This window comes from Pleurodeles waltl, chromosome 2_2, assembly GCF_031143425.1.
Source record: "Pleurodeles waltl isolate 20211129_DDA chromosome 2_2, aPleWal1.hap1.20221129, whole genome shotgun sequence".
NCBI classification, from domain to species: domain Eukaryota; kingdom Metazoa; phylum Chordata; class Amphibia; order Caudata; family Salamandridae; genus Pleurodeles; species Pleurodeles waltl.
Genome location: NC_090439.1, coordinates 491,143,736 through 491,287,914, shown reverse-complemented (window position 1 = coordinate 491,287,914; position 144,179 = coordinate 491,143,736).

The following is a 144,179-nucleotide window of genomic DNA, read 5'->3' as shown; positions in this document are numbered from 1 at the left end:
TGCCCTGTTCAGCGGTGCTTGGAGCGGCAGTGCCCTGTTCAGCGGTGCTTGGAGCAGCGGTGCCCTGTTCAGCGGTGCTTGGAGCGGCGGTGCCCTGTTCAGCGGTGCTTGAGGCGGCGGTGCCCTGTTCAGCAGTGCTTGGAGCGGCGGTGCCCTGTTTAGGGGTGCTTGGAGCAGCGGTGCCCTGTTCAGCGGTGCTTGGAGTGGCAATGCCCTGTTCAGCGGTGCTTGATGCGGCGGGCTCCTTTGCAGCGACTCAGCTGCTGGCGGCCCTCTCTGTCCCAGCGGGGCTTGTGCTGGTGGTCCTCTCTTTCTCAACGGGACTTGTGCTGGCGGTCCTCTCTGGCCCAGTGGGGCTTGTGCTGACAGTCCTCTCTGGCACAGCGGAGCTTGTGCTGGCGGTCCTCTCTGGCCCAGCGGGGCTTGTGCTGGCGGTCCTCTCTGGCTCAGCGGGGCTTGTGCTGGCGGTCCTCTCAGCCCAGTGGGGCTTGTGCTGGCCGCCCTCTCTAACCCAGTGGGGCTTGTGCTGGCGGTCCTCTCTGTCCCAGCAGGGATGATGGCGGTGTCCTCCTGGGCAGCGGGGATGATGGCGGTGGCCTCCTGGGCAGCAGGGATGAAGGCGGTGGCCTCCTGGGCAGCGGTGGCCTCCTGGGCAGCGGGGATGATGGCGGTGGCCTCCTGGGCAGTGGGGATGATGGCGGTGGCCTCCTGGGCAGCAGGGATGATGGTGGTCTCCTCCGCCGTGTTGCTCTTCCCAGACTTGCCGGGTTTCTTGTGGCCCTTCCCCACCTTTGAAGGTGTTGCAGCTGACTCCACAGTCCCACCGGGACTCCAGGGAGCGGCTTTGGTGGCTGGAGGACCATAGAGTAGCGTGTACTGGGGGAGGACCCCATCCATAAGTTTCTCCAACTCCTCCGATGTGAAGGCAGGAGCCCTTTCCCCAGACACTCGAGTCATTGTCTCTTCCAGACCGAGGTCACAGCAGCACTTGCAGTGTAGGTCCTCTCCCGTCGAAGATCAGGTATCGAGTGGTTGAACAGATAGAAAATGGCGGTCACATCCGCGGCAGTGCGTACCGTCACCACCGGTGTACATCATCATTGGCTCCTGGGACCCATTGGGTCCAATGTTAACCAATGCAGCATTGCGCCACGGTCTTCGACCGCCTATCGCGACGGTGTACAATGCCAGCGCAGTTACCTCACATCCCAGTGTCCCACTTTACAGGTCAGGCAGCTGCCATTTCAGGGACCCACATGGCTTAATTTTTAACTGCGTCACACATACCTAGGCCTAGACTTAACACACATACAGGCCACTTTTCAGATTATGATTCATGTTCTGTGTAAGCTGTGGGTACGTACCTCTGAGTTGGTTGACTCTGTGCTCGCTGCTGTCCTTCATAGGCATCATCCGCTGGGACATGTGAGGAGATGGCTGCATCCTCCTGTGTACAGACCGCTGGTGGACCTATCGACAAAGGAGGAAAGACATGTGATCATCACATACAGGCTTGACCGTGCCACAATCCATGAACTGTGTACCCAGCTGGAGCCAGACCTGATGTCAGCTATCCGCCATCCCACAGGAATCCCCCCTCAAGTGCAGGTGCTGTCAGTACTCCATTTCCTTGCAAGTGGGTCATTTCAAACAACAGTGGCCATAGCATCAGGGATTTCCCAGCCTATGTTTTCCAACGTGTTGTCCAGAGTGTTGTCTGCCCTGCTGAAACACATGCGGAGCTACATCGTTTTCCCTCAGGTGGAGGATTTGCCTACAGTGAAAGGTGATTTCTATGCCCTGGGACATATCCCCAACATCATAGGTGCCATTGATGGGACACACGTGGCTTTGGTCCCCCCAGCAGGAGTGAACAGGTGTACAGAAACCGGAAGGGTTATCATTCCATGAATGTGCAGATGGTATGTTTGGCTGACCAGTACATCTCCCATGTTAATGGCAAGTTCCCTGGCTTAGTGCATGACGCCTACATCCTGCGGAATAGCAGCATCCCTTATGTGATGGGTCAACTCCAGAGGCACCGTGTGTGGCTATTAGGTGAGCACCTTGAAGCAAGTCAGTGGGAATGGTTGTCTGGGTCTGGGGATATCCCTACAGGTTAGTTTGTGTCTAACAGTTGTCCCTCGCCATTTTCAGGTGACTCTGGTTACCCCAACCTGTCATGGCTACTGACCCCAGTGAGGAATCCCAGGACATGGGCAGAGGAACGCTACAATGAGGCCCATGGGCGAACACGGCGTATAATCGAGCGGACCTTCGGCCTCCTGAAGGCCAGGTTCCAGTGCCTCCATATGACAGGTGGATCCCTATTCCACTCACCAAAGAAGGTGTGCCAGATCATCGTGGCCTGCTGTATGCTTCACAACTTAGCTTTGCGACGACAGGTGCCTTTTCTGCAGGAGGATGGTCCAGATGGTGGTGTTCTTGCAGGTGTGGAGCCTGTGGACAGTGAAGACGAGGAGGCAGAAGAAAAGCACATCGACAACAGGGATTCGGTGATCCTGCAATATTTCCAGTGAGACACAGGTAAGAACACAAACCTGCCTACTACATGTACTTTAACATTACTACCTCTCTACTGTCTGTCGTTTTCACCCAGTGTATGGTCACTGAGTTGTGACTTTCCCTTACGATTTCACAGACTGTGTGACATCTGCTTTGATTCCTCATGGACTAGAGCTGTGTGACATAGGTATGTTGACATTACAATTGTAAGAGCTTTTTGCCACAATAATTGATAATACACTAATTCGAAATCACAGACTGACTCCAGATTGTTTTGTGCTTCAAGGGTGTTTATTTAAGTGCTCAATATTGGAGTGGGTTGCAAAATGGGGAGGGGTGATGGTAGAGGTATGTCCATGGCAGAGTCCAGTCTATTGGTCTCACATGTGCATTGCCCAAATAAGCATAGGAAGTGGAGCTGGGGCAGTTTGAGGATGGATAGGGTGACAAAGTGGGACAGAAAGATGACATTCAGGGTGGTCTCATTTCTTGGCGGGGGTCTTGGCATCATTCTCTGTCTTTGTCCTGGATCTCCGGGACCATTTGCGGGGTGGTTCTCCACCTGCAGGGGGTGGAATGCTGTTGTGGTGGTCCTGTTGCGGTGCCTCCTGTCCACTAGCGCCGGCAGAGGTGGTGGGAAGTTCATCATCCAGGCTAGTGTCAGGGGCCCCTTGTTGTCCTACAGTGTCCCTCCTGGTGTTGAGTACTTCCTTCAGCACCCCTACGATGGTGCCCAGGGTGGAATTGATGGCTCTGAGTTCCTCCCTGAAGCCCAGATACTGTTCCTCCTGCAGCCGCTGGGTCTCCTGAAACTTGGCCAGTACCGTTGCCATTGTCTCCTGGGAGTGGTGGTAGGCTCCCATGATGTTGGAGAAGACCTCGTGGAGAGTGGGTTCCCTTGGCCTGTCCTCCCCCTGTCGCACAGCAGCCCTCCCCGTTTCCCTGTGTTCCTGTGCCTCTGTCCCCTGAACGGTGTGCCCACTGCCACTGCCCCCAGGTCCCTGTTGTTGTTGGGGTGGTGGGTTAGCCTGGGTTCCCTGTAGTGGTGGACACACTGCTGATTGACGTGTCCTGGGGACAGAGGTATGAGCCCGCTGGGTGGGTGCTGTGCTGGTATTTCCAGAGGGTGGAAGCTCTGTAGTGGCCTGTGACTGTGTAATGGGAACCTACTGTCCTGAGGTCCCCGATGGGCTGGGCTGGTCATCTAGATCCAGTTAGACAGAGCTGCTGTCATCACTGTGGGCCTCTTCTGTTGGTGGTGTGGACATGTGTGGACCCTCCTGTGCGGTGACGTTGGGTAGGGGTCCTGCAGGGGTGTAAAAGCATGATTATTGCATCTGTGTGTGCCATGGTGTGCAATGGGTGGGTGACCGTGTACCCCAGTGCTTGCATTCCTGTGTGGGACCTTGTGTGAGGATGGTTTTGGGGGTGTATGGGTTTGTGCAGTGGGCATGCTTTGGTGTTGGTTGTCCATGCTTTGTTGTTGCATGCAGGCCTTGGTGTTGGGATGTGTGGTTTGTGATATTGGGACATTTGTGAGGAGTTGGAGTGATGGGGGTGAGGGTGAGGGTGGGGGTATGTGATGGCATGCAGCTTGAGTGGGGGATGAAATAGTGAGAGATTTGACTTATCAGAGTCCATTCCTCCTGCTACTCCTGCGAGGCCTTCAGGATGCAGAATCACCAAGACCTGCTCCTCCCATGTTGTTAGTTGTGGGGGAGGAGGTGGGGGTCTGCCGCCAGTCCGCTGGACCGCAAGGTGGTGTCTTGAGACCACAGAACGCACCATCCCCTGAAGGTCGTTCCACCTCTTCCTGATGTAATCCCTATTTCTTGGGTGCTGTCCCACTGCGTTGACCCTGTCCAGTATTCTTCGCCATAGCTCCATCTTCCTAGCAATGGAGGTGTGCTGCACCTGTGATCTGAATAGCTGTGGCTCTACCCGGACGATTGTCTCCACCATGACCCTGAGCTCATCCTCCGAGAACCTGGGGTGTCTTTGCCGTACCATGGGGTGGTGTGGGTGATGTGTGGGGTGGTGTGTGTGGTGATAAGTGTGCTGATATGTAGTGGTGTGTAGTGTGAGGTGCGTGGAAGTTATGTGGGTGATGGTGTTGTGTGCCTGTGGATGCTAGTTTGTTGATGGTGGTGTCTCTCTCTGGCCTTTTCTCAGTGATTCTGGTCGTAGGGGTTTGTGGGTGATGTGGGTGTGTGTTTTATATAGTATTGGGTGTGTGGGAGTGGTGTGTGTATGTGTATCAGGTGTGTGTATTTCGATTTGTCCAATGTGGCTGTGTTTTGTAAATGTGTGTGTATTTTGAGCGCGGCAGTGTGTCCCGCCAATGGAATACCTCGGTTGAAAGACCGCCGCGTGGATTCATGGGTCATGATAGTGTGGGCGTATTTCTGTTGGCGTGATGGTGGAGGTTTTGTTATCACCAGTTTATCACTGACCTTTGGTGTGGCGGACTTGTGAGGGTGTCTGGTTTTGGCGAATTCCGTGCTGTGGGTCATAATAGCTGTGGCAGATTTCCGCCGGCGCGGCGGTGTGTTGGTGGTGTTCTGCACAGCGGTAAACGGCTTTTACCTCCAATGTTGTAATGACCGCCTAAGTGTGCATGTGTGTAACCATGTGGTATATCAAATTAGATTGACTATATCTATTGCATGTTAGTGCATCGTGTTTTAGATGAGTATTTTATCCACCCCAGCTGTGGCGTTTCCTTATGGTAAAGTATAGGGAAACGTCAAAGCATTTATTTAAGTAAAAACAACTAGTAAACATATGTTTGTGTTAAATAATAATATAACTTATTTTTTATATTTATTTTACATGTAGAACAAAATAAAAAAAAATGCTACAGCACTACTAACTTAATTATGTAATAATTTATTAGACAATAAAAATATATTTAATTAAATTTTTAAAAATTGCCACTTAAAGTTAAAAAAATATATATTACACATGAACAAATATTAAAGGTGGTGTATATAATTATTTCAAAGTAATAGTTATATTTTAATAACAAATTATCTTACATTCATTTGATACATTAATTTATAAAATCAAAAAGTTTGTTTATATGTTTTATAATTCAATAATGACTATTATGTTTTTAGGTATGTTAAAATATGTTTTAGCATTAAATCATTTATTTGTATGAGTACTTTAAATAATTTGGTCTAATTTTTAATTTCTGTGGGGTTTTGTTTAAAGTTCCTACTACCAATATTTTTATGGGAGATTGTTGTAGTACTAGTGGTTAGCCATGTGTGGTGCTGGACCTACTCCAGCTCTGAACTTGAGTAATTTACTATTAACTTGGGTCCCTTTTGTCGCTAGTAACATTTAGAAGTGCAGTTGTGAAAAGCAATAGAATTTTTTTTTGTGGCTGGGTGCATATTCCTCAAATAAACCCCACGGTATTCCTCCTTAGCTCCTCCTTACTTCTCATTGAACCTTTACAATTTTGCAGGTGTGCCCCTTTTGCCAGCCACTCTCTCTGATCCCCCTACATTTACTACTACATAGTAAACGTATATGTGAAAGTATGTCCCCAATGAAAAAATAGGAGAGGTGGCAGTGGGCATTTACACTCATAGGTTTGCGAAAAGCATTTTGTAGCAGAGTAATATTATATACTACCAAATTTACTAACAAATACAGTTTGTTTATGGATATCCTCAGATTGTAAAATATATGTTTTTCGAACTTTTGACAAATACTGTACTAAACTGGGGAATAAGCTATTTTTTTCTGGTCACATAGTTTCTCTCCTCAAAGGTCAAGGCACTTCAGATTCGCTTTGCAGTTATTGTATCAGTCTTTTGTTCAGTCAATTTTTTGTGCTCACAATTTTTAGGTTTGTGAATGATGTAGTTGACAACACCCTAAGAAAGCAACTGGATTTTGGTGGGTGGCTTGTGAATCTCCAATTTCAAAATAGTCTTCAGAGTTAAGTAACGTCAAGAATGCTACATCTTTATATATATTTTTTCCAACTATCCAATTCTTTACATTAACTGTGGTGTGCTGCTGTTGTGTGATCTTTTTCAGAAGTGTTTTGGTGTTCATTATCATCATTTAACTCCGAATGGTATATGTGGTGTACATTTCCTAAGTGTCCCTACCATTACTGACATATATTGGATAATTTTTGTGCATCTTTTTGCTATTGCACTTCAATTTTGACTGTGTGTGTCTGTGTATATTTTAGGATATGTTTAAAGTGTTGTCTCTATCTCAAGAGCACACCTTAAGCTGGACATTCACATCTTGATTGTAAAAGTAATATTTCTATTTACCTGTATCCTAAGTCAACCTCATTGCACTTCACAATTGCCATAGAGCCAGGTCAGGAGTGGTGCTACTGGGCACCGGGCTTCCTCCCAGTGAGCTGGCTGGTTGGTGGCAGTTTTAGTGTTTGTGGGGCTGCTTTTGTTACTGGGACTGGTCAGTCGTGTTTCGTGCCTGCAACACTAATAAATAAACAATGCAGAACAAATGACGTTAAAGGGTGCTTAAAACCATTTGTTTTTGCATTTGGGTGGTTTCTGTCTCCAACATGGTCACCGTGAGCAGTGCTGAACTTCAGGACTTTGGGTTGGGTTGGTGGTGGAGTAGGAGAGGGGTCTGCTGCAGCATGGCTTAGGGAATCCAGTACCACCATGATATTGATTCTTCAATATTCAAAATAGTGCATTTCTTTATAGTGTGGTCAGACCGTTTCACTGAGTTCAAATTGTTGGAAGTGACAGATTCTAATCATGAGCTTATTAACATTCTTGCCCCCACTACCGCCCTGATGAAGGTGCTATTAGTGAACAAGAGGAAAGCTATCTTTTGCTCCTGATAGGTGGATAAGAGTGTTGGAATAGATGGAAGAATATTATAGTATTTTACCTTTGTGCATCACCCCCCCCCCCCAAGTGATGTACTTTAATGTGTTTTGTGTGCTGATAAAGGAAAAGGATGGAATGTGAATAAAGTAAGGGCTGCTTGAGGTTCCTGGTCGGCCCTGCTGTAGAGCAACAATTATGAGACAAACTAAGTTAAGTGTCAGAATGTCGCTTGAGCTAAATATTGTTTAGAAAAATATGGCTGCTCTGGGTGTGGATATTCTATTATTAACTCCTCCGATAGGCGATAACTTTGTAACTTATACTTAAGACCCAGCATTTTTGTCAGACAACATCTAGGCCAAGATATTTTGCACTATACCGACAACCTGGTTTATGAGTTCCTGCTAATTTGGAGACTTGGCCTGAGTGTGACTTCAGATCAGAAGAGCTATGATTTAACTTTTGTCTCTCAAAGGCCTGGGCGAACCATATAACCTAGAGGGTGTATTGTTGACAATTATCACCGTTAGACTTATGCCTATAATTTTCATAAACATCTGACTGTCCTGCAAATTATAAAATATGCCGACAACACTTCTGGGAATAAGTGACTGTAGCTGGATCGCATATGGGTAAGCATTCACACACACACATAGAAAAGAAACCAAAGAGCGACATAAGAATGTGCAAAAGTAATGTAAATGTGCTTTTGCACTGCCAAACTTTGTGGTTACTGCTTGGAGAAATTTGTTTTCACAATCCCTTAACCCAAAAGCCTAAGAATTCTGGGAGTGTAAACTCCCTAATCCTTAGTCCTGACGCTGACATTCGTAAATCCACAACTATGTCTAGGATGTATTTTTTATATTCGTAAGTACGGTTTGTTTTCCTCCAACTCAAGCTTTGTGCATCAGCTTGAAAATTTAACCAAAACACGTGGCTCTAAAAATAGAGAAAAGGTATTTGGGAAGCTGATGTGAGGTTTCTCTTTATTTCAAGTATATTCAAGACAAATGGCCTACCTTAGATTTTGGCAGGCGGGTTATTTCAAATGCAATAAGGTATAAAGCACTTATAATAAGGCAGATAGAATATCCTGCACTTTTGTGATGAAGTATCAGCCCCTAATTTATTTATTTATAAATCTCTATGGACTTCTGTTAATTCACATGATGTAGGACTTAGAACATGGAGCAGATGTTCATTTCGTAATGATGTTGGTACTCTTCAGCCTCGGGTTTGCAAGTTTTGGTCTAACACTGTGAGAGTAGTTTTTCAGATTTTCTAAAATTAAATAATTGTTAGTTTGCCCATATTGTTGTATGTGTGTCAAGCTACTGAATCTATTCTCACAATCAAACAAAATGTATTTAATGTTCTATCACTTTCGATTTGAAGACGACTACATTACTATTGGTCTATATTTGGTGAAGTTGAAGCTATTTTCGTGAGATGGGACAATGAATTTTCTGAGTGCAAAATATAAAAGTCCCACATATTTATAGAATTTGATTTCGAAATTCATTCAATATTTCTTGTTGACATGTGTGTAACTTTTTTGACTGTTCGGGCATATCCAGGTATTCACATGACATTAGCATGTGAAGTCTTTATGTCTTTACAAGCTTTATAGCTACGTGCAGCAATGTACTTGGTCTTCCTTGGAAGAAGATGTTTTCGAGCCTCCCTTAGCTACTGAGCTTTAAGTTCCACTGAAAGGCACCTTAGGATAGACATACATCAGCCAATTAATTCTGTCAAGGTTTAGCAGCCTATCTCAAATTATTTCTCAGCATTGTCACCTGTCATAACAGAAAGTTTGCATCATGGGAATGTAATAGTTACACCATGTTTGCTGCATGGATGCACCTGAATGTGCAGTCACACCCTAGGGTAATTCATTTACGTCAGGTCAGGAAAGCCATGCATAGTGTTGCCATTAATGATGTTGTTTCAGATGATGTAGTGATGATATCACAGAATATGGCATGAGTGATATAATTCGCAAGGCAATTAGGAGTCGATGGCGAGGGCATGAGTTATAGTTACTTTACGGTACGAGTTATGGTTACTTGATATAATTATAACTGGTGAATGTCAGTTATTTTGTACATTTAAAATAGTATATGATAAAACTGATATTTTCACCTCACTAAAATGTCCCTTTAGCGTTTGATTTTTTAGTGAATTTCAATAGCTTTATTAACATTAAGTAAGAGATCTATCGCTGTGTGCGGCATGGGGTTGGATGCATGACCTGACCAGTGGCTAGGCACTGTGCCCAACCACTCGTGGGCACACAACCACCAGTAAGGCTACGCACAACATGGGTTGAACTTAGGGTGTCCTGCGGCTAGGTGCTGGGCCCAACCTCGGTGCATCCCCAACCAACCGCCACACTTGGAGTTCAACCCATGGGTGCTCAACTGCTGACTTTGTTATGTGATGATTTAAAGGGTGTCATTTTAAGTAGGGCAGACCTACTGGCTTTGTCAAAGGGCCAGAACACCAAAATATAGAAAGTGGGATTTATGGATTTATCAGAGGACCAGAACAAAAACACATATAAATCAGACCTATTGGCTTTGTCAACAATTATAATCAAATATATTTTTATAAATTCACACTTTACAATGTTAAATAATAGTGAATGTTATAAAATATTTTCAATAAAGTATTAAAAAAAACATGAACATGCCTTTGAGTCTTTTTTAACACTTTGTCAGACTACATAGCACAGCTACAAAACAAACCACAAGGAGTCCCTTCTCTCACCCAGGGATCTATAGAAAACAAACACAGGATTCAGGCATTTTTAAAAAACAAATTCACCAGATCCGCTGAGAATTGTGGAAAAAGTTCAATAAAGAAATACATTTTTGAGCTCTGGGAGGGCCCTAGCACCAGAGCTACAGGGTCACGTTAACCCCTGACCCCTTGTTTTTTTTTTTTGGTTTTTACTTTCTTACTTTTTTAGGGGGACTTGGCTGAAGCCAAATCCCAAAATGGCTACCAACACCTTCTGGTTTGAAGTGTTGGCATCCAATCAGAGCAGAGAGAATAAGCACAATCTTGTTACTGAAAGCTAGCTTTCTAGCATATTTGGTGTAATTCCGTCCATTCGGGCTGTAGCCTTGTTCAAAAGTCCTATGAGAATTAACATGGAAAACGCAACCTTTTTGACCCACCTTTTTCTCGGCCCCCATTTGATGGATCACCCCGAAACCTTTGGAGTGCAACAAGAATCACCAGGGCACTTTTTTTGGGAGCATTTTGTGAAGATTTGTTAAAAGGTGCCAAAGATATAGGCAAGTCAGCAAGTCAAAAAAGCTTTTTCTATGGAAATATGGTCCTGATGGTTGGCAATAGGTAGTTATAGTTAGGATCTAGGGCCTGGTTTAGAGTTTGGAAGATGGGGTACTCCGTTACAGATGTGACGGATATCTCGTCTGTCATACTATGATTCCCATAGAATATAATTGAATCAGAATATGGTGGATGGGATATTCTTCATGTTTGTGATGAAGTAACCCCATCTACTAAATCAGGCCCCTAGTTTCCATAGGAAAAGGACTTTTTGTTTTGCAATCAACTTTGGCACAGTTTGAGGAGTCTTCAAAAAATGTTCACAATTAGTACGGCACTCACCTCAGCTGCTGTCTTGAAAGTTTTGATGGGGTCCATCAAGTGGAGGCCAAGAAAAAGAGGGGGTCCCAAAACGCATTTTCCCCATGTATTTTCCCATAGCGTCCTTAGACATGACTACAGCCCAAACTGCTGAACAGAGTTACACCAAATTTGGCAGGAAGTTAGATCTTGGTTCACAGATCATGCTTTTGGTTATTTGCTGTAAATTTGTTCAGTAGTTTTTTGAGATATTAAAGAAAAACTAAATCTAGGTATCTGGACAGTTGGAGTTCCGATGTGCTCTGATTGGCTAATTTAATTAGTCAATTCTGATTGTTAGTGACAACCTGAACATTATGTTTTGGCAGCAATTACAAGACTCAGGGACCTGGCCCCTGTGACCTGAAAATGAATTTAGAAATATGTAAGTGGACTGGGTGAGCACCCCCACACACAGAAGGGTCCCAAATGGACCACCCCCTTATTGTCTGGCCACAACAGGGACAACATGCTGTGGCAGCACTTAGAGAACTCTGAGTCATGGTCCCCATTGAAATGCATATTAGTAAATGGCAGGTTTTGAGGGCCACACAAAAGAGAACATATAATGGGTCATAACACATTTTAGTTACAATATAAATCATTTGTTGATGGTACCATATTCATTTTAGGAATTGTAGTGTCTTCTAAGGTGATTTTACCATGTGAAAAAGCCTTCTGCTGGGACTTCATGAATCATGTGTGAGAGAAAACTGTTTTCTCATGATTTTCTCACAGAGGTTATGGAAGCTGTTACAGAAGCTAAAATGAGAGTATAGTTTCTGTATATTCACACTAACCTTCTCAGCCGTATGAGAATAAATTCTGACATTCTCAATAAAACATGTACTTCCAACAGAAGTAGCCTGTCAGTTCATTCCCTTGTGTTCTACTGCTGCCTCCTGAAGTGTTCTAAAGAACAACTAAAGTGCTAGAAGTCTAGCTTGTGACGAAAGTGTGGCACAACTGAAGCCATCTTGGCTGAATCAAACTGGTAAAAATTAAGGGGGTCATTACAACCCTGGCGGACGGTGGTAAATCGGCGGTAAAACCGCCAACAGGCCGGCGGACAAAAAAAGGGAATTATGACCCTGGCGGAAACCGCCAACAAAGACAGCCACTTTAACACTCCGACCGCCACGGCGGTACAGACAAGCAGCGCAGCGGTCACCGCCAACAGACAGGCGGAAGACAATGTACCGCCCACAGTATTACAACACACCAATCCGCCACCTTTTCCGGGGCAGATTCACCGTGGATAAAAACACGGCGGAAACAGTTCCTGCAATGGGAAAACGCTCACCTGAACACATCCCACGAGGAACGAGGACTCCATTGAGCCCGAATTACACATTCTACCAGCCCTTGTATTCCTACTCATCTACGAAGACCAATGCCGGCGCGGGCGAAGACAACGGTGAGTACTGCACCTACGACATAGGGGAGGCAAAAGTTAGGGGGACACACACGAAACACCCCCACCCTCGCATATTACAACACACACACCAATGCATGTACAAAAATCACAGTAACAACCCACAACCCCCCCGGAAGAATGCTAAGACAAAACAAAATCAGTCCAAACATTGTAATGTATCAATACACATGTGTCAAAAATATACAGATATTTTTATAAAATCAGTAAGAAATATATATATTACGAGAAGTAGTGCAGATATGCACATATCAGTGTCCGTGCACCACTAGTCCAAAAAAGCATGGGCGAGGCCCACAATAGATACCTGTCCACAATCAGAGAGAACACTGCCGGGGCATCAGATAGAAATACTACAGGCACCTCAGGGGGAAGGGAAGGGGGGCACCTCAGCCGGATGAGTGCAAAGCCAGATCCACGACAGGGCTCCATGCCCATTGATGTATCCTGGGGAGTGCAAAGCCACAGTCTCTCAAGTCTCTACAGTGGGTGGCTTGCCCACTGTACCATACTGGGGAGTGCAAAGCCACAGTCTCTCAAGTCTCTACAGTGGGTGGGTTGCCCACTGTACCATCCTGGAGAGTGCAAAGCCACAGTCTCTCAAGTCTCTACAGTGGGTGGCTTGCCCATTGTACCATCCTGGGGAGTGCAAAGCCACAGTCTCTCAAGTCTCTACAGTCGGTGGCTTTCCCACTGTACCATCCTGGGGAGTGCAAAGCCACAGTTTCGCAAGTAGATAACAGCCTCCTCTGGCTCTGGAGGGGGACTGGTGCCCAGACTGGATTAGTCTCCCCGTGAAAGTTCCTGTCCTGTCACTGTCCCAGCTGCACATGGGATAACAATGCTTGATGTGGTGGTCTTTTAATTCTTCCCCGGTGCATGCCCTGTTCAGCGGTGCTTTGCCATGGCGGTCTCTGGATTGTTCAGCGGTGCTTTGCCATGGCGGTCTCTGGACTGTTCAGCGGTGCTTTGCCATGGCGGTCTCTGGACTGTTCAGCGGTGCTTTGCCATGGCGGTCTCTGGACTGGGCATTGGTGTGTGGCATGACATTCCCTGGACTGGGCATTGGTGTGTGGCATGACGTTCCCTGGACTGGGCATTGGTGTGTGGCATGACGTTCCCTCATAGCCCAGCGGGGCTGTGACAGCCGGGGCCCTCCTGGGCACTGACTCCCGCGGTAGTCTCCTGACCAGTGACGATACTTGGGCCTTCCTGGGCACTGACTCCCGCGGTGGTCTCCTGACCAGTGACGATACTTGGGCCCTCCTGGGCACTGACTCTGGCGGTGGTCTCCTGACCAGTGACGATACCTGGGCCCTCCTGGGCAATGACTCCAGCGGTGGCGGTGGTCTCCTGACCAGTGACAATACTTGGTCCCTCCTGGGCACTGACTCTGGCGGTGGTCTCCTGACCAGTGACGATACCTGGGCCCTCCTGGGCAATGACTCCGGCGGTGGTCTCCGGACCAGTGACGATACTTGGGCCCTCCTGGGCAATGACTCTGGCGGTGGTTTCCGGACCAGTGACGATACTTGGGCCCTCCTGGGCACTGACTCTGGCGGTGGTCTCCGGACCAGTGACGATACTTGGGCCCTCCTGGGCAATGACTCTGGCGGTGGTCTCCGGACCAGTGACGACGGTGCTGGCGGTGGCGTCTCGACCGCCGGGTAGGATGCCGCCTTTCTCCGCCGTGATGCTCACAACAGGCTGTGCAGACTTCCTCTGGCCCTTCCCCACCTTTGGAGGAGTCACAGCTGACTCTGCAATCCCCTTGGGACCCCTGTGAGTTGTTTTGCCTCCAGGAGTCTTCACAGGGTCCTGTCAGCCACTTTCCAATTTAAGAGCCTTTACAGGGGGTGGGCTGCCAGTGCCTTAGCTCCAGGTCACACTGCCTGCCCTGGTGGCCGGTGCACTCCACACACCTTGAACACGCACCACTGGTATTGGAGGCTTTTTGGCTGAGGCGCTACGACGGGACTGATGAATTGGAGGGGGGTGGGGGCAAAAAGGTCAACTTTACAGAGGGACAGTTTCTGACGAACACTGGGATGGGTAGTTGGAGGGGGCCTGGGAGTGGAGGAAGAGGAGGTGGTTGTGGGAGGTGTCACTTTAGGTGTTTTGGGTGCTGGTGCAGGTACTGGAGGCTGTCGTGAGGTGGATGGATGTTGGGTGTGTGGGTGCTCGCGTTTGTGTACTTTGGGAGGGGCGTCACAGACACACTGGGAGAGGACACAGGGGACGTGGAGATGGTGAGTGCAGGTGAGCGGGGTGTGGTGCTGGGTGTTCTGGTGTGAGTCCTGGTGCCTGTAGATGTAGTGCATGTAGGTGAGAGTGTAGACGACACTGGAAGGGAGGAGGGAGAAGAGGAGGAGGGGGACACAGTGGAGGCAGTGGATGTTGCTGTGTCTGTATGTGGGTGATGCTTGCGTGTGGGTTGTGTGGTGCCTATGTTTGCTTGAGCTTCCCTTGTGTGTTGACTTGTGTGCATACTGGTCTGTAGGTGTGCTTGGGATGGGCTGGGGTACAGGGGAATGGGTCTGGGTGGAGGAGGTTGGAGGGGGAGGCTAGACACAGGGACAATGGCTGCCATCAGTGCTGAGGCCAAAGATTGCAGGGTTCGCTGAAGGGCAGCCTGACCAGAATGAATGCCCTCCAGGAATGCATTACCGTGTTGCAACTCTCTTTCTACACCCTGGATGGCATTCACAATGGTAGACTGCCCAACAGTGAGTGACCTGAGGAGGTCAATGGCCTCCTCACTGAGGGCAGCAGGGGTGACTGGGGCAGGGCCTGAGGTGCCTGGGGCGAAGGTGATGCCCAACCTCCTGGGTGAGCGGGCACGGGGCGAACGCTGAGGGGCTGCTGGGAGGGCCGTGCTGGTAGGGGAGGTGGCGACTGTACCTGTAGAAGTGGGGCACACAGATGATGCCGCCACCACAAGGGAGCTCCCATCGGCAGACGAGTCCGTGTCGCTGCTTGTTGATCCGGTGGCCGACGTGAAGATCCCCTCGCTCTCCGTTCCACTGGTGCATTCTGAGTCCGTGGTGTGGCCCTCCATGGCCATGTGGGATGCAGCTCCCTCGTGCTCCGGTGGCACTGTACCTCCGCCTGATGATGCTGATGCACAAAAGAACAGGGAGAGCAGAAAAAGTGGGGGGGAAGACAGAAGAAAGACAGGTTGAGTACATGGCATACCGCTACCGCTGGCGGACAATACAGACACAGCAGCCCCCTGCACTACGCCGTGCTCCTGGCCTCTGCAGACGCAATTCCTGGGATCTGGCCTACATGGCTATGCTGGACATCTGCACACATGGATGCCACAGGGGCATCTATACCTGTACTTGTTACTCTACTGCGGTGGTGTTGAGTGCCACATGGGCTGCATTACAGAGGGGCCTAGTCTACGTATTTCTGGCTGTCCTAGGTACACCCACAGGCCTCCTCCCCCACCCAGACCCCTCCACTGCACGCAAAGTCTGCAGAATGTTGTTGTACTCACCCCCTTGTGTCTGCTGTGATGCCGTCAAGAGCCCATCCAACTCAGGGTAGGCCACCGCCAGGATCCAGAACATCAGGGGGGTCATGGTGCGACGGGCACCCCTCCCACGTTGGGAGGCCATCCCCAGCTGAGCCTCCGCCGTCTTCTTGCTGCAGCGGCGAATGTCCTTCCATCTTTTACGGCAGTGGGTGCCCCGTCTCTGATGGGCCCCCAGGGTCCGGACGTCCTTGGCGATGGCACGCCAAATGTCCCTCTTCTGGTGGGCGCTGACCTACATGACATGCACAAGGGAAGACGAGAAGTCATTACCAACTGCACCGTCGATGTGAGTGGCCCCCCTCCCTACTCTAGCCATGTGGCACATTCATTCACATGCATTAATGTTCCCTGAACTCTGCCCCCTTCCCTCTTACAACCAGCCCTCTCCACCCAGGCCTAGCCCATACAACGTGCTCTCTGTGTACTGACCTTTTGGTCTGGAGGACCGTAGAGTAGCGTGTACTGGGGGAGGACCCCGTCTACCAGTTTCTCCAACTCCTGAGCAGTGAAGGCAGGGGCCCTTTCCCCAGACGCAGCAGCCATTGTCTCTTCCAGACCGAGGTCACAGCAGTACTTGCAGTGTAGGTCCTCTCCTGTCGAAGATCAGGTATCTAGTGATAGAACAGATAGAAAATGGCGGTGACGTCCGCGGCGGTGACATCCGCGGCGGTGCGTATCATCACCGCCGGCGCACCTGTTTATTGGCTCCTGGGACCCATAGGGTCCTATGTTAACCAATGCAGCATTGCGCCGCGGTCTACAACCGCCTACTGCGACGGTGTGCAACGCCAACGCAGTTACCCCACAATCCCATTGTCCCAGTTTAGAGGTCAGGCAGCCGCCATTTCAGGGGCCCACATGGCTTCATTTACTTCTGCGTCACACATAGCTGGGCCTACACTCAACACACACACAGGAAGGGTTTTGTGTTTGGTGTCGTCTTCTGTGTCACTGTGGGTACATACCTGGAAAAAAATTGACTTGATTGTCGCTGTTGTCCTTCCTAGGCGCCGTCAGCTGGGACATTTGAGAAAATGGCGGAATCCTCCGGTGTACCGACCGCTGGTGGACCTGTTGACAATGGAGGAACGACATGTAATCGTGACCTACAGGTTTGACCGTGCCACAATCCAGGAACTATGTACCTAGTTGGAGCCAGACCTGATGTCACCAATCCGCCATCCCACTGGAATCGCCCCTGATGTGCAGGTGCTGTCAGTGCTCCATTTCCTTGCAAGTGGGTCATTTCAGACAACCGTGGCCATGGCATCAGGGATGTCCCAGCCTATGTTTTCCAACGTCTTGTCCAGAGTGTTGTCTGCCCTGCTGAAACACGTAAGGAGATACATCATTTTCCCTGAGGTGGAGGACTTGCCTCCAGTGAAAGGTGACTTCTATGCCCTTGGACATATCCCCAACGTCATTGGTGCCATTGATGGGACCCATGTAGCTCTGGTCCCCCCCCCCACAGGAGTGAACAGGTGTATAGGAACAGGAAGAGTTATCATTCCATGAATGTACAGATGGTCTGTTTGGCAGACCAGTACATCTCCCAGGTTAATGCTATGTTCCCTGGCTCAGTGCATGACGCTTACATCCTGCGGAATAGCAGCATCCCTGATATCATGGGTCAACTCCAGAGGCACCGTATGTGGCTATTAGGGGACTCTGGCTACCCCAACCTGTCCTGGCTATTGACCCCAGTGAGGAATCCCAGGACCAGGGCAGAGGAACGGTACAAAGAGGCCCATGGGCGGACTAGGAGGGTGATCGAGCGCACCTTCGGCCTCCTGAAGGCCAGGTTCAGGTGCCTCCATATGACAGGTGGTTCCTTATTCTACTCACCGAAGAAGGTGTGCCAGATCATCATCGCCTGCTCGATGCTTCACAATCTTGCTTTACGATGCCGGGTGCCTTTTCTGCAGGAGGATGGTCCAGATGACGGTGTTGTGGCAGCTGTGGAGCCTGTGGAGCCTGTGGACAGTGATAAGGAGGAAGCTGAGGAAGAAGACAACGACAACAGAGAGTCAGTCATACAGCAATATTTCCAGTGACACACAGGTGAGAACATTTTCATTTTTACCATTACATTCACTGTCACACATCTTCCTCTATCCTGTGTGTAATTTCATGGGATTGTTTGGTAACTGAGTTGTTTCTTTCCATTACGGTTTCACAGGTGTGGTTACCAACGTGTGTCATCTGCTTGCATCCTTCAAGGACTTGTGATGTGTGACATTGGTATGCTGCCTTTACATCTAACAACGCATTTTGACACTGTCATAGATATTACATTGTACCAAATCACAGACTGACTCCAGATTGTTTTGTCTTTCAAGGGTGTTTATTGAAGTGCTCAAAAATGGAGGGGGGTTGTAAAATGGTGATGGGTGATGGCAGAGTAATGTCCATGGCAGAGTCCAGTCCATTAGTCTCACAAGTGCACTGCCCATATGGGCATAGGAAGTGGAGCTGGGGCAGTTCAAGTATGGACAGGGTAACAAAGTGGGACAGTGGGGGGACAATCAGGGTGGTCTCATTTCCTGGCGGGGGTCTTGCCATCTTGCTCTGTCCTGTTCCTGGCTCTCAGGGACCGCTTGCGTGGTGGTTGTCCGTCTGCAGGGGGTGGGGTGCTGGTGTGGTGGCCCTGTGGTGGGGCATCCTGTCCACTAGCGCCGGCGGAGGTGGTGGGCAGTTCATCGTCCATGCTAGTGTCAGGGGCCCCTTGGAGTGCCACGGTGTCCCTCAAGGTCTGCTGTATGTCCTTCAGCACCCCTACGATGGTGCCCAAGGCGGAGCTGATGGTCCTAAGCTCCTCCCTGAACCCCAAATACTGGTCCTCCTGCAGGCGCTGGGTCTCCTGAAACTTGACCAAGACCGTCGCCATCGTCTCCTGGGAGTGGTGGTATGCTCCCATGATGGAGGAGAGGGCCTCGTGGAGAGTGGGTTCCCTTGGCCTGTCCGCCCCCTGTCGCACAGCAGCCCTCACAGTTCCCCTGTGTTCCTGTGCCTCCGTCCCCTGGACCGTGTGCCCACTACCACTGCCCCCAGGTCCCTGTTCTTGTTGGGGTGGTGGGTTATCCTGGGTTCCCTGTAGTGGTGGACACACCGCTGATTGACCTGTTCCTGGGTACGGAGGTATGGGCCCGCTGGGTGGGTGCTGTGCTGGTGTTACCAGAGGGTGGAAGGTCAGTGTTGAGCTGTGCCTGTGCAAGGGGAACCGACAGTCCCGAAGCCCACGATGGTTCGGGCTGGTCATCAGGCTCCAATAGGGCCTCTTCTGTGGTTGGAGTGGAGTTGTCTGGACCCTCTGGTGTGGTGAGGGTCCTTTGTGTTCCTGCAGGGGCATAAGAGCATGATTATAGCATCTGTGTGTGTGATGGTGTGCAATGGGTGGGTGTTTGTGTACCCCAGTGCAAGCATTCCTGTGTGGGGGCTTGTGTGATGATGGTTAGGGGGTTGTTATGGGTATGTGCAGTGGGCATGCTTAGGTGATGGGTGTCCATGCTTAGTTGTGTCATGCAGGGCTTGGTGTTGGGATGTGTAGTTTGTGTTATTAGGAAATTAGGGAGGAGTTTGGGTGATAGGGGAGGGCGTGAGGGTGGGGGGGTGTGATAGCATGCAGGTAGGGTGGGGGATCTGATAGTTAAGATTTGACTTACCAGTGTCCATTCCTCCACCGACTCCTCTGAGGCCCTCTGGATGCATGATGGTCAAGACTTGCTCCTCCCATGTTGTTAGTTGTGGGGGTGGAGGTGGGGGTCCGCCGCCAGTCTGCTGTATCGCGATGTTGTGCCTGGAGACCGTTGAACGCACCTTCCCCCGTAGGTCGTTCCACCTCTTCCTGATGTCGTCCCGATTTCTTGGGTGCTGTCCCACAGCGTTGACCCTGTCCACTATTCTTCGCCATAGCTCCATCTTCCTGGCTATGGATGTGTGCTGCACCTGTGAGCCAAATAGCTGTGGCTCTACCCGGACAATTTCCTCCACCATGACCCGGAGCTCCTCCTCTGAAAAGCGGGGGTGTCTTTGGCGTGCCATGGGGTGGTGTGTGTGATGTGTGGGGCGGTGTGTGTGTTGATGTGTGTGGTGATGTGTAGTGGTGTGTGGTGTTTTGTGCGTGGATGTTGTGTGGGTGATAGTGTTGTGTGCCTCTGTATGGTGGGGTTGTCTTTGCTGTGCTGTCTCTCTGGCCTTCGTCTCTAATTTGTTGTCTTAGGGGTTTGTGGGTGATGTGGGTGTGTTTTTTATATAGTATTGGGTGTTTGGGAGTGGTGTGTGTATGTGTATCAGGTGTGTGTATTTTGAATTGTCCAATGTGGCTGTGTTTTGGAGATGTGTGTGTATTTTGAGCGCGGCGGTGTGTACCACCAATGGAATACCGCAGTTGAAAGACCGCCGTGTGGATATGTGGATCGTAATAGCATGGGCGTGTTTCTGTTGGCGTGGAGGTGGAGGTTTTGTTTTCGCCAGTTTAACACTGACCTTTGGTGTGGCGGACTTGTGTGGGTGTCTGAGTTTCGGCGGATTCCGAGATGTGTGTCATAATAGCTGTGGTGGAATTCCGCGGCCGCGGTGGTGTATTGGCGGTCTTCTGCACGGCGGTAAGCGGCTTTTACCGCCAATTTTGTAATGACCCCCTAAAACATTTAATTTAGACAGTAAAAAAATGAAGGGGTTAATTTTGTCATAGACATTTTGGTTAGTGATGTAGAAAGGAAAATTAGGACACATTTTAAGTTAGTTCTCAAATATCTTTGTTTTCTATTTCATTAGAGCATTCTGACATGCAGACTGAAACATGCAATTTCAACACCAGCAGCAGCATGCCAGTTAACTTCCTAGTGACCAGCAGGTTAACTACGGTGTTCTAATGAGCAACTAGAGTGCTAACATTCAGAATTTATGCCAAAAGTGTGGCACATCTGAATGCCATCTTGATGGAATTGAAGTGGAAAACTGAAAGCATTTTCTACTAATGATTCTACAAAAAATGAGATTAGTGAGTTTAATGTCAAATAAGTCTCCTAAGAAAAAATACATCCACCGGAGACAAAAGAGCCCAAATGTACCACAAATATCACCCAAATGGAGCCCAATTATGGACCAATGACAAAGGTGTGCAAAACACTTAATTATTTTGCTTAATTGCAGTTTTATGTAGCACAGATTTGATTCGAAGATATTGGATTGCTTTACATGAGCATCACTTCCATTACACAAGGACAGATTAATTTTGGTATTAGGCATGGGGAGATTAACTGATTTGCCCAGTATCACAGGATGTCAAGCTGGCACTGAAACTTGAACCTGGTTCCCCAGTTGCAAAGTCTGCAGCTCAGGCCATAACTCCATATTCTCCCTCCTATGTGTAACATATAATCAAGTGACCAACTGGATAAAAAACATCAAGATAGCAAATAATTTAAAAGTGCTTTGTGCCTATTTGAGAATCCAGAAAATATGTTCTCACTTTAGGTTTTTAGGGCCTAAGCCATAATTTCTACATGAATAAGACCTTTTCATTTTTAGAATTTCTAAAGAAAATGCTTTAGGTATTACAGTTTTGATTACATCAGTTGTCAGGTGGGCCACAGTTTTGTAATAAGTATAGAAAGTTAGCAATCTGTTGTTCATTAGAATGCTGTGGGGAGAATGAGGTCAGGGGCATGGGCTCGGATAATTGAGGGCAGGGAGGAGGGGGTAGCGCCAACAAGTTGACCATGCTGGGACCATGCAGGGCAGAGGAAAAGGAGGCAGGGGCAATAAACAAACCATGCAGGACAGGCAAGAGAGGGTGTGGCTACATAACAAACCATTAAAGGCAGATGGAAGAGGCAGTGCCAGTACAATCATATATGCTAACAGACTCGATTCAGACAGGAGACTACCAATGTTTTTAAGCCCAAAAGGGCTTTATTTTATCTGTCCCCTACCCAAAATCTCATCTTTTGTCAATCTAAGACAATGGGGAAAACCAATTCCCCATATTTTTTTTCAAAATCTCTCTCTTATCAAATTGAAAATGTTGGCAAGTATGGTACATTGGATCATGGAGGGCAGGACGAATGTGGTGGGGAAGTGGACTCAGATAACAGAGGCAGGAAGGTGTTGGACAGGGGCACCAAACTGACCTTACAGGGCAGGCGCCAGGGGTTGCAACAGCAAAATACACCACATAGGGCAAGCGGGATGGCACTGCAGCACAATGGTCCATGGAAAGCAATAGAGAGGGGACAGGGCCATGCATATGGACAGCAAAGGGGAAATAGGCAAGGGCAGCAAGCTGACCATGCCAGATAGGAAGTAGGGACAATTCCAGCCTAACAGATCCTGAACGGCAGGAGGAGGGACAGGGACACGACAATGGTCCAAATAAGGCAGGATGGAGGGGTTAGGGGCCTGCACATGGAAAACGGAAGTCGCGGGCAAGAGGGCAGGTGCAACAAGCTGAGCATGCAGGGCAAGCGGGGTAGGCACTGGAAGCACAACACACCATGGAGGGCAACAGTGGGACCATAATGGCATACACACAGACAATGGAGGGAAGGTGGGGTCAGGGGCAGCAAACTTACCTCACAGAGCAGGTGGGACTGGCTGTGGCAACACATAAGAACATGCATGGCAAGTGGGAGAGTTAGTGGTAGCATAACTGCCATTGTGAGAGAGAGGAATGGAGCAAAGGCACACACAAAGGACCATGGAGGACAAAGGGTAGGGGTACGGGCTGGACACTGACAAGAGAGGGCAGAGTAAGGGGCTTCACAACAGACCATGGAGGGTAGGCAGGAGGAGCAGTTGCAGAACAACAGAGCATGGATCAGAAAGGAGTGGAAACAAAATTGACCCTGGCAGACAGGAGGGACTAGATAGGGGCATGGAACTCGGACAGGAAGGGTGGAGGTGGCAGGAAGAGGCAGCAGCCATCTGACCATGCTAGCCTGATGGGAGGGACAGCTTAACAGAACACTCAGAGTACATAGGACAGGCAGTTGCAGGTCCATGGACAATTGTGGGCAAAAAGGAGGGAGCAGGGGCATGCACACAGACATCCGAGATCATGGAGGAAAGAGGGCAAGGGTGGCATGCTAAGCACAGAGGCAAAACAGAGGGCATTGATGCGGTATATAATTGGTCAACAGAAGGCCGGAGGAGGGGGTTAAGACATCAAGCTAATTGGATGGCAGTGGCAGGACATCAGACCATTCATGGCAGGAAGGGGGCTGGTGCATGGTCTCAGACAATATAGGGTAGGGAGAAGGTAGATGGGACAGAAAGCCAACTGTTCAGGGTGGCAGGAGGGGCAGTAGCAGAACAACAGCCACACATAGCTGTATTGAGGGACCAGGGGCATAGACTTGGACAGTGGATGGCAAGGAGGATGGGGGAAGAAGCAGCGAGTTTGAGTGGGGGCAGCACAATGTCAGAGAAGGCCCCTCATCCAGCCCCACACAACCGTGCATTGCGATGGTCATCTTACAAAATGTTAAAAAACACAAGCAATTCATTATTTTTTTTTAAATGGATGCTACATTTGGGAAATAGAATTTTCAAAAAACCTTAGAAATTCTCTAAAAAAAAACAAGGTTATGGGGAACTTAAAGTTGCGCCTCACCAGGGAATTTCTATGGTTTCAGTGAATTTCTATGTTTTTTTAATGGAGGGGGTTGGCAGCAGGGCCTCACCTGTGGCCATCTCCCCATGTGCTGCTACCAACCCGCATGTATCCAGGCCCAAGCTGCACCAGGCTCTTGGCCATGTCTGCCAGTGAATGACTCAGGCCCATAGGAATCAAACCCAGTGTCATGCACAACCTTTGGCCATGCACAGCTGGAGTTGTTTGCACGGCCTGGCCAGTGGGCCAGGCCCTGCAGCCAACCCCCTGTAAGCATCCAGTCCCCACACCACACACAGGCTTTGGCCATGCCTGGCAGGTGTTGGCCGCAGGTTCTGGCATGTAGCCAGGCCCTGTGGCCAACCCCCCATAGGCGTTCAATGCCACACAATGCCTTCCGTCATGGACAGTGGGTGTCTGCAGCCAGGTACTGTGGCCATCCTCCCCCAGGCATCCTAGTGGGGTGTGGAGGCTCATTTTCTGTGAAATGAGAATTGGTGGCAGAATGCATCCTGACCTGCTTATTTGTCCAAGAAACAGCCACAGTTATGCGCAAAATGTCTACACAACCTGAGTACTTTCTACTGTCTAATTTATAAGTGCTGCCTCTTTGGGTGAATATATAGTGCTTCTCCTACACTACAGCTGTGTAAAGGACCAGAAGGTAATGTCTCCAGTGATATTGGGTCTCAGGAATTTTGGCAATGTGATTGTTCCTCAAGCATCAGAAGCATGCAATAACATGAATCCTTGTGTAGAGAAGACACCAAGACTACAAAAGGTTGAATCTCCACCAAACAAGGGTTCTGTATCTAAATTATATGTAGTAATTATTATTTTCTTTTTTTTGGTGGAGACATGCTCATATTCCTCTGCATCAAAAGTGCATCTCCACAATCGGTGGGAAATGCAATGAGGGTGCCTTTTGGAAAGCTGTCCATCATCCTGGAGACAGGCATGAAGAAGTTGCATACCACTAATGTATATGTGGCGAGGCCAAATGGGTGGGGCTTTTAGGTGATTTTACATACCCAGAGTGGTAAAAAGGAAGAACAACAAGATGTTTTCTCAAAAGGAGATGATAAGAAATAACTCACTTATCACAATCACTATATAATATATTGTTCTTGAAAGAGCAACAAGGCAAACACCTCCATCAAGTATTTCAGATGGGAACCACAGGGGGACCTGGTGCTGGGGGTGACAGACCCCAGGTTCAATAATGGCTCCAGGATGGAGGCTACGAGGTCCTCTTCCCCCTTTGTTTGGATTTCTGGCCACAGGTAGATGGTGGCCCCTGGGACTATTCCCGGGCACAAAATTAGGGTCTGTTTTGCCCCCTCCAATGTTTGTTTTAAGCCTGGGGGAGGTGGTCCTCAGGGCTCTGAAGAGCCTGTGGAGGGGTTCTAGTGCCCCCCCTCCAATAATTACATAATACCCTACCGGTGGAGGTCCTAGGGGGTTGAAAGAGCCTGAGGAAGGGGGATGCGCATGCTCCCTCCAAACCTTTTTATATGGTGCATGCCACTGGGACATTGCCCACCTGGGGCAAAACTGTAAGCAAGTGCAGGAGACCACATTTTTTTCAATTTTGTCAAGGAGTTATGGCTCCTCTGTGATTTCATGGCAAAATGAAAAAGAAAATCTTCTTGGCTCCCAGCATGGGACACTAGGGCCCAAGCACCAGGGCTAGGGGGTCAGTATAACTCTACCCTGCCCCTTCTTCTTTATTTGTAAGGTTTTTGGTGGGGAGCTCAGCTGAGTCTAAATCCCAAATGGCTGCCAACACTTCCCGTTGAAGTGTTGGCAGCCAATCAGATATCAGCACGTGGACTGTCAGATCCATGGAGGATTTGCATCAATAGATATCTATACCTCTCTTTCCTTTAATATCTCAAATAACTACAGAACAGATATACACCAACTCCCAAAAATTGTGTTTTCCTAGCCAAGAGCTACCTCTCTTGCAAATTTGGTGCATTTCTGTCCAGCGCCTCAGGCTGTAGTTGTGTCTCAAAAATGCTGAAGGAAACTGCATGGGAAAAAGCATTTTCCCCCGTTTCTATCAGCCCCTGCACAACGAATCAGTAGCAGAACTGAGTGGAAAACTAGTTTTGAAAATTTCATGAGCATAAAGATTAAGATGCATCGAGCTGTGCCAAAGAAACTGGTAAAACAAAAAATGCTTTTCCTATCTATCTATCTATCTATCTATCTATCTATCTATCTATCTATCTATCTATCTATCTATCTATCTATCTATCTATCTATCTATCTATCTATCTATCTAGGAAATGTATATATATATATATATATATATATATATATATATATATATATATATATGTATATACATGTATACATATATATATATATATATATATATATATATATATATATATATATATATATATATATATATATATATATATAAATGTAGTAGGTAAGAAGAGCCTGCCCATTGGTCCATCCTGAAGCTGCTCAGAGCAGCGTCAGGATTGTCAGCGCTCCCAGGCAGACTGGTAACCTGTGCATGCTCTCTGCAGCCCAGCAACTGTGTTGCTGGGCTGGAGAGAGCCTACTTCGGATGTGTTTTTGGCCGGCCCGAGACGGCTGGCCAAACATACCTGCGCACAGAGGGGAGTGCACAGTGCACTCACCTGACTGCTCGGCACCCCCTAGCCCCGCCCCTTGAACAAATGACACAATAATAAACATGGTTTACTATTGTTTCATTTGTTAAAGGTTTGGTATCTTCTGCTCCTGGTGGGGGGGGGGGCGATGCTTTTCCATCCTAACGGAGGAACCGCCACTGCTTATATCACTTGAAAATACTGCAGATGTAAAATCCAGTACTTTTCAGCAGTCTGTGCATTCTAAATCATATTTATGTTGCAGCAGGATTAGTTTCGAAGGCATCCGATTAGAGTAAACTTTTGTGACCACTGTGATCAACAGTTCGACTTTACTACTAATTAAACATTTGTTTTCCCATTCAGGGGTCAATTTATTTGAAAAAATCCAAATCCAATATTCCAGCACGTCAACACTGCATCACACTGCTGAATACTTTAAGTCAAGCGCTGAATAATAAAATAGCTCATTCTCACTATTCCTCCACGCAGCACAGTTGCTAATGCGGCCCAGCTCCAAGCATCCTCATTGTCCAGAAACACAAGGACTTGCACAGAAAGTAAGTCCCTGCCAGGGGTAGCACCACCATAAGTGGACCCTCCATTTGAGCATCGGAGCGTCGTCCTGTCAAAAAAATGCCCCCATAACGGAAAAACAAAATCTTAATAACCTTTCTTTATTATCATTTTATTTTTCAGCACCCCATCCTGAATCAAGTGTCAGGATGGGACAGGGCAATTGCTGCCGAGTGGCAGCAGGGAGCTGTGCACTTGTTTAAGGTGCGCATGTCCCTTTGGCTGCCCTTCTTATGATGGCCGGCCAGACATGCGCCCTTTAAACATCTCTAACCCAGCTGTCATTAGACAGCTGAGTTAGAGAAGGCACAGGCCTCCAGTGCTCTGGTGAGTGCTAGGAAAGCCTGCTCCCACCTATCCTGACATTTTTTTCATGCTGGTTACAAGCATGAAAGCAGCGTCAGGACTGGGTTGTGGTATTCCCTGGTCCCATGCATTGAAACTTCCCGGAGCAGGAGGATGCCGCAATGAGGACATCTCAAGGTAAGTGCCTTTTTTTTGTCTTTTATTTTTTATTATTAATATTGTGTCCCCCCCCTCACCGTAAACATAGGACAGCCGATACTGAGCACCACTGACCCAGAGTCGAACTCGCCCTTCTGTCTTCACCCCTACTTTCCTCAGAATAACCTGTGTAGTGATGGGAGGCTCACCAACCTCAACATATTCATCCAAAGTTTGCGGTTTGCTGGCATGCACCCTGACCGCTGGTGGTGCAGATGTGGGTGCTACCGCAAATGTTTTTTTAAACATAAATAGTTTTTTCCTCTTTTACATGGAAAGCATCACTGTTTTATTTCAAACAGCACTAGACACAGGAACACATTTCGGCTGCTTTGTCAGCCTTTGTCAACCATAGAGCGCCATATTAACAATGGTTTATATAGACCTCATGTGATGTCAATCCAACAAACATAAACAAAAATACTTCAGTAGTTGTCAATTTGCTAATTAAAAGACATATCACTTGAAAGTACTGAAGATGTAAAATCAAGCACTTTTCAGCAGCCAGTGCAGTCTAAATCATACTTATGTTGCAGCACGATTACTTTCAAAGGCATCCGATTAGATTCACCGCTTGGGTGCCTTGGACGAGGTGATCTCGTCCAAGGCACCGGTTCGCGGGTGCCTTGAACGAGATCACCTCGTCCTGCACCTGGGAACCGGGGGGAGTGCTAGCGCTCCCCCCATGGGGCCCCCACCCACCCCCCTCGGTCGTGGATGGAACGGGAATCCCTTCCCGTTCCACCCCTGACCCCTCCCACCCCCTCCTGTGATCACAGAGGCCCCCTCCTGAGCTTCCAGCGCGATCGGAAGAGAAATGCAAGGCATTTCTTCCAATCATGTGGAGGAGGCCAGAGAGGCTTCAAAGGGAAGGAAATGAATTTCCTTCCCTTTGAAGTCTCTCTGAGCGTTTCAAAAGCCGGATTGTAAAGCAATCCGGCTTTTGAAATGCCTACTAGACACCAGGGATTTATTTATTTTTATGAAACTGGCATGAGGGAGCGACCCCTTGGGCAAGGGTCGCTCCCAGGAGGGGTATTTTTTTTTAAGGACTTTTCTGCCCCTAGGGGGGGCAGAAACTTCTAGGCGCCAGGGATAATTTTTTCTTTTGTTTTAGTTTTTTTAGTTTTTTTTAGAGGTGGGGAGTGACCCCTTAGGCAAGGGTCGCTCCCCTAGTGGGAAATTATATTTAGGCCATTTCTGCCCCCTTTGGGGGCAGATTGGCCTATTTTTATGAGGCCAATCTGCCCCCAAGGGGGACAGAAACCATTAGACACCAGGGAGTCTTTTTTTTTCTTTGTGAATTTCACGCAAGGGAGCGACCCCTTAGGCAAGGGTCGTTCCCCTGGGGGGCAAATTTATTTTAGGCTATTTCTGCCCCCCGGGGGAAGATCTGCCTATTGTTATTAGGCCGATCTGCCCCCAGGGGGGGCAGAAACCTCTAGGCGCCAGGGCTAATTTTTTTTTTGTGTTTTTCTTTTTGTTTGTTTGTTTTTTTAGAGATTGGGAGCGACCCATTAGGCAAGGGTCGCTCCCCTGAGGGGGGAATTGTATTTAGACCATTTCTGCCACCCTTGGGGGCAGATCGGCCGATTTTAGGTCAATCCGCCCCCCAAGGGGGGCAGAAACAACTGGCACCGGGGATCTTTTTTTTTGCGCCAATCTCAAGCAAGGGGAGCGACCCCGTAGGCAAGGGTCACTCCCGTGGGGGTGGGGGGTCGTGCAAAATAATTTTTCTTTTTGTTTGTTTGTTTTTTTAGAGATTGGGAGCGACCCATTAGGCAAGGGTCGCTCCTCTAGGGGGCAAATTGTATTTAGACCATTTCTGACCCCCCTGGGGGCAGATCGGCCGATTTTAGGTCAATCCACCCCCCAAGGGGGGCAGAAACAACTATGCACCGGGGATCTTTTTTTTTGGCGCCAATGTCACACAAGGGGAGCGACCCCGTAGGCAAGGGTCGCTCCCCAGGGGGTTGGGGGGGTGGGTGAGCAAATTTATTTTAGGCCATTTCTGCCCCCCCGGAGGCAGATCTGCCTATTGTTATTAGGCCGATCTGCCCCCAGGGGGGACAGAAACCTCTAGGCGCCAGGTCAAAGTTTTTTTTTGTGTTTTTTTTTTGTTTGTTTGTTTTTTTAGAGATGGGGAGCGACCCATTAGGCCTGGGGAGCAAATTGTATTTAGACCATTTCTGCCCCCCTTGGGGCAGATCGGCCAGTTTTTGTTAGGCCAATCTGCCCCCAAGGGGGCAGAAACCACTTAGGCACCAGGGATTGCTGTGTGTGTATGCGTGTGTTTTCTTTAGGGAGGCAGCCCCTTGGGTAAGGGTCGCTCCCCATGGGGGCACATTACTGTTGGCCATATCTGCCCCCCATTGGGGGCAGATGGGCCTATTTTTGGAAGGCCCATCTGCCCCAAGGGGGGGCAGAAAGCCCACCAGAGGCCAGGGAAGTTTTTTTCCCAAAAATAAGAGGGTGGGGGTATGGCCATACCCCCACCCCAAATAAATGGGGCCAAAGTTGTTCTGCCCACTAGTGGGAAGATGGGGCAATTACCCCTGATCCACACCCTGGGGGGTAGAAAGTCTATTAGATGCCACGGAATTTAAAAATATATATATATTGGAGTGGTGGCTACCAACCAGTATGGGCCTGGTTACGCCCCCACCGAAACTGAAGGGGGTAACAGTATTTCAGCTCTCCCCGCACTCTAAAACCTCTTATCCCACAGCAAGCAAGAAGACATTTGATTATTTTGGGTTTTAGTTTTACATTTGGGCCATGAGAACTTGGCTTACTCTCAAAATCGTCCCACTTGAAATGGTGAGGGATGCCCTTTATGGACTTTGGGACGCTGCCATGTAGAAAAATCAACAAGACCTAGACACATCTGAAAACTAAACATCTGGGTGATTCCAGGGTGGTGTGTTTCACATGCACCCCACACCATTTTTGTACCCACAATCCCCTGCAAACCTCCAACTTTGCTGGAAATCACACATTTTTCCCATGTTTTTGTGATGGAACCTTCCGGAATCTGCAGGAATCCACAAAATTCCTACCACCCAGCAATGTCTCATCTATACCGATAAAAATTCTGCTACACTTGTCAGCCTAAAAATGTTTTTTTGCAAACTGCCGTTATGGACCCCCTTTGTTCCCCCTCAATATCGACATGTTTTTGGCTCTTTCCTTTCACAAGCACTTGGCCCACCTACACAAATGAGGTATCATTTTTACCGGGAGACTGAGGGGAACATTGGGTGGTATGAAATGTGTCCCTGTGTGGTGATCCCACACAGAAATGTGGGAAAAATTTGATTTTTTTAGCTAAATTTGAGGTTTGCTGATGATTCTGGGTAAGAAAACATTTGGGGATCCACGCAAGTCACACCTCACTGGACTCCCTCGGGTGTCTAATATTCAGAAATGTCTGGGTTTGGTAGGTTTCCCTAGAAGGCTCCTGAGCCCAGGACCAAAAACGCAGGTGCCCCCCTACAAAAACAGGTAGTTTTGTATTTGATAATTTTGATGTTTCCAGATAGTGTTTTGGGGCATTTCCTTTCGTGGGCGCTAGGCCTACCCACACAAGTGAGGTACCATTTTTATCGGGAGACTTGGGGGAATGCTGGGTGGAAGGAAATTTGTGGCTCCTTTCTGATTCCAGAACTTTCAGTCACCAAAATGAGAGGAAAAGGTGTTTTTTTGGTCAAATTTTGAGGTATGCAAAGGATTCTGGGTAACAGAACCTGGTCAGAGACCCACAAGTCACCCCATCTTGGATTCCCCTAGGTGTCTAGTTTTCAAAAATGCGCTGGTTTGCTAGGTTTCCCCAGATGTCGGCTGAGCTAGAGACCAAGATCCACAGGTAGGCACTTTGTAAAAAACACCTCTGTTTTCTTTGAAAAAATTTGATGTGTCCACGTTGTGTTTTGGGCCATTTCCTTTCGTGGACGCTAGGCCTACACACACAAGTGAGGTACCATTGTTATCGGGAGACTTGGGGGAACGCTGGGTGGAAGGAAATTTGTGGCTCCTTTCAGACTCCAGAACTTTCTGTCACCGAAATGAGAGGAAAAGGTATTTTTTTGGTCAAATTTTGAGGTTTGCAAAGGATTCTTGGTAACAGAACCTGTTCAGAGCCCCACAAGTCACCCCATCTTGGATTCCCCTAGGTGTCTAGTTTTCAAAAATGCACTGGTTTGCTAGGTTTCCCCAGGTGCCGGCTGAGCTAGAGGCTAAAATCCACAGGTAGGCACTTTGTAAAAAACACCTCTGTTTTCTGTGAAAAAATGTGATGTGTCCACGTTGTGTTTTGGGCCATTTCCTTTCATGGGCGCTAGGCCTACCCACACAAGTGAGGTACCATTTTTATCGGGAGACTTGGGGGAACGCTGGGTGGAAGGAAATTTGTGGCTCCTCTCAGATTCCAGAACTTTCTGTCACTAAAATGAGAGGAAAAAGTATTTTTTGGGTCAAATTTTGAGGTTTGCAAAGGATTCTGGGTAACAGGACCTGGTCAGATCCCCACAAGTCACCCCATCTTGGATTCCCCTAGGTGTCTAGTTTTAAAAAATGCACTGGTTTGCTTGGTTTCCCCAGGTGCCGACTGAGCCAGAGGCCAAAATCCACAGGTAGGCACTTTGCAAAAAACACCTCTGTTTTCTGTGAAAAATGTGATGTGTCCATGTTGTGTTTTGAGCCACTTCCGTTCGTGGGCGCTAGGCCTACCCACACAAGTGAGGTACCATTTTTATCGGGAGACTTAGGGTAACACAGAATATCAAAACAAGTGTTATTGCCCCTTGTCTTTCTCTTCATTTTTTCTTTCCAAATGTAAGGCAGTGTGTAAAAAAGACATCTATTTGAGAAATGCCCTGTAATTCACATGCTAGTATGGGCACCCCGGATTTCAGAGATGTGCAAATAACCACTGCTTCTCATCACCTTATCTTGTGTCCATTTTGGAAATACAAAGGTTTTCTTGATACCTATCTTTCACTTTTTATATTACCTAGAGTTCTTGATGAACCTACAAGCCCTATATATCCCCGCAAACAGAAAAGTCCAGCTGACATAACGGTATATTGCTTTAAAAAATCTGACATCGCAGGAAAAAGTTACAGAGTAAAACGTGGAGAAAAATGGCTGTTATTTTACCTCAATTTCAATATTTTTTTATTTCAGCTGTTATTTTCTGTAGGAAACACTTGTAGGATCTACACAAATGACCCCTTGCTGAATTCATAATTTTGACTACTTTTCAGAAATATTTAGGTTTCTGGGATCCAGCATTGGTTTCCCACCCATTTTGGTCACTAACTGGAAGGAGGCTGAAAGCGCAAAAAGTAGTGAAAATGGGGTTTGTCCCAGTAAAATGTCAAAATTGTATTGAAAAATTGGGTTTTCCAATTCAAGTCTGCCTGTTCCTGAAAGCTGGGAAGGTGGTTATCTTGCCACTGCAAACCCTTTGTTGATGCCATTTTCAGGGAAAAAACCACAAGCTTCCTTCTGCAGCCCTTTTTTCTAATTTTTTTGAAAAAAACTAAATTTTCACTGTATTTTGGCTAATTTCTTGGTCTCCTTCAGGGGAACATACAAAGTCTGGGTACCTCTAGAATCCCTAGGATGTTGGAAAAAAAGGACGCAAATTTGGCTTGGGTAGCTTATGTGAAGAAAAAGTTATGAGGGCCTAAGCGTGAACTGCCTCAAATAGCCAAAAAAAGGCTTGGCACAGGAGGGGGAAAAGGCCTGGCAGCGAAGGGGTTAAACATTTGTGACCACTGCGATTGTCGATCATTACTACCAATTAAACATTCATTCTCCCATTCGGAGGCCAATGTGTCCAAAAAATAAAAATAAAAAATTCCAGCACGTCAACACTGCATCGCGCTGCCGAATAGTTTAAGTCAAGTGCTCAATAATATAATAGCACAGCCTCACTATTACCTGCTTGATCTTCATTGTCCAGAAAGTATTTTCCTCTTTTACAAGAAGACCTGTTTTATTTCAAACAGCGCAATACATAGGAACGCGCTTCAGCTTCTTTGTCAGCCTTTGTCAACAACAATTATATATATATATTTATATATATTATATATATATCTATATATATATATATATATATATATATGTGCTTAACTTGTAAATTAAGAGGTGCCGGTGCTCAAAGCCTTACTCTTAAACACGAAGGTGCTGTAATTAAATCTACCAGCACTGAATACTGAGGCAGCGTAATCCTGAAGCCATCTCGGGCTTCTTCATTCCATTTACTGCCACCCCTGCCCCTTCAGCTCATCCTGCAACTTTCTACTTTCTCCCTTTATGATGCTTTTTAGTTTTTCCTTCTTCCTTCTTTTATATACGTGTCTTTTACTCACAGCAAATGCTTGAGGCATAAGAATAAGCCCCATCCCTCACAAATAAGTGCCGGTGCTCAGCACCGGAAACAACAAGCACAAATTAAGCACTGATATATATGTGTATATATATATATATATATATATATATATATATATATATATTTATAACAAAAACACAACGCTTATCAGAGTTCCAGTAGTCCTGGGCCTCTGACATGGTGGTTTGTGTTGGGCTCTGGCAGCCTTTCACATGGAAACAACAATCCCCTGACTTCCAAAAGATAACGCGGACTCCAAAATGCAGGTGGAAAAATATTCAAGCCACTACCCTAAAGTAACTATAACTATCGCCCTTGCTATGCACTGCTTTTACCCTTGATTATTAAATCACTACTGGCATATTCATTGTCTCCATTTATAACAACCCTAATCACATCTGAAAACGCATCACTGTTGAATGTAAAGTTTGTAAATAAAATGGGATATCTTTACAATTTATAACTATAACTTAATTTTAACTTTTCTTTTTGTTCAGTGAATATATATACATAAATGTCACTTAAAACAAGTTTTAAACAAATAAAAGATGAAATTCACCAGTCATAGTTATGTCAAATGACTGTAACTCTTTCCCTAAGGTAACTATAACTTGCTCCCTGCTGTGCAGTTTTGTAATCAATTATATCTTTGCAAATGTTGCAGTGGTACTACCAGTGATGGCATTGTACCTGCAATGAGCTATGTAAGATGTTGGGTAATTACAATTTTGGACTATAAAGTCACTTTAACCTTCCGTTTTTACAGTTAATTTCAGGGATTTATTTGACATCAAACGCCAGCCCTGTTCCTCACACAGCTTAGCCAGCCCCCATGACCAACCCATAGGTAGCCAACAACACCCTGTACACTCTTTGTCTGTGCTGGCTTTTGGTTGGATAAAGGGCCTGGCTGCAACCAACCACAAGAGGCTGTAGGGGGTGCCAGGGCACACACAGCCTTTCCTGCTCCCCTACTAGCCCTGATCCTGGGTGTTAGTGGGAGCTGGCAATTTAAAAATGCAATGTTTAGAAGGGGCATATGGCCTCCCCTTCCTAAGTTGTTACCAGCCCCAGGGACTCTGCACCTGTGCCTTTCTGTTTTTAAGGTGAGACGGCATACAGCCCCGCTACTCAAACTTTCAGGGCCCAGGCGAGTCCATCCTCTGGACCTTTTTTTAAAAATAGGAGGAGATGCTCATCCCCCCTTCCCTGCACCTTTAAGCCCTGGGGCCACCCAGTGCCAGCAAGTGTTTTTCACTGCTTCCATCAAGCGGGAGCAATCTGACTTTCCCTGACCACCTGGATAGGTAAACAAACATCTATTCCCATCCATTAGAAGCATTTTTAAAGCTACCACTGCTGTAGTAGTTTGTTTACTTTCAGGCATGGGCTGCCCGGGCCACAGAGAGTAAGCAAACCCCACCCCTTTATTTTGTATTCAGCCCTGGGGAATGTGGGTCTGGTCTTTTCATGGTTTCTTCAAATTTTAGCCCCAGGGAATGAGGCCCCTCCATACCTTTTGAGGCTCAGGGAGGGCGGACATGTGCCCTGTCCACTTTTTTGTATTCAGCCTTGAGGGATACTGTACCTGGGAACTTTTGAGGTGTAGGGAGGGGGGTCACGCACCACACCCCCTAACTATTTAATGAACTGCCTCTCTGGGCCCTGGCTGTTACCAGGGGTGTTTATTTTTCTAATGCTGGAGCCTACACTTTTTTTTTATTGCTTTGGATTTGACGATTGTCTGTGAACTTGTGGCAAATTAAAAAATATATATATATAAATTTGGCCAGGGGAGGAGGTCACTCTTGGACCCAACAACCTGGCCTAGGGAGGCAGAGTATACAAATAGTTTGTATCTTATTTTCTCAAAAATTACATACAGATTCAAATCACAAAAGGACGCTTTCTGGATCAAGATTTAGCTTTCTGCTAAATTTGATGTTAATGCATTCAACAGTTTTCGTGGTCTAGCTGCTCAATTTACCCACAATAAAATGAACAGAGAAAATGCATTTTGGGTCACCCCTTTTTTCTCCATCTCACCTGACTGATCACCCTAAAACTTTTCAGAAAGTAGCTAAGGTAGATAAGACTTTTTTTGGAAAGTTTAATGAAGATTAATCAAACAGCACTAAAGTTAGTAAGAAAATAGAAAATGCTTTTTCTTTGGTCCTATGGAAAAATGATCCTAACTCTACCTACCCAGGGGCGATACACACACACACAAACACACACACACACATATATATATATATATATATATATATATATATATATATATATGCACACACACACATACATGTATTTACAATCATGATTCCATAGGAAAAGCGTTATTGACTGGCCTATATCTTTGCCTCCCTTTGACTGATCTTCACAAAATTTTCAATTCAGAGTGTGCTGGTAATCGTTGTTGCTCTTGGAAAGTTTCAGGGTGAACCGTTAAGCAGGGGCTGAGAAAAAAGGAAGTCAAAAAAGTATGTTTCCCACGTTAATTTGCATAGGAGTTTTGAACACAACTATAGCCCAAAATGCTGGATGGAATTACAGAGTGACGTCAAGCCTACTGTTAGAGCTGTTGGACTGTCACTCATTAGGTTGAATGTTCAAATGCTGGTATTTCATGCAGTGTGTCTGATTATTTACTAGCATTTGACTGTTAAACATTTCTTGTGATGGAACATTTATGTTTCTATATATATGTGTATATATATATATATAAGTATATATATATAAATATATATATATATGTATATATATATATATACATGTATATATATTATTATTACATATATATGTATGTGTGTGTGTATATACAGAACAGAACAGGACAGAAGTGCACTCTCAAAAAGTCGCAGTTTATTTTGAATCAGCAAAGCTGGTAACATTCAAAGAATTCTTTACACATTTTCCAGGCCTTACGCGTTTCAGACATCTCATCCTTGGTCACAGGCCAAATGCTTAGGTTGAGCAAATATTGCAGGCATCTGACTACTTGATTAAATGCTCTGGTGAGTTACACAATGCATCCTGGAAGTAGTAGTCCTGCACATTTGTATTACATCTTTAGTAGACAATCATTTCTGCCTTGGTAGGTCGCTTCATCCAAACACACATTAAAGCACATTTAAAAATCTTAGTAGGCAAATTCAAAGCACATTTACTGAGTTTTGCTCATATTATTCCATCCTGTTGCTCTCTGTATGACGATGTAGTAAAGTCACACAGACATGCTTTCTATCTGTATTGGTGCTGCTTTCACGGCTGGGCAGGCTGTTAATTATGTGTAAAACAAAGTTGTCCTTCGGACAAAAGCACACTCTCAACAGGTTGCAGTCTATTTTAGAAAGCAGCAAAGACAGTAACATTCAAAGAATTCTTTACACATTTTCCAGGCCTTACGCATTTCAGACATGTCGTCCTTGGTCACAGGCCAAATGCTTGGGTTGAGCAAATGATTGCAGGCACCTGCTTATTACTTGATTAAATGCTCTGGTTAGTTACACAGTGCATCCTGGTAGTACTAGTAGTCCTGCACATGTACATTACATCTTTAGTAGACAATCATTTCTACCTTGGTAAGAGCAACAGAATGGAATATAATCAGCAAAACTCGGCAACTGTGCTCTCTGGTAGTTCCCAAGTGTAGGTAGAGAGCCGCTCCAGTAAGGAGCACCCTGCAACACCAGCGACACTGTAGATTTGATCACCTCTAATGTCTGTTTTTCTAGCAAATAATTTAAGCATAGGATTGGCACAGTGCCATCCATGCCGAGCAAGAAAGCAATAAGGTTTTTTGCCATTTGTACAGCGAAGTCTTTAAGCATAGAATCAACCCAGTGCTATCCTTGCAGAGCTGTAAAATGACAAAAGCCTTTCACCACTCCAGGCACCATATTACAGCTTAGGGCTGGTAAAATACCATCCAAGCCAACCTGGAATTAACAAAAGCAACCCCTGACAAGTGTTTTGATGTCATTACATCTCTTCAGAAAGGTAAAGCTTTTTCCAGACACAAGGGATCAATCAGTATAAGTCAAAACAACACCCTTTTAGAACATAGCCTTTGGCCATGCGCAGCTGGGGTTTGCCACAGGTCTTGACCTCCAGCCAGTACCTGCACACACACCCCAGGCTGCAAGCACCCACTACAAACAGCCTTCTGCAGCAAGATTGACTGCATGACTTTGCCCTACTCAGCAGAAAACACCTCCTTCATATGGCCTACAACCTGGTGCAGTGGGGGTTTCTCACTATCCTCCATTGGTCATATACTACTGTGGCTTGTCCTAAGGTCCAGGCCCTATCCCACCGCACCACATGCAATCAACACCCACATGGGCTGCTGGACAAGCACAGCATTTGTGCCCTAAATACTTTATTGTTCAAATGCTTTAGAGGATTCACAAATCAGAGACTCTGGAGGGTGTGTGGGAGCAAGAGAAGATCCAGGATTCACAAATCCATTTCTGAAGCCCATGCTAAAAGTCAATTTTTGATTTTGATTTTAATATCCAGGTTGTCTCTCCCCGCCCCCAAACTTGTTTCTGACGGTCAAAATAGGTTCACCCTGCCCTCCTATACCCTTTTTCTTTTTTCACAACAGGGTGCTTAGCACACTATGTTGACTAATCATGACTGAAACAGAAATGTATCTGTGATGGTCAGTTAATTAGAATGTGGTGGATTCTCAAAACTAGAGGCAAATTCACAAATCTGCAGTGTAGGACAGCAGAAACAAAAACCTTGTCCGATGGAATAACTTAATTTTTTCAGGTGGATTTGTGAATCCATGAAGGATCTGCAAATTAACTGTTCACAAATCTCTAGTATTGAATGATTGTATGGCCAACCCAAGCATCTTTTTTAAAATGTCTGATTTCCTGAAAAGTACTCCATTTATATTTACACCTAACTCACAAAAGAATGATTCTTGAGTAAAATTCTACCTTCTCCCTAAATCTGGCGTAATTCTGTACTGCCATTTTTTCTGTATAATAGAGCAAGAATCCTTACAAACTTACAATGGAGAATGGAGAACCATACATGGATATACTTTTTATTTAGAAAGTTTCATGCAAATTCTTTGAATGGCACTAAAGTTATTAAGAAAATAATATATGTTTTTCCTATGGAAACTCTGACCTTGCCATATCTACACTTACAGATACTTTTCTAGAAGTCTGCTCTTTGGATATTCTCACCAAGCTAGTGCGGATTTGCTCTGCTTTGTATTAGGATCAAGGTCAGCAGTTCAAACATCCAGCAACACTTGAGAAGCTTAGAAAATGTCCAGCCAACGTTATTGGCAGTAACATGCAGCAGGTCGCCTCAGCAAATGTTAACCATTGATATATAACTAACTGGCAGCAACATTTTTCTCATGTTGCTGGCAGCCAATCAGTGCACTCACTCTGGCAGGAGTCTCACTCCTGAGGGTGCGAGATTGCCAAAAGTAAATAAAACTCCCTGTGTCAATCACAGTGCTTTATTTTTTATATTGGCACTCCCAGGAGAGTCTCTGAGACTCAGCAGAGGTCATTTGACTTTTGATTACAAGTGATTAGTGTATTCACCTACTTTTGAGACACAGGTTTATTTTCATGTAATTACAAGTATGGTGTAATTTTAATATGAAGTCTTTGACTAAATATTAATGTTAAATAATATATTTAGAAACAACTTTTAATAATATGTGTTTTTATGCCAGTAGTAGTCCTTTGGGGCCAGATGTAGGTACTTTGCAAATTGCGACTTGCAATTTGCGAGTCCGAGCGACTCGCAAATTGCAACTCGCAATTTGCAATGCAGAACGGTGTCTCAGACACCGTCTGCGAGTCACTTAAAAAAAAATCCGAAACCTTTTGTTTCCCTTGGACCACTACCTGCCATGAAAAAATATTTTGGGGTCCATTCACAAAGGGAAAGGGGTCCCATGGGGACCCCTTCCAATGTGCGAGTGGGTTACCATCCACTTCAAGTGGATGGTAACTGCGACTCCATTTGCGACCGCATATGCGGTCGCAAATGGAATTGCATACCACTGCGAGTCGCAAATAGGAAGGGAACACCCCTTCCTATTTGCGAGTCGGAAATGCATTTTGCGAGTCGGTCCCGACTCGCAAAATGCATTTCTGCATAGCAAACTCCGGTTTGCGACTCGCAAACTTCAATTTTTGCCGTTTGCGAGTCGCAAACTAGTTCCTACATCTGGCCCTTGGATGTTTAAAATACTAAAGAGAAATTAAAACTGCTTGCTATTGAACTTAGGCTAATTGTATCTGTTATGTATTGCTAAGTTTGTAGGTGGCTATGGAGTTTTAAGATCTAGATGTTTCGCAAGCATGGCTGATGCAACTTTTCAATTTACTGTATATATTTCTGAACAATGGGCGTCCTAAATACAGTTAAACATGTACTAGAGTGTTTTAGCACTAGACAGTGTGCACTAAGTAAACTGAATCATAGTTGCAGCTCACTCAGAGAAAACATGTTTGCTTCAGGAATTAATTGCTTACTAAACTGTTTAACACTGAGGTTTCACCCTGTCCAAAGGTATTTTGTAGAGAGTGCATGTTGAAGCTAAACTAAAACACTCATAGTCTTTAAAGTTGTATGATGTACACTTTTTTATCAAATTGCACCTTATTTACTGTGTACACTGTTAAAATGCATTGAGTTCTGTGCTGTAATTATATAGGATTCAATTTCATAAATCAATTAAAATGTAGTTCACTGATAGAGAAGTTCTTTGTAGAGGGATGGCTTTCTAAGAAAAGTATTTTACACCCTGCATTTAACATGAGGATAGGTCTCAATAGAGAGGATATTTTGTTAGTAATGTTTTTCACTGATACTGTTTAACTTGTAGAGCGGAGTGTACAAACAGATGGTGTGCTGAACTGAACTGAACCAGTCACTCTGTATGGACTTGTATAAAAAGTATTTGCTCTTGCATGAAACACTACCACAAGCAACCAGTACCCTCTTTAAATCTCAATGGAGAAGGACCAGGGTTTGTCTTAAACCTTCTATAATAACCCTTTAATCTCTTCAGAAATATAAGTAGACACCTTGCTGTCTGTAAACCCATTCATGCATCATATTCTGTCAGAAAAGATGTGTTTGTGCAGGGTTATTACTCACTAAACCCATGCACACCGAAAGTAGAACCTCTATACACACCTTTTATTCTGTTCAAAAATATTAGTAGGATGGAGGATGTTGAGATATTATGGCATTGACCACATACCGGCAAACGAAAGAGGAGGCAACAGGACAAGGAAACTTCATCCAATTGGAATCAAGATACATTGTACAGTTAAGAACTAAGGTTCCTTATGGATTAAACAATGATGAAGAGATGTTTGTACACCTATAAATAGTAAATCATCATGGTGGACAATAAACATGAAGTAAATCTAAGATACTTTAGAGTAGAATGATCTGCCTGAAGAAATATTTTGAAATAACTTTCTTACTTTTTACTTTTTGGTTTAATAATTCAAATTGCTTTGTTTGAGATTGACCCACCGAGAGGGAAGTACATAAATACAGATTTGTGTCACATCCTACTTAATTTGATCTTATAACTTAAGTTGCAGAATATGTGTATTGGGTACAAACCCAGTATCACTCTGATGAACTATGAAATAATGTAAAGTATATCCTTATGATCAAACAACAACAATGTTGGTTAAAAGATATCTAAATGTATATCAGGATTACTATGTTGAAAACATATATTACAATAATCAAAAATCTAAGATTGACAACATAAGCGAAATCGAGGTTACTAAACCCATGTCATGCATAAGATGAACCTTTAAATGGGTTAAATGCTGTATTAATGATACAATGTTGAAGGACAGACTTAAATAACTACCATGTTGGTTTACTGTGGGCAAGTTTTTATTTAAGATCACTTAACTCTTGTAAACAGGAATGGTTCTTCCTCTTGTTTCTGTGAGGACTGTTCTCACCATCTGGTCCACCCTGATTTTTCACTTTTTGACCACCTGGTTTTAGACCTTTTACTGTGAGGGATCCTCCTAGTTGGGGACTCACCCACAGTAAACTCATGGCAAAATGGACTGCACATGGTTACCGCCGGTGCTGCCTTGCTAATGAAAGGCTGCTGTGGCACAGCAGGAGCTGGAGGCCCGGCTGGTTACACGTGATCATTTGTGCATATGTGTGTGCATCCATGTGAGGGCTGCACGGGGCGGATTCCTGGCGTGCGTAGCCCAAGAACTGTGCTTAGGTAGCCTGACGCAAAAGAAACTATGCAGAGTGGGTGGTGAACAGGAGTAGGCCTCATGAGATGGGTGTACACATATGAGGGATAGTCAGTGTGCTCACTGTCTTTTCACAGTAGTGACACGCCAGTAAATGTCAACGTCAGTGTGTTTACTGTCTTTTCACTGTAGGGATACTCCATTAAATGTAAATGAGAAAGAGTGGCCTAGGGCATAACTCAGGTCCAATAGGGCCCACAGAGACCGCAGTCAAACCAAGATGCACTGTAACCTGTATGAAAAGAATCATGCAGTAGGTTACAAAGGCATAGTTGTACAACTTATGGGTCATCCAGGCATTTCACCTTTCTGTGACTCAGCTCAGGATTAGGGTCAATTACTGCTCTATCCAGTTGTCAGGGCAGGGCCTTGCATCAACCAGCCTGCTGACTACCCCTGCCAAGAAATGGGTGGCAAGGCCATGGAAGGAATGTCATGGAGGAGAGGCTGAGTATCAGAGCACATGTGGCCCAAGCTCCAGGACAACGCCATTTTGAGCTATCTCAGAAGACTGTGCAGGGAGGAGGGGACAAGGGCAAGGATTTGATAAGGCACATCTGGATATGCCAGAGGTGGAGGCCTGCTAGCACTTCCATGCCCCACTTAAAAGGTCCTGCACAGGGGAGAGCTCTCTCTCTCTCTTGGCTGTGCTTCACTGCTGGACACTGGGACTTCAGACAGGTGTCATGGGCAACTGGAAATAGGAACCCCCTGACCACCCCCTGGGGCAGGGACTCTTCCCCTGAAAGACTTCAGACCCAGAGAGGTGCATGCCAGGGCCAGGTAAGCCTGCCCTCTAACCCTCCTGAGGACTAGTTGGGAGAAAGGCTGGGCTGGCACAAGGAGAGCACGCTGGCTTGGGCAGTGCAGGGTTCCCCCCGCCCAGCACCATCAGAATGCGCACAGCAAAGTTGTGCTACGGTATTGGCCTCAGCTCTTTTAAGGGAGCTAAGACCAATATCGTAGCACTGTTCCCACCGGTCAGCTCGATGGGAACACATAATACAATGTTCCTGACGGTCAGCCTGGTGTTAACATTTTAATGCACTTAGGGGGGACGCCACCTGTATAACAGCAGCGCCCTCTGCGCAAGTTTGGCAGTCGGCTCGTCCAACCGCCAAAGTCATAATGAGGCCAGCAGTATCTATTTTTAATTCTCAGAAACATTTTCGAAACATTTGCACTGTCACCAACCATTTCATGAGTTATCTAATGTGTGAGGTCATAAACAGCACATTGTGGGGGGCTTAAGTTATAGTAAGCTCAGGTAACTATAACTACTGAATATCTATGGTTTTGCACAAGTAAAAATTGAGGCTAAATATAATGTCCCTGTAATCTTTGTTTTTTTCTGTGAACATACATATTGTGTAAAATCTTCATAGACTCTCATCCGTGACACAGTAACCCTTCACAAGCCACATAGAAGTCACAGATGACGGTGGCACACTCTGGTTTGCTCGACAATTTTACTCATTTGTGTGCAAAAAGACTTTCATTTCCATGTCATGGTGACGCGTTTCAGCCTCAGCCTTCCACTAGTCATAAAAGCACACAGTGCAAGTGCTATTTAAAAGTACAGGCACACCGCCGCTCCCATTCTTCTTAAAGGGAACACATACTGGTACATCTCATTTTGCTGAGAACACAACATCTTGTTTAACCTCCAAATTTTACTTTATATTTCACATCACATTGCCTCGACCTCTGTTATTCCAGTTTTAGTACTGCTGGATTATGTAGGGCGACAAAGTAGCAAAGATCTAATATTACCAACATTGATGTTATTCCAGTAACAGTACGAGTTATAGAAAAATGATGATTTCAGAAACATAGATATTTTCAAAAACGTAAAGAACAATACATCATACAGGGTACAGGGTACATGATAACAGCATACCCACATTTATGATATGAAAACTTTTTGTATATGTCTTTTACCTTGTATATATTCTTGCTTTTAAATATATATCTACACTCCTTATTTATACATTTCCACAATCACATACAAATCTAAATACACTATTTTGAGAGGTTCATGGTCAATTCCTCTATCAGTTCAAATCATCTATTATAGCAAAAATGTCATATCCTAAAATGGCCTATGCCTGAACTGATTTGAGAAAAGTTATCAACATCCTGCTGATCAATAAAGTGTCCTATGCTTATTTCGATATACAAATTGTTCCCTTTCATCAAAAGATATAAATCAAAACTTCTATAAATTAAATTAATCTATTATTGCAAAAACATTACATCCTAAAATGTCCTATGCTAGTTTTGATATGCGGAGAAAGATCAAAATCCTACTAATCAATAAAGTGTCCTGTGCTTCCTTCAATAAACAAGTTGTTCCACTTTGTCAGAAAAGGAGTTATTCTTTCAGTTTGGAGGCTATCATACTAAATTATGTTAATCATCCCATATAACAGTAATGGGAATATATATATATATATATATATATATATATATATATATATATATATATATATATATATATATAATGTATATATATATATATAGATAGATACACACACACACAGTGAGTATACATAATCAAACTGCTGGTGCCCCAGAATACCTCATTGTGGGTTGACTGTGAACTAGCATTTAATGAATATTAAAGAAGGACTCACCAGCCGTGAACAAGACTCTTCGGAGTTGAAACGCATTTGTGTTTGTTGGCATGGATTAAACACTGTTAATTTTTTTCTGGGAGTGTAAGAAAACACTAAGGGTGTCCAAGATACCCCACGCCACGACCCTGAAAAGTAGGAGTAAAATTAACCCTACTACCCCAGAAAGACAGTAAAGTCGAGATAGGGGATTCTGCAAGGACAACAACTGACTGCAAAGCACTGAAGATGGATTCCTGACCTGAGGACCTGCAAATGAAGGGGACCAAGTCCAAGAGTCACGCAAGTGCCCAGGGGGGGGCAGGAGCCCACTAAATCACGCATGAAGGTGCGAAAGGGCTGCCTCTGGGTTGAGGAAGCCAAAGATTCTGTAACAACAGAAGGTGCCAGGAACTTTTCCTTTGGTCAGAAGATGTCCCACGGCTTGCTGGAGGAAGCAGAGTTGTTTCCACGCAGAAAGACTGCAAACAAGCCCTGCTAGCTGCAAGAGTCATGGTTGAAGGTTTTGGGTGCTGCCAGGGCCCAGGAAGGACCAGGAGGTCGCCCCTTGGAGGAGGAGACAAAGGGGGCGCTCAGCAACATGGAGAGCCCACGCAGAAGAAGGCAGCACCTGCAGAAGCAGCTGAACAGGGGTTCAGAAAATCTGAGCACGATAGTCGGCTCAGCACAACAAAAGAGGGTCCCACGAAGTCGGAGTCCAACTTAGGGAGTTGGGCAATGCAGGACAGAGTGCTGGGGACCTAGGCTAGGCTGTGCACAAAGGAAGTCTTGCAAAAGTGCACAGAAGCCTGAGCAGCTGCAGTTCATGCAGTACACAGGATTACTGTCTGGCGTGGGGAGGCAACTACTTACCTCCACCAAATTTGGACAGAAGGGCCACTGGACTGTCGGGGACACTTGGATCCAGCTCCTGTGTTCCAGGGACCATGCTCATCAAAATGAGAGGGGACCCAGAGGATTGGTGATGCAGAAGTTTGGTGCCTGCGTTGGCAGGGGGAAGATTCCATCGACCCATGGGAGATTTCTTCTTGGCTTCCAGTGCAAGATGAAGGCAGACAGCCCTCTCAGCATGCACCACCAGGAAACAGTTGAGAAAGCCAGCAGGATGAGGCTCTACAATTTTAAAGTTCAAGTTTGCTACTTTGTTGCAGTTTTGCAGGCGTCCTGAAGCAGTCAGCGGCCGATCCTTGGCAGAAGTCAAAGAGGGAAGTGCAGAGGAACTCTGGTGAGCTCTTGCATTCGTTATCTCGTGAGATACCTACAGGAGAGACCCTAAATAACCCTCAGAGGAGGATTGGCTACAGAGAAAGGTAAGCACCTATCAGGAGGGGTCTCTGATGTCACCTGCTGGCACTGGCCACTCAGAGCTGTCCACTGTGCCCTCACACCTCTGCATCCAAGATGGCAGAGGTCTGGGACACACTGGAGGAGCTCTGGGCGCCTCCCCTGGGAGGTGCTGGTCAGGGGAATGGTCACTCCCCTTTCCTTTGCCAAGTTTCGCACCAGATCAGGGCTGGGGGGATCCCTGAACCGGTGTAGACTAGCTTATGAAAGGAGGGCACCATCTGTGCCCTTCAAAGCATTTCCAGAGGCCAGGAGAGGCTACTCATCCCAGGCCCTTCACACCTATTTCCAAAGGGAGAGGGTGTAACACCCTCTCTCAGAGGAAATCCTTTGTTCTGCCTTCCTGGGACTGGGCTGACCAGGCCCCAGGGGGACAGAAACCTGTCTGAGGGTTGGCAGCAGCAGTAGCTGAAGAGGAAACCCCGGAAAGTTAGTTTGGCAGTACCCGGGCTCTATGCTGGAGACCCGGAGATGCATGGAATTGTCCCCCAAATACCAGAATGGTATTGGGGTGACAATTCCATGATCCTAGACATGTTACATGGCCATGTTCGGAGTTACCATGGTGACACTACATATAGGAATTGACCTATATGTAGTGCACGCGTGTAATGGTCTCCCCGCACTCACAAAGTCCGGGGAAATTGCCCTGAACAATGTGGGGGCCCCTTGGCTAGTGCCAGGGTGCCCTCACACTAAGTAACTTTGCACCTAACCTTCACTAAGTGAGGGTTATACATATAGATGACTTATAAGTTACTTAAGTGCAGTGTAAAATGGCTGTGAAATAACGTGGACATTATTTCAGTCAGGCTGCAGTGGCAGTCCTGTGTAAGAACTGTCTGAGCACCCTATGGGTAGTAAAATAAATGCTGCAGCCCATAGGGATCTCCTGGAACCCCAATACCCTGGGTACCTAGGTACCATATACTAGGAATTATAAGGGTGTTCCAGTGTGCCAATTAGAATTGGTAAAATTGGTCACTAGCCTGCAGTGACAATTTTGAAAGCAGAGAGCATAAACACTGAGGTTCTGGTTAGCAGAGCCTCAGTGATACAGTTAGTCACCACACAGGGAACAAATACAGGGCACACTTTATGAGCACTGGGGTCCTGGCTAGCAGGATCCCAGTGACTCAGGCAAAAACAAACATATATACAGTCAAAATGGAGGTAACATGCCAGGCAAGACAGTATTTTCCTACAAGCAGGTGACTTAGATGGGTGGAGAAACCGTTTTGTAAGTATTTGTCCAAATAGTCCCACAGATATAAATTATTTTGCTCCGTAAGGGCAGAAATTCTGCTGCATGGAATTTTAGCTCCAGGTATCAGGTCTATTTGGCAGTCATAGGTATGAGGAAGAGGCAAGGTCTCAGCACTAGATGCACTAAACACATTCATGAACTCCGCTTTGCCTGAAGATAATTTGGTGCCCTGTTCTACCACTATAGCTACTGAATGACATTGATCTAAACCTGTCTTGTTTCTGCAGCACAGGCTATGAGATGACTTGGATCAGAATAACATTCTTGTGTTTTGCCAAGAGAAAGGCATGTTTAGGAGCACAAGTCAGAGTTGAACGTTGTGCTTCTTTTGGCCCATTCTATATGTAGGTTATGGGTACTAAGCCAGTGAATATCCAGAATGATCCTAAATGGGGGAGCCGCAATTACATCAAATCTGATTTGTTTTTGGTGCACAATATTTCCATGATAACAACTCAGTTTCATGAAACTCATACGATGTGTGGTAAGACCAGGGGTTAATCGGGTTCATCCACTGCTCACAAAGTTTCTGATGGTTCTTTCAATGGTATTTTTAACTTGGAACACTAAGCAGTGTCAATGAAATTACCAGTGATTCCGAAGTCTGCCATTAGGGCAACGTCTTCTTCCCTGACACCAATGGTTACATGTGCATTCATTGTTAGATGGGGAGTCAAAGACTGTAAGGTGTCACAATGGACATTCTTGGACAAAGTGCCTCTTCTTTCCGCAATATAAGCATCCTTCCCTTCTTGAGTGAGGGGCTTCCTAAACCCTTCAATTTCCATAGGTTCACTAGAGTACTGAACAATGGTATTTCCTCTGTCTTTGGTTCACACATAAATGCGTAGATCAGCTCTCTTTTTGTGACCTTTGAAATCTGCAAGATGGTGATCCAGTAGCAGGGTGTGAAACACTATGGGCCATATTTATACTTTTTGACGCACAGCTGCGCCAACGCAGTTGTGTGTCAAAAATGTTACCACTGGCTAACGCCATTCCAACGCGCCATGCGGGCGTCTTATTTAAGGAGTGACATTAGCCGGCACTGTGGACTGGTCTGAGTAAAAAAAAATGACTCACACCAGGGAGTGCCGGCGTAGGGGAAAATGGGGGTTGTGCATCAAAAAATGGTGCAAGTCAGGTCTGAGGCAAAAATCAGGCCTCAAACCGGACTTGCACCATTTTTTTTGATGCACAACTCCTGTTGACATGACTCCTGTCTTAGCAAAGACAGGAGTCATGCCTCCTTTCCCAATGGCCATGCCCAGGGGACTTCTGTCCCCTGGGCATGGTCATTGGGCATAGTGGCATATAGGGGGGCCCAAATTAGGCCCCCCTATGCCACTTAAAAAAAACTTTAAAAAACACTTACCTGAACTTACATTTACTTACCTGGGATGGGTCCCCCCATCCATGGGTGTCCTCCAGGGGTGGGCGAGGGTGGCAGGGGGTGTCCCTGGGGGCAGGGGAGGGCACCTCTGGACTCCTTCCGAGCCCACAGATACCTTAACGCTTGCCCTGACCAAGGCATTAAAAACCAGCGCACATCAGGCTGTGCGCCATTTTTTAAGGCCCACCCCCTCCTGTGCATCAAAATGATGCTGGGGTTTAAATAAGGCGCACAGGCCTTAAAGTCATTTTTTGGAAGGGAACGCCTACCTTGCATATCATTAAGTCAAGGCAGTGTCCCGCTTCCAAAAAATTATGCACACGGTGAAATTTTGACATCTGCGGGTCGGGCGTCAAAGTTTAAATATGGGGCAAGGTTTGAGCCGAATGTGCGTCAAAATTTGGGGCGCTGCTGTGAAAGACAAACTTCCAGTGCATGATCGAAAGAGTGCCAGAGGCACTGGAACACAGGCTGCACACGATACAAAACCGGTCTGAATGACAAAGACCAGTCACACTCCAAATGCTCCAGGAGTGTTGCTCCAAAATGCTGCATCATACGTTCACAACACAGCTGCGTTGATGGAAGCGCTGTCATTTGTCCTCGTTGCGGTAGGACAGCCATTGCGCATAAACAACAGCAACAGCAGAATGCCAGCTAATAAAGCCAAAGTTATTGGAAATCCCCCAAAAATACTACCGAAAATTGAGTGGATAGCTGAAGGTATCAAACCGAATATGGAGGAAAAGGTGTGAACAAAACCAGAACCAACAGCTTTGAAAAAATGTGCTGTTCCAGTCATGCTGGACGCATTAAATATTTGTCCCACGAGTTCACCAAAGTGTCTCGGAAAGTTCGTATTTAACAGGGACTGTATTTCTGCTGATGACCTTGCCACTTGAAGTGCGTAGATCTTGTGTGCAGATGTAAGGGCCACATGCTTTTGAAACAATAAAGCCTTGAGTCCACTTAACTTGTCAAAATTCACGTTTGAAGTAGCAATGTAAGGCCAGATATCAGCTACCTCCTTAAATTTAGTGGGGGGAAACCGTACGTTCCCGCAGCATGTAATGACCTTAGAGACCGAAACAACGTAAACTATTCTGGCTTGCAAGCCACAACAGTCTTTACTGTTGAGAAGGACGTAGCTGCCATTTGAAAGCACCTGGAACGTAGGTCTAATCAAGAGGACTGCAACTCCCATAAGATAACAAGCCAAGTTTGCAGCCGAGGCGTTACACGCCCCATGCAAGGACAGCTGTTTACAAATCATTGAATGACTGACTGAAGTCTCGCATTCACTGCCGCTAAGAAAGACTTATTTCATGCCATTGAAGCATTTGCACGAGAAGGGAAGCTCCCACACCTCATGGATGTTACTATCTCCCAGCTAGTCATATCTGCCTACCGGAATGTGTTTCAAACAGGAGGTGAATTGTAGTGTTGAAATAGGCAGATTAATAACCCTGTGTATTAACCACTCTGCCAATGGTATTTCGGCCATGGTAAAAGGCAACTTTTCTAATTTCTCAATGTTAAGCATGACAGAAGTCGCTTCTTTCTTAGCCATTAGTTGTTGTCGCATTAGATTAAAAGAAGAAAATATCTCCCTTGCACTGATGTGCTGCCATGGAACGCAACCCGCCTTCAATGTTTGAAGTGTCCAGCCCAACTGAATAATGGACCTGATCTGACTCTGTCCATGGTATAAAGAAGACATATCAGAATGTATAATGTCTGTAGTAGAAGAGACAATGTTGTTAATTGTATACATCCGGTCGGACAAGGTATTAATTCTATTATCCACAACAGCTAATGCCTTTTTTAGATTTTCCTGATTTATTTGCCTTAACCGGGCAGCAGAATCTTGTTGGGAAAGTTTTCATATTTCATTGTATACTGCATATAAGAAATGCTTCCTACGTGGTGTTCTGGGGCCTGACAAGAAATCTTGTAAGTCAGTGAAGTTAGACAGGAGATTGCGGTGTTCTTTAAACGCGTTCAGTGAGGATGATTTTAGCCACTTTTGGCATAATTTTCCTACACTATGGGGGTAATTTCAACCCTGGCGGTATAGGACCGCCAGGTCTGAAATGACAGAAGCACCGCCAACAGGCTGGCAGTTCTTCCCTGGACATTACGACCACGGCGGAAGCGCCGCGGTCGCATCGCTGGGGCCGGCGGTTTCCTGCCATTAATGGCCCCGGCAGTAGTAATCCGCCAGGGCAGCGCTGCTAGCAGCGCTGCCCAGGGGATTACGAGTCCCCCTACCTCCAGCCTTTTCCTGGCGGTTTAAACCTCCAGGAAAAGGGTGGCGGTACGGGGATTCGCGGGGCCCCTGTGGGGCCCCTGCACTGCCCATGCAACTGGCATGGACAGTGCAGGGGCCCCCTGACAGGGCCCCATACGGCTTTTCGAAAAGCGCGACGGGTGCAACTGCACCCGTCGCACGACCGCAACACCGCCGGCTCCATTTGGAGCCGGCTCCTATGTTGCGGCCGAGATCCCCGCTGGGCCAGCGGGGATCTCCTAATGACTGCGGCAGGGGTATTGCCAGCCGCACGGCGGTCAGATCTTGGCGAGCGCCTGTAGCTGCCCGCCAAGGTCATAATGAGGGCCTATATGTTGTAATGATATCTGCATGTTCTGAGATACATAGCGAGGGTCTGGCGTACATGCCCTAAAACCCCCGAGGAGTTAATAAAACATTGATGACACCCATTAGTATCTATTGGCCACAATAACCACCTGCCTGGACGTGTCAGTGAAGCAACTGTTTTCACATCCCAATCATCAGCTACAATGCCTGGTATCACTATATCATTCATTGATAATTTGAACACATACGTATTTGAATAATTTCCGTGGGACCATATATATCAAACATTACTTTGTCCCAAACAATCCCATCAGGAATTGGCACTGCGGAAATGTTCACAAAGGATAAATCTCTTCGGACTTTGTGTGACGAAAAATGTGGTTTCAAACCCTCCTCCACCTGTTCAACTGTTGATCTTTCAGGAAGAAAATGACCATGTATTAATAAGAAAAAGGTAATAACAAAACCAATCCAAAGTAGAAAGGCTAGGACAGTCAGAATAAGCCATATATAGTACCATGGAAAAATGAAATAAATTTCTTTAAGCCAGTTTGTTAGCTTACTTGACAAATCAGCTGTCAAAGAGGCGAATAAGTCTGAGAATCATCGTTGAAGTCGACAAAATAACCAAAGGCAGTTCGTGCAAATGGCGTAGTCAGTGGTAGAGTTGATGTTTCCTGTGGTGGCACACTATAGACAGCACCATCCGGTTGGCTTGTAGTCGAGTTGACTTGGTCAAATGTTTCTAAGTTAGTTGACGTTAGTGGAACTAATGCAAGATCATCTTCCACCCTCCCCAAGCTCGGAGAGGTATCGGTGTTTGTATAAACAACTTGTAGTGGAACTTCTTCGCCAGTAGTAAGAGGGATTCAGGAACTACTGGATGTTCCTCTTGGTCGGCTGTGCAGGATCGGCCACATGGTGTAATTTGACATTGTCAATAGAGACAAAATGATTTTCTTTTGCATCTGCCAACGGTGGTAGAATAACAGTTTTGGCACCGTGTATCCTTAGTACAGGGACTTGCGCTCGATAAGAAGGGCCAAGCCGGTAGATGTTACTGGCACATCCTTAATTCCTGTGGAGGCGGCACTTTTGGAAGAATTATCACCATGGAACTGTTGCAATTCCTGTGAGACAGTGACACATTCATTTATGTCAAAAGGTGTTTCTGCTGCCTCCACGCCAGGACCATCAAGATCCGGAACATACATTCAAGTTCCGAACAGGCACTCATATGAAGTACGATCCCCAGGGGCCTTCTAGGCAGGTTATTTAGTGCTCTCTGGACTCCATACAGGTGATTAAGCCAACTATGACCCGTACCTAAGACTCTGGCTGTTAAGAATTGCTTTAAATCGCGGTTTAATCGCTCCACGACACTATTTCCCTCGGGATGAAATGGAGACAAGTACTCGAGTTGGACCCCCATCGAAGCCATGGTGTCCCTGAATGCCCTTGAGGCAAAAGCAGGCCCTGGTTCGAATGGAAGGCCGCAACTGCATATTTACTGATAAAGACTCGCAAATCTTTAATAACAGTCCGAGCGTCAGCCGAGTGTTGTGGCCATACCCATACAAATCTGGAGCATGAATCAACAGCGACTTGTATATATTTGTATGCACTATCAGGTGTTAGGGGACCGCAGTGGTCCAAGTACACACACTGTAATGGTTTGTTTGAAATTAAGAGGGGCGTCTGCGGTGGGTGCTTGGCAGTGGGAACTTTGATTTGTTGACAGATGTCACAACAAAGGACACACTGCTTAGTTTCTTTATAGAGACCTGGCCACCAATATCGGGCCGGTAAGATTGAAATTGTAGCCGCCACACCAACATGTGGAGATCCTACCCCCTCATGTGCTGCTTTAGTCAATTGTGGTCTTAAATCTTTGTTAGGGATGTCTCGTACGCCTACGCCTGGTATATTAACGTCAGCGTTCAGCATACTTCCCATATGATAATGATATTTGCGTACCATCAGCCGTAGCTTTCACTGCAGCCCAAATGTCTGCGTCTGGTTTGGAACTCGAGCAAGTCACTGCAGCTACAGTGGCTACTGCCACTGCTGACTTTGCGGCTTCATCAGCCAATGTGTTTCCAGCAACATGTATTCCAACGCGCTGGTGTCCAAGTGTATGTACAACATGGACATTTGGTAGCGTCTCTTTCAGGTCAGCTACTTTCCCCCACAGCAGTCTGTGTTTAATGGTGTTGCCTTTGGAGTCTCTGAACCCATTCTGGTGCCAATAATGCAGGTATTCATTAAAGGACTGGACAAAGTAATATGAATCACAAACAATCAGCGTAGGATCCATGTGTTCCAGTGCCATCAGCAGAGCTTTTAGCTCATCCAATGGTGCTGTACAATCCCCTAGAGTCTGTGTAAAGGTATGTAGAGGACAAAATGTACCCCCTTCCATATAGCCACTTACGACTGCGCAAGCAGCAGAATATTGATGTTTAGTTCCAATTGCAGGTTGTGCAGAGCCATCGGTGTACATGACTCTATGATACTGATCAATAGGCAGGGTATTTGCTGGAACTGGGTCTTCTACTTCGTATTGTAGGAATTCCTGAGTTTGTAACTTTGGGTCGAAAACGTAGTCTACATCAGTGGCTGTCAGAGACGTAGCCCATTGTATCCAACATGGATGTAGTGCTTTTGCTTTCGGAATGCTAGCTTTTGTAACAGCCTCTAGGGCTGGGATTGGAGAAACGACAATAATGCGTTTTCCTTAGGCAAGATGCCTTTCTTTATTGACAGCCATCTGTACAGCAGTGAGAATTTTCTCTGTGGGAGCAAAGTGTTGTTCAGCTGCTGAATACAAAGGTGATTTGTATGCAATCGGGACTGTCTCACCTTCATTAAATGTCACATAGGTGAAACCGATGGCCCCAGCTATTACCCTGATGACCAAATGTGTTTTGTTGTCCCTTGTGTGTAAATGTTGTGCTGCACGCATGTCTGTCTGCAATTCTCTAAGAATGCGTGTATGTTCAGTTGTACAGAATTTACTTGAAAGATTGGGACGTATTAGGTCATATAAAGGTTTTATGCGCATAGCATAATCTGGAATGTAGGTTCTGCCAAAATTTAAGAAACGCAATAATGATTGGAGTTTTTTAATCATATTCAGTGGTTGTAACTGTGCGCACTCTTCTAAGAATTGTGGCGCTAGGCTCTTCCCTTCACTTGACAGCTCATATCCTAGAAACAGGACGCTGAAGAAGGCTTTTTTTGTTTTTTTTAAATTAAATTTGTAGCCAAATTCAGCAAACCCTACAACAATGCGGGCTACCCATCTGAAATGTTGTAGTAATTCATCATCCGTGAGATATATATCATCTACATAGGACAATGCTTCAGGGTCGATCTCGTGTAAAATGCCAGTGACACAAGCCGTGAACAGTCCTGGGCTGTTCTTATACCCCTGAGGTAAACAACTGAAGTTTTCCTGAGAGGCTAGTGCGCTAAAGCTTGTTAAGTCTCTGCTTTCAGGCGCTATATTCTGGCAGAAAAACCCATTGGAAATGTCTAGTGTTGTTTTGTATTTTTTATGCACTATGTTGCTCATTAGTGCAGTGCTATGTGAGCTTTGTATAGCATAGGTGCGTGTATGACTATTTAGATGTCTGTTGTCTAAGACTATTCTGTATGAATGGTCTGGTTTAGCTACGGGGAATAAAGGGTTATTCATTGGCAAGACACAGGGTACAATCACACCCTGGTACTCTAATTGTGTGAGTATTTCCCTCACTGGTGCTTTTGCTTCATGTTTTATAGGATACTGCGGTTGTGGCTGAGGTTCACTTTTAATGGGAATTACATGGTAGGGGGAATCCATATCCCATCCTACGTGATTTCTATATAATGCAGGTGATTGTGCTAGAAACCATTCAATGTAATAGGATTCATCTAGTTCCTCTGGAACAAGGGGCCAGAAGGAAGGCTTAGTGACATCTTCTTCATATGGGAAGGTACGGACAAAGTCAGACGGCCAATCTTGTTCGGCCAACAAGATATCATACACTTTTACTATGCGATCCCAAAAGATTGCGTCTATTGTGCGTTCAATGTCTCCTTCTAATTGTAGCGTTACTTTGTACACCCTATCAGGCTTGGAGACACGCATGTCCGCTGTTTCTACTTGTATAAAGTCATCAGTTGCTTTCACCTCCAGATGCTCTAGAAGATTCCGGCGAACTATTGTGACCTCTGCCGCGATGTCTAGCAATGCTAGAGCCCAATTCTTGTTCTTCAAGAGGACCTTCTTCCTGAGTGGCATGTCGGACTGCTGCCACTTTTTTCTTTTTAAATTGTTGTTTTTGTTTCCATTTTAACAGAAACCTCCGAAGAGCGTTGTGATTCCTGTCTCGGTTTCACGTACTCTGTTCTTCGCTCTGATCGCCCACCTCCCTCATTTCTCTTTTCCGATGAGTCCTGAAAGGAACGAGATTGGGGTGTATCAGTATATTGATATGTATCAGGCATTTTAATATTATCTCTATTTCTGAGATTATACCTATTCTGTGGGGTCTCCGTACGCGGAGATTCTCCCCTTTCTTTTTTAGGCATTTGTTGCTGTTTATCCCAGCGTTTCTTATTACCCTCAGGTGTTTGTTTGGGGTTATCTTTATTTGATTTACCCTGAATTTGAGGTTTTTGTGGTCTGGCCCCTAGGCTATCTCGACCGATATTTGAATAGGTCTCTGCTATTATTTTAGGCAGCTCTCGTTCTTGATCTTGTTGTGGAACGTCACAAAGCCGCATGCGTACTGCAAGTGTCACTGCTTCCCCTTTAAGGTTACTTAAAATGATTAAGGACACTGTGGCACAATTGCCCATCAATTGCATCCCCAAATCTAGGGCTGGGACAGCCCCATATTCATCTTGAATTTGTTTTAGCACTTCCGGTAGATTGGCAAGTGTCAGTGTACCGTGTGCGGTTGTGTAGAGTGCGGCAAATACCGTACCCCAGGTATTACAGTTTTCTACTGTAGGGACCATCCCGAAAGGCAAGCACATCGTTAATATTCTATGTTTATCCTGAGGTCTCGTATGGGGAAATACTGCCTCCAGCGTATTAATTTTCTGTGCTAACCAAAACGGAGTTTCTTCTTGTTTGGCGGGTACTTTACCCATAATCAAATGTACAGTCACAGGATTTATACCTGGCGTTACTGCATGTGGATGTGCTGGAGCAGTACATGCTGGGTTTGTATTTAATGTTTGCATCACGAATTGTACTAATCGTCTAAATATTGCTGTTAATTCAATGTATAAGCGACGAACCTCAGCTACTGCTAAATTTCCAACCGCAGGATGTGGTGTATAGGTGGCCAATAAAGGCCAGGTAGGACCGTCATTACTTAGTGGACCTAACCTTACTGGTAATATTGTATGGGGTAGGGCGCCATCAAGCCAATTATTATGTTCTTGATAAGATAGAGGTATCTCTAAAAATGCGTACGCTCTGTATTGTCCAGGCGCGATCGCAGGTGTATATAGATGAAATGTATTAGTGTTCCTATCAACTGCTGGAAATGTGACCCAAGAGTAAAAAAGTTCTGTTCTATAAGCTGCATGGGTGTCCACCACAAATGTGACTGGACCTCCCTGGGCCATTAGACCATTTGCTAGCAAGTTTGCTGTAAGAAGTAGTCTCATGTTAACAGCTATTTGTACATGTTGGGGATTCGCCATGATAGTAACGCTATTAGTTCAGAGAAGGCACACCAAAATGGGGTTTCCTTTTAAAGTTCAAGCTTGAGCAACCACCAGTTCTAGTAGGATTACCTACACAGCTGTGGTGGAAATCCTCAGTACCACAGACGTCTCCTCATACAGCATTGAGGTGTCATTATATATAATGAGACAGAGATACTCCGGAGGATCCGAAATTTAGAGCCTGACCAAACGTTGGCGGCGCCATGTCGCGTAGGCTCCCATTATTCTAATGAAACTACTGGACTTTGAGCAGCAAGATCATCCACAGTGTGGAAGACTGAGTCTGACCCACAGTGGGTGAACCTGTCGCTCCAAATCCAGGTTTTGCTCCGGCTAACTAGCAGTGCCTCGTCTCTCCCAAAAGGAAGAGATGATTGGGCAGCCGAGCGCATGACATATCATACTTCTCAGGGAAGTCGTGGTCACTCAGGTTGCATTCGGTTCTCTCATTCACGATTCGCTTTCATAGATAAATGACAATGAAAGCAGTATAAGTGTTAAAGACTGGTTTAATAAAATGACTGCATTTTAGACAGCAAAGCGTGAGCTGCAATAACCAGAATGACACAACATGACAATAATAAAATGGTGACGATGAGAGTGAAGCATAAGAATAACGCTATCATATTGCCACTAGAATCAATGGCCTATTTTCTATCTGAATCATAATTTGAGCACAGCATGTTAAGCGCTAATCCTGCCTTACAGGTTCCCCCGGGAGCATATCGACCCTCATACCTGAGAAAAGGCCTGTAGTCTGCGTTAGCATCTGTAGCGAAGCATTCAGCAATCAGCATACAGTCGTGGTTCCCTGGCTGGAATCTCCCTCTTAACGTGTAATGGGACTAGTAAGTGTTTTTATAATAACACAACTAATGTTCTAAGAAAATGTCCCTACGTAAGGATGTGTATTTTCTACGAATATTGGAGACTAAACTTCTACCATGTTCACTCGCAATGTACCAAACTGTAGCCTTGACTGAAGCACAAAGTGATCAATAATGTCTTGTTCGAGAACACAGTGCTGGGCTAAGCAAAACAGTTAGACAGAAGAGATTAAAACAAGACCGTAAAACTGGTTATTGTAAAAATAACAATGCGAAGCCGAATAAAATATATCTAGGTCAAAGTGGACAGCGGCCTAGTGTATTAAACTAACGTGCATGGATCTATAGCTAAAATGGCTACACAACACCACCATCGCCGGACTCGACGGTAGGGATGCCACATTGCGGTGGGCACTGCACAGGAGATCAGGCCTCCGAGACAGTGGGGTTGTGTTTTCCCCATAGGTCGGTGAGTGCAGTGACAGCAGGTGTTGTCCAATCATGTCCAGTCAATGAAAGGGGTGGATTGGGGGAAAAAGTTGAATTTTCATCTCTTCTCCCCAGTTCACCAACTCAAACATGGATATCCAACAGCCACTTTGTTCTTGGCTGTAAGGCACATCCAAATGAGCGCAGCGGAAAAGGTGTCTTGGGTGCTGTTGTCAACAACTTCTCTTGGTCCTGCCATCCATGAGGGCAGTGTTTCTTGGCAGAGACAGCAGTTCAAATGCAAGCTTTAATCTATGGGACCGCCAATATCTAAATATAGCTGTGGACCGTTGCTTCGGCATATGGGTTTTCAGCCAAAAAGTTGGCAGCAGGAGAATTACCGCCAAGATCTAAATCAGGTCCTAAGTTATCACATGTATTTGGGTGTGGTTCCGTTTGAGCTACCACCCTCAAGTGGTCCCACACCCAAAACATGTTGCCTTATCAGTCATCAGGGTGGCGTACCATGAGTGTTGCAGTAGGGGTTTCTATAATGCAAGGGGGCCTGCATTGGTGCTTGGCAGAAATTTGTGCACAAGCACAGGGGGAAAGGACAGAAATGCACCATACCTCGTAAATACAGTGCAATTCTGCCTTGAATTGACATGGGGAAGCACAGTAGAAAAGCTTGTGGTGCTGCCCTACACCAGTTCCTTGGAAATATGCCCCCAGTGTTAAATGTCCTTACAATGAAAAGGGCTTGAAAGCTATTTTCACCATAGCAGGGTTAGCTGTTCCTTTGGAAAGCATTGGGATACAATATTACATTTAATAATTCTATTTGCGGCTATAAAATCATCTACAAATTTTATTCTTGGACTTTTAAAAATCTTTATTACAAGCCCAATTAATTGTAAATCAGATTTGTGACAGATATTTTGTAGATGATAGTTTTAGAAAAGTTACATTTTCCCTGCCTAAAGCCTCTGGAGGTCCTTTTCATAGCTGCATCAGTCTCCCAGGAGCTGCAAAGCCCCTTTGATGAGGTGTGACCTTGCTCCCCAAGGTGAGACAAAGGTCTTGGGTGTGGGGAGTTGTTCTGTTCCTCTGGCAGGCTGACCATCTAGGCTATGCCCAGGAACTTGATTAACTTCAAAGAGGTCTATACTGTCATAAGCATATGTTACCTGACACCTGGGCAGGGGCCTTGTTTGTTCCACCAGACTGGCAAGCACCAATCCCATGGAGTTAGGCGCTACCCCCAAAACTAGTTTGAAGTGACCACAGGTCAGGGTTTGCTCATTTCCTTGGCCACACCTTTGGGATAGCAACACAGGCTCCACAGAAGGGGAGAATTGATTCACCATCTTGGATTTGGGTAAAGAGGGCCCTGTGGGATTGTTTGGAGTAGGGAACTCATGAACTGCTGCAAAAGTGGGAAGGGTTACCCCTGGGACATTTTTCCCTGTTGGTTAGAGAGGAACCAGGTATCAGTCCTACCCACAGGCCAGTACCAGTCATAAATGTGTCACCCCTGGGCACCCACCTCAGACCATTACTGGATCAGTGAAAGACATAAGAAGGACTGAACCTGCTGTTGAGTCCTGTGTAGAGACCTGAAAGGCTGGACCTGCTACCTCTAGTACCCAGGTAAAAAGAAATGGACTTGAAGGGCCTTTTAGATGACTGCCTGTTAAGCTACAGACACAGAATAAGGAGCAATAAACCTCATTGCCTGAAGAGTCCAGCTGACCAGTTCCAACTGCCTCTACCTCAGACCCTGCTAGTGGCTTTTGCTGGAGTGAGTTTAGACTTTGAGTGTTGTTCGTGAGGTCCTGGGTTACTTTGCTGTGTCAAAGTCCACTCGTTCTTATATCCTAAGAAACCTGAGAATTAGACATCTTTTGGATATCTGATGAAATTGCATTGCATTGCCGCTCATCCAGAGATTAAAGTTGCTCCAGCTCTGAGCTTTTCTACAGGAGCAAATCAGGTCACAGATAATGTAACTGGCTTTGTGGAACTCTGTTTGGCTACAACTTGTGGCCTTCCCCCGCAGGAGGAATCTGAGCTCCCAAAAAGTGACTAAGGCCCTCATTCCAACTTTGGCGGGCGGCGGTAGCCGCCCGCCAGGCGGGAACCGCCAATCGGCTGCTATGCGGCCAAAAGACCGCAGCCGGCATTCCACCATTCCCGCCGGCCCAGCGGGAATGAGGCCGCAACACAGAAGCCGGCTCCGAATGGAGCCGGCGGTGTTGCGGCCGTGCGACGGGTGCAGTTGCACCCGTCGCGCTTTTCACTGTCTGCTAGGCAGACAGTGAAAAGCTGGCTGGGGCCCTGTTAGGGGACCCCTGCACTGCCCATGCCATCGGCATGGGCAGTGCAGGGGCCCCCAGGGGCCCCAGGACACAGCTTACCGCCAGCCTCTTCCTGGCGGTGAAAACCGCCAGAAACAGGCTGGTGGTAAGGGGGTCAGAATCCCCAGGGCAGCGCTGCTTGCAGCGCTGCCCTGGCGGATTCGCCCAGCTGGGGCAAAAACGGCGGGAAACCGCCGGCCCCGGTTTTCCGACCGCAGCTTTACCGCCGTGGTCAGAATGGTCTTGGAAGCACCACCAGCCTGTTGGCGGTGCTTCCGTCATTCGTGGCCCTGGCGGTCTTGGACCGCCAGGATCAGAATGACCCCCTAAGTCCGAACATAGAACTCTTCATCAGATGAAAGCACCAAAAGTATGTGGCTGGTGGGGGACCTTCTCTGGGCATGAAATTCACATTTCTCCCACTCCTTTGCTTTCCTGCCAAAAGTCAATGGCTTCACTAGGACCTCGTCCAACAGCTTTCTAGCCTTGTGAAGCCCTACTAATAGTAATTGGAGGGAGTAAGTTTGGTGATATATCTTCAATATGACATAAAACAGTGATGGTTGAGCTGTGCAACAAGATTCATGGTGCACTGGTCAGGTAAAGAGTTGTGGTGTTGTGCTGTGATAAAAGTTAACAAATCATTCACAATTTGGCAGAGGTATACACCCTTGTCCAAATAGGGACCACAATCTTAGTCAGGGTAAGTCACACACAGTCCAAAGTATCGTGTGACCATCCTCTGGTAGCTTGGCACTGAACAGACAGACTTAGCTTAAAAGGCAAAGTGTAGAGTGTTTGTGCAATAAATCAGACAGTAACACAGTGAAAACACCACAAAAATGCACCACACAGCTACAGAAAAATAGTTTATATTTTTCTGAATAAAATAAGGTAAAATCGATAAAGATCCAATAAGCACAAGTTGAGATATCAATTATGCAAGTATAAAAAGAGCCTTAAATCTTAGAAATCAACAGTTGTCTCTTGTTTACACAAAGGCCCTGCTTTGTGTAAAAAATAACACGCACGGAGACTGCAGAGGAGGAGATGCTTGGAAAAATAGGGTGTGCTTAGGATTTTCCAACGCGACACAGATGATACGTCGTTTCTTACCACACTGCAAGAGGCTTCGAGCTGTTTTTCGGTTCGCAGTCTTGGTTCCTCACTATGGTGTGGGGATCTTTTTGGCAGCCAAGGATGATGCGGGGAAATCCTGGGTATGTGGAAGAAGTCACAGGCACCACGTCGATCCGGTATGGCGATCCACCTGGGGAATCTACTGCGTCGTTCCAGTTCAGATGTGCATTGATCCGGTAGGGCTGTGCATTGAACTTCCGGTCGCAGGGAAGGCGATGTGTCGAATCTTCACTTGGGAACTCGGGCTGCACTGTTCTAGTTCAGCTGTGCAGTGATTTTTTTGGTCATGTGTCGTTTCCAGCAGGCTGGGTGCCGATTTTTGTCACACAAGGAGTTTCCTGAAGGCCCTCATTACAACCCTGGTGGTCAAAGACCGACATGGCTATTTTGGAGTTTGTACCGCCAACAGGCTGGCGGTACAAACTTGGGCATTACGACCGCGGCGGAAGCGCCACGGTCGCACCGCCGGGAGCGGCGGTTTCCCGCCACTTTTGTCCCAGCGGTTGTAATCCCCCAGGGCAGCGCTGCATGAACCGCCATAAAAAGGCTGGTGAAAGGGGGAGTTGCGGGCTCCTGGGGGCCCATGCACTGCTCCTGCCACGGCCCCATGGAGCTTTTCAACTTGGCGGGCGGCGGTTGCCCCCGCCAAAGTTGAAATGAGGGTCAAAGTCTTTTTGGCTCTGAGACTTCAGAAAACAGGAGGCAAGCTCAATCCAAGCCCTTGAAGAGCAATTCCCAGCAAAGTCAGAGGGCAGCAGGGCAGCAGGGCAACAGCAGGGCAGCAGTCCTTCTCAGCAAAGCAGTCCAGATGAGTACCTTGGGCAGCCGGGCAGTTGCTCTTGACAGGTTGCATGTTCAGGAACAGAAGTGTCTGAGTTGATGAGCTCAGGGACCCAGTTTATATACCCCCCAAAAATGCATTTGAAGTCGGGGAGACTTGAAAGAGTGGTTTTGAAGTGCAAAAATTCCCCTTTCAGTACAGGGCTGTCTTCCAGGGTCCAAGTAGGGGGTTTGGCAGTCCATTGTGTGAGGGCAGGCAACTAACCTTTGAAATGGCCCTCCACCCTTCCAGCCCAGGAAGACCCATTCAGTATGCAGATGAGTACAGGTGTGACTGTCCTGTCCGTGTCCTGTGTTTGTGGTTGTCTGGGTGAAATGCACAAGGAATCTGTCAACTAGCCCAGCCCAGACATTGATTGTAGGCAGGCTATAAGGCACAGATGGATTTTAAGTGCAGAGGAATGCTCACTTTATAAAAGTGGAATTTCTAAAATAGTAATATAAAATCCAACCTCACCAATACGCAGGATTTTCTATCACCATTCTGTCCATACTACATATGACCTGGTTACCCCTTCCTGATCAGAATCCACCACTCAAACTGTATATGAGGGCAGTCCTAATGCTAGCCTATGAAAGGAGCAGGTCTCACAGTAGTGAAAACGGATTTAGGAGTTTTCCACTACCAGGTCATATAAAACACACATGTACATGTCCTGCCTTTTACCTACATAGCACCCTGTCCTGTGGGTTAGCCAGGGCCTACCTTACATATGTAGAAAAAGGGAAGTTTAAGACATGGCAAGTACTTTTAAATGCCAAGTTGGCACACACAGGACTTGCAATGGCAGGCCTGAGATATGGGTAAGGGGCTACTTATGTGGGTGGAACAATCAGTGCTGCAGGCCCACTAGCAGCATTTAATTTACAGGCCATGGGCACATGTAGTGCACTTTACTGGGCACTTACAAGTAAATTAAATATGTCAATTGGGTATGACCCAATGTTATCATGTTTTTAGGGAGAGAGCACATGCACTTTAGCACTGGTTAGCAGTGGTAAAGTGTCCAGAGTCCTAAAGCCATCAAAAATTAGGTCAGAAAAAGAACAGGAGGAAGGCAAAACATTTTGGGGTGACCCTGCAGAGAGGCCATTTCCAACACATTACAGCATGTCAATTGGGACTTTAAAAAAGCCTTCAAGCTATACACAACTCCCTGTTATTAAAATGGATATGTTAAGTAAAATGTCCAAGTACAAAGTAACCCTCAGCTATACAGCCTGAGCTCCACCTAGGAATTAGAACAAGCAGAACCTTAGTCAGTGGTCAGCTGGAAAGAGTGAGTAGTAGGAAACAGCAGCAATGAACCAACACATGGGAATGGGCAATAACGAGCCAACACAGCAGTGAAAAGATTGATGGGCAGGAGTGCTGAACAATGAAATAGAAGCTCCAGGTGAAACCGGGAAGTACAGAAGAGTGCCATAATGAATTGACACACCAGCAAAAGAAAGAACAAGCTAATTCACCAGTGGAAAGACCAAGAGGGAGAAGATGAAAAGTACTCCATCATGCGTTGTAATGGAATCACTTCTAAGGAGGTCGAATTATACACAAAAAAAAGCCAAATGTATAGTGTGAGAGTTGTTTACTCCTCTGAGGCCCACAGGAAGTGTATTTTAGATGAGCAGTGGAAAAGGCTCTGGCCGACAGCCGCACTAAGAAGACAGATGTTGTAAGTGGGAATGGATCTTTGATGTGGTAGTGTCTGTAGTCTGTGCAGTCTGTTGTACTGTGGAATATATGACCCTGCCTGTTTCTGGAGTAGAACTATGACATACATCTTAAAGAACACTACTCGAAGAAATGTAAGTACAATCAATCTCTACCAGCATTTGTGTTGTCAGCTTTCATTGCCCATTTGGTATGCGTGCCTTCGCCCTAGTTGTCAGTGGAAAGCATATGTAAAAAAGGAACATTACGCATAAAATAGCTGTAGACATTATTTCACGTTAATCATATGTGCTTATTTTTGTACACTACTACTTCCCATTAAAAGGTCATTTCGAAATTATTTTCAGTCACAAGGCATTTTATAAGTGACAGCATTTATTGGTACATAATACCAATTAACACCCAATAATCTAAACTGAACATACTCTGCCAAAATAGCAGTGCATGAGAAGTTGTTTAAAGTAAACGTTGCTATTGCCTCTGTTTAAAAATTTACTTTATTTCGGTAGCCACGTTTGTTTTACTTGAACTTTGCTTATTCATTTCGGAGAAGTGATAGAAAAAGGCTTTCCTGCACGGTTTTTAATTTAAAATTAATGAAATGTGAAATTTGTGATTTATTTAAAGCACATCTATGAAAGATTTCGTTACCGCGGCGTGCTGTAAAGTATTATAAGAAGGTATTTTAAATATTAACAGCTATATTCATTGATGGTAAAAAAAAATATATAATCGACTTTCTGGCCTTTAATACATTCTCATTCCCCAGATACTTCTAGTTGTGAATCACATGCCAGAAGGCCACTCTGTCTAAAATAGTGCATTTTTGTTAGGGACTGTGAACTCTGCCGAATTAGTTCACACATTTTATTAAAGAGGCACTTGTCATTGATGATGAAATATAGACATTCCTGGCACTGTAATACTTTTTATGTGCACGTTTAGGTAAAAGGTCAGTCTGCAAAGTAACACATAATTTGGATTTTACCTTCATATAATTTTCAGTGGGCTATTTATCACATGCTACGTTCTCTGAACATTCCAAAACACACAGGACAGAATTCAAAAGAATCATCACAGTTTGAACAATAATTCAAACAAATTGAACAATAATTTCCAGCACTCAAGCTGGTAATGAATGTAAATTCTACCAGCTAGCATTTGACTTTATGAGACACTTGGGTTGGTGTGGGTGGGCGAATCACTCAATGCATAATTGTACCAAGCAGCGACGCTAGGTTCTATGGCCTATATTTATCAACGGTTTGCCTCGCAAGGGGAAATAAGAGCCACACAAAACCTAAATGAGTGTTATCAAGACACAAGGCAATCTTGTGTAGCCCTATATGACTTGATAAATCTAGAGTAGCGCTAGGCATTGCAACTCACTGCCTTACATTACTCTCAGTGGTGTAACAAAGGCCCCTGTATAACAGGGTGGAGGCCGAGCTCCAGGGGGTCCCCTCAGCACAGCACCCTGGCCTGAAACACTCTGAGTGAGTATGGAAGGGGGCCCCCTCAAGTTTTGTTATGCCACTGGTTACTCTGCATCAGGGAGGCGTGCCATGGGTGGTGCTTGGGTGTTCCCACACATCCACCTATGCATTCCCAAACTTATCAACACTGGTAGACCTCAGAATGCTTCAGAATTGTACCCCCACCCACCAGAAGTAAAATGAGGAGAACTATCTATGTTTGCCCTTGTTTCCTTTTTCTAAGTGTGCTAAGCCTCTGAGGACTGTTTTTAAACAGGAAGGTGCCTCTTCCTGCAAAACAAACAATCCTGCCTACAATGCAAGCACCCTTGCACCATGGTGCAAGGGTGCCTGCATTGGCACTATGCAGTAGAGTGTGCGCCAGCACAGGCAGAAAGCAGAAATGTGCTGTACAATTTTAAATACAGCACATTCCTGCCCTCTCACTTTCAAACAGCGCAGGGCATAAAGGTGACTTGGTGCACTGCATTGCGTGACTTATTGATAAATATGCACCTTGGTTTATAAAATATGACTTTGAAGCCTGTTACTTGGCCCGCAAGTTCTCTGAGCTCCTCAATTTACGAATTTTTAAATGTGGCTCCCTAATCTTTTACATTTGGTTTCTAATATATGTGTTATTACCTGAAGGTACTAGTTACATTATTTTTTGTTTTTTTCACTAACATTTCTATGACAAAAAAACAGGTTCGAAGCCTGAGGGTACACTGGGCTGCAACTGCACCTCTGTGCTTGCTAGCATTGATTTTTTACCTCTGACAGATCAATGCCTTTTTGTTGAAAGAAAAGGTTGTTTTTAATGATCCCATAAAAAATGTCTAACAAGCCAGTAATGTTGACCCACCACAGTTTGGGTAAGGCCACGGCCTTGTTTTTTAACTTTGTGGGAAATGTGATATAACTGAACTCACTGCCTGGATATGGGTTTGGTTTTAATGTTTCTTTCGATTATGAAAGCATAAGCCCCTCTTACATTTTTATGTCAAGTGATTAGGGTTGTTACTACTTTTTTTAGTTGTAACAAAGGTGATGCATCGGCTAAAACTCACTTTCTCTGAACATAAGTAAGAAACGCTCTGCAGGAATAGTGATTCCTCAACAATTCATGAAAACAGGAGAGTTCTACAGAAACCAGTGAGGGAGTGTGATTCACACTAAAGCTAGGATTTATGAAAAGTACACACAATCTAGTGCAGCAACCAAAGTTGCTGTGTGGTGCTGTGCTGTATGAAAGGGAGAGGGCGGAGCAGGGCCTCCTCTACTATAATATGCCTCTATTTCCTCTCTCCCTGTGCTGGTGCACTTTAGGCTGCCATGCACCAATGCCCAAACACCTTTGCGCCATAGTTCAAGTGTTGACCCAGGCTCTTTTTGCAGGGTCATCCCCAAACTTTTTGCCTCCTTCCTCCTATTTTTTCTGACCAGTTTTTGTTGGCTTTAGGACTCTGGGCATGTTACCACTGCTAACCAGTGCTAAAGTTCCTATGTTATTGATGTGTAAATTGTATTGGTGATTGGTTTAGCCCTGATTGACATATTTGATTTACTAGTAAGTCCCTAGTAAAGTGCCTTAAAGTTGCCCAGGACCTGTAAATCAAATGCTACTAGTGGGCCTGCAGCACTGGTTGTGCCATCCACATGAGTAGCCCTGTAAACATGACTCAGACCTGCCACTGCAGTGTCTGTATGTGTAGTTTTAAACTGTTAATTCGACCTGGCAAGTGTACCCACTTGCCAGGCCGAAACCTTCCCTTTTTGTACATGTAAGGCATCCCTAAGATAGGCCCCGGATAGCCCCATGGGCAGTGTGCAGTGTATGTTAAAGGTAGGGCATGTACTGATGTTTTTTAAATGTCCTAATGGTGAAATACTGCCAAATGTATTTTTCACTGTTGCATGGCCTATCTCTCTCATAGGTTAATGTGGGAGCTGCCTTTAAATATCTTTTGAGTGGGGTTTCCCTTTGGGAGCAGCTCGAGATTTGGACTTTGGGGTCTCTGAACTCACAAATTGAAAATACATATTTTGGAAATTTGTTTTGTAGATTGTTAGTTTGAAAATGACACTTTTAGGAAGTGGGCATTTTCTTGCTTAACTAATTTTGTGACTCTGCCTGCTTGTGTATTCCCTGCCTGGGTCAGACTGACAGTGAGGCTGTTTGTGAATCTTCACTAGACAGTGACAGGAAGGGAGCTGGGTGCAGTCTGCATATCCTGATGGGCCATTTGGGATAGAGAGGAGGGAGGAGTGGTCACTTACACCTGAATTAGGTATGCTTGCCCTCACACAATACTTTCTCTAACCCTTTGGTGTGTGCCTGGTGCCTGGCCTGGGTAAGGCAGAACAACAGAGACTTTCCTACTTCAAAGGCAGAAAGGGTTATAAGTAGTGGACCCAAAGCCCCAGATTTTCAGATTACTTCTGGATTCAAGAGGAACCTCTGCCAAGGAGAAGAGCTGAAGAGCTAGAGGAGAAGTACCGCCCCCTTGACTTTAAATGTGCTTTACTGGATTGGCCTGCAGTTGCTGCCTCTGCCTGAAGGAGGACAATGACTGGACTTTGTGGTCTATTCCTGCTTGTGAAGTGTCTCCAAGGGCTCGAACTGAGCTTGTCTCCTGTTTTGAAGTCTCAGGGCCATTAAATACTTTCTCTGCCAGCACCTGGACTCTCTGCTGAGACTCCTACCCTGCCAAGTGGTGCCCTATCCAGTCCCTGGGCCCTTGAAAGGTGAATCTGGCAGATCAAGGACTGAAATCCACACACAGGAAGCCGTGAGGGGTAAAATGTTGATGCACTACCTGCAACGCGGCTGTAAAAATGACACACCACCTGCTTCATGGCTGAAGTCGACGCACCACCTGCATTGCGACTGGGAAATTGATGCATCACCTGCCTTCTGGCTGGAGAAACGATGCAACACCCACTTGCGGCTGCTGAAAATGATGCAAACCCCACGCAGTAAGGTTTTCCATCACCGTGCGGCATTGCTCTCTTGCTGGAGAGTAAAATGACACATTGCCTACCCGACCAGAGAAGAAACCACACGGCCTCACTTGCGAGTAAGGAATCGACGCATCAATGCCTTTTCCAATGAACGCTCACCCGTGCGGCTTAATTATTAACACAAACCAGGTACCTTGTGTAACCACAATGTTTCCATTCTTTTCTAAGGAATACAACCCTTTTAACTTTGAAAATTCATACCTTTTCTTGATTATGTTAGATTTTTGTTGTTTTGGCCTTGTTTGATTTAGATATATATTGGCTATTTTTCTAAACTGGTATGGCGTCCATTTTGAGGTGTTTTCACTGCATTACTGTGTGAGTTGGTACTAATACTTTACGCATTGCCTTTGAGATAAGCTTGACTGGTTGTGCCAAGCTACCAATGAAGTGAGCACAGGTTGTCTTAGAAGTGTGAATCCCTTACCCTGGCTAAAGTGAGGGTTCTTGCTTGGACAGAGTGCAAACTGACTGTCATCCAGAGACCCATTTCTAACTAAAAGGGGGGGTGTTTTCTGTAAGGAATAGTTTTTTACTGGAAGGGGACACATTTAATATGAAAACTACCCTTCAACACTTTTCCTTATTTGTATGTGTGCTGTGTAATGTAGTACACAGTAGAAAAAACAAGAAGAAATGTAAATGTCTTTTTATGCAGCCTGCCTCAAGGAGGACTAAGATTTTGGCACACATCCCTGCCAAGGAATATTTTTAGGTAGAGTTTTGCATCAAAACCTGTGGGTGGTTGCATGGAAATACCTATGTGCCACCCATAGAATGCCCCTTGACACAAATCAGCATAGATTGCAACTTTGGGCTACTATAGGAAACTATCCAATGCACACCCAGTGCAAAGCATTTGTAACTCTGGACCTAATTCCATGCTCCATTAGTGTGTCTATGAGGAGCTTCTCTGATTTCACCAGCACAGGTCAGTGGTCATCGCTTAACCATAACTCTCTGGTTGTAAGAAGGCAGGTCCTTCCTTCTTAGTTAGAGATTTTGTTAGTACTTGAGGCTTGATTACATTTTGCCAAGGATTCTCTGTTGTCTTTTACTGAGTAAATCATACAATACGTACTTTGCAGAAGTGATCTGGAAGCCCATTGCATTCACTCTGTTACAACTGGCACAAGAAATTGAGAAACCTGTGGTGTGGATAACCAGGTGAGGATGCAAGAAAGGGTACATCATCTGTGGTATTATGACTGGTTCCTGGAACCATCTGTTCTGCTTATAAATATAGTCACAGTGTGGTCAGTTGAACTGTTATGTTGTTATAAGTTAAGTAATGTAGATTTGAAGTGTTTGTTAATCACCCATGTAGGTATTCGGGAGCTTGAGCAGGTGAATGGGCATACAGGAACCGTGGAGCTATTCAAAGAGTCAGGTCTTCATCTTCAATGCCAACTTCAGAAGTGAGAAGGAGGCCCTGATGTGCTGAGGGAATTTGTTCCATGTTTTGGGTGCGGTGTTGGAGAATGAACAACCACCTGTTCTGGTTTTGTGAATATGATTGATGTGTGCAAGCAAGAGTGAGCTAGAGCATCGGAGTCTGGGGGAAGTGTATGAGGCTGTTAAGGTATGCTGTCCCATGTGTGGGCTTTACATGTGTGAGTGAGGAGTTTAAATTGGCTGTGTTTGTAAATTGGGAGCCAGTGGAGCTCCTTGAGGTGAGATGTGATGTGGCTGCGTCAAGGGAGGTCCGGAATCAGTCTTGTGTTGTCATTCTGGATGATCAGGAGCCTTTGTAGGAGTTTCTTGGAGATTCTGGCATAAAGGGTGTTACCATATACAAGCCTGCTTGTAAGGACTACTTGGGTGATGGTCTGTCTGATGTTCTTTAGCAGCCACTTTAAGATTTTTCTTATCAGTTGTAGGATGTGGAAGCAGGAATGCTCAGTATGTTAACTTGTGCCTTCATTGTGAGTTTGTCATCTATGACAATCCTCAGGTTTCTTGCCTTGTCTGTGTGTAGTGCTGTTGGTCCTAGCTCTAATGACCACTAGGTGGAGTCCCATGGGGAGATTTTGTTTCCCAAGATCAGAACTTCCTCTTGTCGTAATTGAGTTTCAAGCAGTTTGCTCCCATTCAGGCTGCAGCCATGGTCATGCAGTTTATGAAGTTGGCTCTGGAGAAGGATGTCTTGAACATTAGGAAGAGGATGAGTTGGTTGTTGTTGGCATATGAGATGATGGGGTTTCTTTGGGATAAAATGATGTTGGCTAGCAGTGCCATGTAGATGTTAAAGTAGGAAGGGCTGAGGGATGATCCTTGAGAGACTTTGCAGATCCGTTTCTTGGTCTCTGATGTAAATGGTGGCATTTTCTAACTCTTTGGGTTCTTCCTGTAAGGTCCTTGGTTGCATATGTCTTGGGGTCTTCTGATCAGAATGTAGTGTTGAAGGTTGTTGACTGGTAATGTATGATAAGGGCTGTCTCTTTGTGGTCCAGGATGAACCTGATGTTGTCAGTGTGCTGTGGCTCTTTAAGAAACCTGATTGGGTGTTGTCCAGTAGGTGGTGAGTTGAGAGCTGCTTGTTGATGGCCTTCTCCATCATTTTGGCTGGGTGCGGGAGCAGGGATATTGGATGGCTGCTGCACAGTTGATTCAGGTCAGCTGATGGCTTTTTGAGGAGAGTGTTGACCCCTGCGTGATTCCAGTCATCCAGGAGTGTTGTGGATGCCATGGAGGTGTTGATGACGAGGGAGAGAGTGGTGATGATTGTTGATGTTCCCAGGTTGCAGAAATGGTGGGATACATTGAGGCCCCTGAGTGGATCATCTGCATGATCGTCATTGTGTTGTTTCTGGTGAGGGTTGCCCATTTGTTGAGGTGGTGCTCTTGGTTGGTGGTGGGTTGTTTGGCCATGAGGTTACCAGGGTCAGGATTATCTAAAGTAACATGGATGTTAGTGATTTTGCTGTGAAAGAAGTTTGATAGGTTGTTGCAATTTTTTTGGGATGGGGAGATGTTGTTGATGTATGCTGATGGTGTGATGAAGTCTTAAATGTTCGAGAAGAGCACCTTGCAGTTGTTGGAGCTTCCTTTGATGTGTTCAGCTAATGCACGTTTCGTCTTTCCTTATAGTTGCTGGTGGGTGCGTCTGAGGGGAGCCTTGTGGGCGGATCTGTTGGCAGTTTTGAGGTTGGTTCTCCATTTCCTTTCCAGCTGTTTACAGTGTTGTTTTGATTTGTGGAGGTCTTTTGTGTACCATCTGGCTTGCTTGTTGGATCTTCTTTTCCTGTTAAGTTTGATGGATGTGAGGAAGTCTGAGCAGTTCCTGATCCAGTTGTTGAAGTTTGTGATGTATCTGTAGAGATCATCTGTGGGGTTTGCTTTGTCTTTGCTGAGGGCACTGAGACTGTCTGTTTCAGAGATTTTACCCCAGCTGTCGCTTGGAAGGCTGGTGGTGATGGGTGCACTGACTTGCATTGTGGTGATCTGGAAGTAGTTATTGGATTGGTCACTCTCTGTGAGCAGCTTGATGGTGTTGTATTTGATGCTGTTGCTGGTGGTGAAGTTGGGGTCCAGTGTGTGCCCTGTGGCATGTGTTGGTCCTAGGACGAGCTGGGTGAGACTGATGTTGCTCAGGCTTTCCATAAGTGAGGTAGAGCATTGATCAGTTCTGTCCTTTAGGTAGAAGTTGAGGTCAGCGAGCAGTGTGTAGGCTCTGGAGTCGACGGTGAGTGGGGCGACAAAATTGTTGATGAGGCTGATAATGATGGCTCACTGGTAGGTGAAGGTCCCTTTAATGGTCAAGTAATTGAAAATTTGAAGCTTGAAGTGCTTGTGTCCCATGAACAGGCGGCTTTTTCTGCTGATGTCGAGCATTTGATGAATTCCTTGAAGATGATTCCAAGTTCTCCATTCGGCTTGTGGATGCAAACCTGTCGTGCAATCTTGTAGACTGTTGGTATTGCCAAAGCAATGTCAGACACTGATGTGGGGTTGAGCCAGGTTTTCCATGATGAAGAGGAGGTTCAGTCACCTGCTCTGTAAGTCTCATATTTTAGTCCCAGATTTCAGTTGCGTTTTTGCTTAGTGATCTGTGTTGAGTAGAATCATGAGAGTGAGTTTTGACTGGGGGGTTTGTTCTGGTATGTGGTGTTGGGTCGGGTGTAGGTGACATTACTGGCTTATGCGTGGGGTGTGTGTGGGAGGGACTACAGGAAACTGGCAGTGGGTGCCAGTAAATTATCCTACCTTTTTGTGTGGTACAGCTTGGCAGCAGCTGGGGGAGCAGAATCCCGGATCGAGCAGATGAAGGAGGGCCACAGAATATCACTGGGGGGTAATAAGACAAGGGGAACTGGGTCTGGGCAAGGTCCATGCCTGGAGGTGCACAGAAGGGCTTACATCTAGCACACCTTTGGTTCATCTTCGGTGCACCTCCTTCACACACCCACTGCGTGATCATGCAGCAGCCACCATTCAGTAGGTCCTTGGAGGGGGAGAAGCGTGGGGCACAGTGGCAGGGGCATCTAAGAAGTGGGAAAGCAAAATGGCGGGAGCAGGTAAGGAGTGAAGGAGGCAGAAAAATGCATGGGAAGGGGGTGGGGCTCCGGGATCATGATGGAGAAGGCTTGAATGGGAGTGAGAGGCAGAGAACGAAACACAAAATAGAGGGAAATACACAAGACAACGAAAGGCACAGAAAATCAAAGGCACACAAGAGGAAAATGCAGAAAAGAGAAAAAGGCACAAAAGCTGCAAATGCAGAAAAGAGAAAAAGACACATAAGTTGGAAAGGCACAGAAAAGAAAAGGCACATAAGGGAAGAGTGCAAAAAAGAGAAAAGACACAAAAGAGAGAAAGTTACAGAAGTGGAAATTGGAAGAGGTCCAAGAGAGAATGGAAAGTGGAAAATAGGCACAACGAGTGTTATGACAGAGAGAGAGCTGGTGAGAGAGGAGAAGCTAGAGTCAGAAGGGTGAGAGAGGAGCGACAGCAGAGGGAGCAAGGCAGGAGTCCAGAGTCTGAAAGGGCCTAGAGCTTGTCAGAGTCCCAGTCACTAGTAAGTGGGAGGTGTTTTGGGCCTAGGCATCTGCTCAATGGGGTCACGCAGCAGCCGCCATTAAGTAGGTACTGAGAGGTGGAAGAAGCAGGGGGAGCGGTCGGTGGGGCATCTATGGAGGGAGCGGAAAAGATGGGAAGGTGATGCCAGAAGAGCAGATAAGGAGCCGGGGGCAAAATGAGGAAACATGCGTGGGTGGGGAGATGTGGGCAGAATGATGGAGAAGGTCTGAACACTGAGGATAGGCAGAGAAACGTGCAAAATAGAAAAATGCACAAGAGAAAAATGTGGAGAAAGCAGAGGCATGAAAGACAAAAATGCACAAAGGAGAAAAGCTGCAAAAGTTGGAAATGCACAAAATAGAAAAAGGCACAAAGGTTGGACATGCACAAAAGTGAAAAGCCACAAAAGCGAAGAGTGCATGAAAGAGAAAAGACACAAAGGAGAGAAAGAAGCAGAAGTGGAAATTGGAAATGGTACAAAAGTAGAGGAAAAGTGGAAAACAAATAGTGTTATGCCAGAGAGAGAGTGGATGTGAGCGAGATAGGAGAGGAGCAGCTAGGGTAATAAGAATGAGGGAGAAGTGAGAGCAAAGAGAGCAAGGGAGTATTCTCGAGGTGAGGAGCTGGGTCTGAAAGGGCCTAGTCGGAGGACAAGTTGCAGGTAAGTGGTGGTAGGCTGGGCCTAAGCACCTGCACAATGTGTCATGATGCAGCCACCATTAAGTAGGTCCTTGAAGGATGAGAGGATTGCAAAAGTGGTGGGCAGGCCTTCTAAGGAGTGGGAAGACGAATTGGGAAAGCAACGCGGGAGGCGTAGGTAAGGACCGGGGGCGGTGAGAGGTGGAAAAATACACAGGAGAGGTGATGGGAACTGTGGGGAGGATGATGGAGAAGGCCAGAAAGGGGGTGAGAGCTAACAATATGCACAACATTGAAAAGTGTAAAAGAGAAAAAATGAGCAGAAAGAAAAAAGGCACAAAAGTTAGAAATGCATAAAACAGAACATAGCTTTGAAATTTCACCTATATTCAGGTGTTCAGTAACCAGCTGGGCAGCTAAAGGACTAAACTCCGGAATGCATGTAGCTGTAGCTGTAGCTTGGAAGTTTTATGGGTATGTTGCACTTGGGAGTGTCTAAAGACCTGAAATTGTGGAGATTTAATTCTTCTTGCAGTGAAATTAAGAGCTTTATATAACTACCATCCCAGACATCACCCAGTCAAAATATACCAATGTGGTCCAACATTCTGAATCCTACATTTGCCAAGTGCGCCAGAAGAGCCCCAGGTCATAATGGGGTTTCTAGTGTGAACCTGCCTAGCCACCGCATCCATTTAAGGGCTTTACGCCAGCAGTCTATCACAACTCAGGTTAACAAGGGAAGTGCTTTAGGAATAGGTGTTTAGTGGAGAAAGTCTAGTGTACCTATTTCTTCCCACAAGTCTCAGTCTGCACAAACGGCTTAGTCCCACCATCACCCAATATTGCCAGACAGTTATGAAGACCAGCTGAGGCTCATCTGCCATTGTAAGCCTCTTTTCTTACACTGAACGAGAGCACTTGTTGAATACGATGCTTGGGGGTTGGTCCACCCACAGAAAACTAAGAGCCCTTGCTTGTATCCGACTGAGAAATAATCTCAAATGTCAGAACAGAAGAAGCCACACAAGTTGGAAATGCACAAAAGAGAAAAAGGCACACAAGTTGGCAATGCACAAAAGAGAAAAGACGCAAAAGCGATGAGTGCACGATGGAAAACAAAGTACAAAAGAGAGAAAGGGACAGAAGTGAAAATTGGGAGAAGTACGAGAGTGGAGAGAAAGTGAAAAACAAGCACAAAGAGTGTTAAGGCAGAGAGAGTGAGTGAGAGAGAAGAGGAGCAGCTAGGGTGAGAAGGACAAGAGCGGCGTGAGAACAAAGGGAGCGAGGTGGGAGCCTCGAGATGAGGAACCGGGACCGAAAGGTCCTAGAACGGGTTGGAGAATCATTAACAGATAGGTGGGGGGGGGTAAGTCGGGACTAGGCAACTGCACTAGATGCGCACACGAAAGCAACACTTTACCATGTGGCATCTGATTACAAACGCATCACACTGGGTGTTCATATGTTCCACCAAAATGAATAGTGAACAGACGATCTGAAAAGAAGGACAAGAACTCTCGCTATGAAGGCAAACAATAAAAGTAGTGCTATCCAATGCGTGTTGCCTTTTCATTATGGTTTGTTTTTTCTTGCAGTGTTTTGCGCTGTTAGATTTTTTTAGCCTCAGGTAGTTCAGAATAGCTCCCAATGCTGCAGACAAACGATGTGTCTCTTTGTTACCTGACCCATGTCATAGCCCCGAATTACCAATTCGGAATCATACATACACTGAAATGCGGACGGGTAGGCATGCATTGGCGGTTGTATAATTTGAACTGTCACCAATCGAAGCTCAATGGGTCTTAATCTTTAACCACAACTGTTTATTATGTAATATCTTTGTGCGATAATATGAAAACAAAAAGTTATATAGATTTGCACAAGGCCTTGAAAGCCTTTCATTTTAAATACCGTGAGTGAAACATCTGCCAGGTAAGGCATCTATAATTATTTGTTGTCTGCATATCAGTTTTCATGGATGCCTTTATTGTTACTCTGAGTATCAATATAACAGAATCATCTTAATAAAAAGCCGACTGCCAAACTTGCGGGGAGGAGGCCACCATCATAATGGTGGCACCCCCAAGCTTATTACAAAGTTCACGCTGGGCTGAAAAGCAGGATCATTGATATTAGGCGTTCCAGCCCGGCTGACCGAAGGTACAGTGCTGAGATACTGGTCTCTGCATCTTTAAAGGAGCCGAGGCCAATAGCAACACTAGCACCATCACCACCGGAATGTACACTGCAAAGCAGACAGTGCGCATTCTGATGGTGCCGGGCAGGGGGACCCCTGCACTGCCCACTGTCAGTCCATCGGGAACCATGTTCCTGGCAGGGGCCCTGGGCCCGACCCCCGGGGTCGTAATGTGGTGGTCAGACCACCTGGAGTGTGGTGGTCCCGCTTTTACCGCGAGTGTGACAGTCCTCGACTGCCACACTCCTAATCAGGCCCATAGTGTCTGAAGCACCCTTGGGTATCTGAACAAAATCCTGGCGTATTTCAGGCCCTCCTAGGGAATAATAAGAAAGTATCATGCTATATGCTATATGAAGGGTACATCTTGGCATACCATACTATCAATTCTAATGCTATTCAATATCAGGTATCAGGAGAGGGCAAGAAAGAGCCCACTCGTCACAGTCACATACAGATTGCGCGACCTCCTTCAACCGGCATGTTCCCGTGAAACACAGCAGGAACAGTGCCGTCTGTTTGACTTCCGGTTCCGGGTCAACAGCGGATCAGCGCGCCGGAGCGCCGGAGCGGTGCGCAGAGCACAGAGCACAGAGCGGAGCATCCCAGCGCTCCTTCCCCCCCCTAGCACGGGGGTCCCCTTCCACCCCCCCCTCTGCGGACCCCCGCGGAAGCGGCCCGATCGCGGGTGCGGCTTGTGGTGGGGCTTAGGGGCTAGGGGCCACAAATTTCTGGTGGCAAGAGAGGAGGGCCCCACCGAGGACGATGCCAGGCTTCGGGCCACCAGTTCCAGGTGCTGCCCACGACGTGACCCCAGAAGGAGGCAACTGTGCGGTGAGCAACAGAGGCCAGAAAGGGGCTAAGGGGAGTCAAGGAGGGCAACAGGAGGGCAACGGGGGGGTAGTCGTACCAGGGTCTGGCACCGGTTCCCCGCCAGGGCGTGCAGCACTCCTCACCCTGTCACACCCCCGGTACTCCCACCAGGCAGCTCATTGCCTCACCCCATCCCCCCTTTGCCCTGCTCCGCACGCACCCGCACCCGGCACCTTCCCCAGGGTAGCAGGGCCCAGGAGCAGAGCGGAAGGGACCACCACCACCACCACAGTCCACCAAGGACTGGCACGGTCCAGCAACTCTGTACTCTCTGCACCTCCCCAGGACCCAGGCCCTCAAAAGCTCCTAACCCCCCCGGTGGTGATCACACACTCAGAATTTAAACGTCCATTAAAGTTTCTTTGAAGGACGGCACCCTTAACTGCCTCTAAACAACAAAAGGGCACAAAAAAAAAAAAACTCAACAAGGCCCTTTCCCTCACCCCAACAGCCTGCTCAAAATCACCCCGCTCTAAAGGAAGCAAAACCTACCGACCATGAGATCAGGCAAAGCACGAGGCAGTATTACAAACCGTCCAGCAAAACAAGGAAAGAGAAAAAGGAAAGGAGACCTGGCTCCGGATGAAGCAACCCCAAAAAGGAGAGCAAGCAGCGAACAGGATCTCCCCCTCCCATGCAGGAGGCAAAACCTAACAAAGGGCACACTCGGGGGAGGCGAACAAAATTCCAGCATGGAAGAAACGATCTGGAGAGAACCCGGCTTTTGGAAGGAAGCGACCCCGCAGGAGGGGGCTCTAGAGTCCGTAGTCTCTCACAAACATCACAAGATAACTGACTATTTCACTACTACTGGCACCAACACCACCAGAAAAAGGATCGACTCCCTGGGTCCATCCCAAACAAGTCTTGGGGAAATAACCTCACCATGCCAAGACTGGCAACAGCAAGGAAGCAGCGAAAAGAAACTCAGAATGAATTCACCCCCTCGCCTCCCCCTATCGCCAACAGTAGTGATCAGGAAAAATCACCCCACGAAACTATACGCATCATGTATAGTCCAGGACAATGTGGTACCACCAACTCCTACACCAGCATTCGTCTTCAATCCTAGGCAAGACAAAACTCTATGTAATAACCCCCTAGACGCCACTAAGTACCAATGGACATCTAGCCCAGTGAAACTACCCATCCTGGACTCAGAACTGGTAGCAATCGCAGAACATTTAGAACAAGAATCTCAGGAAGATGGCCCATTCTGTCAAAGTCCAAAACTTCACTCATTCCCAACGTACAACGGTGAAAAAGAAGAACAGGACCTCTGGGATATAGAACAGGTATCCATAAACGGACCAGCAAAAGCAGAAACAGTGACAGCCGCACAGAAAGCCCCCCATAAAACAACATTAAACAAAGTACTTCCAAGTGATAATCAAGAGCCCGACTCAAAATCCCGAGCCCCCGGGCAGTCAGATCAGAAGAAATGTGGGCCGCAATCCTAAATTCAATGCAAGCAACGGTCATGGCGCTGCAATTTCATTCAAATAAAATGGACATTCAAGTTGACCTGCTAAACACCCTGGCAGTATTTGTCTCCGGGATCGACAGTAAGTTGGAAAAATTAAACGCACTTATAACAAGGGCGCAAGTCAATCACTCCAATGACTTTACAATCTGCTCCTGTAAAGAGGTAGTAGAAAAGATATCCCAACTGCCGCAAATCTTAGAGGGAATACTTCAAGAAATCCGCTCCACCAGGAAGGATGAATATACATGTATTAAACCGCTCGCCACCATTCTGAAACCCACCCCGAGGGAGCCGAAACAAATAGAGCAGCAGCCCCTTCCGTCCCTGGCGCCCGCTCCATCAATTTTAAGTGAGGAGAGAACTTTGGCTGACAGCCGCCAACTAGCAAGCGCTCAAATGGAACCTATGGTGAATCATCCACCGCTACAGCCCATCAACAAGGCCAGGAATCCTGAGTCTACCACAACCCAGACCCTCTCAAAAAGAGAACGAAAGCGGGCAAGGAAGGGTAGGAAGTCCGCCCAACTTTATCAACTCAACTCGTCAAAGGATCTACCTAAAGACCAGGCGACGTCAAATGGTGTTACAATAGAGACATTATCACCCACATAAGTACAAACCCTAACACAATAGTAGATGGGATAACATTCCCCTCCTCAGCAGACACTACCCACTTAACAAAGTCCCCCCCGAGACCACACGAAACAATTGGCACTACAACAAACATAAGACCTAGCCCCACAAGGGGTCAGCAGAGCAAATTAACACTGGTCAATGTGGACAGCAAGACTGCAATTAGTCAGAGAGAAGATGACTATAAGGTTCAAGACCGACACATAGAGCAAAATCAGTCACTTATAACAGACACGAATACCCTCCAGTTACTCTGGATTCCAGAATTCACCTCCAGGTCCTCCACAGATGTTCTTAATCGATCTTCTATCTTAAGAATCATAAAAGCCTTACCGGCTCTTCAGTTTGTGGCCTCGAAGGACCTCACAGCTATAAAATGTATTCAAGCAAGAGGCAACCAACACACAGATCCAACACTTACCATCTTCTCGGCTCCAGATATCCCAAAGCGGATCATGAAAAAAAAGGACCTTTTGAAAGACTGGGGCATTGAGGTAACCATCTACAAAGGAGACCGCTATCCAACCCCGTTACTAGCCCCACAATACCTGGGAACCCCCAAAGGCGCATGGTCGGTTCTGAAAGGAGTACATCAGGCCAGCAGACCCATCGAAGAAAGGTGCAGTGAGGAGAACCCACCTACACACCCGCTGACAGTCCAAGTATGGAGAGAAGAAGGGAGGGAAAGAGTGGTTTTGGGTCAACAAAAGTACCCAGAAAGGGAACGGGTAGCGACGGTTTTACCCCCAAGACCGATGGGCAACAATTGAATTGGTAAGGATCAACCCGCACACGGCATTTTATCCATCTGCTCCTGGAATATCGGTGGCCTTCGGTCAAAACTGGAGGATCCCGCAGTAATACATTTTTTCAGCACTTTTGACATCTTACTCATACAGGAATCCTGGGCAATGGAATCAATACCGATAATCGGATTTATGGAATATCATAACCCAGCAACGAAAACAAATAGCCCCGGTAGGCCAAAGGGAGGCCTTGCCATCTACATTAGTACCAGCCTTTTAGTAAAAATCTCTGAGCGTAAGGAGGAAAACCAACCTTTCCAATTTCTCCAGCTAGACGATTGGGGGAAAAACACACAGGAGCCATTGATTCTGGTCAACACATACATCAATCCTAAAAATAAAAAAATCGAAGCAAATGCATTTTTAACGCAACTATTAAGGATAAAAGGTACAGTAAAATCAGCATTCTGGTTAATATCGGGCGATTTCAATCTCGGCTTATTTCACATCCCCAGTGAGGATCACAACCAAACAGTGGTAAGAATGCCTAGCCAAACCCTCCCCAAAAAACTCAGGAATGACAAAATAGGGGAGAGTTTTATACGCACCTGTGAATTAGTAGGCCTCTTCGCGCTAAACGGACGGAAATGCCCCGATATCCCACCGGCATGGACAAGATTCTCCGGGAAATCAGTCTCCTATCTAGACTACACTTTAGTGTCCCCTGCTTTATATAAGTTAGTAAACACCTTCACCATCATAGACCGCACGGAAAGCGACCATAAGCCACAGGTATTGGGGATCTGTGCATCACCGCAAAAAACGGAGAAAGTGGCAGCCCTAAACGGGACACCAGGCACCGAAAATCTAAAGCGACTCAAATGGTCCTCAGACACCATCAAAACCCAGGCAGAAGAGGCCCTACGAAACCTAGAATCAAATACCACAAGTGGGGCAAAGCTGACAACAGTCTGGGAGAACTTTGCCCTAGATCTCACTAAAAAAGATTCCTTATGTAACACAAGAAAGGGAGCGCAATTGAATCATCGCCAAAGTTCACTTCTACCGCTGCCAGTGCGCAAAAGGAAAGCAGCTGTAGGGAAACTACTAAGGTCTCTACGTAAATCCCCAGATAATGTATCAATACTAACTGCCCTGAGAGAGCAAAGGAAATTGTACAAAAGGGATCTATGGACCTTTAAAAAAGCCCAAAAAGAGGTCCTGTGGGCCAAACTACATTTTGCGACTAAAACATCTGATTCCAAAAGATTTTGGAAAATCATCAATATAATAGACAATGGCGCAAAAGCAGGCAATAACGCAAACATAACAGAGGAAGTATGGGTATCCCATTTAAAGTCCCATCTAAAAGAACGGATCATCGAAGAAGGCCCTCAAATTCAGTCGCACATGATTAGCTGGGATCCCAACATCCCGGAACCTTTGAAATTTACGCCACCAGAATTACAAAAAATCATTGGGAAGTCACGAATGGACTGCGCTCCCGGCCCAAATGGCCTACCGCAAGCACTATTTAAACAAGAAACAGAAAGATGGGCCAATTTCCTGGCAGCAATGTTTAATGACGTGATCACAACAGGCAACGTCCCGGCATCCTGGAAAGGCTCAGTAATCCACCCCACATATAAGGGTGGGTGCGTGCTCTCCCCAAGCAACTACAGACTAATCTCTCTTTTAGACGTTGACCTAAAATACTTTTCCTGCTGTGTGCTAAAACATCTAGAAGCCTGGATCACAGATAACAATATTCTACCCTTCAATCAAACCGGGTTCACCAAGCACCAAGGAACATTAACAAATCTTATGGGGCTAGGCTTGATTATAAACAGAGCAAAAGCAAAGGGGACTCCAACCTATTTATGTTTTGTTGATTTTAAAGCTGCTTTTGACTGTGTCTCCCGCGGTAAATTGTGGGCCAAACTACTTCAGTGGGGGCTGCCACATTCTATTTTCAATGCCATCATAATGATATACTCTGATACTTGGGTGAAGGTTAAACTTGGGGATGGCTCTCACCTATCCAGGGCAGACAAAACAACAGTGGGGGTGAAGCAAGGCTGTGTATTGGCCCCAACACTCTTTAACCTGTACATAGCAGACCTCCCCACCAAGTTAAATGGTCACTCATCTCACTCTCCCTCACTGGGCGGCCAACAAGTATCCAACCTACTATATGCAGATGACCTATTACTAATCAGTAATACCAGAATAGGAATGCAGAAATTGTTAAAGGCATTAGAAGAATACTCAGGCTCCAGTGATTTAGAAATTAATCATAAAAAATCTAAAATGATTACCTTAAACCGCAGGCCATCCACCCAAGGTAAATGGCATATGAATGGGAAAACCCTAGAGGAAGTAACGTCATACAGATACCTAGGATTGGTGGTGGATGCTAGAGGTAATTACACGGCACAAAAAGAAGCAATAAAAAACAAAACGCAGGCCCTTACTTACGCCTTTTGTAAGCTAGCAAATTCAATCTGTGGTCATGCTCTGAACCCATTAACAGCTGTAATGAGAGCGAAGCTTCTTCCAACTATCACCTATGGGACCGAAATAATGAGGGGGATGGAAGTAGGTCTTCTGGAAAAGCTTCTGATAAAAACCTATAAACGCGTTTTTCGGCTACCTGGGCGTGCATCGCCAGCCCAGGTCAGACTGGAATTCATGCTGGTCAAACAGTCGTTAGCCCGTCCGGCGGCATACATTAAATGCTGCTACAAATTGAGCCGCGCTTCAAAGAGGTCTTTAGCCAATCTAGTCTGGCAGGAAATTATCCTAGAAAGAGGGAACTCCAACTACATAAAATTCCTAGAAGAGAGTAAGAGTCTTCTGAAATTAGATGAGGTATGGAACAGGTCCTTACCCGTCCCCATTTTCAATAAAGTAGTGAATAAAGCGAGTAAATTACAGAGCTGGCTAGAAGACAAGACCTCATTGTCCCAAAGGGGACATAGTTGGTTGATCCTTAACTCCTACAAAACATTTAAAGAATCACCACTTATGGCGGGCCCGTACTCACGGAAAATCAAGCAATCCTTTCTCAGACTTAGGCTGGGTGAGGTCCCTACCTTAGACCTCATGCCAAAATGGATGAAGGAGCGGCAAGCAGACTCCCAGGAGTGCCGTCTCTGCCATCTAGCAGATGAAAACCTGATGCATGTGGTCTGCATTTGTCCAGCTCTGGCGGCCGAAAGGAGACTCTTGCTGAAAAAAGAATTTAACGTCTTAAGAATTAGATCCTGCAGACAAGCACTAATTGCAGCCTTTAACCCTCAAAATACTATATTGAACATTAGGCTGGTTCAATTTCTGGAAATTTTCACTCATAAAACCACGACCTCTCGAAATGTCCAGATAGAGGGAGGGCGGAAACGATAGCGAAATTCATATAATCTGCTTTGTATATCCTAAAGAAGGGAAGGCTCCTATGTAGTTCACAGAGTTGCTTAGCTCGTGTCATAATAAAGTCCGGCTTTAACAATCAGACGTAAGTAGGGGTAGATAAAATTGATTGAAGGCCTCCCCCCACTTTGTCTTATTTTTACCAATGTCTCAGTTGGCTGCCACTGTTTTCGTTAAATATCTCGGGGGAACGATATCTCATATAGCTTTTCATTTTAAACATAGGATTTTATCCGGCGTTGTATTCATTTTACATAAAAAAAAAAAAAAGATTGTTCTGTTGTCTCATTATTAATACTCATAGCACCAGTATGTTCCTTTCTTAAAATCTGTATATAGAAGAAAAACTCACTAACCACTTCACCTAAAGCTAAAGAACTGTAATTGCCTTTTTGCACTAAAATTGTTCTGTTAAATGTTTATGTGGAAGGAATGTTTTATGGTTTTAATTAACTAATAAACTTGTGTTTTACTTAAAAATATCAGGTATGTCTCAGTAATGTTAAGGGATGACTTATTAACTGGGCATCAGAAAGTCACTGATGGGGGGCTTTGGCATACTACTTCAGATTGGTGTTATCTATCCTGCATGGGTATTTTAGTGGGCATTTTGCTAATGGGACACACTATAATAAACTGTTACTGGATCTCCTGTATAAAAAAATACTTGCCTGCCGCACACCAGAGTTTTGCGTCAGACAAATAATTTCTTAATAACCTCATGCATGATGTTCATGATTTTTGTCATAGCTAACCATTCTTCTATGTCAAGTCATTCTTCAGAATTAGAGCCACAGTGATGCATGGTGCATCCATGAATCTGATAATTCGAATATTTGTGCATATTTGCTGTGTTGCGTTTTTTGAGTTGTGATGTTTAGTGTTGTTTATTGGCTGTTTTGTCTTTATACTGAATTTTTTAAATAGGTTTACGTTCAGTTTTAGTGTGTTTGTAATTTGTTTTGTTTTGACTATTTTGTTGTGCTTTATTGTGTTTTTGTTATATTTGTATTTTATTTTGTTATTTTTTGTGTTGTGTTCTGTTGTGCTTTGTGATTAATGCAGACTTGTTAACACATGCTGCTTCAGTTCCAGCTAGAAGCGGCACATTATTTTAAAGTTTCAGAAACAAACACAAATTTACCACCGTTGAAGGTTCTGAAATAACGCTGCCTTAGTGCGGCACTTATTCAAGACACCAGTCTCGTCAAAACTGTGGCAGTGGGCATGCCTTAATTTGTAACTTCCAGTGTTCACGTTATGTGATATGACACTTCTTCTTTGGAAGTTTCTTGTTACCAATTGATTTGGTCTCCCATGCAGCAAATTCAATGTGGCTTTTTCTTTCTGTAGAACGATTATTCACCGGTCTCAAGGCTCTTCTTTTTTAAAGCATTAAAATTCACAACATTTCATTATGTGCCTTTAAATGTAATACATACATTGTACATGTGTATAATATGAAACAATTGGACTTACCATAAACTGCAGTTCTTTTCCACATTTGAGGTTCGGAATCCCTAGCTGTCTTTTAGGACTATAGGTCAAACATTCTCTTACCCTAATGATGTTACAATGTTGTAATATATTCATTGGTTTCCTTCTTTGCAGATGAATCTTCCACCAATTGATGAATGCATTGCCTTTGAAGATATTTTTATACGGATTCTAGTCCATGTCAAGTTGAAGGAATGAAAGTTATTGCTACTATTGTGAAGACATCAAATAAAGACGATCTTTTGCCGGCTAATATATTATAATGGACAGAAGGAAATAATTACTGGTTACAGCTACGTTTTTTTTGGTTCTTAGTCCCAATAGTAGTCTTTTGGATATCTTTCTTTATTGAGATTTGTTATTTTTATATTGCTGTTTAAGAAAGTAATTACAGAGACTGTACCGTATTTCCTTCTTTAACGTATTACATTAATACATTTATCGCATATATTTGGAACAATTGCTTTACAGAGGCATTTTAAGACAGATTTTCAAAGCAAATGGCTGACCATAGCCCTATCTAGAAATGAAACTTCAGAGGAAAAAATACAACAATCATTCAATCACATATTGAGAATTTCCTGTTAATTGCGACAATACAAAGCATTAAAGCTGCAGAGAAGGATGCATAAATAATGGCGAAATTAAATGTGTAAAAATAAGATAAAGTACGCAGGGTTAAACACACAATATGGAAAATATATATGAAAAACGTGGTTCCCACTGCATTTTATTATATTTAGTGACATGAGTGACTGACATTTAAACTAAGTACCAGTGGTGGCAATAGATACTTGCGTTACAGAAAGAAAATCTAAAACAACGTGGTTGCTTTAATAGAAAATTGGTGTGTAGTGGTATTTGATACTTGTGCTAAACAACAAAACCCTAAAACTAAAGTTGCTATAGTCATGCAGAGGCCTGAACTACATATTACTTCCTTATTCTCCCGTCTTCTGAATCAATACTAACGGAAGTGTATTAGTACATCACCACCTTTGCTTACACTTAATCTAAAAAATCAGCCTACGTGCGCCTGATAACATCGCCGCTTTCAGAAGCATTAATCCCTACAGGATGGATACTTCACAGGATTATAAGAGCTACGGTGTGCCTTTTAAGTTTGCTTCCAGTAGAACATTTGCTGATTTGCTTCTTATTTTTCTGGTGTGGTGCAAGGCAAAGATTCCTGGCATGGCTGAGGAAGTTTGACAGGGCTTTTTGCTGGGTAGGTTTTTTTTTGCTGGTAGGTGGATGACAACATGAGTACAAGATAGGTCCAGTAGAGGTGTATCCCACATCTATGCCATTGGGGACAATTTACTTAGAGGCCTAGGCAATAATGTCCAGTGCAGCTGTCGACTGTTTCCCAGAGTGACTTGGCACTCATGTTGCAGACTGGATCAAGACCACGTTTGTAATAGCATGGTCACATTGATCTGTTCATTTGAAAAGAGAATGGGCAATAGTCTACAAGGGAGCTGCACCATAAACAAATACCTGAGGCAGGGCCATAAGACGACATTGGTCTTTGCAGTGTCCTCTTGCTGCATCCATTGCATGTGACTATTTAATCCATAGACTACAATCATCTGTTGAACTCTGAAGTCTGAAATCAGCCTGAAGCAGTGGTGAAGACTGAGCCAGGATTGTGAGTCCCCAAGTAGGAGTGAAGTGCTCCAGTGTGCATGTGTGAATGGGCCTCCCACTCAACATGCCAAATGGCATTTATGCACGTCCCATGGATCATGCACATTACTGCCCCACTTCCCAGGATTACTCACAGTAAGTATTCATAGTAAGCCTAGATAGATTGCCAATAGGAGCCCTGTTACTTTTCGGCCCATGACTGATAGTGCAGTACAGTGGTAGGAGGCATATTAGCAGGCAGAAAAACGCTCCCTTCCCTGAACTGATACACCTTCAGAGCTCACATGGCTGAGATAATTTCCAAAATAATTTGCCACTACTCAAGGAGCCAGGAGCCAATACATTCTCTTCAGGCTTCCATCATCTGAAAAAGACAATTTATGTCCTAAGTGAATTTTTTTTGTTGCAATGTACCCAAGTTAAAGACCATGCAGGAGGCATCATGTACATTTCTTCAGTTACTTTTGCTCCCACTGCACTAACTTCCATCTGGCCAATCACCTTAAGATGAAAAGAATAGCAAGGCTGAGGTAGATCCTGAGATAAAAAGTGAAGTCAATAGGAAAGGATAATCTACCAACAGTTCTGTCCTACATGGTTACATATCAGAATTGGTATCTGAGAAACCACAACTGAGGTACTATCAATGCATAAGAAAGAAATTGACTATACATCTATCAGAGAAGAGATTGTTGTATAGACAAAAATATTGTTGCTCAATTCATGATTTGGTTGGATTCAAAGGAAAAGCTGAGTCAGGTGTACCATCCAACCACACAATCCATAGATATAACTAGTTTAAGGGAAGGTTACAGCATCGGACCCTGTTGACAAGTAGGTTGAGATCACAATAAGGAAATCACATGTAAGCCTGAGCTGGTCTTTGTCCATAAAGATCCATGCATTATTGCTGTACGTTCCAAGATGTCACAAGGTACAGACTGTTTACTCTTATTATTAACACTGTTCAGAATGTACGTGAAAATAAATTTACAAAGTAGACTACTACCTTACTGTCAGGCTCATGAGCATCTGTTTGTGGAATTGTAGAATAGACTGGATCTAGAAGGGTTGTTTTCTTAACAAAAATATAAGTCAGAGTACTCATCCTGATTTTTCTCTGCAGCACAACTACATACATGTCCATGACCTTGTCCTTACAGAAACACATTCCAAAGGGAACCACCCAGAAAACCCACCTGCAATCCACCAAAGCCTGTAGTAATTTATCACTATGTCATGGAGAGAAATCAGCACCGGGTGGATGGTTACAAATTTCATCAATTCCTACAGGGTGTTGAAACATCTATTTTAGGTGCAATTGTATTTCTGTTATGGGATAGGATTATATTGTGATTGGTCGTGCCAGATTTAGGCCTTATTCAGACTCCTGTGCCCAGGAGGCCCATTAAAAGAGAAGTACACTGTATAAGAATTAAGTAAAGTCTGAGGATGAATACTACCTCTAAATGGGGCACAGAATTTTCTCTAGTGCATTGCTGGATCCACTTGTTCATTGTGTGTTGATAAAGGCCTCTCCTGACATATAGAAAGCTACCACCCTTGGGTTTTTCACTGCCTGCAGTGATCTGTGAGGATCCCTGATCCCAGCTGCATTAAAAGCTATTACACCAGCATTGATAGCATTGATTGCATTTCTGGTTTCTGTAGGTGTCCCCCAGATATGGCCACATAGGCTGCTATTAATAGGGGTGATGTGTGTGTTTGTGTTCTATGTGAGTCTATTTGAGCATACGTGGGGGACATATGCAGACGAAGTATGCAACTGTTCTGTTTTGCTGTGTGGCCAGAATTTGTTTTTTTGGCAAAGTAATTTGGCTGTTGAGAGAGCTGGTTAGAGAGTGTCTATCCCCATGGTGTGGGAGCTGAGAAAGATTTAGCAGAAATAAGAGATTTGGGGCCAGATGTATCAAAGGATTTTACATTCGCAAACGGTGCGAAACGATAAATTCCACTATTTGCGAATGCAAAATCGCCTTTAACGATGCATAAAAGGCAATCGCTGTGCAAATATAAGGAATCGCTAAAATAGGGATTCCTTGCAATTGCGACAAGTAAATGGGAATCGCATACAGATGTGAATTTGCGAATTGCAGTATGCGAATCACAAATAACAACGTGAATTTGCAAATCGCAATCTGCGATTTGCAAATTCCGCATAGCAAAGCAATGCATAAAAAAGTCGCAATTTGTGATGATTCGCAGAATAGCTTTTTGTACGTGCAAATCACCACAAAGTGAAATCAGGTGGTAAACAGGTGCAACCTATATAAAGGGGCCCAGAATGACTCAGCCTCTTTCCCACAATGGCTGCACTCTACGTGATGGCAAGTAGAATGAGGATCCTGGCAGGTTTGAGGAGAGGGAAGAGGGGATAGGAACGCATTTTCTGAGTGCGCATTACTCTTCTTGACCACACAGAGGAGGAGATATATGATAAGTATAGGTTAAACTCAGCCATGATACTCAACCTGATAGCTGATCTACAACCTCTACTGCAGCCAACACACACAGGACCAATATCATACCTACCCATGTGCAGGCATTATGCTCCCTGTACCTATTAACCTCAGGGAGCTATCACGGGGAAATAGCAGCAGTTGGAGGAGTCTCACAGAGTGCTCTTTCACGCTTCTGCAATGCATTTCTAAATGCCATGCTTAGCAAAATTCAACAGCACATAAGATTCCCCAACACCCCACAGGAATTACTGCAAACAAAATCCAATTTCTACCAGATTGCCCAATTCCCACATGTAATAGTCGCCATCGATGGGACACATGTAGCCATCTGTCCACGATCAGCCACAGAGTATTTTTATCAGAACCGAAAAAGTACACATTCTATGAACATACAAGTAATAAGCAATGCCTCCAACATTATAACGGATCTCGTGGCCAGATACCCAGGTAGCACACATGACTCCTGCATCTTCCAGCACAGTGGAATATACACAAGAGTACTTGCTGGGGAGTTTGGCGAAGTATACCTACTTGGTAATGTAATAGTTTACAATGTCGCTTTGATATATATGTGATGTCACGGATGCCAATTACACATATTTCTCACCTGTCATTCTATGAGACAGCACCTATGCCGTGCGGTCATCCATACTGACGTCCTATCTGAATCCTGCCACGCCAGCTGAAAGGAGGTATAATGCTGCTCACAGGACGACACGCAGCATTGTAGAGAGGACCCTTGGCCTGCTGAAGAGCTGTTTCAGATGCCTACACAAGAGTGGTGGTGCACTACAATACAGCCCTGGAATCACTTGCAAAATCGTAGCTACTTGTGCATGTTGCACAACATTGCAACAACAAGGGGCATACCAGTGGAACCCACCAAGCCTGACTCAGATGAGAATGACGATCCCTTGCTGCCCCTTCAGCCAGCAGACAGAAGCAGTGCAGCAGAGGGCAGACATAGACGTGCTGAGATCACGTGCAACTATTTCTGATGTAAGTAATGACAACACCACGTCTAATTTTATGTATTGCTGTAGGTAGCAAATCATCAATACACAAAAAGGTGTGGGGTGTAACTGGAAGGAACTGGACTATTAGGCCCTGTTCAGGAGGCGCTAGTTGGGCGTGTATTTTCCAGGTAGGAATGGGTGTAGGAAGTGGCTGTGTCTTTAGTCAATTGGTGATGGCGCCTACGGTCGCTGACATGTTCCTGCTGCATCACAGTGCAGAGTTCCCTAATGGCGTTTGTCATGTCCTTTGCATTTTCTGCTGCTGTTTGCTGTCCTTCATGCAGCTTGCACATGTTTTCATTGAGAGATTCAAACTGCTTGTGCATTGATTCCATGATTTCATTGAGAGACTCGAACTGCTTGTGCATTGATCCCATGTTTTCATTGAGTGCATCCACCTACTTGTGCATTGATCCCATGTTGTCATTGTGAGACTCAACCTGCCTGTGCATTGCGCCCATGTTATGATCGATTGACACTAACTGCCTGTGCATTAACCTTATGTGTTTACATTGCAAGCAATGCACTTTCAGCATGGATGCCTCAAGGCCACCAAACAGTGATGGGCCCTCACCTTCCTCTGTGCACTGTCTGCCTGCTTTGCGACGCCTCCTGAGGGGAATTGACTGACGCTGGGGCGGTGACTGCAGTCTGCCAGTGCTTCTAGCCTCTGGGGGTGGAGTGGGTACTTCATCCGGCATTTCATCAGAGTCCAGGTTATACTCAGGGAGATGTAGCACTCTTGCCCTGCGTCTAGTTGGTGCTTGTATGAAGGACTCACTGGTGTTTGAGTCGGACTGTGGCTGAGGTTCGCTACCCCTCACATTTCCACCTTCTGCTGCGTCAGGGCCTGAAACATCTGCAACAACAATGTGTAGCATGTCATTCTTGGATTAGTACTCAATAGTATTACATTTACACTGGCATAGTATCACTGAAAGTCTTTTGTGTTGTTTCTGTTTGGTTTTACACTATCTTGCTATTTATGTGGTAGTTGCACTTTAGGGGTGTGGACAACCACTCCCATAAGGCATTGTTATGTTGTATGTAAGATGTGGCATGGACTACTTATAACACTGCGTAGTGCCATTGCTATTTTCGATGGGGCATTTGTACATGCACATATGGAGAAACACATCATTACGGGCCTTACCTTTGCTGGTGCTGGTTGTGACTGAGGTGTCAATGTCAGTGACACCACTGACAGCTTCAGGAAGCAGTGTCAACTCCACCATGTCTTCCATTGGTGTAGACAGTGTCTGGGTGGGTGGTCCTCCCCCGGTGCTCCTTGCCTCCTTCAGCCTGCTTGCTACCCTCTCTTTGGCATGTAAACGCAAGTCATACCAGTGCTTGAGTATCTTTTCAACGGAGCGCTGCGCAACACCCACTGCGCATATTTTGATCTGGATGTCTGACCACAGTTTCTGCTTCTCACTTTCAGGTGCCTGTAGTGAGTTTTTTCTAATAAGTTTGTCATGATTCGTGACCACCTCCTCGGTGAGCACCTCCAGTTCCTGCTCACTGAATTTGAGTTTGCGCTTCCTGTCTCTTTTCTCCTTCACATTCCCATCAGTAGCCATATTCCTGTTTGGTCCTGGCTGGCTCGCAAGACTGCCTCCCTGGTGCTTGGCTGGGTATCTCTGCCTGCTCCTGTGGGTGGGGCATCTCGAAACAGCATGGACTGACTCATTTCCTGGTAGTGATGTCATCAGGCTGTTCCAGGTTGCTGTTTTCACAATTTGCGATTTGCAAATACCGATTCGCTTTTTTTTGCAATTCGGTATTTGCAACTCGCAAATTGCGATTGTGAATTTTAAGAAATCGCTATTACTGACTCGCAATTTTCATACATCCCATTTCGCATTTCTAAAATAGCGATTTCTTAAAATTCGGCATTTAAGAAATGCAAACTGGGAGCTTGATACATCTGGTCCTTAAATTCAAGAAACAGCTAAGCTGATTGTAATGTCTTAGTGTTTCACTTACACATAAAATCATAATGTTACTTTAGCAGACCTAATGGATTGGTACGGAAATCCACTCTCCTGATTGGAAACCTACCTTAAACCTCCTGTAACGGGTAATCCTGATTTAATTTCTCCTTATCACTGAGTATCACTCAATATGCCTGTAATTACATATTTTGATCTCTTTGAACCTAGTTAGTGAAGAGTATACCTAGAGGATACACTCCTTATCTATTCAACTTTTCATTGTGTGAACACATTCTGTCAGTTCTTTGCCTTAACATATAGATTAATGTGAGAGACTCTGTAATTCTTTAATTTCTCAGAGGTTAAAATAATACTTGGTCAAATTTAGGTTACAGTAAACATGATTGGACTCATCCCTCAGACATAGGTAGGCAACACTATGCACACTCTTTTCATACACTCTCTCATTCCTAGCTGGTCCAATAAATAGTCAGGCTCCAAAATATTCACTAGACACAAAGGGGAATCTGGGAGGTGATCTAAAATATTATTATATCATGTTCTGCCATGTGCTCCTTCCAGGCATGAGGTGGTTTACACTTCCATTAGGCAAAGATAATGCCTGGGTTCAACTTCCACAGGAGCGGTGTGCTAAACCATGTATGCTGCACTGCAGACAAAAGGAAGAAGGATGCATGTATTTACTTGGTTGTAACTTATTGGCGTGATTTGTGAATAAAATGAAAGCATGATGCAGACCTCAAGGTGAAGCAGAACTCTACACAGGTTTTGAGGTAGATAGTCACCATAATACGATTACAACGTGCAATCTAATATGTCAGCGTATGCTTATGCACAGAAAGAAAAGGCCAAACGTCTTCTAGTATTTTTAACAGGTCATCAAAGTTAATAGTAGGCTCTGGAGCATGAAAGGTTTAGTTAGTTGCAGTACCATGTCTGACAATTTTTCTTTTACTGATTTTATAATGTTGGGTTGAAATTCAATCGATTACTGGCCAGGCACAAGCAGTTACTGCAGTGTAAAGGGCGCAGGCAAAATCAGCGATTGCCAAACTTATGTATCAGTATGTTTATCAAAATTGCTGGGATATATGTGTTGTGCTCCTATCCTAATGACAGACTGCTTTTAAAAGTAGGGCATGGCGTTCACGAAAATGTTTCAGAAGTATATGTCCTATGATTGTATTGCACATTTGAATTGGAAGAGATAAGCATTATCCTGACTAAAATGCAGGAAAATAACCTTTAAAAACAGAAGTATCAACAGATATAATGGTGTTCGTGTTCGTTATGTAATACTATAACCGCAGGAAGGGAGTAGAGCACATTTTCCAAGTGCAGTTACATAGGAGTGTGCAGAGAAAGAAGGGTTGGAGCACGTTAGGCTGCAAAATGATGAATGCAATAGTAAAAGATTCTGTCCTAGGTTTGGTGTTGAGGTTCACTGTAAACATTTATTGTTCTCCAAGTTCTGTTGTAAATACACGGGCCTCATTCACAAAAGTAAACTCACACTTTTGTGTAAATTTATAATCGTTTGCTATTCACAAAGGTATTTTACTCACAGTATCTTTGCCACTGTGGAGTCTCTGCTCATAAAGGACAAGACAGCCCTATCTCTTGATATGAGGAGACTCCGCAGAAAAGTGTAAGTTTACCTTTGTGAATCAGGTCCATACTTGGTATTTTGAACCACTGTGACTCCACTCCTTTGGGTGGCTTATCACGGCCTAACCTCCATATGGGTTTAATCGTTGCTTCTTATCTTCGAACCCTTCAGACGCAGACTTTACTTCTCTGACAATGTTTCCATTTCACTTTCTCTGCATAGAATACTGCTTCCCATTACCTTCCATTTCTGATACTGAATGACAGCCATGTAACATCAACAACTGGTAAACCCATTGGCTATTCTGGTTGCCTAATCTGGAAGTTATTAAGTTTAACAGTCTTAATAAAATTCAAAAGGACAAAACATTTGTCAGCTGCTATGGATATCATATTTACTGGGCTGTTCGTAGTACCAACTAAGGGCCATATTTATGGGCTTTTGGCGCAGGGCAGCACAGCAAGTCACCATGCTGTGCTACCCTGCGTCAAAGAGAAAGAGCAGAAATGCACCCTATCTACGGCATATGGCTCGTTCCTGTCCTTTCCCCCTGCTCTGATGCTGTTTCTGTAGCCTACGGATATATGTCAGAACCACGGGTGCTTTGAGCACCCGTGGCTCAACAACAAGGTCGGAACAACGAACACGTTCCAACCACTAATGCCTTTACCGTGAATGCATTTACAATGATTTTACCGTTGTAAACGCATTCCTGGTAAAGGCATTAGCCATCAGCATGCACGGTTCCAGCATGCTTCCCCTCCTCCCCTCCAAACCCTAATCACCCCCAGCCCCCCACCCCAAAAACTAGAAATATCCCAAGTCCCCACCCTGCCCCTAAAACCTAAACACCCCAACCCCCCTACCCACCCCTTAAACCTAAACCGTGCCCCCAAACCCTAATCACCCCCAGCCCCCACCCTACCCCAAAAACTAAAAATACCCCGAGTCCCCACTCCCACCCCAAAAAACCTAAACACCCCAACCCTCCCCTTAAACCTAAACCCTGTCCCCCCAAACCCTAATCACCCCAATATATAGCAAGGTCAGGAGATCTGCTTGGCTCAAACCACTAACCTTCACAAGGTGAGAGCGACAAACAATTAACTCTTGAATTGACAGTGTCATAGACATTAAAACATGGGAGGTTGTTTACCCATCTACAGCGGGAACCATGGAGCTTTGGTGCTTGCAGTTGCTCGCAATAAACCTAGATGTGTGTTTTTAGGTGTCCATAGTCTAACGATCCTAGGTCCTCCTCGTCCAATTCTCTAAGGGGATACAGAATAGATACATTTAGTGAAGGAATATGGGCTAACACATGCTCCCAGGTATGCATGTCTTGTGAATTGTTTCTCCTCCATTTGTTTTATAAATACTAATATTTGGCTATAAAAATGAAATTAATAATATTACTTAGTGTAATAACCTATTTCAGAACAATTTTTTATGTTGAAAATATTACTATGCAAAAGAAATGAAACACGTTTTGGCATTTAGCTCATCACATTGTTATAATTAATTGTAGTGTCTTATTTTTATTGTTCTTTGTTGAAATGAATGTATTGATGACATTTTAAACAATATTCTTCTTCATACATTGCTATTAACCCTTTAAATTCTGTGTACATTTTAGTCATTCTTTTGAGAAGTTCCCTGATGTAATTACATAATACGTAACTCTAAATTTGTATTCATTACCAATCTACGTGTCATTATTTATTTGAATATTCTGATAATTTAATGATCATATTCAAACATTGCCAGTAATGGTTAGAAACGCAATCCATACTTCACTCAACAGTCATGAAAACCATACTGTATGCCAAATGCAGTGGCTATGACCTCACCCTTGATATGACATATGCAATTACAAATGTGATAACAAATCTTACAGAAGAGATTATTTATCACATTACCCTATCACTGAGGAAACATGAGTGTAGTATTAATCAATCATATAAGTTAATCATCTCAGGTAAGTACCCAATTCAAACATGTACAACTCCAAGTGAGAGTCTGTCATTAACAATCTCTCTTTTGTCAAAGACAGCAAATTGAATACAAAGACTAATGGATAGCTTCACAGCATTTATGGAGGGCAGGAATCTTTAAAAAAAAACTGAAGTAAACCCACACGATGATCTGTGGAAAGGGAGCTTGTAAATCACGAGTTCATTATATCAATGGCACACCAGTTGAAATGGTCACTTAATTTTCCTACCTGGGTATTCTCTGTTGCTCTCACTGTTCCTGAACCAAGCATATAGAAAATAACAGGCTAAACATGACACATGACTGCAAGGGCTTTTGAAGGTTTACCAATAAGCTAGGTTGTAAACCAATTGAGGAGATGTACTCAATATATAGAGCCATATGGTGCATTGAAGTTTCTTATAGCAGTGAGTTATGGGTTTTTATGGAATCCACTACCTTACAAATGTAAAAAAAAAATCTTTGGCTACTGTTTGCCACACCACAATCTGCATTAGGCCACATAGGTCATAGGGAATTGGGCATGCAATATTTGGAAGATCTACTAGCAATAAATCCTGTCCAGTTGTGGCATTCCATTTGGAGCAAAGAAGAGACCGAGGGGCTTATTTACAAGCCCTGTGCGCTGTCAGTGCATCACTTTTTGTGCCATACCGGCTGCGCATAGTGCAGGCCCATATCTACAAGGCCATGCCAACCCACTTTGCTTGGCTTTTCATGGCCTTGTAGATATGGTGTAAGGCAATGCAGCACAAGTCACTGTGCTGCCTTACACTGCATCAGTGAGGCATTCCATTGGCAATGTGGTATGTTTTCCCATGCAACACCCATGTGTTTTGACCTATTCCCAGATTTACAAGAATCTGTAAACCTGGGAGTGTTTCACAACTGTACACCTCCCCAGTGGAGGCGCAACAAGGAGAAATAGCTTTATTTCTCCTTGTTTCTTCCTCTTTCTATGTGTGCTGTAGCAGCACACATAGAAAGAGGAAGAAGCCTACTTGGATTGTTTTTGTGCAGGAAGGTCTCCCTTCCTGCGCAGAAACAATCCTTTCTGTGACTCAGGCATCCTTGCACCATGGTTCAAGGGTACCTGCATCGACTCTAGGCAACCCATTTTGCTCCAGCGCAAGGGGAGAGGACAGAAATGTGCCATATCTTGTAGATACAGTACATTTCTGTCCTTTCTCTGAGGCACAGGGCTGCGCAGCAAGGTCACTTGCTGCACCCCCTGTGCCATGGGGCTTGTAAATAAGCCCCCAAGTTCACAAAAGCAATTATAAGGGAAAAAGCAATTATAAGGGATTGTTTAAGGCTAGACAATGCATTGAGAATCCTGTGGCTCTAGTATATCTTCAGACAGATTGCCCAGTTTAATGGTTCTCTATTATTGAATTACTGATAGCATAACACAGTTCGGTAAAAAGGAATTAAAAGGTTTACTTCTTGAAAAGAAGACTGATACTAGATGTGCCAAAGATATTACTGAACACCCAGTTTTAAGATACCTCTCTGTGGAACAAAAGGAGGGCCTTCAGAATTATTTTACATTTACATCTAATACCCAACATCATTTTGTCCTGCCACGTCTATGATTGGATACAGCTCACTCTTTGGTAGCTTTTCCAAAAATGAAACAATGGCCAGATGCAGCTGTTAAATGCCAATTTGATGGACGATCTACTCAAACAACAATGCATTTTATCCTATTTTGTCATTTTTAGACTGCAAATAGGACATTCGATATACAATAAATGCTTTAATTTAATTACAGCAAAGCTTATTTAAATCTTGGTTCCTTTGGAGGATCCAGAAATGTGCATTAGAATTGTGTCCTTTATTTGGAAAGCCATTTTATTAGGAAACATATTAATCATATGTATTAAGCTCTGTTTTGGTATCATATGTGACTCAGTGATATCCGGAAACTTTCATTTATCTATAATTTAGAATTGCCACTACACTGTGGAGTAGTTTCCTGGTAGACTAGCCATAATGTTTTGTTTTTATGAAGGTAATAGCCAGTAATTTGTTATTTTAATTTTATATTCTATATTTTATATATTATATTTTTATCTTGCTATATGTGTGCTACATGTGAGTTTTGAAATATTCTAAAGCAGCGGTTCCCAACCTTTTGACTTCTGTGGACCCCCACAATATCATTACTGGAGCCCCCGGACCCCCACTGAATCTTTATTGGAATGCAGGGACTCCCCCACTGAGTCATTACTGAAAGCTGGGGATCTAATTTGTTAATATTATTTTATTTTCTTAGCAGTCGCGGACCCCCTGAGGAGGCTTTGCGGACCCCCATGGGTCGCCGGACCACAGGTTGGGAACCACTGTTCTAAAGCATTGTGATAAACTTTTCACTCATTGTTAGCATACTACATCTGATGCAGTGCTGATATGACAAGGTATTTCCTTATGCATTTCAGGAATTGTTATTTGTACATTAATGTTTTTTTCTAAAACTAAACAAAGATTGAAATCAAATTGAGTGTAGCTTTATTTACTGGTTTACTTATGTGCTGTTAATTAATGATGTCTTACTTTTAGGTATTGTTACTATAATACTTGTGGGGTTACAAGCATTATATGTTGTATGCAACATGAATCAAAAAATTACTTTTTGGCAAACAAGCATTTTATTATCCATCTATGGTGAAAAGGGCCTTTGACATAAATGTAAAATATATTCAGAGTATGCATTTTACTCAGTCTTTATATCGTCTAACATTTTTATCAATGTAGATTGGTAAATGTAATTTCCCTTTTTCAACCTATTTATTAATAAACAATTGTATTTATTTTCTTCCCAATTCCATATGGTCCTTTAGATTGCAATGCATTTTGGCTTGTCAACCAAACTCAGCAGACTCCACTGGTACCAAATATGGTTAACGGAGTAGTGTCCAGAAAATAAACCAGAGAATAGATAAAGGCGTTCTATGGGCTCAAAGCTCACAGAAAAATCTGAATATCAATGCTCACAATATCTGAAAGATTTGTGAAATCCAAATTCTTACTAGTACCACAAGAGAATAGTGGTTCAGAGAAACTGTGTAAAGACATAGATGAAATCAAAGCTAAGACAGATGTCAGATGGAATCAATGGCATGTGGAACAGTTGAGGGACAAGACCAAAACCAAGGTTCCTACCAGACAAGAAGAAATGATAAGTGGTAGGAAATTCCCACCCTGCACACAACAGGAAAAGATCAGTCAAAGTGAGAGAGGATACACAGAATGTAGCAGTAGTAAATATAATTTTGTTTTCCACCGTTCAGTGATTTAAAACTCATTAGCACATAATTCACATCAAACTAGACTATGAAATAAAAATACTTATTCGGTTCCAGGACATTAATTATGGGCATGACTACAGAAGTCTGCCAGAAATGTATTCGCTTGTTCTGGAATACTGCAGGGCTAGCACAAAAATAATGAGGTCTCAATTAGAGAAAAATAATTTTCAAGTCTGAAATAATAGCAATGAAAGGGCTTTGAAAGAGATGTGGAACTTTGATTCATGAATCCAAAGTGTGTATGAAACATGCTACTCCCTATGGGGCTAAAAGGATCTATGTCACCCTGCACATTGCACAAGAAATCCCGCTACTGGGTGGCTTCAAAATACCAACCACAAATGGTGGGCATAACTTTCTTTTCTACCACCACATTTCAAGACATTACTATGTAGGCACAAGCAAAAAAGGGCATTCTTTTTGTCCAGACTAGATGGATCTGGGAAAAGGCTCAAGGTATAACAATAGGAAGATAGAATTGCTCTAAATATCTAAGTAAAATGTAGTGCTATTTTGGAAAAGTTGAGTTGCATAAAAAGGCTACCATGAAAAATGTATTAGTTGTTTAGATTGTGAATATTCCTTTTCAAAGCAGGATCACAGAGGGATTTGGCTAAGAACCTTTTTTTGCCAAAAGAAATGATCCATTATTGCCAAATGCTCCATCTCTTTATGCACTGCTTTCAAGGGAGAGGGATAAACACTGTCTCACTCTATTACAAGAGGTTCTAATTCATTAAATGATTATGGCCCTCATTACGACCCTGGCGGATGGTGTTATTTTGGAGAATGTTACTGCCAACAGGCTGGGGGTAACTTTCCCCAAAATATGACATTGGCGGTTTGGCTCAAGCCAAACCACCAATGTAGCACTTCATCCGCCGGGGCGGTAACAGCAGCCGGGCTGGAGACTTCGGTCTCCAGCCAGACGGATGGCACAATCTCACCCTCGGGATTATGACCCCGCCTAATACCATGGTTTTCGTGGCAATCTTACAGCCACATAAACCATGGTGGTAGTCACTATCAGTGCCAGGGAATTCTTTCCCTGGCACTGAAAGGAGTCTCCCCCGCCACCCTCCCCCTCCCCAGAGTCTTCCCCAACCTTCCCCGGCTCCCTTCTGTCCCCCCAACATAAACACACATACACACACAGACATTCACAAGCATACCCACATTCACTCACATCCATGTACATCCATGTACACACACCCACACACACTGACATACATACCAGCACACACGCATTTACACATCACAACATAAACGCACACTCACATTCATACATGCACACACGTATTACACACGCCCCACACCCACATGCATGCACACAGACACAAACACACACACCCCCACACACACACAACACCTCCCACCTCCCTCTCCTGTCGGAGCACCCGAGTTACCTGCTTGCAGGGGGTCCTCTGGCAGGAGGTGGGAGGCAGCACTGCTGCCAGCAGCAGCGCAGGCCAGCAGAACACCACCAGGCCATATCATGTATCATGATACGGTCAGTGGAATTCTACTGGTATGGCGCTGCGCCACCTTACTGCCGTCTGCTGCCATGACCGTAGCTGGAATTCCGCCAGCCTTCTGGTGGAATTCCAGCTACAGTCATAATATGGTGGATGGTAGGTAGCCACAGCAATGGTCTTTTGGCGGCCATTGCCGTGGCGTTAGGCAGAATTTACCCCCATTATCATAATGAGGGCCTATATCATCATTAGATTGGAAAACAGGATCCTGTCATAGAAAGAAATGATGTTGCAGAAAAAGTAAAATTATCATAATCTCGTTCAGTTATTCATTAAGGGAAATTTTGGCCCCTTCCCTTAGGAGCTTCATATTGGATGAAGAACTGGAGCTATCAGTAATGTGTGCATGTTGGAGTGAGGTCCGAAAAATAAGGTGGAATCTGCAGCAGGATTTTAATTCCTGTGACCTCAATAGTGTAGAGTGGTATCACTCCATTGCTTTCAGAAAAAAATAATTGATAACAGGTGTGGAATAACTAGGTTGTGTTACCATAGTGAATAATATTACCACTACCATCTGCTTTTCAGGTCACAAACTTTATCTGTTCCGTGTTGGGGAAATTTGTGAGCATAGAAGGACTCACAATTCATAAAGAAAATACTAAAGGCTATGTAGTACTGTTATTTCTCATTCCATGCCTAAACACTTTCAGTGCACAAAAGCTTATAAGAGGAATGCTTACAATTTGTCTAACCACTGTGGGTTGTTTCTAATGGAGACGGGTCAACACTGATTTTCATATAGCTGAGTTCAAACTGAGGTAGCATGGTGGGTGAAACATGATGGATTGGGAGGCTGCCTGTGCTGAGCAGTTGCCAGTAGCTGAGAATAGTTCAAGCATTTCACCCATTACTTTGTGTTTTGTGCCCTCACACTTTTAATAGCCAGTAACTGTAATAGTTGGTAATAGTAAAAGTGGGTCTGGTGTTACCACACCATTTTAAAGAAGACTCACACTGAGACACTGGGTGGAATTTGTATTCTGGGTTAAGACACAGCTGACAGAGTAAACAGGAAAAGATGGTATATTGCTAAAGATCTGTATAGGCCACATTAAAACATTGCAATGACTGGTAGCTGAAGAACAACAAAAAAGATCAAAAAGTTAGGGGAGCCCCTTGCTTGATTTGAAAAGTAATGTTGCCAGAAGTAAACAAGATTAACAATCCAGAATGAATGCCTGATTCATGCCTCATGAAATAAAGAAGGAGTAATCATATCCATGTGATGAATTTGTGAATCAGTTTTTAGGTCTGGCATGACAGTGCAGCTGTCTGAAAATTTAACTTCTCCATTTTTTGTTGTTTGTTTATGTTTTGTTCCATCATGATGCACCAGCATTCAATATTTAGAACTACTGTTTTTAAAGGACCTCACTCGACCTTTCGAACATTGTTTGTCCCATCTGCACAGGTTATAATGCATTAACAAAGTGAACTATAGCGTAATATGCATTTCCCAATAGATAACTTTTTTATGATTAGCACCACAAAAGCATTGTTGTTTATTGTTACTAGATGGACACCATATACAATTATTGCATTTGGAAAAGCTCAATGTAGCTTATTTTTCTGCTTCTCCAGAATATTTAAAAGTGTGATTATCATGCATAATGTTTTTTCAATGTTGTCCCTTTGTTTAAATGTTACTTCAAGTCTTGTTCAAATAAACTGACTCACATCTTTGTCTATTTGTATATGTATTTGGTATTTATAAAGCGCGTTCCGGCAGAAGCATCGAAGCGCTCAAAGGAGATAAGTAAGTGTCAGATCACAATGAAAAGAAAAAGAAATCTGGATTAGCATGGAAAAAGCCAAGTTTTAATTGACTTTCTAAAACTCTGGAAATTTTGTTCTCGTCTTAAGGTTATAGGGAGTGAATTCCACATTTGGCTGCCGCTACCGTGAACGCCTTATCATGCCATCTAACCCTGTTTGTACGAGGAACCTGAATCCAAAAGGCTCCCATGAATCTGAGTTGTTGGCAAGGTCTGTACCAATGTAGTCTAGAGGTTAAATATTCAGATCCTCTGCCATGAACAGCCTTATAGGTGAGGCATAAGGTTTTAAATCTAATACGCTTTGCTACGGGAAGCCAATGCAACTGTCTCAAACTATCCCTGGCAGATGCTGAGCAGGGGAGGTTTAAAATTAGGCGGGCCGCTGTATTTTGAATAAGGTAAAGCTTCCTGAGTGAAGCATTATCGAGATTGAGAAATAAAGCATTGCAATAATCTAATTTGGAAAACACCAGTGCCAAAATGGCTGTCACTCTCCATTCCCTTTTTAAATAAGGGACGATCTTTTTCAGCATTCTCAAGGTCAAAAAACAAGTTTTAACAACCTGGTTAACCTGCGGCTTAAAAGTGAGACAGTTGTCAAAGATAATGCCCAGATTTCAGGTGGCCACAATAGGGTGGCTAACAAAAGTAAATGCCAGTCTTTGCAAAAAAACATAATCTATAGATTTGTGTTCTCTCACTTTCTCCCTTCTTTGCTCTACCACTTTTATATAACAAATCTTTAATGTGAATATAGTGTCATTTATTTTAAGCCTTTCAGATCTTGTCGTAGACAGCCACTCTGAAGAAATATCTGAGTAATCGTAATTTGTTCATTTTGAAAGTCCACATTTGGACTACAAAAATGTTCATTTAAGGTTTGGTTGGCCATAGATCCTTCAGGAAGGGAAGTGGTCTCATCTACTCTGATGCTCTGGCAGACTACAGTCCACCATATTTAGAAATCTCCACCTGTTAAGTGGAGGTCTCTGTGCCTTCAGAGAAGCCACCACCATGGCAGCTCCTTTGAAGGCACTATAAATTTGCTGAGCGTCTGCCATGTCTCGTAGGGCAACTCATCTGACTTCTTATGTTTTTCAACAACAAATTCCCAAAGCAGGCACTTTTTAAAAACCAAAATAAAATGATGTGACGCCCATGGCGTTTTTTCTGACGTTGTGGGGGTCATTTATATTGTTTCTGTTTGAGACCTCTAGGCTTTTCCTGGTGGTCCTGAACAGGAATAAATTGCATCAGAACATCCACACTAAATATTGCATTAGTCTAAGGCACTTACACCAACAGCTAGGTGTCCATGGGGCCATTGGTGTAAGGATTCTGCAGAAAAAGCAAGTGGGGGCTGCAACAGTGAAAATATGACTACTTGTCTGACACTAAATAGAATGGATGGACCATCAGTTAGGTGAGCAGAGTACTCTGCCACATTTCTGGTGGAGTACCCTCTCCACAAAATGCTCTTAAACATCAATAGTTTTTTAGGCCTCAAAATTCTCCTCAGGAAATGATTTAAGTTTGGTGCTTGATACCGTACTACGTTTCCTGTATAACCTACTCAGTATACAATCTTTGAAAGTTTTCAAATGTAGATCTTCATCATGCTGCATTTCAATATCAATATAATATTCCAGTTATTGATATTCAATAATGTTTACATTTTAGCAATTCCTTCTTCTGGCCTTTCCAAATTAAAAAAACACCTAATCGGTAAAATACAATCACAATAGGCATTAATATCACATTTGCAAATTATTACTCATAGCCTACTCCCTCTCATCATCCCATAATAAAGAGACTTACGAAACAGTGTACTAAGATCCCATTGCCATTTTCGATATTTGCCTTGTCATCCTTCATATTGTAAGAAAATGTGATTCAGAACAAATTAGATGTATGAACTCTGTAGAAGCCTAGAGTTATGAAAATAATGTTTTAACCAGTAGAACAATTAAAATATCAACTAGATCACACATTCCTAGTGTCACAGAACCTATTTTCAATTCTAATGGTCTCCTGTGTGCTTTTGTAGTTCCTTAAGAGTTTCTGGTAAAAAGATATTCATCCTCATCAAGGAGCCCCAGATCAAGCCACTTCCTCAGCATTGCATCCAATTAAAAAATGTAAATTCTTCTTTGGTGACCTTCACATAATATTCTCTACCCATCATTTTTAGAGCTTCCAACATTTAATTGTTGGTATTTAATTAAATAAAATCATAGTCTAAAACTCTATTCCTTCTACTTTAACCACTTCTCATAATACATATGTTTTTGTCTTCTTTTAATACTTTGATTATGTTCAAATATTTTTGACATATTTTTCAATTTTACTAGCTGACTGGGTGGTACACCTGCTAAAGCCCTAATCAAGGTTTATCAATTAAATGTATCTTTTTGATGAACTGCAGAAGTGATATTTGGGGCCGTAAAGAGGCAGGGATTTGCAGATGGTAGGGAATAAGGGCCTGATTACAACTTTGGAGGAGGTGTTAATTCGTCCCAAAAGTGACGGTAAAGTGACGGATATACCACCAGCCGTATTACGAGTCCATTATATCCTATAGAACTCGTAATACGGCTGGTGGTATATCCGTCACATTTGGGACGGATTAACACCTCCTCCAAAGTTGTAATCAGGCCCTAAATGTCTTAGACACCTCCTCTCTGTTACACAATCTAACGTGCCGTATATTATCCATGAAGATTTGGGTGTTGGGTATATCTTGGACTTCTTAGCTCTATGTCCCCTATTGAGGTGGATAGGGATCTGGATAAACCCTGAATTAGAATTAAATCAAACAATCATTAGGGACTGTCTGTCCCTGGAAAAGGCTAAAGCTGTCCTGTGGTTAAATTACATTAAATCCTTAGTGGATAGATTGAGACAGTAAGAGCTAAATAGATCCAGAAGGAATTAGAAAGGAGGATTTGGGTTGGGCCAGGAAACATTTTCTCTCTGTTGCCCAAGCAAAGATAGAAGCCTATGACAATAAAAGCCTGTGAGCTTAGCAAACCCTCAGTCTGCACGCACACCATATTAAAGAGGTCCCCGTCCGTACAGCCTTATTTAACCATGGTCACAGAGCTCTACCATTGTTTCTGCAAGCAAGATTTAGGTTAAACCTAGTGCACTGGTTGCTTGTAGATAACCAGGGATAGAATAAAGTCAGTAATATGGGTCCTTGCTGTTGTGGATGCTTTTCAGGGCAAAATACTGGGTATTTTAAAATGTTTTGTGACCACTATAGCTAGTTTAGATGACAATACATTTTGCCGTTGCTAAGAGAGAAGGAATTTACACAAGTAAGACCCGATTTTTCATATTTTTCAGATGTTGCCCAATATTCAAGTGTGTTTGAATGTAGCTAGTTTTTGATGGGACAGTGAGAAACAGAAAGAGACGACTTCCATAGGTGATGGGTCTGGAGGGATTTTAATATTGGTTGTTGCAATATTAAAATATTTTGAAGAGATGATTGATTTTTATTGTTATAATGTGACATGTGTTATTAACTCATGCCTTTTTTAACACCTTCACTGTCAGGCTTTTTCCCCCTCAGGTGCCAGGCCTGTTTTTTGGCTGTTTGGGGCAGTTCACACTTAGGCCCTCATAACTTTTTCTCCAGGTAAGCTACCCATGCCACATTTGCATCCTTTTTTTTCAACATCCTAGGGATTCTAGAGGTACCCAAAGTTTGTGGGTTCCCCTGGAGGTGACCAAGAAAGTAGCCAAAATACAGCGATTTTTTTTTTTTATTGGAAAAAAGTACTGCAGAAGAAAGCTTATGGTTTTTTTCTGTGACAAATGGCCTCAGCAACGGGTTTGTGGTGATAAAATCACCATCTTCCCAGCTTTCAAGAACAGACAGACTTGAATAAGAAAACCACACTTTTCAACACAATTTTGGCATTTTACTGGGACATACCCCATTTTTACTTTTTTTCTGCTTTTAGCTTCCTTCCAGTTAGTGACAGACATGGGTGTGAAACCAATGCTGGATCTCAGACATTTCTGAAAAGTAGATAAAATTCTAAATTCAGCAAGGGGTCATTTGTGTAGATCTTACAAGATTTTCCTAGAGAAAATAAGAGCTGAAATAAAAAAAAAATTGAAATTGAGGTACAAAAACAGCCATTTTTCTCCACATTTTACTCTGTAACGTTTTCCTGCAATGTCAGATTTTCAAAAGCAATGTACCGTTGCACCTGCTAGACTCTTCTGGTTGCAGGGATATATAGGGCTTGTAGGTTCATCAAGAACCCTAAGTACCCTTGGTGAAATATAAAGAGTGAAAAATAGGTATCAAGGAAACCTTTCTATTTCCGAAATGGCCACAAGATAAGGTGTTGAGAAGTGGTGGTTATTTGCACATCTCTGAATTCCGGGGTCCCCATACTAGCATGTGAATTACAGGGCATTTCTCAAATAAACTTGTTTTTACACAAAGTCTTACATTTGGAAGGAAACAATGTAGAGAAAGACAAGGGGCAGTAACACTTGTTCTGCTAGTCTGTGTTCCCCCAAGTCTCTTGATAAAAATGGTACCTCACTTCTGTGGGTAGGCCTAGAGCCGGTGACAGGAAATGCCCCAAAGCACAACATGGACACATCACATTTTCCCAGAGAAAACGGACCTGTTTTTGCAAAGTGCCTATCTGTGGATTCTGGCTTCTAACTCAGCCAGAACCTATGGAAACCTACCAAACCTGTGCATTTTTTAAAACTAGACACCTAGGGGAATCCAATATGGGGTGACTTGTTGGGCTCTCACCAGGTTCTGTTACCCAGAATCCTTTGCAAACATCAAAATCTGGACAAAAAATACGTTTTCCTCACATTTCGGTGACAGAAAGTTCTGGAATCTGAGAGAAGCCACAAATGTATTTCCACCTAGCATTCCCCCAAGTCTCCCGATAAAAACGGTACCTCATTTCTGTGGTTAGGCCTAGTGCCCACGGCAGTAAATGCCCCAAAACACAACATGGACACATCACATTTTCCCAAAGAAAACAGCACCCAGGGAACCCTACCAAGCCTGTGCATTTTTTAAAACTAGACACCTACGGGAATCCAAGATGGGGTGACCTGTGGGGCTCTCACCAGGTTCTGTTTTTCAGAATCCTTTGCAATCCTCAAAATGAGGCAAAAGAAACACTTGTTTCTCACATTTTGGTGACAGATAGTTCTGGAATCTGAGAGGAGCCACAAATTTCCTTCCACCCAGCATTCCCCCAAGCCTCCTGATAAAAATGGTACCTAACTTGCGTGGGTAGGCCTAGTGCACCAGACAGGAAATGCCCAAAAACACAAAATGGACACATCACATTTTCCTCAAAGAACACTGACCTGCATTTTACAAAGTGTCCAAGCTGTGGAATTTGGCCTCTAGCTCAGCCGGCACCTTGGAAAACATAGCAAACCTGGACATTTCTGAATACTAGACACCTAGGGGAACCAAGGATGGGGTAACTTGTGGTGCTCTCACCAGGTTCTGTTACCCAGAATCCTTAGCAAACCTCAAAATATGGCAAAAAAAAACTTCTTCGTCACATTTCGGTGCTGCAAAGTTCAAGAATCTGCGGGGAGCCACAAACTTCCATCTACCCAGCATTCCCCAGGTCTCCCGATAAAAATGGTACCTCACTTGTATGGGTAGGCCTAGTGCCCGCGACAGGAAATGACCCAAAACACTATGTGGACACATCAAAATTATCAAATACAAAACTACCTGTTTTTGCAGGGGGCACCTGTGTTTTCGGTCCTGGGCTCAGCAGTCATCTATAGAAACCTACAAAACCCCAACATTTCTGAAAACTAGACACCTGAGGGAGTCCAGGGACGTGTGACTTGCGTGGATCCCCCAGTGTTTTCTTACCCAGAATCCTCAGCAAACCTCAAATGTAGCTAAAAAATCAAATTTTCCCACATATCTGTGTGGGATCACCTCACCTGCACAAATAAAAAAGAAAACAAAAAAGATCCCTGGGGTCTGGTGGGATCTGCCCCCCCCCCGGGGCAGATCGGCCAAAATAAAATAAGCCAATCTGCCCTCAAGGGGGACAGAAAAGGCCTAATGATTAATTGCCCCCCTGGGAGCAGCCCTTGCCAAAGGGGCTGATCCCCTTATGTATAAACACATAAACAACAACAAAAAACTAAATCCCTGGTGCCTACTGGGCATTTCTGCAGCCTGATCGCTTCACGATCGGGCTGCAGAAATGCTTACAAAGACATGAAAGGAAAGGAAAGGCCTTTCCTGTCCTTTTAAGCCTCTGCCTGCCCTCACTTCAGGTGCAATGGGAGGTGATCTCTGAAGAGATCAGAGTGCGATTTGTGTGCTGACGTCATCAGACGTCACGGGGGTTCAGGGGTGGATTCCCCTTCCATCCATGATGAGGGTGGGGGCCGGGTGCAGGACGAGCTGGTCTTGTCCTCGGCACACAGGAACCGTGGCCGAGGACGAGACCAGCTAATACCGGGCACCCAGGGGATTAATTCATGTGTTTCTAACTTTTATCGTTTTAATTAACCAAATAAAGTATATTCCACTGACTGACTCATATGCATCTAAGATCCAATGAATTATAATTTACATCTGTAGATCAACATAAACCTTTAGAAAAAATCTAAATGTTCATCATTTGCTTATGTGAAGTACAAATTCTATTTCAATCTTAAAATGCTGTCAATTGTATAAGAGTAATGCATATCTATATCCCAGGTCTCTTGATCTTTATCACTGATTCCTTGCCTGAACATGGTAGCCTGAATATCATTGAAATCTTAAAACTAAAATAAGAAGCTTTTGAAGGAAGAGCTTTTGCTCCACTTTTGGACAGTGTTATTTAAAAAATGTTCTCAATTTCAAATGTGAATTTATGAAGATCATGTTTTACTCTATGAAATAAACTTGCTTAGATGTTTCCATACTCAGACCTCTATTCAAAAATGTTCATCTCTTTTTGAGGAATAGTTTAAGTGCAAAGATTAATCCCAATATTCACTTCTTGTTATTTTCTTGTTATTTTTTCCCTACATTATGCTTTTGTCATCATTCCTTTTGTTTTCTTCTTTGTTCCCTAAGTTCTCTTTTGCCCTCATCTCTTCTTACACTGATGTTCCTACTCTGTGACACTGAGGGCCTCATTACAAGTTTTGCAGTCTTTTGGCAAGACTGCCACAGTGGCAGCCGTTAAAAGACTGCCATGTTGGCAGCAATTCGATTGTCTTTTTAAGAGTCACACTGCCAAAAAACAGCCAAATTCCCCAAACCTCCAGGACAGGTGAGGATGGAAAAGAGGCGGTCCCACCACCAGCACCGCCAGCCTGACAACAATCCTCCTATCATATTACGATCCACAAATCACGACAGCAGTTTCTCCATGGCGGATAACCATTGGCGTCCGAACCGCAGCGGTCTCAACTAATTTCTGTGAGAACACCACACCACATTGGATAGTTTGAATACCCCACGCCTGATACACATCCACACACCTGACACACCTACTCACTGCACTATATAACACACCCCTACACAACCCACAATCCTTTGCAATGAAATACCACACACATACACAGGCACCCACCATCCCACCATCCCAAAGACTTAAAATTAGGAAGATTAGACACCCATTTACACTTCACCATGCACACATCACACACCTGCACAACATAGAAAACACACATATTAGGACCACACTCAATCCACAACACCCATCACCCACTCACATCACAGCATATACACCTCACCATTTACCTAACTCAGCACCCTTTCACTTTGAACACAACCACATTTTCACAATCACTACCATGTCCCCACAAAAACACCCACGTTTCACTGATGAGGAGTTGAGTGTCTTGGTGAATGAAATTGTCAGGGTAGAGCCACACCTATTAGGAGCAGAGGTCCAACAAACATCTATTGCCAGGAAAATGGAGTTGTGACAAAGGACAGTTGACAGGGTCAATTCTGTAGGCAGCTATCCATGCACAAGGGAGGACATCAGAAAGAGGTGGAACAACCTCAGGGGGGAAGGTCTGTTCTATGGCATCCAGGCACCAGCTCGCAATACTGTAGACTGACGGTGGGCCTCCACCTCCTCTTCCTACATTCACATCTTGGGAGGGGAAGGTCTTGGACATCTTGCATGCTGACAGCCTGACAGGAATACCTGGGGGAGTGGAGTCTGAACAATATTCATGTCACACAAATGTCTAGTCCTGCATGCTCCCTCACCGCCTATACCCACCCGAAATTACATTCCACCCACTACAACTTTCTCTAAATCACCTAAAACCCCTCCCTGGCATTCCATGTGTCCACTAAACACATCTAGCCTCACAGCCCTTGGAAATGGCACGTGAAGCACTGGCTAATTATAGCTCTACAACTCCCAGAATGCAAAATCCCAACATAGTCAATACCAGAACACTGCATCAAATATTACTTGTCATGCATGTCAAACCAATATCCGATCTAACCCATCTTGATTGTACTAGTGTGGAACAGTACATGGGAATGACAGCAATGCAATGGCTCACTCACACTAACATCCCAAGTAAAACACAGCTATAGCTGAGTGCCCATAAATATGGCATCAGATCAAAGATCCCAAGCTAGAAATATACTCACCTGGTTTGGAAAGTCAAATGGCTGAGTGGATGCACATGCACTACATCCATATACAGGTGAATGTCCCTTTTAAACCCATATACTGTGTTCCAAAAAGGACACCAATGTGCAATCTACAGCTCTTATTTGTGCCAGCTACCATGCCAGACAGTTCACTAGATAACAGAGGTGAACAGCCATGTCAATTATCTGATAATATCATATGCCATTAGCTGTACAATCACTACCAACATGGTTTACCAGCATAAAACATGGTGTATGGAATTGAAGTTACAGAGTTTCATGTTGTATCCAAGTTACACAGCTGTCAATTTCATTGCTGGGGATCATGTCAAGGCACTGTCTGCATTTCACACAACTGCAACAATACCCCCATTGTAACCTGTACTCTGTGTTCCACTCCCTCCACAGGTAACCTTGCCACTGTCACCATGGAGAGGATACCAGAGACTGCCACTAGACCTCTGGATGAAGGCCTCAGTAAGGACAACACCCCTGGATGTCTGGACACTGGCAATAAACCTGGCCCATCTGGGACACCTGGTCAGTCAACAACTGTGAGCCTCACCCTGCCCACATCAACTCCTCCAAGCCCTGTTGCTTCTACATTACAGGCAACCATTCACCCCTTAACCTGTGTCCCAAGGACTATGTCATCCATTCTTAGCCCCACAGTACAGGTCTCACCTTGCCACCCCTGGCAATGATGGACCTACCACCACTGGGAGTGTACACACTGTGCCAGGGGTAGGGGCACGTGGGGAAGGGTGTGTGGGAGCGATGATGTGGGCTAGAGGATGGGGTCACAAAGGGACACTATTGACCAGGACACCATCTCCCAAGTCTTGGGAGCCTACCAAAATTCCCATGAAATGATGGGTCAGGTTATCACCATGTTGGGGGAAATTCAAAGGCTGCAGAGGGACAACCACCAGGATGTTATGCAGCAGTGGCAGGTACAAAATGGCCACTTGGCTTCCATTGCAGGGGTGGTGAGAGACTTGAATACCACACTAAGTTGGTCTTGTACCAACTAGCAATGCTACATCAGGCCCTTCTACATCTGCTAGAAACACACATATGGCAACAACGACACTACAATGGCTGCACCTTCCTGTACTTTATAATAAGTATGACAAAGATGCTCATACACTGATAAACATATCTGTTGCCAAATACGTATACTGGGTTAGGAATAAACCTACACTAGTTAATACAACCATACAAAAACAACTTTTGGAGCACACAAATATGAAAGTACTTATCTAGTATGACGGATTCAAGAGTCTACCATAAATAACAAATTTTACAAACAAATAATTAAATATGAAATGAAATTAGAAAAATAAGCAGATGGTACAACTAGTATGTGGCAAGTATACATAAAATTTCTTTAATTAACATGAATATTTACATTTCAAAATACATCCCATGTTGACCATAATTCAACAACGTTGAAATCTATTGGTATTAGATCCAACCTGTTTGAACAAATGACTCAACAATTGAGCCTCCAATTAAATGTAAATATTCATGTTAATTAAAATCATTTTATGTATACTTGCCACATACTAGTTGTATCATCTACTTATTTTTCTATTTTCATTTCATATTTGATTATTTGTTTGTAAAATTTGTTATTGATCGTAGACTCTTGAATACGTTATACTAGATAAGTCAAGTACTTTCATATTTGTGTGCTCCAAAAGTTGTTTTTGTATCCTTCTACATCTGAGACAGCTAGTGGAGTGGAGGCCCTGCCAGGGGAAGGACATGCCTCAGACACCCCGCCCTCTGTAGCTGAACAACGCCCCCTCAAATGTGGATGTCCACCCAGACATCCAGCATGAGTAGATGCCAAGACCAAACGCACTGTCAGGAAGTAAACCTCTCCTGAACTGTTCACCTTGTGTGCCACAGTTACACCCTGTTGACTGTTCTGTAACCAATCTCCAATTTTCCTATGATGCAAGGACACTGGACCTCTGTTCCCAAATGGTGTAGCAGCTACCCTGATGATGTCATCCACCATGACTAAAACTATCACCATTTTTTTGTGTGCATTTAACGTTCATGGTCACATATGTGTTTTGTTTCTCCACAATAAATCACACTTGAACACAGGTCCTGTGTATGTCTCATTTATCAACCATGTACAACAGTAATGCCTGCCAACTCTAGCAGGTCATGTCCCTCTGTATTTTACACCCATTGTCATGGTCCCCATACATGGACTCTATTAACAGGAGACGGATTACAGTAGGATTGTAACTGGACAGATACCAAATAGGTTGTAAACTACAACTACACACAATCAGTAAAAGATGTGCTAACAGCATAAACAGCATGAATGAGAGTAGTATCAGGATGTCTGCTAAGGTATAATACAATGCTAAACTACATGATACAGATGTTTGGGTTATGTCACTCTACCAACAAGGCCGGAGGCACACAGATTGGTTCTTTCTATCACTTGGCAAAGCCTTCTCACATACTCAGACCATAGCTTCCAAATATACATATCCCATGGTACAGACAGAGATCAATACAGATCTACCCATACCTGGAAACTGCCACTTACATTGGCCACATACCTGTAGGCTTGTCACTCACCTAGGTCAGTCCATAGTGACATGCATATTGGTCTGTAAGTACGAACGCACTGACAGCTAGATTCAAGGTAGAATGCATAAAACTGTTACCATTGTGCAGGGAGAGTCTATAGTCCTACATTTACTCATGAGCCAGACATTTATTCAGACACAATTGACAGCATTAGACAACCTCATGTACCCTTCAGGGGACCTTGATGGGAAAAAACGTTTCCACACAAGTGTCCTGACAGTCTAAAAATATGAGTCACACTCCACATAATTAATACTCATAGTACCTGGTATCAGCCATATCCACTTATCATCTCTGTCTGCAGTTCCCCTCTGCTTCTGGCACTGTCTGTCATTTGCCAAGGTTGATCAGCCAAACAGGATCTAGGTCAATCTGTGTTTGTAAGAGAAGAGCTAAGTGACATAGCAGTATATACTCCTCCGTTTAGGGAAGTCATGTCCAGAAGTGTAACTTTGCATCTACCATAACAATACATGATGAAGCCCACTTTTACAGTTTTCAAGTACAACTCAACCATAGCCATTGGAGCTATCTATAACCACACAGATGATGCAAGAAAGGAGGTGACATGCTACCCATCTACAGCTGGCCACAAATGCTACCCACAACATTACATCTACTTCACATACCTTTTAGTCAGTTGAAGTACTGATCGATGAGATCTGCCCTAGAGTCTCCTGTTTCATCTTCTGCTGGTTCTTAATCTCTTGGCAAATCTGGATTACTACCCACAGGTGTTCTGCTGGCTCCCCTTCATCTGGTATAAATGGTATCTCTCAACCCAGGGCAAAATTGTGGAGCATGCAGCAGGCAACTATTATTTGACATACCTTGTTAGCTGAATAGAGGAGGGCTCCTCCTGATCTGTCCAAGTACCTAAATCTTGCCTTCAGGAATCCAAAAGTCAGCCCTGCGCCTTGTCCTCCCATGGGTCTCATTGTAGTGGACTTCCTCTGGTGTCAACAGCCAAGGGTGATTTGGATAGTCAGAGTCACCTGTAAAAAAACTGGTAGAACAACATACACATCTATGTGGGAAATGCAACATTGTGGTGGCAGGAGACAGACATTGCACACACACATTTCAGTTGGTAACTTATCAACCAGCCAGGCCCTCTCTGTGTGAAGTCGTGTCATCAGCAGTAGGACATTGATGTTCTGCATGATGAAGGAATCATGGACTGATCCAGGATACTTGGCACTGAGTTGTGAAATGTACTGGTCTGCCAGACACACCACCTGCACGTTTATTGAGTGGTAGTTTTTCCTGCTCCTATACACTTGTTCATTGGCACTGGGGAAACCAAGGCTACATGGGTGCCATCTATGGCTCCAACCACACATGGAATGTGTCTCATAGCATACAAGTCTGCCTTCACATAGGTCAAACCTGCACGTTAGAGAAACCTGATGTAGCTGTACATGTTTTTCAACAATGCACATGGTACATCGCTCAAAACCAGACTGAACATGGGCTGAGACATTCCTACAGACAGGGCCACCCTATTCTGAAAGGATCCAGTGGCCAGGAAGTGTAGCACTGACAAGATTTGAATAATGGGAGGAATGGTATAGGGATGTTGAGTGGCAGACACCAGATCTGGGTCCAATTGATCACAAAGATCCATGATAGTATGATGATTCAGCTGATAGGTCTGGATATAAGGCCTCTCCTCCATGGAATGCAGGTCTAATAGTGGAAGGTACACTGGTGGTTGTTGTCCTCTCCTTATGGCAGGAAAACTATGTGAAGAAAATTCAACATAGTATGTGACATGCAACATGCTGACATATTGTAAAGTCTGAAGTCTGATACACAACTCACCCATATCTGATGTCGAGGTTGGTTACAAACTCAGATATCTACATTACAGCACATAGGTATGAACCCAATGACACCCTCATTGGGGCACATTTCCTCACTTAACTATTGAACTACACATACAGATTAATCTGTTACTGTACATGGTTGTAAGTTCAATAGTTTTGACATGTCCTACACATATTGTTGCACATTATCTACGTGTTCTAGAAACCATGGCAACATCCGAATATGTGTACATTGCTAACACCACATGTCCTCCTGCAACACGGAATTTCGTTCACAGATGCACATATTGAAAACTAAACATGAAGGCAGTACTTACAGTTGTACCACACAATATGGGGTATAGTGAATGACACAGATGATACAACTCTTCCATACATGTAATGTGCTGCCTGAGCTACTGTACTGGCCACATGGAAGTGACCTAAGTCCACCGGCATAAGTCGTCATGGCGGTAGGCGGTCACAACCACAATGGAAATTGCCATTGCTGCCTTTTGTGGACTTGGGCCATTAGTGATGTCTGCTGGCAGTGACGGTCCTGTATGTGGCGGACATGACTGCCATCTTATGCTGTAATGCTCACTTGACTCCTGACACTGCTGCTAGCAAGACCTCCACTACCTGAACTGCTATGTACTGCCTTTGTGAGCTATCATGCCACATCCTTCAGGTAATAGGGCCCCATCATTCACAGCATGGAGCTGCAGAAGCTTGTGAAGGAGGTCCTACCCCTGTATGAACAGCTATATGGTGCACCAGAGGAGCAGGTGAGTCCAATGCAATGTCAATGTGTGATAGGTGTGGTGAAGGATAGTGTATCTGAAATATAAAGTAGTGAAGGTGTTGAGGCATGCAGATGAATATTTGGAAATGAGTGTGAGTTGAGATGATGGGAAAGTTTACCTACTTGCTGTCACTGATATGTATTGTGCACTTATATTCGGAAGGTGCATGTGGACATGACTTTTTCCTTTTGTTCGTGTCATCCATGCAGGTCAACACCCATCAGAAGAAAAGAATTTGGTGTGCCATTGTCAAGAAAGTGCGGACCCTGGGCGTCCACAGCCAGCGGAGCACCCACTGTAGGAAGCGGTGGGGAGGACCTGAGACCCTGGGCCCAGAAGAAGACAGAGGCCCAGCTGGGGATGTCCTCCCAATGAGGGAGGGCTGCCCGTCAGACCTTGACCCCACTAATGACCCGCATTTTGGCAGTGGCCTACCTTGAGGTGTATGGGCATTTGAGGGCAGAACAGCAGTCACCAGGGGGGAACTACTGACAGAACCCATGTACTTGTTTCTGATAGTTTAGTGTATGATGTCTAAGTATTGTAGTTGTGATGATGTGGTAAGTGCTACAGGTATGGTGACTACTAGGAAGACATGGCACTACAGTTGCCAACATACAAACACAGATGTGGCTATTGTATTGTGCATGGGAACATGTTAATCGGCTTTTTCTACCAAACAGTATGACTGCATATGGAGATGCACATGTGACTGAGTGATATGTGTGACTATACTCAGCCATACACATTTGTAACCAGCTGTGTCATCCTTCCCACCTAGTATTCCCAAGTCCATTTACCTAATTGGTGAGTTGTATAGCTCTTTGGTCTCTGACCACTCCTATTCCACTGGATCTGTTCTATGTGCAACATTGGGTTTTACAGATGAGTAACAGGGCCAAGTAATCCTGTGTCCTAATATAGTTGGACACTTCATGTGAGACTGTCATCCAAATCAGGCTTTTGGTATGGCCAACTTACTACACTCCCTATAAGGTCTGAGGAGGTGTCCCCATTGTCATCTCAGATTCATGCATTGAGAAATGTGCCGTTTGATAAGGGTGGACATCCAGCAATGTGGAAGCAATGGTGACAATAAGACATTGACATTTTATGGTATTACATTGAGGTGTACAAACTACCTTTTATACTAATGTATTTGGTGTAGACAAGGTAAGTGGCTAGGATGCTGAAGCCTTAGCCCATGTGTATTGTTCATGCTGCATATGCCACTACCACACATTTATGAGTGCAACATATATTATTTGCTGCATACATCATGTCTCAATTGATACTTCGTGACTGATTACATATTGTAGCCTCTTTTTTCCCAGACTTACCTTTGCAAATTTGTGGCTGTTTGGACACTTTTGGTTATGGCTCTGTTCATTTCTGCCTGACTTTATGGTGTAGCATGTGTTCCATTTCACATACGCCTGTTGGTGTTGTGGGATATGCTGTCATTTAATCAGCTTGACTCTAGGTATGTGTGTCATTCATGGGTACATTAGCAATCAGTTGTGTATGTGTTATTTCTGAAATTTGGTAGTGGGAATCATGTCTGGACAGTTGTTAGTTATGTAGGTGTACAGATGTTGTCACGTAGAAGCTTCCATTCAGCATGCATGGTGGAACTGTCTGAGCCCTCCGTGCACATTGTTTGTTGTCCATTGTGTAGTTGGTGTAACTATGCTCCCTGTGGTTGTCTGTGGATGTATCCTATGTGCTAGGCAGGCCCCTGTTGCAATACATATAATTGTTGTCAATGTGACAATGTATCAGATTAGTGGGTGCAGAAACCTCTGATAAATCTTTTCCTAGTATTTATTTAGATGTTTCAATGACATACTATGTCATTTTGTGATGCACACTGTATGAGAATGCCATGCGTAGCATGTTCATATGAGGTATTTGCCATTGTGTAAGTTGTGTACAAAATTATCAGTTAGGCATGTGACTGGAAAGTAACATGGTGTGTTATACGTGAAGTGAGATGAGTTTACTTTCATGGAACATGAGTTTTGGTGATGGACTGGGCAGGTGTGGAGTAGGAGTAGGCATGATATTGTGTTATCAGTAAACTGCATTTCTTTAGACTGATTTGATGATGGAGAGTAATGATCTGTATGGAGTTAGTTTTTTGATGTAGCTAATTCATCTTGTATATGATGTTTTTAAGTTACAGCTGAATTGTTGGGATGGTAAAGTAGTGATCAGATGGTTGGCTTAAGTTGGCTTATGTTGTGGGTGAGACTGTTGTCATATCGGAAAGTTGGAAGTATCTTGTTGTGACATGATGAAGACTCTGAATGGTTTTTAACTGGGACTTCATTTGCAAGAAATGTTTTGTTACTGTTTTGCATGTTGTAATGTATGTGTGTGTGTGAAGAATGTGATGACCCTCTCTCTCTCTCTCTCTCTCACTCTTTCTTTCTGTGCATCAGCAGGATAAGGAGACAGGGCATAGCTGAGTGGGGAAGCTGTGGGCCATGGGACCTAGAGTGCATAGACCACCAGTACTGAGGGACCCAGGGGCCCAGAGGGCGAGGGGAGTGCCACAGGGAGACAGGATCCACATCTTCTTCATCGGAATCCTCCTCCAGTGGACACTCCCTGCTGGTGGCGGACCCATCTTGGACAACCCCAGCACCATCTTTGTCCGCCACCCCACTTCCTACCACCACCCTCCCTGTAGCTCTCCAACCAGCTGGCTGTGTCCCCTCACTCAAGAGTGTGGAGTTCTTCTCTGCTGCGGGCCCCTCTGCCCCTGTCAGCCCTGCTGCCCTCAGTGAGGAGGCTATTGACTGCCTGAGGTAGATCTCTGCGGGTTAGTCGACCATCGTGAATGCCATCCGGGGACTGGCAAATCAAGTCCAACAGAATAATGCTTTCCTGGAGGGCATTCATGGTGCACTGGCAAGGGTACAGAGATCCTTTCAGGCTCTGGCCTCCACACTGATGGCAGCTAGTCACACTTTGTCTTCCATCCCCCCTCAACCTTCCTATTGCCAATCCCAAATCCCTCTCCTCCAACACAGCCAAATCACACAGACATACAAGCATGCATCCACCTCAAAATCCAAGGGTAGCTCTGACAAACATAAGCACCACAAGACACACCACCGGCATTCACACAAGCAACATACACCTGCACACACAGCAACAGTCACAGCCTGTCCTGACACCCTCACCACTTCCAGCATCACACACAAAACACCTGACACACCTGCAGCCACCACACCAACAGTTTAAGATCCAGCCACTAAACCTATCTTACCCACACACAGCACCATAGCAGATCCTCAGACATTCACCCCAGTCACCACATCCGCATACACCACAACCACAGACACGCCTACATGCAGTACATCCACCATACCTGCAGTCACTACCTCAACCAACACTCACCCACCACAGCATCTCCCAGCACCTCCCCCCTCAAGATACATAAATGCCTACACTCACCCACCCAACAGACACCCATCACCCACAAGCGTACCTCACACAAACATGCACCCAAAACATCCACACCAACACTTCAGACAGCTACTCCCTCTCCCTCCATACCAAACCACTTTGGCTATGACCATCCCTGTATGTCTAAAAAAGCTTTATTTTCAGAGTTTGCCCATTTTTCTACTTACACCCCATCCTGTGAAACCCCTAAACAGTCTGTCTCCTTCCCCAAGTCTGGCCCTTCCACCTCCAAGACCTCCCCTGCCCACCTGTAAGTTCCCATGCCCCTCTACCTGCCAGGAAGTTACACCTCCACCTAAAAGCCAACAATCCCCTAAACCTAAGTCCACGCCCAACCCCCATATCCAAGCCAGATCCCAAAGGCACCCCTCTAAACCCCAAGCCCAAACCTCCTCCTCCACCCACCCCAGATAACCCCTGAGGTGCCTGCCTGCTGCATTGATGCTCCTTCCTGTGGAGTTTACATGGCAGTCAGGAGTCAAGTTCTGGGCACATGTTTGTGCACTGTGTGCATTGTGGACTTTTAAAAATGACTGGCCTATGGCCTTTGATTTTCTAATTTGAGGCTACTAAGTATACTTGGAACCGACCAGTTGTTGGTTTCCTGGTTACCTCTTTTTCATGCATTTCTTTCCATAGTATGTAGTTGTCCTGGCTGAGATTAGTTGTTTGTATGTATGTGTGTATATGTGTGTTCTGCTTGGGCTACGTGTGTTGTTTGGCAGTATGTGAGGTTGTGTCCAGTATTTTTTTTCCGGAAAGTTGTACGGTATGTGTTGTGTGATGTACATTTGTGTGTTAGAGGGGTTTAGTTGTGTTGGTATTGTGTGTTGTTGGTGTTGTGATGTGTTTGTTGGTATGTTGAGTGGCTTTGTGTGCACTGACTGTGTGAGAGTTATATGCATGAAACGTTGGACACAGAGGGGGTCATTCCGACCCCGGCGGGAGGCGGGCACCGCCTGCCGGGCGGAAACCTCCAAAAGACCGCACCGCAGTCAAATGACCGCGGGGGTCGTTACAACTTTCCCGCTGGGCCAGCGGGCGATCTCCAAAAGATCAACCGCCGGCCCAGCGGGAAAGCCCCTGCAAAGTGGAGGCCGGCTCCGAATGGAGCCGGTGGATTTGCAGGGGTGCGACGGGTGCAGTGGTACCCGTTGCGATTTTCAGTGTCTGCAAAGCAGACACTGAAAATCTTTGTGGGGCCCTGTTAGGGGGCCCCTGCACTGCCCATGCCAGTGGCCCCACGACACCCGTTCCCGCCAGCCTCTTCCTGGCGGTGTAAACCGCCAGGAACAGGCTGGCGGGAAGGGGGTCGGAATCCCCATGGCGGCGCTGCAAGCAGCGCCGCCATGGAGGATTCCCTGGGCCAGGGGAAAACCGGCGGAAAACCGCCGGTTCCCCTTTTCTGACCGCGGCTTTACCGCCGCGGTCAGAATGGCCCGGGAAGCACCGTCAGCCTGTTGGCGGTGCTTCCTCTGCCCTCCACCCTGGCAGTTTGAAACCGCCAGGGTCGGAATGAGGGCCAGAGTTCTTTGTAGGTCGATTGGTATGTAGTGTGATTGTGTATTTATATGTGCGTTTTGCCTGTTGGTGTTACGTTGTGAGGTCTGTGTGGTGTGTCTCTGGGTAGTATCCCCTATGGGTTCCTGTCAAGTGATTGGAGATGGCAAGGTTGTGTTTTTGTGATGTGTTGTGGTATTGTGTTGTACTGTGTGAGTGTGGGCCTGTGCACTGTTACCAAGCTTACGTGTATGTGTTTGTGATATGTGTAATTGTGTGTTTGGTGGCCGTGCCCTGTTTGTTGTTTATATGCGTGTGTGTCTGTCTGCCTGTGAATTTGTGTGTTATTGTGCTATTAGGTGTGAGTCTCACCCTCTCACCCCCCTCCAGAATATATGTTGTCTGTGTGTGTACAAAAATTGATAATGTGGAGCAATAATGAGGTACATGTGTATACTTACTGTCGACATCGTTGTCGAGGATTCCGAAGTCTTTGTGCGAGCAGGAGCAGCAGGAAGACATGTAGTTCTGGATCCCTGGTGGCTCCGGGCAAGTATGGATTCCTGAAGGTGAGTGTCTCCTTTTATACAGTTGGAATCCACCTGGGTGTCTGTGGTGATGCAACCACGGCAGAAATCTTGGCGATGTGCAACCGCGTAATCTGTCTGGCAGAAATCTGGTCTCCACCGGCCTGCAGGTGTCTACCGTCGTCCGTGGCGGCTGAACCGCACTGGTGGTGCTGGCTGTGCTTTTGCTGTGTTCTGTTGGGAATACCACCGAGGTCATAATATGCCGGTCCTGGGACTGCCAAACTCATAATAAGGCCCTGAGTCTTAAACAAACTGTTTTTCCTTGATCCATTTAAACATGTTTTTGGGATATTTCAGGTTCACTGACGGGGGCCTCAATGTCCCTAAATGTAATGCTTAATTAAGTGATTGACCCACCAGATGTATTCCTGAGCTTTTTGTTTTTGTCCCATTTCTCTTTATGAATGGAATGATATTTCTTGATGTAAAACTAGACTCTGCAAAATGTATTATACTTTTTATACCTTTCCAAACTAATTCCTTATTTCCTTAGATTTTTCTAAGATGGAAATCAAAGACAGCATCATTCCTCTTATCCAATCCCAAGGCTACTGTTTCTTTCTTCACAGCAATGATATCAATCTGAGGTGTAGCAATAATTTAGTTAGTCTGATCATTACTCATGTGCACTAAGTTGTGATGATACATGGCACACACTCGCCATGCATCATGCACCGGTGTACGCTGGACAGGCACATAGGTGTACTTCTCCAAAATTCAATGGTGGTTAAGTCTCTTCTACTGCAGAGGATGTCAGCAGTACACTTAGAGTGTAGAAGCCACTATTATGAGGCTTTGCAGATGCAATGCTTGCCCTATGTGAAACCTGCAATTGGAATCAAGAGAAATTATATTTACCGGAGTGCTACGCAACTCTATCAAAACATGCAATGGTGGTAGCAATCTTAAATCCACTGACAATAATGTGCTAATTTTTCTGAGCATTCCTTGCCAGGCTACTGTGATACTTAATTAATGCTGCCATAATGTGTGTCAGGTGATGGGAATTCATCAATCTCTCATCAAGAGTTGTCAATTAGCTTGTTCTCAGAAAAGTATTTTGGATAAGAGACCAAAGATTTAGATGTTTCTTTGCACTTTACAATTGGAGTCATCCTTTCAAGGTCTAGAAACTAAATACACCAGAGACATCCTTTGTAGATTTACAAACATTATTGCACTTATTCAGGAGGAGGTGCTTTATCTCCTATAATGTACAGATGCTGTTTATATCACTTGAATTATGTGGAGTATTAAGCTATTGTTAATGGTGGGAAAGTGAATGGGTATTGCTGGAAGCGAAAGCACAATACTAATGAATATTCATTGTGTTAAAGCAGATGAACAGTGTATAATGAGAATCATTCAAATCACATAACTCAATTTCTAACTCACTGAAGGTAGTCATTCATGTAAGCATACACACATGTGTGTCACAGAGCATCGCAGTTCTGGTTATTCTTTACAAGACTTACAAATACCTTTCAGCATTAGGCAGTCATAGAGTTATCATCAACCACAAAGTATGGTTTATACAGATCTTGCCACAAGGTAGAAGAGAAGTGGTCAGCCCCAATTCACAAACTGCATCATCTAGTACACAAAGTAGTACTAAAGTAGTGCTACATTCCTATGCAATTCACAAATGTACAAGTGCAAATCTCTACCTACATATTTTGTATATTTTCTTTGGGGAGATCCTCACACATTTAAGTGTGCCACTTAGTAGTAAATGTTGGAAGGACAGGGAAGTGGCTGGTAAAAGGAGCATACTTACTAACTTGGAGAAGTTTGTGAAGGAATATATAGGAGTTTAGTAAAGGTTAGGGAATTGTTTAAGGAGGGACATGCACCCACCAAAAAACAGTAAGTCCATAGATATTCACAAATTGCACTTCAAAAGTTACTACAGCCAAAAGCATCCAAAACACTACTAAGTATACTCCAGCTCATAGCTGGAGTTATTCCAGGACCACACCTGTCTTACCAATGATACTGCAATATGGTTCCATAGAAAATAATGGAGGCAGCCACTTAAAATATAACCTCATAGGAAATAATGCTAAATTAAATGTAATTATTTTGACTTTTAGATTATATGTATATATAAATATATATATATATATATATATATAAAATAAACAAATAAATGTTAAAAATATGTTAATGCCTTTTTATATTTGAAAATGTAATTTTATTTTATCAAAAGAAATACAATATTGTAAAGGTATGCTATATGAACCTTTTTATAATTTTGGTCTACATTTCAAATAAGAGAATACATAACATTAATATTTTGTATTTCTTTATATTGCTGTCTTGCCTGGACATGCACCATGAGAATTAAAGACCTTCTTTAAAAGTGTAGTTAAGAATTTCATTGGGCTTAAATATATATTTTAGCATAGTTATATACCCTTCATTACCATAATATATTGACTATAACATGGTATTCAAATTTATTATTTTTGTAACTCCAAGTCCTGCATTAGGAGTGGCCTGATAATTCTGATGGGTCAGTTATAGGGAGTCACTGGGCCAATCTGGATTATGAGTCATCGTGCTCCACACAGAGTTTCTCAGAGATAACGTGGGAATCAATGGAAAAATACAGATTCCTGCATATTTTTCCCCAAGATCTTGTAATCACCATTGGGACCCCATGAAATGTTATTTTCTGAATGAGGATATTATAGGGATTATTTCAAGCTCTCGATAATGAGGAGCTAATTCTAGTTTCCTATACACCCTAGGGATCGATGTTAAGGGAGTTCATCGGATTAAGCTGTAATAGCCCATTGTTGTTAACATTTCCTTATTTAATTTTGAGGTAAATGAATAACAAGTGACTATAGGCCCAATTACCGCCAAAGCTACGGGGATGAGGCAGGTGTCAAGCCGGCGGCCTCACCCCATCATATTACAATATTTCCACCAGGTTGACCGGCAGAAACGTTTTATTACGATATTTTTGCTGGTCAGCCCAGCAGAAACAGTACAATAGCATTGGCTTCGGCTCCCTTAAGGGAGTTGAGGCCACTGCCATTGCACACCAGCACTCTTGAAATGAGCACAGTGTGCATAGCAGAGAGTGCTCGTTCAGAGGATGCATTCTGAGGGTGCTTACACATGTTAAACTTTAATATTTATATATGTTTCAATAGGAATAAAAGCAAGGAGCATTTTAAACATCTGCATTACCCTGACTTCAAGGGAGCAGCACTTGGTTGTTGAAATAGCATTTCTGTTTCTTGCATTTGCTCATTGTCCTTTTCTTCTTAGCACAACAGCCCTTTCAATTTTTACTTAATAGTCTTTGTTTTCACTTTTTGTATAGCTACGCTTGCAATGAGATGTAAGCGATGGTATTTGAAGAGCTTTTCCTCTATCATTTTCATAAGGTATATGAATAGTGTTTGCACTTTGATAGAATCTGCTGTCATGATCCATGCATTGAAAGATGCATGCTATTTGCAATAGAAGTCTTGAAGATTAAATACATCTTAGTCAACATAAAAATCATGTTTCTTTAGGGATGGCAAGATGGCTTACTTTGAGGTTATGAAAGGAATTATGGCATTAGTTCATAGTTTGTTTCCACTTTGCCAGTGTAATCCAACCAACACCAAGGAGAATAACTCAGTGAGTCTTGGTGTGCAGTTCTTTTTTTATTAAAACCTTTTTTTTTTTTAAAGTACTTTCCATTTGTAGGTGCTCTCATTTACCTACACGTTCTAGTGGCTTCCAGGTTCTGTGAATCAGTAATTCCCTCTCTCTCTCTCTCTTATCCAGTCACCCCCTCTTTTTCTCTGTAGCTCCCTCTCTCTTGCCTCCACAACATCACCCTTATCAGTTTATTCGCTATACATGGGTTTGTGCATTTTCTGGCTTCTGGTGTATCTCCTATATAAATCTCTTAAACTAAGTATGTCTTTACAACAGTGAGATAAGAGGGTGGCTCACACACCTCGACTCATGCTAGCCAGAGGTTATGCACGGCAGGGAGATGGTGGTGGGGCTGATGCAGGTTTTGTGAGATATTATAATGTCAAGATGAAAGTAAATTAAATCTTTGCTCCCTTCTGAGGTTTTCAGACACCAATTTGTATTGTGGTTAGTGTCTCAGAGAACTAAAGCAATCCCTTTTGAACACTCATGGAGCGACCTGAAGCAAACTCCTGCCCATGTATTTAAGCCCATGAATTGTAGCAAGGGCATTGCTTGTGTGTGTGTTTCTGGTAGCAGAGTGCACAAAGCTGGAATAAGTGAATCAAATCTGGATCCCTTTTTTCAAAACTTTGCAGCAAACATGTGCTGTATGTTCCACAATTTGAATCATTTTTTTCAAAATGTTCTTGCGGGGAAAACCCCCACTGCACACACCTTTGGTAGTTCAGGCTTATTCGTTATAATAAAGTATAACATTTTCTTCCCACCACTCTTAAAATCCACCAGGTTCCACTGTGCACGATCAACAATAGAATAGATCTATTAGTGTTGGCAAACTACAAAATCAAATCAGGGGAGTCCAAATTGGTTTTATTGACTTTAGGATTGCCCTTAATGAAATCAACAGATAGAGATTCTGGAAAAAGCTGAATAACTGGTGAATTAACCCACTGGGGCTAGGAGTCTTTTAGGCATTTATACAGAGATATCTGGAAACAGGTGAAACTCTATGATAATATGCCTCTCTCTCTCTCTCTCTCTCTCTCTCTCTCAAAGAAAATATATACAACAGGGGTTCGAAGCAAGGATGCATTTTGCACCCATCATACCTTATATGCCTAGGCTATCAGCATGACCTTGTGTGTCTATCCTGCACTTGTATGGTGATGACACAGTAATCCTGGACAGATCTAGCATTTGGCTTGGACCTATACTGCCATGACAACTATCTTACAGTCAACATTGCAAAATCCAATGAGCTAATATTTGAAAGGAAAGGAGAAATGTAAAAAGTGCAACGGCTTGTGAGTGGCGCAGACCTAACCAAGGCATGCCAGGGACAGAGCAGGAATGCAGCATATCTACTATGATATGCTGCATTCCTGCTCTCTCCCTGCGCTGACATACTGGGGGCTTCATTTACAAGCGCTTTGTGCTGCCGCTGCATTATTTTTTTGACACAGAGGGTGGCGCTAGCAGATCACTACACTGCTCCATATTTATAAACGGATGTATTGGGCCAAATGCCTCAGTTTGTAAAGCCCTGCATCACATTATACCTGCAGCAGGTATAATGTATGCAGGGTAGGCGTTCCAATAGAAAAAGTCACGTAGAACTGACGCAGTGAAATTTACAACTTTTCACTGTGTCACTCTAAAACTTCACTGCGTCAAAATGTTGCCTCCTGCACAGACCAGGCATACAATTGACGCAGGGCTTTTTCCAATTGGACTCTCCTTACATTGCTGGAGTTGCGTCAGTTTAATGAAGCAACTCCAACAACGCGTCACTTTAGCACCAACAGATGCATCAGAATTTCTGACACATGTGGGCCATGAAGCTTTGTATTGTAATCACAGCGCATCCATGGTGTTGTTAGGGGATGTGAGGAAGGCACAAGAAATCTGGCACATCAATGATGATGCATGGGTTTCTTGTAAATGAGGCCCTGAATAACATGGCGTAAGAGTGCCTGTGTTAAATGCAGGATTGCTTTTGTGGTGGAAGAGACACAATCCTGCATTAAAAAAAAATCTTAGAGGCATTTTCTGTTTTCTATATGTGCTGCAGCATACAATACACATAGATTGAGGCACAAATGAGGAGAAATAAAGATATTTCTCAAAGGTGTACCATTGTGACGCAATCCCAGGTTTACTACCCTTAGGACATCATGGATTGCTTTGAAATGCATGCATGGATGCATGCATTTGAATCCCCAGGCTCCACCCATACAACACCTTTCCAATGAAGAGTAACACAAGACAGTGATTTGCGCTATCTGGTGTTACTCTGAATTTACGAAGCCAAGCAGAGAGACGCTAGGTGGCTTTGCATTCCTCAGTAAACCTCACTAAGTGGATTGAGTTGCCTTGTGTCACCTGGTGTGAAGCAATTGCAATGCAAACCCTTTGCAAATCATGCCCATAGTGCTTTTTCCTGATTTTAGTTATTGAAGAAAAATAACAATTGCATCTCACTGATAAAGCTATTTGAATCATGTGTGATTTTACCATTGAACAGTGCTGCTTTATTGGAATTGTTTTTTATTTTATTGTGTCTGTGACCTTTTGCAATAGTTTCTTACCAATTACGCATTACAGATTATTTTGTTTTTCATGTCTTAGCTTGTGTGTACTAGCTACTCAGTAATATTTAGGTCTACCTTTTGAGACAGCTTAAGATATTGTTTTCCAAAATACTCATATATATTGTACATACTGAGGGGAGCTTTTGGGGATCTGGTTTCATTCACTGGCCTATTTAATTGTCATTCAGATTCTGCTTTCACCCACCACAGCATACATCATTTGGCAATTGGTCAGACAACCTTACCAATCGGCTCCCTTCACTTTGATTGACTGCACAAAGCTTGTGCCTATTGATCACCTCAGATTAAAATAGTTCCTTTTTCTTCAGCGACAAAGCTCATTCAAAGTGTGTTTTTTTCATTTTATTTTTATATATTATCTTTAAAAAACTGCTTCAGATTTTATCTACTTTTGGGGTGCCTAGTTTGATGCAGAGTTTTTCATGTTTTCTTTTCAAATATGTTGTTAAAAGGTGTTAAAGTGCTGTTGTTTGTGACATGATAGCTGTCTGCAATTTGACTGCTGGTTGGGGATGTTTTCCTTGTGATTGGCTTTGCAAAAAAATGAATTGGAAAATGCATGGCAAAACTGAAAGGCATTTTTTTAAAAAACAGTAGTAAAACATAAAACATACACATTAGAGAATGTTTCTCAATTTTACATTTTTTACTGCAAGCATATGGTGGCCATGTTTAGGTGGCAGTTTTTTTTTAGCTTTTTATTTTGTAGTATATGGCTGTAATAACAAATATATTTTTTTTTTAAATGGACCATTGTATCAGCAAATCAAGGCCAGACCTATTGACTTTGTTGCTGATGCTTGTTTTAGCTTATTTTTCATCCAGGAGCACTGAGGTTCATATCTAAGATTAGATTTTGATCTTGAGGTATTTGGACTACCTGCCAGGGTAGGCTTTCCCCCGTCACTGTGTTTGACTCACCAATTAGCAAATAAGTCCACTGTGTCCTTCTTGGGGCACATTTGGTAGAAGTGTTTTAAAGATGGGGCAATGCTGTAGCAACATACATTCACCTCTGAGGGCTTACAATGAGAATATAAAAAAAGGTTTTAGTTTGGAATCTGATGTCAAAACAGTTTTACTCCATGGGGCAGACACATAGGAACCAGTGGAAAGACCAAAGCCTCTGCCTCAGAGGTTCGTGGGCATGCAGGCTGTAGCTGAACTGGTCAGGCACACCACCAGCAGAAGCTGTCCACAGGCTATAAAGTCATAACAGTTCCTAGCTAGACTTAAGGTGCACATAAAGAGGTGTTTGAGGCCCAGCAAGCAACTGGTGAAAAGAGAAATGCAGTTCAGTGCAGTCCAGAAGAAATATTGAGCGTCACTAGTAAATACATTCATGCGAGAAGTGAGCTTGGGTTGCCCCAGACCCTTCAACTGCATTTCCTCGTTCTAGAGTGACAGAATATTTCAGGTAAGTTGTGCACCAAATTAGATATTGTTGCTCATGACATACATGGTTAAAATGTATCTCCCACACATTTTCCATGGTAGGATGATTGTTAATAAATCACAGTTACATGCTGTTAATAGTTCCCCACTTGAGTTGCCAGGCAATAGTTTGTGATGTTACAGGAAGTGCATATGAAAATCTTCTATTTGCAGGGAGACACAGAAATCTGTTAAATATGCTGAGATGTTGGCATGTGAGTGCCTGGTTTGACACAGTTTCCATGTGGGGTATATTCACAAAGTGCATTACAGTACTACTTATGTTTTACAAAATGCTATTCACAAACATGCATGCAGAGATCTCTGCCTCTCCCATCTTTTCTTTTCCAGGCGTAGGTCTCCCAAAACCTGCGTGGATATCTCCACACATAGATAGCTATATGCTATAGAAGGAATGGTGGGAGGAAGAGGGGGAGTGGGTTGAAAATGGGGACTACTTACCACTAAGAGGTTGGGGCTTAAGGAGAGTAAGGAGGGGCTTACAGAGAGAGATGAAGTATTTAGGGAGGGGCATACAAACAGTCATCCAAAAAAAGAGTAATCCCATTACTATTCACAAACTGCACTTCTAGACTTATTACAGCTAAAAAGGAAATGTAAATGTAAGTCAGACTCCACTCACGAATTTCCCCAGGTAATGCAACAAACTCTCACAGAAAATAATGGAGACAGGAGCTTAAAATAACATCCCATAGAAAGTAATGTTAAATAAAGAAAATGAATTTAAATGGTATCTATCTATCTATCTATCTATCTATCTATCTATCTATCTATCTATCTATCTATCTATCTATCTATCTATCTATCTATGTATCTATCTATCCCTGGTAAAGTATATAGAAAAGTGAAAACAAGTTTATTAAAGTTGAAAAAATATTTAATAATTTACATATAATACATTAAGACAAATTATTTTTTTAAGATGAATTAATAAAGTAAATCCTATCTAAATTAAAAACAATATAGTTTTATTCTGCAACAATAATTATTAAAATGTGATTTATAGAGTTAGTTACAGCTGGTGTAATTAATCTGTAATATAAATCAAATGTTTACTATTGAATTATATTTATTTATATTTGTAACTGTTTTAAATAATCTAATTCATGTAGAATTATTTAATTTATTCAGTTCCTATTAGATTTTACCTTAAAACCCTACCTTCCTTATTTTTAATGGAAGGTGTTGCAGTATCGGTGGTTGACCATGTATGGTGCTGGACTTGCTACTGCTTCTTTCTTGCAATAGTAATTTTGTATTTGTAAATTTTGTTCCAGCCCTTGTTTCAAGGGGGGTGGAGACATATGTCTACACTCTTGAGCAACTTTACACCCAAATCTTGTGAATAGCCCTATAGTACAGGACTAACATGTACGTTTACCTTTGTGAATGTGTTTTCCCTATATTTCACCATGGGGAGATCCCCGACCCAGTGATGAAGACCTCCGTCTAGGTATGAAAAGTTACTATTATTAACTTTATACATGCAAATACTGTTCTAGCATGCTCCACTCCCCAGGTTTGAGGGGGAAGAGAAATTAAAAGTCTGCACCTTATAGTACATTTATGCTCAGAAATGGTAAATAACAAAAGAGTAAATCTATACTAGTAAATTTAGCTTTCTGAATAGGCCTCATTTTGTGGTCATAAAGACTAAAATTTACATTCCACTTGATTCTTCAAATAAAATGCTATACCACTGATATGACTCTCTTGCTTATTAATTTTAGTTCTAACCACAAAATACCTATTTTAGTAGAAACTGTTATTGATTAAAGTATCTTCATCCTCCAGCTACACTGGCATGATATAAAATTATGTGACATTTCTACTATATACATCTTTTAATTACATTATCCATCTTGGAATTTCCACCAATCTATATTAGGTAATTAATGTGGCATCCGCACTTCTATGTATTTTTTCTATACAACCATTTTGTTGGTCTCAATACTTTTTGAGAAGTTCCTACAAAATATTTGACATGCTCCTAGGGTGTTGTACCAAAATATTGAGTTTTGTTTTATACTGACCTGCACTTACATCGACTTTACAATATTAAATGCTCACACATCATTAACGTAAACAGATCTGGAATTTAGCAGAGTAAGTCTATGCTTCTCTATTCATGATTAACTTGACACTGGTTGTTACTTAATATTCTGGAGTTCTTATAAGTGCAAGTCAATATTATTGACCTCAATATTTTGAAATTCAACTGGCACTAGATACCTCCTCCAATAAATCCATTGATTCATCTTGTGAATCTTTTTTGTGCTGTTCACCGTTGTACATTTACTAAGTGTCATTTGCAAGTGATAAGTCACTATTTGTGGTTTTAAGTGAAAATATTATTTTGATTGTAGCAAATCTATTTGCATCCATTACACGGATTTGCTGTTTGCAATTCTCTTTCTTTTCACAATTCCAACTCTAAAGAACTTTTTGCACAAACAACCCCCAGATGCTTCGGGGCTGAATGAGCGTAACCATCTTCTCCTTTGTATTCTCTATGTGCTGTGTACCATTCTAAATGGAAAATATACCTCATGCATTTGAATGCAAAGAAAAGAACAAACATTGGACAATTTAACCTACCCACATATGACTGATGTTTTCAGTACTCCTCAAAACAATTGTGGAACAACTTACTTTATAACTATGTTTTGTGTGTGGGTGTGCATGTGTGTCTGTATGCATGTGTGTATGTAATCGAACCCTCGACAATACTGCCACCCGCAGGGTGGACCAGCAGTCTCATAATAGCCACTGTCATCAGAAAGTGTGCATTATGAGGGTACTGGGCTGATGGACACCAGCATAGGCAGTGCAGGTTCCCCCCTGTGAGACATTGCACCTGTTCTCTGCCAGCCTTTTCATGGCTGTGAAACCGACATGAAAATGCTGGCAGAGAACCAGGTTGTAATTAGCAGGGTGGCACTGTGTGATTGCAACCTGCACCCGCTGTCATCCCGTTGGGATCACCAATTCCAGCGTAGATGGCTGTACCCTGGTGGTCGGACCTCCAGGGTCATAATGTGGTGTTGGACTGCCACAGCAGAGGGCGGTCCAGAACACCACTGCAAGTCTGGTGGTCTAGTAACCACCAGACTTGTAATTAAGCCCTAAATGTTAGGTGTTTGAACAAACCTTCCTAATTCCACCCACTTAAAATGTAAAATGGCACACAGCCTGCTCTGAGATTTGGCATGGAGTTCTGGACTAAGGAGATTATACAACAATTCTAGTAAGGGATATCCTTGCCTTGTTACCCTTTTAACTCAATCCCAAATAGAGAACAGACATTAACTGTTATCATTCACACTCCCCCTTCACAACGTAATGTATAACACCTGGTCTAGTGACACCTATCCTCCACCCTTCTATCTGCTCATCCTCTCTCCACCAAAATCAACCATTCTTTGCTTCGGTAGGCTATCAATGGCATGCTGATAGGTTGTTAGGTTTATTATCTTCACCTTTTTTATATTTGGTTATATCTGATAATGGTTTTTAGGCTTTGCTATGTGTGAGTAGGTGTGTGTGTGTTTGTGCTGTATTCTGTACACTGCACAAAAAAGGTTTCCTCTGCAACACCACATCTTGGAAGAGGGAACTTCTTTCCACAGATGTCACAGACCTTATACCGGTATCAGTTATCTCAGCCTTAACAAACAAACAAAGTTAGTATTTATGTTTAGACTCAGTTTGAAATATGATTTAGGTCCAGGTTCAGGGTATAATAGACAGTAGTTTTCATAGCAAGGAGATTTCTCATTAAATTGCACAAGAATATGAATGTTGCTAGTCAAACCCCATTTCAAACAATGTTGGCTACAGATAGCTGCTGCTGCCTGTGGGCAGGTCTCTTGCTTTCAAAATATGAATTATATTTAGAGTGAGCTTTGAGTCAGCCCCTTGCTCATGACTGGATGACTTTGTTTTCTATCTGAGTTATCTGGGTTTAATTAGTCACATCTTCCATCTTGTTGTGACTGTGCCAAGAGGATCATTTCAGTCTCACAGTGTTCTGACAGGATGTGTCGTATCATTCCACTTCATACTTAGTGGAACCTTTTTTATTTTTGGAGTGCATATCTTTCCTTGCTCTCTCCCCCCAAATGCTCCGCTTTCAGTAGCCCTACTCCTCGATCCTCCTCATCCCACTCTCCATTCCACGTCCATTGTTATTTTTTTTCAATTTATCTATTTATGAAACAAATTCCAGGTAGAAGCAAAGTGCTGCCGGACCACTCTCTTCCTTTTTTGTGCTCACACACACATTTCTCACTTTTTTTTACATTACAATTACAGTTATGAGTTGGCTTTCACCATGTTATAATATTAAATACAAAAGTGGTGGTTGCTTCTAATGTTGCATGTGTACATATACATCATGATGCGTCTCAACGCATGTGTGTGCATCTGCGGCTATCTTGGAATGGATGTTCTTTGATAAAAACCTACTGAAATATTGCCAGCCAAGCCTGTGCATGAATCTGGACATAAGTGTTTGTGTGTGGTCGTCAAAAATCTTTACAAAAGTCAACACCCCACAGCCTTTTAGTGTCTAGAACTATTGCCTTTGCTAATGCTAGTTTGTTAAATCTGTTGAGGCATTCAAACCTGTGACTTGCATTCCCCATCTATCCATCAGGATATGTTATCACAATACCTCTCTAGACAATATTTTACCATACAACCTACAACAGGTTTTTTTAAATCTCTTGTCAAATGTTGACAAGACAGAAATAAAATTGTACCTATTTCTTCTTTTGGGCATGAACAGGCAGTTTTATCTTTGACTTCAAACTTGGGAAAAACCTACCACTACTTTTATCACATAAATTCTATACAGAACATGTCAAACAGTTTAAAGCGAAATGTAGTACAGCTTATACTAGGTTCCCTAATGCAAATAGTCTAACAGCTTGCACGTGCACAATGTAATCCTTTTGGAAGAGATAGTGTCTGTCTGAGGTAGTTATGAAAAATCTCACTTACCCTCAGTTACCACATACCACTTACCCTTACATACTTTACATGTAAGTAGGGTGAATGTTATAAAAAATGAAGTAAGTTTTGACTATTTAATATTTCCACTTTAATTTGTATTTCCATGGTGTTTCTCCGTCAAAACGTAGGTGTACATTCCCATAATGTTTTAGCACTTTAAAAAATGAAGTAAGTTTTAATTGTTTTATTGTTCCAGTTTGATTTGTGTTTCCAAGGAGAATAAAAATTCTCCCTCAACACCTGGGTATACTTCACCATATTTGTTAGCAATTACATATAGGGCAATTATGTATATAATCTGAATGTTAAAGAATCAATTAGCTAACATCCTTGAATTTAATGTATGATGAAAATTTATAGTAAAGTGTTTTAAATCCAATTTCATGGCAATTAGTGAAATTGCATTATAAGTTTAGTAAAGCACTACAACGTCCTACATTGCATGCACACATTTCCTCCAAAGTTCCAGTATTTAAATGTGTTTCTTTGAGGAATTTATCTTGCACCCAAAGCACCTTTTTAGTCTATGACCCTGCACAAACATATAGCTCTTAAAAAAATTAAGACCATTAAGTAGAAATCATCTGTAACTGTGGACTTTCCTAAATTTAAGGGTTTTTGGTGAGTTTATATATAACGGTATTGTTGCTACATGCGCTCTTCCATAAACAAGAAAGATTGTTTTGTGTTTAAATATGCATATTTTACCCTTTGATAATCCATACACACACTGCACACATGTCTCAATTGTGAGTTGTATAAGAACCTTTTGCCACTAACATCTGCAGAAAAATGACATTGGCTTAAAAAAAAACAAAAAAAAACAAAAGAAGCTGTACAGTCTTTAGAAATACTTTTCATGAGGAAAGGAAACACAATTTTGCAACTAAATTGTCAGGTTTTACATTACCACATTAACTGTAGATATGTTCCTGTGTGTTTTACAGAGCTGCTCACTTTTACAATATGACATGTAAGATGGTTTTGTTTTTGGATGGATTTTAAAAGAAAAGATACCCAACTGCTTACCTGTCTGTGAAGGCTTCAGAAATGCCTAGATTACTTACCAGTAATCTTTTCACTCTGATTCTTCCTTCCTTATCCCAGTACTTACTCATACAATCTCCAAAAGGTCACAACTTCCCAAGCTTATTTTCTATTTCAATGGATGATGACATTCATCCTCCTATAAACTCCACTGCCTCTGGAGGTTACTCCTGTTTTGCAAAGCCCTGTATCAGATTACATGTGAAGGTTCTCAAAGAGGGAGGGGGTTGTAAGTATTGGGAGAAGGTAGGCAGAATTGGCTGTAATGAAGATTGCAAGTAAGTAATCTAGGGATTACCCCTTCCTTTCCTTCCTAAAGCTATTCCTTTCTCATTGAGGGTATATCCAAGCAGTATGCCTTCATCACAATCTGGTAGAAACAACCCATGAAACACTCTATCACCATAACAACAATCTGGGGTGCAGAGAAACTATGCTTGCACCCTGATAGACCAAAGATCTTATCATAGACCATTATTGATTTAAGAAATCATTATTGCATTAAAGAGGAATCCTAATTCCACAACATAAATGAACTCCCTCTGCCACTGTGCTTCTGAAGAACAAAGGAAAAAAATAGCAGTCCAGTTGGCAGGCTGCAGCTGTCTACCAAAGGAACTCCTCCAGGAGGCAGAAATATCCTCTATAGAAAATGCCTACACCAAACCTAGAGGAAGTTTGCCCAAAATGGAGCAAACAAAAGAGGTCAACCACTAGTCCACCAACTCACAGGACATTCAAATGGGACACAGTCTATCTGAGCCCTCCTAGATGTTGATATTATAGAAACCCTGTTAGATAAGGCAACCAACAGAAGCTCCTAGAAACTCTAGTGTGAGAATTAAACACCTTATCTCCTAAGAGAAACTGAGAATCAGAATGAGAAGAACATTTCCTCTTCTTTTGCAAAAGTTGAAATAACTCTTTAAAGAAAGTTATGATCAAAAGTTAGGACACATCTGCCATGCCATGATACAACTCTAAACATAAATAACATCGAAAGAAATACTTTTCCAAATGTTCTTTATGAGGGGAATGCCCCTATGAAAGCACTCCCTGTAGTTCAGAATGTATGTGAGTTTCTCAAATAAAGGCAACACTGAAAAATGAAAAACCTAATAGCAGATTCCAGGGTAGGTAGCTAGAATAGGTTACTATAATTTTTGAAGACACAAGGATGGGGCTTCATAAACATAAAAAATTAAGGTAGCTACTTGACCAAATGTTGTCAAAAACATTTATGGAAGGAATAATAAAAAGGAATTCAAGACGAACATCATAATTCCAAACACAACCGAGGATAACCTGCCTTCTTCATCTTCAGAATTGAAGACTTTGAAGGGAAAACCTCCCGAACAGTGAGTTGCTACCCAAAAACACATTCCAGGTGCCTAGAGACAAACCACCAAGACAACGTTTCCTGAATATGCCTTGACATTTAGATGGATGTCTCATCTATTTCTGAGGAAGAATTGTGACTACCCTGTCCAGACAAATATCAGTCTGAGATGTAAAGAGCAGAGCAGCTGCTTACCCATGCCTTTTTATTCATGACTCCAATATCATCAGATTTAGATGTATTTTCTGTTAATAGGAAGGGGATTGAATCCAGGTGTTGCTTAGGAGAAAAGGAACTGATTGTATATAAGAACATTCAGCAAAGTTAGAATACCTCTTCAATGCAAAACAGACGACCCAAACTGCAAGTGAACCCTGCTTTTGCAATTGCAAAAAACTTTTTTTAATCAGCACCTGGGGTGAAATATCTTACAAATCAATCATCAACAAGAAACTAATTTCCTATAACTGTAGCCACCTGACACATCAGGGTCTTCTTGAAGAGGACAGCCATAAATAACCTATAGTGGCCTGGTGCTTTCTAAACCATAAAAACATTTCTGTATTAACATGACCACCATCTTTGAAGATGAACAGATAGAAATGGTTTCCCCACAAACAAGGAAAAGACACCATTTCATGGGGTCTCCTTCCTATTGAATGTGGAAAACCATACTGTATCAAAGAAAGGCATATTCAGAAACCAAATACATGCGTCACCTGCAGAACCGCCACATGCTTCAAACGTATCTCCAATCAGGTGTGTCCACTCCGATCCTCTCGAAATATAGCAAGAAACAATTGCTCAGAACAAACCTATGCTAAAAGGGAGATACGTTAAAAAAGAGGAGGTTCTATTGACAATGCTGGCCCTTTTTACAGGGGTATCCTCAAACCTTTTGCTTCTGATCTCCTGTTTTTGATCCTGTGTTGAATTTCATTTTTGTTGGCTCTAGGTCTCTGAGCACTTTACCACTGCTGATCAGTGCTAAAGTGCAAGTGCTCTAGGTCCTAATTAAATTGGTGATTGGTTTATCCATGATTGGCATATTTGATTTAGTAGTAAGTCCCTCGTATAGTGCATCACATGTGTCCAGGGCCTGTAAATCAAATGCTACTAGTGGGCCTGCAGCACTGATTGTGCCACCCACACGAGTAGACCTGTAGATATGTTTCAGACCTGCCACTGCAGTATCTGTGTGTGTAGTTTTAAACTGCCTTTTCGACCTGGCTAGTGTACCCACTTTCCATGCCCAAACCTTCCCTTTTGTGACAAGTATGTCACCCATAAGGTATGCCCAAGGCAGCCCCATGGCCAGGGCATAGAGTATTTAAAAGGTAGGACATGTACAGGTGTGGTTTGCCTGACCTCATTCTGAAATACTGCTAAATTTGTTTTTCACTATTGGAAGGACTATCTCTCCTATAGAGTAATATGGGGATTGCCTTGGAATATCTTTTAAGTGTAATTTCCCATTGGGAGCAGATTGAGATCTGGAGTTTGGGGTCTCTGAACTCGCAATTTAAAAATACATTGTTTGGTGAGGTTGGTTTTTAAATTGTAAGTTTGAAAATGTCACTTTTAGAAAATGGGCATTTTCTTTCTTAACCATTGTCTGCCACTGCCTGTCTGTGGAATACATGTCTGCATCAGCATGACAGTGGGTTGTTTGTGAATCTACTCTAGACAGTCACATAAATGGAGCTGAGGTGTTCCCTGAATATCCTGATGGGTTTTCCTGAGCTAGAGTGGTGGAAGGAGCTGACACTTGTTCCTGAATAAGGCTTTTGCCTTTCCTTACAGAAAGCAGCCTCCAACCCCTTGGAGTGTGTCTGGGGCCAGGGCAGGAAAGGCAGGGTCTTGTGCACTACAAAGACTTGTCTTTAACCCCTTCGCTGCCAGGCCTTTTCCCCCTCCTGTGCCAGGCCTTTTTTTGGCTATTTGGGGCAGTTTGCGCTTAGGCCCTCATAACTTTTTGTCCACATAAGCTAGCCAAGCCAAATTTGCGTCCTTTTTTTCCAACATCCTAGGGATTCTAGAGGAACCCAGACTTTATGGGTTCCCCTGAAGGAGGCCAAGAAATTAGCCAAAATACAGTGAAAATTTCGTTTTTTTTTTAAAAATGGGAAAAAGTGGCTGCAGAAGAAGGCTTGTGGTTTTTTCCCTGAAAATGGCATCAACAAAGGGTTTGTGGTGCTAAAATCACCAGCTTCCCAGCTTTCAGGAACAGGCAGACTTGAATCATAAAACTCAATTTGTCAACACAAATTTGGCATTTTACTGGGACATACCCCATTTTACAATTCTTTTGTGCTTTCAGGCTCCTTCCAGTCAGTGACAGAAATGGGCATGAAACCAATGCTGGATCCCAGAAACCTAAACATTTCTGAAAAGTAGACAAAATTCTAAATTTAGCAAGGGTTTCCTACAGAAAATAACAACTGAAAAAGAAAAATATTGAAATTGAGGTGAAAAAATCAGCAATTATTCTCTACGTTTTACTCTGTAACTTTTTCCTGCAATGTCAGATTTTCGAAAGCAGTATACCGTTACGTCTGCTGGACTCCTCTGGTTGTGCGGATATATAGGGCTTGTAGGTTCATCAAGAACCCAAGGTACCCAGAGCCAATAAATGAGCTGCACCCTGCAGTGCGTTTTCATTCTATACCGGGTCTACAGCAATTCATTTGCTGAAATATAAAGAGTCAAAAATAGCTATCAAGAAAACCTTTGTATTTCCAAAATGGGGACAAGATAAGGTGTTGAGGAGCAGTGGTTATTTGCACATCTCTGAATTGAGGGGTGACCATACTAGCATGTGAATTACAGGGCATTTCTCAAATAGATGTCTTTTTTACACACTCTCTTATATTTGGAAGGAAAAAATGTAGAGAAAGACAAGAGGCAATAACACTTGTTTTGCTAATCTATGTTCCCCAAGTCTCCCGATAAAAATGATATCTCACTTGTGTGGGTAGGCCTAGCGCCCGCTACAGGAAACGCCCCAAAGCGCAATGTGGACACATCACATTTTTTTAAAGAAAACAGAGGTGTTTTTTGCAAAGTGCCTACCTGTAGATTTTGGCCTCTAGCTCAGCCGGCACCTAGGGAAACATACCAAACCTATGCATTTTTGATAACTAGAGACCTAGGGGAATCCAAGATGGGGTGACTTGTGGCGCTCTGACCAGGTTTTGTTACCCAGAATCCTTTGAAAACCTCAAAATCTGGCAAAAAAAACACATTTTCCTCACATTTTGGTGACAGAAAGTTCTGGAATCTGAGAGGAGCCACAAATTTCCTTCCACCCAGCGTTCCCCTAAGACTCTCGATAAAAATGGTACCTCACTTCTGTGGGTAGGCCTAGCGCCCACGAAAGGAAATGGCCCAAAACACAACGTGGACACAACACATTTTTTCACAGAAAACAGAGGTGTTTTTTGCAAAGTGCCTACCTGTGGATTTTGGCCTCTAGCTCAGCCGGCCCCAGGGGAGGGGGCAGAAATGGCCTAAAATAAATTTGACCCCCCACACCCCCCCAAACACCCTCCACCCGGGAGCGACCCTTGCGACCCAAGGGGGGCAGAAATGGTCTAAATACAATTTGCCCCCCAGGGGAGCGACCCTTGCCTAATGGGTCGCTCCCCATCTCTAAAAAAACAAACAAACCAAAAAAAAAACACACAAAAAAAATTTGCCCTGGAGCCTAGAGGTTTCTGCCCCCCCTGGGGGCAGGAATGGCCTAAAATAAATTTGCCATCCCCACCCCCCCTGGGGAGTGACCCTGGCCTACGGGGTCGCTCCCCCTGCGTGACATTGGCGCCAAAAAAAAAATCCCCAGTGCCTAGTGGTGTCTGCCCCCTTGAGGGCAGATTGACCTAAAATCGGCCAATCTGCCCCCAAGGGGGGCAGAAATGGTCTAAATACAATTTGCCCCCCAGGGGAGCGACCCTTGCCTAATGGGTCGCTCCCCATCTCTAAAAAAACAAACAAACAAAAAAAAAAACACACAAAAAAATGTGCCCTGGCGCCTAGTGGTTTCTGCCCCGGGGGGGGCAGGAATGGCCTAAAATAAATTTGCCATCCCCCCCGCCCAGGGGAGCGACCCTTGCCTACGGGGTCGCTCCCCCTTCGTGACATTGGCGACAAAAAACAAATCCCTGGTGCCTAGTGGTGTCTGCCCCCTTGGGGGCAGATTGACCTAAAATCGGCCAATCTGCCCCCAAGAGAGGCAGAAATGGTCTAAATACAATTTGCCCCCCAGGGGAGGGACCCTTGCCTAATGGGTCGCTCCCCATCTCTAAAAAAACAAACAAACAAAAAAAAAACACACAAAAAAAAATGTGCCCTGGCGCCTAGTGGTTTCTGCCCCCGGGGGGGCAGGAATGGCCTAAAATAAATTTGCCATCCCCCCCCCCCCGGGGAGCGACCCTTGCCTAAGGGGTCGCTCCCCCTGCGTGACATTGGTGCCAAAAAACAAATCCCCGGTGCCTAGTGGTGTCTGCCCCCTTGGGGGCAGATTGACCTAAAATCGGCCAATCTGCCCCCAAGGGGGGCATAAATGGTCTAAATACAATTTGCCCCCCAGGGGAGCGACCCTTGCCTAATGGGTCGCTCCCCATCTCTAAAAAAACAAACAAACAAAAAAAAAACACAAACAAAAAATTTGCCCTGGCGCCTCGAGGTATCTGCCCCCAGGGGGGGCAGAAATGGCCTAAAATAAATTTGCCCCCCTCCCCGGGGAGCGACCCTTGCCTACGGGGTCGCTCCCCCTGCGTGACATTGACGCCAAAAAACAAATCCCCGGTGTCTAGTGGTGTCTGCCCCCTTGGGGGCAGATTGACCTAAAGCGACCCTTGCCTAATGGGTCGCTCCCCATCTCTAAAAAAACAAACAAACAAAAAAAACACAAAAAAAATTTGCACTGGCGCCTAGAGGTTTCTGTCCCCGGGGGGGGGCAGAAATGGCCTAAAATAAATCTTCCCCTCAACCCCACCCTCCTACCCCCCCGGGAGCGACCCTTGGCTATGGGGTCGCTCCCCCTGCGTGACATTGGCACCGAAAATAAAATCCCCGGCGCCTAGTGGTTTCTGCCCTCCTTGGGGGCAGATCGGCCTAATCAAAATAGGCTGATCTACCCCCCAGGGGGGCAGAAATGGCCTAAAATAATTCCCCCCCCCCCCAGGGGAGCGACCCTTGCCTAAGGGGTCACTCCCCTTGAGTGAAATTCACAAAAACAAAAAAAACTCCCTGGTGTCTAGTGGTTTCTGCCCCCCTTGGGGGCAGATTGGCCTCATCAAAATAGGCCAATCTGCCCCAAGGGGGGCAGAAATGGCCTAAATATAATTTGCCCCATAGGGGAGCGACCCTTGCCTAAGGGGTCGCTCCCTACCTGGAAAAAAAAAAAAAAAAAAAAATGATCCCTGGTGCCCTAGAGGTTTCTTCCCCCAGGGGGGGCAGAAAAAGCCTTCCCAAAAAAATGCCCCCCCTGGGAGCGACCCTTGCCCAAGGGGTCGCTCCCTTATGTCCATTTCCAACAAAAAAAAAAAAAATCCCTGGTGTCTAGTGGGGTTTCAAAAGCCAGATTGCAAGCAATCCGGCTTTTGAAACCCTGGGAGAGACTTCAAAGGGAAGGAAATACATTATATCTTATATGCTTTATATCTGGCGCTACATGCAGAGGATCCCAGCCTGCCCTGCAGCCAATCCTGACGCTGCTCAAAGCAGCATCAGGAGTGGCTAGGAGCACCCAGCCAGGGCGCTCCTAGGCAGACTGGGAGCCTGTGCAAGCTCTCTCCAGCCCAGCAACTGTGTTGCTGGGCTGGAGAGACCCTAGTGTGCATATGTGTTTGGCAGGCCTGTGACTGCGATCAAACACACATGCGCTCTGAGAGGAGTGATCGGTGCACTCCTCTCAAGTGCTCTTCACCCCAATGCCCACCCCTTTTCAATAAAATTATAATAAACACCGTTTATTATCGTTTTCTTGAAAAGGTTTTGCAGCTGCCACTGCTGGTGGGGGGGAGGGCAACGCTCCTCTGCCCTAATGGAGGAGCCGCCCCTGTGTACTGGCAAGGAAAAAAAAGTACAAGCTTATGGTGATATGGTGAAAAGGTAATGTGCCCCCCTGGGCGCCGCCTGCCCCTTTTGAGACCCACGAGCCGCGACTGTCAGTACATAGTTAAGGCAACAAACATAAGAAGAAAACACTTTAAAATGTGTTCTAGTGCTTCCTTAATGAACCATTTCCAATAGCAAAGACAGTAAAGCCATTTAAAAAACAATACAGATTATTTATATGAAGTCCTATTTAAGACTGTCTGGCTTTGCGAAATGTCAAAAAATGAACAAATAGCCAGACTTTTTCTTTCCCTATTTAAGGGACACGTCGAGCTTTGCAAAATCTCAAAACATGAACATGAAATAGCCAGAATTCTTCTCTGGGAAAGAAATCAATACTCTAATAGCAGAGGTGCAATTAAGGAAATCAACTGAAGAAAACAACGTAGGCCTCTGCCCCCCATCATCCCTTCAATAATAATAATCCCACTCTCTCTATAGATATTAATGCATGCCACTGCACCACCATTGTTCAACTAGAGGACGCAAAAAAAAGGAAAACAAGTAAAACTAAAAAGTGTGAGGGCCCATGTTTCTTCCACATCAAAAATATCAAAGCACATATCTTCCAACAAAGTAAAGCATGGGAGACGCCCATCTATAACACATTGCTAAGTATGCTTCCATATGGAGGAATTTGCACTGTCATTATCGTGCAGGTCAGAGAGCACTCACTTCTTATAAAAGTAACATAACTGTTGAGTGCTGGGCGCAGCATTATCTAGCATGTCACGTGGACAAGCAAAGACATAAACCCATGCACTAGAGGATGGTTGCATTGCCAAGAGGTGTTCTCCTATGGGATTTTGATTTACTTGTATCTCTACATCTTGGCCTG